This window comes from Corvus hawaiiensis, chromosome 9, assembly GCF_020740725.1.
Source record: "Corvus hawaiiensis isolate bCorHaw1 chromosome 9, bCorHaw1.pri.cur, whole genome shotgun sequence".
Classification (NCBI taxonomy): domain Eukaryota; kingdom Metazoa; phylum Chordata; class Aves; order Passeriformes; family Corvidae; genus Corvus; species Corvus hawaiiensis.
The window spans coordinates 16,444,994-16,547,140 of record NC_063221.1 but is presented as its reverse complement, the minus strand read 5'-3'; the positions used below and the strand labels follow the sequence as shown (position 1 = coordinate 16,547,140).

The 102,147-nt window shown below is 40.1% G+C and overlaps 4 protein-coding genes across 13 annotated transcripts; 2 read left to right on the top strand and 2 right to left on the bottom strand.

Annotated features, from left to right (window-relative positions):
- Positions 1–1,990: 1,990 nt before the first annotated feature.
- C9H1orf146 (chromosome 9 C1orf146 homolog) lies at positions 1,991–10,359 on the top strand. Its single transcript, XM_048312381.1, has 6 exons — positions 1,991–2,247; positions 2,680–2,796; positions 4,657–4,750; positions 5,869–6,037; positions 9,074–9,152; positions 9,614–10,359. Exons 2-6 carry the CDS (start codon positions 2,728–2,730, stop codon positions 9,731–9,733), a joined length of 531 nt encoding a protein of 176 aa, XP_048168338.1. The 5' UTR covers positions 1,991–2,247; positions 2,680–2,727; the 3' UTR covers positions 9,734–10,359.
- GLMN (glomulin, FKBP associated protein) lies at positions 6,425–27,943 on the bottom strand. Of its 9 annotated transcripts, none has more exons than XM_048312368.1 (20): positions 27,845–27,933; positions 27,443–27,582; positions 26,124–26,195; positions 25,539–25,664; positions 24,029–24,148; positions 22,896–23,004; positions 21,473–21,719; positions 20,869–20,968; positions 19,676–19,863; positions 19,148–19,201; positions 18,297–18,327; positions 17,837–17,926; positions 17,244–17,285; positions 17,087–17,160; positions 16,691–16,775; positions 15,789–15,898; positions 14,608–14,671; positions 12,460–12,583; positions 11,005–11,087; positions 6,425–10,879 (listed from the first exon to the last, which is right to left on the bottom strand). In XM_048312368.1, exons 3-20 carry the CDS (start codon positions 26,187–26,189, stop codon positions 10,772–10,774), a joined length of 1,821 nt encoding a protein of 606 aa, XP_048168325.1. In that variant the 5' UTR covers positions 26,190–26,195; positions 27,443–27,582; positions 27,845–27,933; the 3' UTR covers positions 6,425–10,771. The 9 variants fall into 9 exon arrangements, with proteins under 9 accessions (XP_048168325.1, XP_048168330.1, XP_048168329.1 ...); XM_048312373.1 differs by having other exon boundaries at positions 27,471–27,582; XM_048312372.1 differs by having other exon boundaries at positions 27,840–27,887.
- On the top strand, positions 27,935–63,430 carry RPAP2 (RNA polymerase II associated protein 2). 2 transcript variants are annotated; one of them, XM_048312378.1, is made up of 13 exons: positions 27,935–28,006; positions 28,870–28,915; positions 29,662–29,776; positions 30,456–30,554; positions 31,591–31,656; positions 32,894–32,982; positions 35,174–35,209; positions 36,038–36,974; positions 37,287–37,381; positions 39,128–39,208; positions 45,370–45,438; positions 62,589–62,738; positions 63,314–63,430. In XM_048312378.1, exons 1-12 carry the CDS (start codon positions 27,958–27,960, stop codon positions 62,725–62,727), a joined length of 1,821 nt encoding a protein of 606 aa, XP_048168335.1. In that variant the 5' UTR covers positions 27,935–27,957; the 3' UTR covers positions 62,728–62,738; positions 63,314–63,430. The 2 variants fall into 2 exon arrangements, with proteins under 2 accessions (XP_048168335.1, XP_048168336.1); XM_048312379.1 differs by lacking the exons at positions 62,589–62,738; positions 63,314–63,430 and adding an exon at positions 57,382–62,582.
- A 24,559-nt stretch (positions 63,431–87,989) lies between these two features.
- On the bottom strand, positions 87,990–101,893 carry GFI1 (growth factor independent 1 transcriptional repressor). Its single transcript, XM_048313558.1, has 8 exons — positions 100,983–101,893; positions 100,646–100,852; positions 98,824–99,051; positions 98,383–98,589; positions 93,342–93,757; positions 93,114–93,251; positions 91,360–91,525; positions 87,990–89,315 (listed from the first exon to the last, which is right to left on the bottom strand). Exons 3-8 carry the CDS (start codon positions 98,936–98,938, stop codon positions 89,137–89,139), a joined length of 1,221 nt encoding a protein of 406 aa, XP_048169515.1. The 5' UTR covers positions 98,939–99,051; positions 100,646–100,852; positions 100,983–101,893; the 3' UTR covers positions 87,990–89,136.
- Positions 101,894–102,147: the final 254 nt, after the last annotated feature.

The window sequence follows — 102,147 nt, the reverse complement described above, 5'->3', positions numbered from 1 at the left end:
TTCTTTCTCCCTGCTGCACCTTTACCTGCATGTGAAATGCACCATGTAGGTATGTGGGAAAGAAATGCTTCTGAGATTTAAAGCAAACACTAGCCAAATGTCAGAAACTGTCACAGCAGAGATAACAGTAAGTAGGAAAATAACTTCAGCTCATCAGATAGTACGGGATCCCTCAAAAGTCCCTCTTGGGAAAGGAAACTACTATGGAGAAGAATGCTCTGAAGAACACACAATTCCGAAAAATTTATTTCCTTTGAGTCTGTGCTCCTACTTAGTGTTCTCACATTCAGGCTCAAAAAAAGAGAAAGTCATGTCGTGAATGCTCAAGTGGTATTGCAGAACAAACCTCTACCAGAATTGTCCCTTGGGCAGAGTTCGGGGGCTCAGCATGTCCCATTGCATCAGACTTGTACTAGACAAGCATTAGGCCAGGGCAGCTCTTACACAGGACACAGTGTGGGGTCCAGGGTCCATTCTGCTCAGAACCTTCTCAGAACTCTCAGAAAGAGTCTTATTTTTATTTCAAATACCAATTATTGTCAAATATAAGTGACAAGCAGAAATATATTAAGTTTCTGATATAAATTTTTGACAACTGTAATTAAGACACAATTTACACTAGTAAATATATAGCAGCTGGAGTCAAAATATAGTCAGGAAGTATTTTCTGTTAAGGTTGGGGTTTTTCTCATTATCCCACACTTATCCATTACTGTACTTTGATGCTTCTCAAGTGATATTCTGAGTTTGGGGGTGTCCAACTTCATGCACAGTAAGTGGCTATCAGGGAAAAAAGGTATCTGCTGGTACCCCAGGAGCCAAAATCCAGTACTTGTATTTCTTTGTAATTACAATTTTTTTAATGTAATAATTTACCCTTTCTTTTATGTACTGCCCATCTCCAACAGTATTACACTGAAAGAAACAGAAATCTACTCACCTGTTAAAGATATTTACCCTGGGAATCATTTTTTATTCCATTCTATTCCCTCCTACTATTTTTTCTCTGTCTGAATACTTTTAATTCAATGAATGCATGTATGTAGTAAACATAATCCAAAATATGAATTCAGATACACTGTAGTATTATAGATCAAATATAACCGTTACAAACAAAACAGTTCCTACTCTTTACCCCTGGGATTTCTCTAGTACTGAAACACGAATTCATTCATAGTGTGCATAAATTCAAAATTCATGCTGCTGGATCATCAATCCTCACCATGAAACTGCTCTATTATTTTATAATTGTACTTTAAAATAATTCCTGATGTTCTCAGCTCTCTGATTTTTGTATGCAGTCAGAGCACATGGCTCCACTGTGTTACAGGACACGGTTTCACAGTTTGTGGGTCCTGTCACTGGTCTCCAGAACTCTATAGTCAAGACACCAAATACATCTATTATCTTCCTTTAATTTGCTGACTTTCACATTTATACTCCACAAAAGCTCAAAAATTCAGTATTAGAAATATTTTACTTACTATGTACATACCCTTGCAGAGCAGGGTTACTCTAACTTGGGTGCATTTGACCAACAGGAGAGAGAAATCAGATGTGAATCCATGTCTTGTCTGAAACAAAAAGGAGAAGAGTCATTTTTAAATTACTACAGTGTCTAATTATTTCTATGCAAGCCAAACAATTTCCTATATAAATTTATTTAATTTTTTATTTTAATGTATGAGGTTAGTTTCTTCTATTTTAAAATGCCCTAAAAAGTGTTTAAAAAGAAAAAGCCTTTACTAAAATCTCTGATTTTTAGTAAAAATACCAGTTTCAGAAGATAGTATGAGAAGCTAGACTCATGCCTGGGTGAAGAGCAGAGCTGGATACCAGTGCTTTTAATGGCTCAGCATTCCAACTCTTCTTCACCATGTGGAAGTATTGTTTCCTCATGTAATCATGTAAGAACATGATTTAAAAAGAAGCTTCAAAACAGTATTTCTTTTTCACTGAAAGTGGTGCTGTCTCTTGCTTTCACATTTTTCTTCTGTGAACCTTCTGTGTTTATATGTTCTATAGAAAATAACCTGGCCTGTTCTTGCCCAGAAACAGCTGCAGCATCAGCCGCCCATTACGAGCATTCCCTCGAGCCTTCGGTTCCAGCGCCGCGCGGCTCCTCCTGAGGGCTGAGGGTGAGGGGGGCCCTCGCTCCCTTCCCGCCGCCGGGCTCCCGCTTTGCCGGGCTCCCGCTTTGCCGCCCTCCCGGAGGCGCCCCGGGGAGCCAGCCTAGCGCCAGAACAGGTTTTACCCCGGGGAAGGGGCTGGGTGAGGCTGGCGTTGGGCGCAGCTGGCACCAAGGCTAACGGGAACCATCCGGGCCCAGGCTCCGGGCTGCCTCTCGCTCCTGCCGGGAGCTCCGCTGACCCCAACTGCTCCGCGTGAGCCTTGTGGAGACACAAACGCCTGCCAAGCTGCACATCCAGGAATATTTTCAGATGAGTGTTACACCTTACAGAGGCAGCCTGCCCAGATGCAAATTCCTTAAAGCTATTTAGGTATCTGACTGCCATCTTAAATTAGCTTAAATTAGTGGCAGTGGGCTAAATCATAGCATGGCAATTGAGTAGTGCCCTGGTTTTTAATCAGCTCTTTAATGTGTCCGTGTGCTTTGAACATCTCACCTCATTAACTGGAAGGAAATACTTGTCGTCTCTCTTTTCCCAAACTTTTCAGAAGTAGCACCTGAGATCTCACTGCAGAGCTATTAAACCATCGAAAGAGATGACAGAAGGTTGTAGGCAGGAGCAGACGAGGTGGATAACGACGATCATTATGAGTACAGCTCTGCAGGTAGGATACAGCATCTGACTCACCAGGAAATGCTGAAAGAAGCATTTCCTATATTCTGTATATGGAAATATTTTATTCAATGTCAAGGAATACAGTTTTTTTCAGGATGAAACAGGGATACTAGTCTGAAGCTGCTTCTACTGGAACACTGGTTCTTTTTGTGTGTATCTGTATTTTCTGCTAGCTACTTCCATATCTATTTAGTATTCTTGCCACCTGCTATTCTGAGTTACACTGCTTTAGGATTGTTCTCCTGACTCATCGTTTTTGCACTGCACTGATGCCTCTTTCAGTTTGCTCTATAAATAATTCCATCAGAAATGTTGCTGAATTTTCTGAATTTCTCCCTAAATACTTTATTTTTTCCTATACAGTATCAACACAGGGGTAGACAATTACTCAGTAAGTACATAATTGAGTTCAACATATTGAGTCTTACAGATACTAATATATATTTTTATCTGTTAACATCAGAAGCCTTGACTCTGTTCCCAAGTAAAGTAAAAGGGTATGTCAAGGAGCTGGTAATTAGCTTCTGCAGCTGAGGCCAATTTCATGCCAGCTGGCAACAATTTAGAGGCAAGAGAGCTTTGATTCACAAGCAAGGATATCTTATGCTAGCTTGGCTGACAAGGTTGTCACCCCATCTCCACTGTGTAAATGGGTCAGCCATGTTGAAGTAATTCCTGAATCACCTCAGTTTAAAGCCTATACTTACTTTCCTACTCATTTTGAAATTTACAGCCTGTAAACTGTGCCTGTTTGTGCCATAATATGGCAAGAGGTAATGGATGGCAGTGACTTCATCAGCTGTACCAGCATAACTCACTCCTACTCCCAGCTCTGCTCAAAACTACTGCTGTTAGGGCTCCCCATAAGCAAAGCAATGGAGATAACTGAATACAAATCCAGGATGGCTTTTCTGTATCAGGTTTAGTTATGAGCTATCATTTTCATATAGCTGTTATATTTATATTTGTACGTTAAATAATTTAGCAGTGGCTTTAAAGCTGAGACTTTTTTCCAAAATGTAGCTATACCTTGCAAGCAATTGCCACTGAGTGTTCCCTTTGAAAGCGTGACATTTCTGGTTACTGTCTCCTTCAGGGTTCACTTGCTATCCAGATTTTCTGTTGTACTCTTCCACTAAATCATGGCACTTCCCTATATAAGCAGGCTGGCTGTGTTTTGAATGGGTAGGTTAAAGAACATTTTATTAGCTAAAAAAGGTTCCGTGATTTAACCTTTAATATGTGTGTGTTCGTGCAGCTTCTGTGGAACATACTGCAGAAATGCTTTTTGCAGGCTGAAAAATACATCCAAACACATTCCATTCTGTAGATGATTATGCTGCATAGTGCAGTGTTCTAGTTTTCCTGTGTGGATTGCATTCTGTCAAAAAGCTTTAAAGAAAATCATGTCCCATACAGAATTTCTGAACGATTTTCCAGCTGAGATGCTGACATCTGTGAAAATAATGCAGCCTAATTAACCAGAGTCATAGAAACACACGGCTGTATGATCCTCCTTTCTGCAAGTCCTCCTCTAGCACATCTTACCAAAACAGACTGTAAAACGTTTGAGCTTTATGCATTATGCAAGAGTTTCCTGAGACAAACTGAATGTACACATACAGAATTGGTTTTCGGTGTTTGTAACTTCCAATCAAATACTTCAAAATTTCCTTAATTGAACATGTTTAACATTTTAGTATTTTTTTTTAATTTTAAGTGGAATAAAAAATACTTTCTGAACAACAGTGCTAAATGGTTCAGCTATAATAGTTCAGCTGATGCTTTAAGAACATTTCTAATTTGTTGGCTGAAAACTTTTCAAAATAACCTTGTAAAATTTATTTAGGATCATGAAATTTCTACAGTTTTGCAGAGACAACAACACCGAGTTCGATATTCAGAATCAGTGGAAACTGGATCTGTGATTTTTCCTCTTTCTGGTACAGTACTTTAAAGTTTATGCTTTTAAATCATAAATTCCAAAGAAGTACAAAGTCGGGCCCTGTTGTGGGCTACACTAAACTGAATATAAACCTGCCTTGTGGGGATGTTGTACAGTACTGGAAGGAGCTGTGCTATGATTGTATGTAAATCAGAGGATGAAACAGAGAACGTTTCAGAGAGGGATTAAATACTTCCATTGTTTTTTACTTTTTTGGTACATATATTATAGAACAGCTACATGAGATTTGGTGATCATTTGCTGAACTACTCAGTAAATTTTTGTTATAACTGAGTAAACATGCTAAATGCCACTAACATGTAAACTGCCATCAGGATCTTTAGTATACATGGCTGTAAATGTAAGAGTGAACCAACACCTTTGGCTTTCAACTTGCAAGTTGAATTTGCAAGCTGGTGATAGCAGTGGAGGTGAAGAAAGGATTATTGGAGTGGGTTTGATTGGGAAATCACTGAGCTGTAAACATGAAATAGCTATTTTTCCTTTTTAGAACAGAAGATGTTTTAGACACATAGATGAGATCCTTTATCTGAAGTTTTCCTGAACTTTAACGACTAGCACACATTGAGATAGATTTTTGTATGCTCAGTTGTTAAGCCTCCTAAACTTCAGCCTTCTTAACTTTCCCTTTTAGAACAACTTAAATTGACAGAGTTACAATTTCATTTTTCATGGTAGACAGTTTAGCTAACTTATAAGATTTTACAGCTGTTTCTTTCATTTAGAAACAGGACTTGCTGAGCTTTTCAGTCAGCCTTTGCATTTGCCCCAAATTCATTCCATTATAGCAGTTGCTTGTTCCTGAAGCATGTACACTCAAAGGCATTCAGATGTGTCTACTTTGAGTGGATTGTATAGTTGGTGGTTTTTTGATGTTATGGTAGAAAAATTACCTGAGATATTTGTAGTGTTACCTTAAAATTACTCATCATCACTGGCCAAATCTCCCTGTCAGAGATGTGGAAATCCATTCATGTTCTGTTCCATTGCCTTTTAAACAAATGGTTGAATTAAGAATTGTGCTTCCCAGTTTGTGGTGAGAACTTAATCCCATTGCTGCCATGACCTGTACATTTACAGCACTTTCCTCAATAGGCATTGCATTTATACTGTCAGACACTCAAGACTTGCTTAGGACAGGGGAAGAAGAGTTTTCCAAAAGGATTCAGAAGTTCATAAACATCCATCGGAACAGTTTTTTGGTTTTGTCAGCTGCTCTTCATGGACCAGAAGAATGGAGTGCCATGTTCAGGATTCAGAGAAGGTATGATTTCAACATCAAACTCAACTTTATATTGCTAAGAAGAAATGAAATAGCAGTCTTGGATTTGGAAATATTATTTTTAGGAATAAATAGGACAAGAGGCAATGGACAGAAACTGATGCACAGGAAGTTTCACCTAAATATGAGGAAGAACTCCTTTACTGTGCAGTGACCATGCACTGGAACAGATTGCCCAGAGAGGGTGTATCTCCTTCACTGGAGATATTCCAGAACTATCTGGATGTAATCCTGTGCAGCATGCTCTAGGATGACCCTCCTTGAGTAGGGAGGTTGGAGTTGACACACTGTGGTCCCTTCCAACCTTACCCTTTGTGAATTATTTACAGGAATTCAGACACATATTGTATTTTACTAATGCACTGGAAAAATATTTAAAGCATTTGTTTATTAATAGCAAATAAAAAGAATACCAAGTGAATCAATCTGACATATCATAGGTAACAAAAGAGGATGTTCCTCTAAACATAGCAAATATGCTTCCTTTTTCAATCATTTTAGGGCTATGTAATATAATTCTTTTTCAAGTTTTCTCTTGAATTGGAAAATTACACAATTTTCTTAGCTCTGTAACCATATTTTCATGGTCATTTTCAAAACAGAACAGGCAAGTTTACATCATGAGAAAAGGCTTTATTGTAAAGTGCAGATTTTTTACCAGCTTTTAAAATGTTTACTTGGAACAGTGTCTATTAAAATTGCCTAGAACAATTAAATAATTAATGTTATTTTACACCAAAAGTATAAAACAACATTAAAACTGGTTTATTTAAAACTTATCTCTAATTTCTAATAGAGTCTGAAAACTTGCATATTTTAGTACACACCTGCTGACAACAGCAATCAGATTATGCTCCATGCTTGTAGTCAGAACTATTTTCTTGTAGGTACAGTAGCCCTAACTGCAGCTGATTGTCACTCTTGGCCTCACAGAAGTGACTATTCTGATGAAGTCTTTGATCTTTACCTCCTTGAGGTAACTGGCACCAGTTTCATTAAATCCTGGGCATACTTCCAAATGCTGATGCATGAAAGAGTGTATGAGATTAAATGTAAGAAATCTATTACCCATTTTTGAAAACGCTGTAAATTTTTATGAGGTTTTAAAAGTTCAGCCACCATTCAGCAGGACCACGTTATTTAGCTGATGGCAATGCTAATTCTCAATTTACTTTGTGCTTATGTAACAGTGGATTTTGTGCATTGTATTTTGGAGCTGTATTCCAAAATTTATTATGTGATTTTATTAAAATAAATATTTTGTCATTCCGAGCAATATCAAATTGATGTTGACAAGGCAGAATTATATATATATATATTTAAATTCATGTGCTTTTTTTACTACCTGGCAACTTGGAGTTCTGCTGTTGTTTGTAAATCACTGACTGAGCTTCTTTGAAACTACAAGCCACCTGTTGGATTTGTTAAAAAACAAAGCCCCTTAGTAATTGTCAGGTTGTCTTCTATTACTATGTCTTTCTGCTTATCTATCTATGGGTTTGCTGCAATTAGGGAAGGAATTTTTTTTATTATTATTAATCAGAAAATTCCAGGATTCTTGTTAACAACATGAACATTTTATGTAGGGTTGTGTACAGCATGGGGGAAGCAGGAGAAAAGTAGTGTTTATCATCATAGCTTAAATGAGCATTCCACTAATAACCCCAGTACATCTGTATGTGAAGTTTTAAACACCTTGGAGGAAAGGCCAGACATGTTCAAATGCCAGTATTCTGTCCATCAATCAAATTAATAAAACTAAATTTAGTCCTGCTGTTATTGGAAGCAAAACTGTTTATAGAAACAGGTTGGATCTAGGTAAGTACATGTAATTGTTTTCCTTGTTGCACATTGTTCATTCATGCTTTGTTTAGCCCATTCTAGTATTAGCAAAACTGCATCAATTTTTTTCCCCGATCTGTAAATGTAAACCCAACCCTTGTTCCTACATCACCTTTTAGCAAAACCCACCAGGGACCCGAGTGCCTATGCTTAGAGAAGGACAGTACCTGTAACATTTATTTTTGCTAATTAGAGGCAAGGGGAGACAAGTTCAGCTGAGATACCTTACCAGCATGAGGTCTTAATGTGAATGAGTCCAAGTTATCAGACAGATTGCAGGGAAGAACAGGTGGTAGGCACAAGGGGAGGTCACAGGGGACTATGCAAGTGAGCAGCTGGGCACTTCATCTGCATTATTTAAATTCATTTTAGTTATTTAAAATTCCTCATTCTTTGTTGTGAAGTCCCTCTCCTGTTTTAGCTCTACAACAGAAAACAGCAGCAAAGGCAACGCTGTCATTGTTCCAACACACTTAAGGTGCAAGGCTGAGGGAGAGGCTCTGTGCTTGCCTAAGCTTTGATCTCTCTCTTCCATAACCGCACTGAATGACAACTCATGTTACTATTTTGAATCTTCAGATTCCATTCTCAAGAATGAATGCATATGAGTAACAGTATTTATAGAAAGAATTAATTTTAGGTTGAAGTATTTGAGTGAACAAGCCTTTACATGAAAGTAGTGGAATTATCCCATTATCTTAATCATGCCTGGAATACAGGTTGTTTTATTTATAGTACAGTACAAAGATTTAGTTCAAATTCTGAAATACTTTTAGCACAGTGTTTTTAGATACTTTGCTGTGTTCTTCCAAAGCCATAAAAACAACCTGAATATTTTTTACTGCCACTGAGAAGAGTTTTCAGCAATATCACAGAAGAGGGTTTAGCTCTCTCTGAACGTACGCATGCTTAAGAAATGCTGATTGATTGTTGAAGAGACCTAGATAAAGAAATGAGCCCTTCCAAATCCCACCTAAGTGCTACAGAAATGGGACAGATGGCTTTACAAACAGCATGAATGCTCCACTTGCCCTTTCAAGATAAAAGCACTCTTCTCCCTAAGTAAAACTGCACACTAAAAAGCTGTTTACATCATGTGGGAATGCTGTTTGAGTTTTATGGCATAACAAATTAAATACATATTCTAAAAGTAATCTTACTTATTTTGATGCGCAGATTCCTGGGCAGTAACTTACGTGTAATACCAGTTCACAATCCTGCTGAAACTGTTAAATTAATGCTAACTATGGCTAAGGTAAGTCCAGTTGCATATACTTAAAAATATGAGTGTATTACTCAGGAAAAGCCAAGAACTGTAAAATATTTGGTTTTCCTTAATGGAACTTTTTGGGTTATACTGACCACAATCCATTAATACACTGAGGTAGGACTGGTACTCTGATGCATTAGCTGAGTCTTTAAACTACTGTTAGAGGTAACTTAATAGCTCTTAATAGCATCTAAGAAAACAGATACTTAAGGGCTTGTTTGGCTGTTATTTACCATTGTTAAATTAGGATGTCTTCATTTACTGCTAACTCCTGTTGAAATACTATCACCTCTGTGTACATCATTCCTGAACACCTACTTCAGAACACGATTCAAATTTCACTGATGAATAATTCTGCATTCCTACTACTGGAAAAAGAAAATGTTGAATATTCTATTACCTAAAATTCACTGTGTCCTACTCATAATATTTTTCTTTTCTCCAAGATAACTTCCAAGCCACAAGCAGATGATACTCGTTGCAAAATGGAAATGACAAAAGCCCAAATAATAGAAAAAAGTCCAGTTTGGAAGATGCTTCAGGAGTACCAATTCCACTGTAATTAACTTAGTATTTGGGTTTTTTATTCATAAATAAAGTTGCTACATTTTAAACAAAATATAAAATGTTCTTAAAAATATAGTTACATTTCAAAAGACTACATACAACATATGCATTTGGAATGAAAATTCATATTAAATAACTATACAGTGAAAAATAGCATACTTGATACCAAATGTACTGGGCGGGGGGAGAAGAAGTGGTTTAGCTGCACTATAGAAAAGCCATCCTTACTTTTAACTTGGTTCTGAACTTAGAGGCTCATCTGTTTATAAATAATTCCCCAAAATATTTACTATATCTTAAGGAAAACTGTATGATTCAAGATAAGGATAATCAGAACAATTCCACAACACAGGTATCCCTAAAATAAGCAGCTGTATGTATGAAACTTTACGCTGTTTTTTAAACACAAGGGTTATCTGTTATGTTACTCAGTTTTAAAATCTTATTTGGCTCAAAGTTGATGTGTTTTTCTTTAAACCTGGTTTCCTTTGCCACAGTGTTTTTTACTATTTATAGATAGTATAGAATATATTGTTATCTATCTGTACCTTACAGTCCTGTTTGCAAATATAGAAGCTTGTTTGTCAACATTAAAATGTGCTAATAAAAATACCTTCTGCTTAAACACGGCTTTTTAATTAATGGTTCTTCAGTCACTTGATAAAAATCTTTGTAATTCACAACACCAGTCAGCAACTATTACCTAACAAATTCTGAAAATAAAAAAAAATAAATGCCTAGCCATACCTCCTTGCCACAGAGAAGAACACACCCCTGCCCTGTTTTTAGTTCCTAAACTTAAGAAAAAGCATCACATTCTGAAGAGAAGTAAATAGACTGTATCTGCAAATCACATGCAACAAGAGCAAAAGAAAATAAACAAGAACAGCAACAAGACTTATGAAGAACAGCATTTGCAATTCTGGAGGCCACTCTAAATTGCTCGTCTATAAAGGGTGGTAGCCTCCCTTGCAACTGAAGTCTCATAGTCCAAATGATCTTGTAAGGAGTATGTTAATTCAAACACTTCAGCTGACTTAACTATTTTCCTCCATTACAGCTTTTGTTTTCCCTTCAATGAGTTCTTCTACTCGAGCTAGAACACTTTCTATTAAGTCAAATGTGAAGAGAGCTGAGTGTAAAACCTGAAATGACAAGAAAGATGAATGTTATTGTTAGTAGAATTTTTTTTACCTATTTTACATTTACTTTTGTCTCCACAAAAAATGTCAGTACTTCTGAGTGACTCTGAAGGGAAGGGCAAACTCACTTGAAGCTGCATTCCTGTAGTCATGGCAGGCATCTTTTCCCCACTAACAGTTACAGAGCAAACTGAGTTAGAACTGTGTGCCTCTGTAGAAGAAAACAACCAACACAACTCTTAGAATTAAAAGAATATTTAAAATATCAGCATTTCATGACAGTAATTGTTAAGAACAGAAATCTAGGGATGGATGAAATACATGACTGAGGGTGCTGAACCTTAAGAGGAAAACAGTTGGATGCTATCTTTACACTCTGTAACACAAATGCTTACATTACTGAACAGGCAAGATTTGCAACTGAAACCAACTTTATAGAGCTCATATGCTCTTTGAAAGGAAAAATAAAATGTTATCTGGTCTGGTTTTCATACATTTTTAGTATTTCCACATCCAGGGAAACAGTAGGAGGTTCTTTAGCTTGACTTAATGGATCCAGACATGAAATACTTATTTTATTAAGAAAAGGCTGCAGGCTTCTCTGTTTCAGAGAGATTACTTGCAGCAGGCTAAACTACAAGGACAGGTCTGAAAAAGAAGGGGAAAACCTCTTACACTCAGACCACATATTTGAAATTCAATGTAATGTTTACAAAGATTATACACTAGGGAAGAAAGCTAAATCATTTATTGTTACAAGTTGGATGTTCTCTCCCAAACTCTCTTTGTACATTGTCGAAGGCTATAGAAATGTAAGAGGGATTTAAGAAAAAGCTTCCTGATTAATTTTGAAGGATTTCCTTTAGAAAGATATCCACAGGTTGTCTTGAGAAAAAAAATCCCCTTCTTTGCCTCATACTTACATAGTTTTCAACAGAAGAGGATAAGACTAGAGGCAAAAAGCTGTATTGACATTTTTAGTAGCAGACACAAATTCCTTGGGCTGTCTTAATTATACTGGAGACCACAAGGAACAGAGGATCTGACATACAGAGAGATTGCCTAAAGCAGATACAGCTCTTATGCCCTGTGCAATGTGTCTGCTTAACCCAGAGCAGAATCTGATTCTGTGTGTCAGATTAAAAAAAAAAAAAAATTAAAAATGAATGTAATGCTTCAGGCTTCAGAGAGCACTGTGACTTATTTTTTCTCTTGTTAACCCCCCCACACCTGGTATGAAACCTAAGGGTTATGCATTCAGAGAGACTTAGTCACTCCTTTGTAAAATTAAAATCAAAAGTATAAATGCAGAACAAGCTCTGAAGGTCTTCATGTGACAGTTCTATTAGGTTTCCATAAGATTTACAAATATGATGACAGATAAACAAGTTCAGATTTTTCTGATCAATTATGAAAATTTTTAATATAGCAACTACTGAATTATTATTCGAAGTTTGGAATAGTGTCAACAGTTAAATAAAACCTGATCTATACAGCATTCACCAGTTCCTCATTTCCAAATGATTACCGAAGTTTCTAGGTATGAACAAAGATAAGAACAAAAAAACCCAACAAAAACTGACCTTTTCTGTTTTCTTTCTGATTTTTTATTTCTGCTTCATAATGTGCTTTTGACATATTGAGTCCTACACGCAGTGGCTTTAAGAAATTCTGCTTTATCTTGCCAAGTGTGGTCCATACACCAGTCTAGTCAAACAGAACAGAGGTGGTTACAAAACAGTTTTAATGAAGCATTGCAATACTAAGCTTTTGAGCACAAGTTTTTTGACTAGTCTTTAAAACATACACTTTTGTGGTGGGAGGAGAAGAGAAAAAAATAATTTGGACTCGTGCATTTAAGCAAGAACAGCATTGTGATGGATATTTAAGCTCCTCTTCCTCTCCTGTACATTATTTGTTGATTGGAGGATGAAGCAGTCAAAAAAAAAAAGGGGAGCAGAGGGAAGGAGGACTTAGGTAGGCTGATAACTACAGCAATGGAAATGCACATTTTCAGCTTGTTCTTGTAAGCCAAGCTAAAAGGATCTTGATGTGTTGGAGGGGAGGTTCTAGGCCTGTTCTCAGGCTAGAATCTCTACACCAAGTCAATGGCAGTTGGAGACTCTTTTCAGATAATTCAGCAGTAAAACAACAAAAACTTACGTTAACATTCCTGAATTAACACTGTACTGCAATGCCAAATGACAGTTCTGATAAATCTCATGCTTCCCAAATGTCTACAGTGCATTTTAAAAGCATTGTAGGAATGTTACGGGATATGCTACTATCCCATCCTTCAGCACAGCAGCCACAGTGACAACGAATTCTCCCCAGTTTGGCATGGGTGGAAAGAAGGAGTTTACAATAATGGCACTTAGGAAGCAAGAGGTGCAAGGAAAAGATGCTCAAAACCAAGACAGTTCAGGGTTACAGAGAGGAAAATAAGCTTGGGTTTGCTACAAAACTGCTGTAGAAGGAAACAAATACAAGGCAGCCTTTGTGTCCTTCGATATAAGAGCCATTTATACAACTCTTTTCTTCAGCCAGTATCCTCAAAGGGCAGAATAAGGACGATAACAATAAGAATTTTCAGTGTTAAATACAGTGAGTCCACTAACAACAGTGGAAAGTCCACCAGATGACACAGTTAACTGTTCAAATAAGAACAGTAATTACTTCCACCAGGATGTGGCTTAAAAAAGGAACTTTCTAGAAAAATACTTATTTTTAAACTTGATTAATGAAAATGCTTGTTATGCAGCAATCAAAATATCTGAACTGACATGAAAGGAGGCATTTTCTTTCTGCCTCACTTGCACTATATGAAGAGAGACAGGGAGGAAGTCAAGAAGAACTGACAGAGCCTAAATTTAAGGGAAAATCTTCTGAAGATGTGATGCTATTTTTTCCTCAAACTGTATGGACATTCTTTTTGCCAGGTACTAGATAGCACTGTTAGAGCAGCTGAGTGCTACTACATGTAGTTTTTTATTAAGAATAAAAGAGGAGTTCTTACTTTCCTTACAAAGCTATGTATTTGCATGCAATTGAGTGGACCATAATGAGTACTTAAATAGTAATCACCCCTTAAATATGACAAACAGATACAGTCTACCAATATTAACTAATTACATAAATATTAAATTAGAAATGCACCCACTGAAAACTAATTTTGCTTTTCATTTTCATTATGGTTTCCACAATCAGTGCAAGTTATTTCACTGTTATTCTACTTAGACTAGTAAGATTATTAGACACTTACAAAATGTATTCTTGTATCTCGAATTAGTCTAAAAGGAGATCAGAATTTTTTTCTGTATTTCAGAAACCAGACACCAGTATTTTGTATTATTTTTATTACAAACATACCCAGTTGGAGGTTTGAGGGATACCAGTGAATTAATAAGCAAAAATAACAAGTTTTTCATATGGGAATACTTTTGGGTATGTGATTTTGTGGTGACATACTCTAATGTTATGGAAATAGATCACAGTTCAACAGGCAGAGTAAAAGGATTCATTTGTTTATAGTAACAGTATATATGCAAAAAATTTTATCAGAATAAAGGAACATCACATATTTCCTAATGTCTTAATAAAAGCATCACTTCTGGGGAACTAACCATTGCAAAGAAAAATGCAAAACCTATGCTTTTTGAATCAAGGATAACAGTGTTCATGTGAATCCACCTCTCAGCTAATCAATCATTTTCACATCAAATAGTACTTACTTGATTATCACTTTCACAATCCTTAATGACTAAGTATCTCAGCAGATTTAGTGATGCCATAATCCTGTGAATTAAAAACATACAATTTATAATCCAGAGCACAGATACCTATTACCAGGATAGTAATTTTAATTGTCCATTAGCCAGACATCCTAAGAGTATCTGTTTGTACAAAAAGCAACCACACATCTCCTGAGCAGTACAGCTCCATCTAGAGCACCACTGTGTAGTGACATCCACACAACAGTTCACACTTTGCAAGTAAAACTGAAACTGTCATCAGATTGGAGAAGGCTGGTGATTGTGAGGAAGAGCGTTCTCTCAAGAGACAGAACCTATCTATAATATGCATCATTGATGATTCAAAGTCGATTTGAAACTAGTGCGACAATTTTCTTTATTACTGTACTGAATTTTTGAGTGAGCTTTTTAAAATAAGGTTTTTGCTTTTGTCTTACCATACTTCCGAGCAGAAATTATTTATTGTTTTTTCCAGATAAAAAGTACAGTTACACATCATACTTCTGGGCTTTTTTAAGCAGGTATGTGTCCATCTGGACATTATCTCCGCACTGATTTAGAAGTCCAAGCATCATCATATTATTTATTATATAGGAAGGCTTGTCCTATATACAGGGGATTCTCAGAGACATTTATTTTTTTATTTTTTAATGCAATTATTTACTGTTCAGGTGGATCTGTAATCCTACTCATGAGATACTGGATTACCAGCAGCAATCTGCGAAACAGCCTCAAAAATGCCTTGCACTGTAAGCTGCATCTGGTAATTGTTATTCCCCTGTATCACATTAGACAACGTACCACATTGCTTTTACTCCTCCAACTGCTTCTGCAGAGAGCTGACAAACCATACATTCCTGAAGAAATTCTTTACCCAGTAATTATGTCATTTCACGACTGAAGTCTTAACATCCTTGGGGAATGGAGGAGGACATCCTTTTTTACTGTTAAAAATTAATGTAATGGCATTGTGACATTCTTCTATGCAGAGCTGGTTGAAATAAGTGACTATTCCCATTCCTAGTTCTAAAAACTTAAAATACACTGATGTTGTCACCTCATTAATTACATGACAGTATACATCATTGTAGTAAGATAGTTTAAAGGCTTTTTAAATGATAAAGAAAGGAGAAAAGCTTCCAACTGTGATTGCAATTCACCTGTCTGAGTTTTGCAGAAGATCAGTCTCAGCACCTTCTGGAAGTGAAAGTACTAAATCTAGAAGGGAGATCAGGTGATGTCCTGTAAACCAAACGTTGTCATATTCCTTCTAAAAAAAAATACAAAAAGTTTAGCTGAGTGCAAAATTTAGATCTTAAATAATGTAACAAGAACTTGCATAAAACAGAAAAGTAAAAAAAAAAAAAATCAAGCACTGGAAGAAATGCTTTCTAATTATCACCTCCCTGTGAGTGAAGTACACAAATCAGCCTTTTAACCATTTTTAAATTATTTGTCTTTTTGACAGCCAGGAAAGAAATGGAAGAAATGTAGTAAGAGAATTCTGAAACTGCATGGTAAAAAGTTAATCATTTAGTTTTAATTAATTTTCCCAACTTTCTGGTATAAATTACTATAAAATATGAGCTTAAAATGGCTTTGATCTAGCTCAGCCCTTCCTGATGGATTTATCATTTGCGTAGCACTCATAATAAAATGCTGACTGTCATCAAAAAAGCAAAGAAAAAATTAATAATTCTATCTGGACTGTAATGTTTGAATTACATTTTAAAAAATGAGGAACTGTGGGGATAAAACAATATACTGAGCAGTTCCACTTTAAGAAAGAAATGTATTTTCAAGCACAGAAAAGGTAATAACTTATATAGAAAAATACAGTAAGATTGTGCAATTAAAAATACAACTGTAAAATTATAACCCAAATATGCATAGACAGAAAAAGCCAAAGTAATGTTCTTAATAAAATTTTCCAATCTTAGGTTTCTTTTCAAAGTGGATTTTTTTAATGCATCACTCAAAGTTTAAGCTGTAGGCATTTTCTCAACATCATACTGATAGAATTTTGAGAAGGCAACTTGGTTTTTACTGGTAACAGCCTCACCGTTAACGCTATGTGAATCTGATCTTTTATATTTTTAATAATGTATCCTTCCACACCAGCATGGTTGCTTGTCTTCAGTAAACACCTTCAAACAAACAAAACAAAGACATTATCTCTTCAAAGCTGCCCGTAGAGTTAGCTCAAAACTTAGATGACATTCACTAAGTGGGAGTTTTACCACAGAAAAACAGAGTGACTATGTAACCTTTAAACACTGGCTTACATAAGACAGCTAATTTTATATGAGGCAATTGAAATTCATTATTTATCAAAAAATTAACATAGTAAAATTAATATGGCTTATCAGATGGAAATTCTGTCAGAAATCATTGTATCTATGCAATTAAGCTGCACTAGGGCTGTTATTACACAACCTACAGTAACTGGGATGCATACCTGAATAATGTGTATTTTCCCTCTGTGTCAAACTTGTCTATGAACAACTGCAAAATATTTAAACTCTTCTTTCTCTAAAAAAAGCAGAGATGCTTATCAGATGAATTCTAAAAAAATTTATTCAGCATTTACTGATTCTGTAGGCCACTTAACATACCATATTCTCCATGGGGCAAAGGGTCATAATTTTTACCAAATCCTGCAGTCAGAAAAAGGAAATACAGTTTATAATTACAAACAAATTATTACATTACATCACACTGACCAAAATCTACTCAAGACTAAAAAAACCAACCAAACAAAAAATCCACAGCACACTTGGGAATGTCCAGGTGATTATGTGAAGATTCTCATCAGAGAAATTCATGCCAGCTTCAGTGGTCAAAATCCCAGGGCTGATCCACAAGAGCTCTACTCTTGTACTGTGAGTTCCACATAAGGATGTAGCCAAGCAGCAGACTGGCAAGGAGGAGACAAAAACAAGCATGCACCACCTTTCAACTAAGATCTGTGCCCATCTGCTTCAGTGACCTGTACATACACTTGGGTGCGTTTTAATTGTCACTGAAACTTCATGCTGCAGGAGGTAGAAGAGACAATCAATTCTGTAGAGCAAGACACTGAAGGTTTCAATTTAATGGTACAGATGTAAAAAGGTCCAGTAATATGCCCACTCTCAGACATCTAGAGGACCGCTAGGCATTATTTCTAATCAAAATTTGAAGACTTCTCTACATTGTTTCTTATTACCTGAGGTACATTAATAAAGACTCTGAATTCTAAATAGGGATGGAGAAGGCTGTTATCTTCCATTCTCAATAAACAGCTCTCAAACAGATCCTGCAGGGTGGGGAAAAGAAAAGAAGGCTGCCAACAGTATGCACATATACAGGATGTTAATACATCAGCTTAACATCTCATGGCTAAAACACCCTTCACTCTTAAATACTCATTCAGATATTGCAAGTTCCAAGCAGCTGCAATTTTAAGTAAAAACTGTAATTTAAACATTTATGCAGGACTGGAAGTTCAATAAATACAGGTATTTTTAAGACTGAAGAATACTTAATTAAGCATCAAAATATTTCTGAAACTATTATCTGAACTATCAGTTGTACCCCTCTTAGAAGGGGAAACAAGTTTTACCGATCCTTAAACTGAAAAATAAAACATTCTAACATTGAAAATTTAATTTAAAAAAACAACTTACAAGTCCTTTAGATAATACAGATTCTTCTGTTCTAGAAAAAAAAATCAAATATAAGTTGTTAATTAAAAAGACAGTGGATATTTCAGAAGAAACAGTAGAACAGAGGTCAACAAGAACTTGTCCCTCAACAATTTTCACTCTATTTTTAAAATACAGAATCTTCGTTACTCTTCTCAAAGATTTTTAGAATAAACTTGTGGATGAGAAGTTGAACATTAGACTCATCTCTTCACAGTCAAAAATTACTTTTTCTCCCTCAGTATTTTTAAGTGCTCAAAAGCAGTGTCATCTCTCATAGGTACTGAGACATTGATTACCAAAGAAAATGAAATGGTAAGCAGTCAGAATAGGAAACTTGCCTTCCATAGCAGTGCTAGAAGCTATTTGGTAACACTGCTGCTTATGGAAGGTGAAATAATCACAATATATAGAAAAGTTTGGTTTCCTTTAGAAAGCCTGACCTTTAAGTATTTTCTATATCATGTCAGAATACATTCAAATAAATATTTTCACAATAGTTGCCTTCAGTAATAATTGTTACAGAAGTGCAGGTAAGTGTACACTCTAATTAATTATTCTGCATGTGTTTAAACTACTAATTATACATTTTCAGAATAAAGTTTCTAAAAATGGTATCACAATACCATATCACATACAAGAGGGAAACAATACATAAACATTTAGACAACTTCTCCTTCTTAATAAGAGAAGCCATCTTGTGTGGAACTTGCCATTTTAATGCTCAAGTTTAAAAACCTCCTCTGAACTTACCTGTATTTCAAATTTGGTATTATGAATTACTGGAAAAGATCACACCCACTATCTAGACCTGCAAATTCCACAAACCCTACCTTTTCAGCAGCACTTCAATATGTGTCATATTGCACAGCAGAAGGTATGAAGGACTAGAAGAGAAGAATTAGGCTACATTAAACTTCATAAGCCATATATGTTTGCACATAATTAATATATTTGACAGGATTAGTATTCTTTGAAAAAATAAAAATATCTTTCTAAAATAATTAATTTTTAAATCGATAAAAGAATTTTAAGTCAAATCACTGTTAAGAACTCTTATGTGGAAACTGTCTATAGATGTGTAAATGAACATTTAATACAATTAATTTTCAGCATGTGACTAATCATACCAGTTTCTGTTAAAGGACAGCTCATCTAAAATTAAACTGCAATACATCTGCAGGAGTATGTACTTTATATATATAAACTTACATAAAATATAAATGCATAAAGATTGACATAAAATTAATACTACTGAAATACAGATTTCATTCATAACTGTTCACAAATAAAGTTCTCTTCTGCTCAGAAAGAATCTTCAAAGTACAGACTTAAAGTAAGTGAAAAAGAATAGTTCTTACCTAAAAACCATTGGAAAGCATTCAACACCAAAATGCTGAACAAACACCAGATAAGACAGACATGCCAAAGAATCAGTGGAATTCTTTCGCTCTATGTCTGCAAACTCCGGATTCTCCCAGGGCGGACTTTTGCCTTTATTAGGTACAAACACTAATGGTATCAATTCTCTTATATTCCACAAAATGTTCTAAAAAATAAAAATAGATTTCCTATAGTTGCCTTAAAACACCTGTATACCAATTAAGTTTTAAAGCTCTAACTGTATTTACAGTACATTCTCTTGTACAGTATGCATATAAATTAATATAAATATGTTTTAAATATATAAAATAATATAAATAGGTGATATTTATGATATATGTACAAACGCACACAAAAAAATCCCTGGAGGAAAAATGACTAGTGTTGGAAAAATGTTACTAAGATAGCAAAGTCAAGCACACAAAAGTTAGCAAAAGGCAGAATAAAGACCACCTACAAACTCCTAGTTCAGCTCCTTTATTCCCAATGCTATGAGTAACAATAGGTTCATGAAAACCTTTTGTCACAAAATCTCTGTGTTTTTCGGAACACAGAATACTCAGCATTTTGGTTTTTTCTCACTAATCAATATGGAGCACAACATTTAGCTGCTAGAGGCAAGCCCTGATTTAAAGTTAGAATTGCTTTGTATGGCCTTTCTTTCCTGTGATGCACAACACAAGGAACACCTGACATTTGTGCACCAGAAATACTACAGTGGTTACCCCCCAACACCCTTCATGTGTCTGAGGACAGAGTGTAATTCCTGTTGTACATATTACAGAGAAATGAGGAGATCAAGGTCAGCTCACTATTCTGGGGTTGCCCAAACCCAACATCCAGGATGGCATATTTTGGAAAATTAGGATTACACAAGATGTCGTACAGTCAAAGCATGACTTACTGACCTTAGCTTCAGCTCTCACTACCTAATGCCATAAACAGATGTAAATTTCTTGAGAAAGAGAAGAAAAGGTAATTCATAATTAGCATTAAAAACATGTTTTTCAGACTGTTTCCAACAGGAAAGGCAGGATGTACCTTACAAGGCCCAGTAAGTCACCCCACTAACCAATAATGAAATCAAAATGAGCTCTAGAACAAATTACAGGCAATTATCAACTAGACCACTGGTTCTGCACACACTGCAATTAATTTTGACTGCACTCACTATAATTTCAGTTGCAAAATGCCGAAAAGGATGTTCTTCAATGCCTTCAAGTTGTTCAAGCTGAGCTGTCAATAATGGGTACTTCAGGCTTTTCATACAGCTGAAATAGAAAGGGGAAAGGGGTGGAACTAAATCACCAATACAGTCATAAATACAGACTATGACAGTGTTATTGATGACCAAGAATAATGTCTGTATTCATATCAGCTGCTGCTATTCAAGGTATTCCACAGAGAATAAAAAAAACCAAACCAAACATCTCCAGTAGAAGCATTCCTTACACTTCACCTCCAGACTATGATTACTCTCACTGCTGTAAATTTGAGAAGGAGAGGAATACCAAATCAGCTTCACAGTACAGCAACTAATAGTTGTTTACTCTTTCCCTGTACTAAACAGAAAGTAGTTTTTACCTTTCTTCTCTCACTTCATACATATATCAGGCCTATTTAGGGATTCTTTGTTAAAATACCACATTAGTTGGATACATGTTGGCAGCATTATAAAACACTAAAATGTGATTTATTTGCTATCTATATAATAAATGCCTACTACTCTTTTTGTTAAGTTACAGGAATACGCAACACTGACATAAAACGCTCACAATTTTATTAATTCTTCTTTCAGCTCCATGTCATTGTATTCTGATGACTTTTCCATATTTTTAACAACTTCATTCACAAAAGGTTTAGCAAAGTCCACCACTGCATTACAACATTGACAGAGACCAAGTTTATCTTCTTGTATTTGTTGTTTCGTATAAGGTACAGGTAAGGGAGTAAGCTGATTCATAATCATGGCCAATGACAAACCCACTGAGTAGGCTTTCTTGTTCTGAAGTTTCAAAAGCACTGGAGGAAAGAAAATAAAAAAGGGGAAAAATAGAACATTTTGAGACACTAATTTATTACTTACTTAGTAGAGGAAAACATGAAGAAAAACAACATGACTACGTAAGAAAACATTTCCTTTTCAGGGAAGGAGAGGGACTGATACCTGAAATCACATGAGCAAATCCAGCCAGACTAAACATCATCCCCTAGTTTAATATACTGTAGTCAACATGATCATGTATTTGCAAGTAACGAATATTAAAGCTGTCACACATTTCACCATTCTTCCTTTCTCCACACCACCAGGATGAGGACCAAAAGAAAATCCACTTTTCTAGAACTGGGCTAAGTGAAATGGCACATATCTGACCCGGAAAACACATTTATTACTTGACTCCTTTTGTGCTTGGCAAAACCAGAGACAATGGCCCAGCTTTTCTGCTGAGAACTGACTCTGGTTTTCACTCCATGGCAAAACTAACAGAGACTCTCCCAGACTGAGGAAGCAACACCATTTTACCTGGACTCAGTGCAGACTAACTGCAAATTGGCTATCCAATAAACCACATACTTCTCTTGTTAAATTCTAACATAATACAATAACACATCTTGGAGATTGCTACAATCAGACTTCAACTTGACACACAACACTGAATTTCATCTCATCTAACAAAACAGCAACTACTGCTTGTTACCTACTGAGAGAATGGCCAAACTGAACATTTTAAATTTTCAAATGTAAGCCAGAATAATGCTCCCCCCCTTCACCAATAAAGTATTTCAACATGCTTCAACTGAAATGAAAGTTTTAGACTATAAAAAAATAGAATTGCATGTTTTAGAAGTTAAATAATGAATTTCACAAATCCATGTGATTCCTTATTTCTGCAACAACAGCATGAGTGCTTTACACCTCTAAATATAACTGTCATAGGACCACATTCTTGTAAATGATGAAAAATAGCTAAATATTGCTTTCTCAACTGATGCTATTAGTCCCATCTAAAATATTTTTCTAACAGGCCAATATAAGCATGAAATGTATGCCTTGTGTTATTTTACAGAATATAATAAACTGTAAAGCTTGTCAGGACAGATGTATTCTGAAACCATTCCAGCAAAGGCTAAACTAAATTGATAAATAAATGAGAAAATAATTTATTTCATAAATCGCATAATAAACTCAATTCCCACCTGTCTGCAAAGGCTGAAGCAATAACATGACAGTTTGGCACACTTGCTCTCCAGAGGTCTGCTCAATCTGCTCAAGTAAACCTAAAAAAAGTTCCTTTGGATTGCAGAGCTGCAAGAGTGGAACAATGCATATTTTTAAATAACCATGGTCATAACAAAAAAAATGAATCACATGCAAACTTCAATACCGAAGTTCCTGAACATCAAGGGAGAAGATCTGAATATCCAAGGTAAGATTTAAGAAAACAAATATGAAACAATAAGTACGTGCCTACAATTAACATCTATGGTAGAGCATACCTGTGTGTACACTTTCATATGAGCTGAAAACATGTAATAGTAAAAATTGAGACTAAACCTGATTTTTATGGGTTTTAAAAACCTCACAGTACCTTTGCAAAGTAATCCTTAGGAGCAGAGAGAGAATTAGAATTTGAGTGTGAATTTAATTCAAGCTATAAAGTTTGCAAGTTGTTTTTGGAGTGCATAAATGAAAGAGAATGAGTTTTTTACAGATTAAAACATTTTTCCCCTCCTACTCCATCAGAATCATCAGGTAATGATTCTCATATTGAAGAAGGATGAATGATTTAAAGAAAAGACTTTGCAGAGTGAATGATAGAAAAGAGAACAATAAATACTATTCAGACACAGATAAGTGGAAAATGGCAAGGTCTTGCAGAATGGTTTTGAAACAACTAAAGAGAAAACATCAACAGAGAGACCTTGAATTAGATACTAGAAAACACATTCAGCAACATACTGTAAGTTTTACTCAAGCTAGCCAACTCAGCTAAGATTGTGTCCTTTAGATCAACTTAGCTCATTTCAGTGTGAAAACCACACCTCTGATGCTGAGGCTGCCTCTTCCAAAGAGCCCTACCCACTGAACTTGCACCATGAATTCAGAATTTGCTGTACCTTTAAACGGAGGTGAGAGAACGTTAAACTAAGAGCAGCATATCCAAGCAGTGATGTAGATCCCTTATGCAAATATTGTCAGAACCGAATTGTGTATGTTTGTGTAACTGGCCTTTGGTGCACTAGCTTTGTGGATTAATGATCTAGCACCCCTTTCTGTGCAGAACTTCCCTAACATTATTGTTTCATAATCATGTGTTTCAAACCCATACCTGTGCCAACTGATCTAGTATCCTCAGGCAGCTTTCTCGCTTATCATCTTCTTGTTTGTACATGAAAATACATCTAACAAGAGGAGAAATGAGATTCCAACCCATATTCTTGATGACAACCTAAAAACCAGATTTTCAGAGAATAAACCAAAACTGGATGTCTTCTAAACCCAGAATGATTGTATATATAAAGACCAAAAGCGACAACAGATCAAGGCTGTAACCGTTACTGCCACTGTCATTGAATATTTAACTACTGTTAGCATAATTTGACACACATTGTATTCTCTCCCCATACCTATATAAACACAGCTGTATATTTTGTATAGTTTTCTTCTATTTCTTAACATTAACATGTCAATATATACTTCTAAATGTCTATGAAAATACATTTAAAACAGGACTGAGCAGAGGAGTTGTGCTGAAAGAACACTTGGACAAATTAGTCGTAACTTGAGGGGAGGGGATTCAGACTTTCAGTTGTTACTTCAAACTCACAGAATTCAAAACCAGACTGTGAACCCCATGTAACATTGCTAAAATATTCTGCCCTTCACTTTCTTTCTGAACTTCCTATTTATCTCTGTTCAGTTTCGTATATTCTCCCAGCATCCCTAGTGCCCACAAACAGTAGTATTTCAAATTGCCATCAGCCTAGTTGGCTCCTACAGTTTTGGTCAATATTATTATATCCATTTGTGGTGGGCTGACCCCAGACAGCAACTAAGCACCCCACCACTGCTTCCTAGCTCTTGTCCCTCAGATGGGGATGGGGGCGAGAGTCAAAAGAGCAAAACAGGCTAACCCCAAAGGTAAGGACAATGTAATATGTGAATGACAAAAGGTAGCAGGGCATGACAAGGGGAATGATGCAAACCAACTCCCACCAGCAGACCAATGCCCAGCCAGCCTCCAAGCAACAGCTATTTTGGAATGGGTCCCCATCCACATGTCTTTCCTGCTGAGCACAATGTTACATGGTGTGGAATATCTCACTGCTTTGGGTTAGCTGTGTCTCCTCCCAAATTTCCTGCTTACTGGGGGCAGAGTGAGAAATGGAGAAGGCCTTGATGCTGTACAAGCATTGATCAGCAGTAGCTGAAGCACTGGTGTGTTATCAACACCTTTTTAGTCAGAAATCTAAAACACAGCACTATGCAAGCTGCCATGAAGAAAGCCAACTCCATGCCAGCCAGACCTAGTACACCATCTGAAGTCCCTGTCCTGCAGAAGTGGGATGCTGTAGCTTTCTCCTGATTATGCTTTCGTCCTTCCTTTTCTCTTTGCTTCACTCACAAAGAAGAGTTACGAATGGTTTTAAGATTACTGTGACTTGGGTTTCTGTGAGCTACCTGAACACAGAATAATGTGCACTTAACACAGGTCAACTTATTAGCTATTCATATGTACAGCCTTGCTCTACAGGGAAAGTAGCTTTTCCCTCTTAATAAGCAGTTTTATATTTAATGATGTTAATAAACACTAATATATAGTGCAAACTTAAACTCACCTTGTTTTTCTCATTTTGAATTACTTCTAATAACTGAGCTGCATATCCATCTTCCAAACACTTCTGACCTGCTACCTGAAACAGATTAAAATCTTCTCCTTTGAAATCAGCTTCTTCCAGAATTTGCTAGAAAGAAAATATTAATGTTTAACTCCATACTTATTAAAGTCAAGTAAGAAATAAGAAATTCCAAGCCTTCATTTCAAAATTAAATGTAGTATCATTGTAACTTTTATACATTTTTCACATATTGAAAAAGCTACCAAGTTATGATGGAACATCAAGGCAGTATTTCAATAGCATTAAGTCTAGACTACAGCATTCTGTTTAGAAGATGTATTTTCTACAAAAACCTGCTTTTGTTCCTGGGTACAACAACACTTCTTTCTCCAAGAAGCAGAAATAATCAAGCATCTTGGGATAAGCACCACAGAGAAGTCAATGAAACATGGAGGCTAAACTCCAGTGAGGAGTTCTGCTAACAGCTGACTTGTTTTTTGAGGTCATTTTGGTTTTAATTATAATATATGAAGAGAAATTCACACTACTTATACTTGTTACTTCTAAGGAAAGAAAACTACTTACACATCTTTGTATTATGGCTTGAAGTTCATCAATTGCCATTATAGTTTGACTGTGTTCTTCTGGCATCAAAATCTATTATAAATTAAAGAGGGCAGTATTACATTACATGAATTTAAAACAGAGGCTGAAAAATAATCACATTATCAAAAAAATGTTAATAGAGGAATAAGAACAATCTAGACAGATATTAAGACTACATAATTGGAAAATAAGGGAAAATTCCTTTTTAAGAGGTGTACGCTATATTATTCTACTCCCCATATTTTCAGGAGACAGTATTACAGACAGGAAACAACCTGCATTCTATGCACAGGAAAGCAATTTTTCAAGTACTATCTGGGTCACCTTAAGAAGTTTGAAGGTTTCAGTGACTACTTTGGGCACATATATGGAAACCTGCAGCTAATACAGAGCAAGTCTGGGCTCACTGCATGCCAAATGTGATAGCCCATAACACGCTACATTTTCTGTGACTGTTCTGACCAGAGGTGCTTCTGCTCAGCCCTGACTGGCACACACTAACCTGATATCTGGCACGTGAAGGCGCTCATCCAAACACCGTGCTGCTTTATATCAACAGTCCCGTCAAGATTACATATACAGTATAATCTATTTCTTTCTAGTGTTTAGGTTGGACTAGTTCAGCGGTCTTTTATCTCTAAGTATTAAAATTTACAACTTTCTTGCTAAAAACAACGAAGTTATACACTTAAGTAATGTCAAGTATGTACCAAGTCTTACATAGCCAGGACCATGAATTACAAATACAATCAAGCTTGGGTATCCCATACGACATATCATAGCAGCAGTCATAATCTTTATAGTATTAAGTAATGCCATGGGCCTAAACCTGGTTATATGATCACTACGAGTGCCAATTACCTCTACATTCTGGTCAATTAGGTAACTATTCATCAAAACACAGACACCTCCGTGTGATGTCCTCAGGCTTTCCTCTTACATTTGACCTAAGCTACATGAGACAACACACAGACAACAAATCTATCTGGATGCTTACAAAAGGGGGACAACTCACAAAAGCTTAAAAGGCTTTTTTACGTGACCTTCTTTATTCAAAGAATAAACAACTCACTTTCTATTCTCGATGGTCCAGTTTGACATCTGTATGTGACTGAGACCTATCCTTTCTAGCCTGTCATTTTAACCAGGTCATTACGACACACTTTATTACCACACTTCGTACTATTTGAGCTCTTCACTTTACAGAATGTTACTAATCCCGACAAAAAAATGTAACATACTTTCGAACGCCAATACTGTTGCATTTTCAGCTCTCAGTAACTTCACAATGTACTTACAGCCTTGAAACGCTCCCCAAGCACCCACCGTGCTGCTCCAGGGATTTACTGGCTGAGCTCGCAGATGGTCTCCGGCCTTAATACTTAATCCGGTTTCTAACTGAATCTTTTAGGAGGTTTCAGCGGCAAGTGGGCAGCATCTGAACCATGCGAAACGTTCTATTAATACTCACCAAACTCCCTCCTAATAAACAAACACCCCAACCCCTTCTCTGGGCGGTACCACACGCAGGCTGGGACGAAGAGGCTGCCAGCCTCAGCCTATAACACAAAGCTGAATTAAAAACCACAAGGGCACAGCACCACAGCACCACCTCACCACCTCACCTCACCTCACCTCACCTCACCTCGCCTCGCCTCACCTCACCTCACCTCACCTCACCTCACCTCACCTCACCTCACCTCAGCCCCCACCAGCCGAACCCCTCAACTCCGCGCTGCCGCCTCTCCCGGCCCGGCCCCGCCGCAGCAGCAGCTCCGCCCCGGGTGAGAGGTCGGCGGGCGGAGCGGCGGTGATGGCGATGATGGCGGCCGGGACGGGCAAGCCCCGCCGGCGGCGCGCAGGTGGGGGCCACGTTTCGCGGGCCAGTCCCCCCACTCCCCCCGCCTGGCGCTTTGGGCTCTCCCTGTGCCCCCAGGCCGGCACAGCGGCGGACTCGCCCAACCCGCCATGCCGGGGAGAGCGGCGGGCCGGCCGTGGTCGGCTCTGTGGGCCTCTGCCGGGCCGGGCCGGACCGGACCGGGTGCGGGGCCGTGATGAGCGGCGGGCCGGGCAAGGCGAGGCAGGGACCCGGCGTCCCCTCGGGCTGTGAGGGGACAGCCCGCCCCGGCCCGCCCTGAGCGTCGGACGCGGGCTGTGTCGGGGTCGTGCAGCTGGCTGGTCAGAGCGCTGCGTCCTTCCCAGGATAACAGCCCGGTATCTCCCCTGCCTGTTGCTCTTGTCGTAGGGGAGCAGCTGCCCGGGGCACCCGTGTCGGAAGCTGGGTCAGGGCTCGCTGGCGGCAGCGAGGGCGGCAATAGCGGCTCTGTGTGAGGGTGCCGGCGTTGGACCTGGCCCGGAGCAAAAACCTGCGGTGGGACAGCCGTGGGGACAGCAGTGGGGTGCAGGAGTAACGCTGGCCTGGAGGGCCAGGGGGTGTAGCTGGCACAAAATTACTGTCAGAATCATTCTTTCCTTTTTTGTGTATACAGGATACAATGAATGAGAGTGTGAGAAGAGTTGGGCCTGTCTGTTTTCACACTTTAAAAGTGTGTCTGACTGGTTGCTGAATACCAGCTTACTGAAATCACAGCCATTAAAAGCAAGTTACTAAGCAATTATCTTGATTGTGCTTACAGTTTAGAGGTTTTAATATTTTTCAGGTTCCAGCATTTTCCTCTGTTAAGAAAATAACACTAATTTGTATATTTTTATATTTGATTTCTAGGAAATAAGCATTCAGCTGCTCTGAAAAATGAAGATGCTGCTCAAAGGTATAATTTGAGAGGAACAGTACATGTGTGACATTTGTCTTGTTTTGCCTCACTTTGAAATTGCAGTCTTTGCATTGCAGAGGCTTTACTTTTTCAGAGTACTATGACTAACTTCAGTAAATCACCAGCATCAACATCATGCAGATATGTTTGAAGTGATGCTGTGTAACTTTTAACAGCACGCACACCTCAGCATTGTGTAATATACTAAAAGTGTGTAATCTAAATTGTATTTCCATAGCCTGTACTCCTTGCTTTTTGCCATCTTAACTTCTTTGCATACCTGCCATTTATAATTATTTACATCAAAAAACACTCAGGAAGTGGGATTTGTTTGGTTTATTCCTTCCTTTACTTTGTAACCTCACACTCAGTCAAGTCCCAGTCCTTTTTTTCTTCCTATTTTTCATGTCTTACCCAGTTCCTGTTTTCCTGACAGCACTCCATAAATTGTCCCAGGCTCTTTGTCCAGTCAGTTCTGAGTTTCCCTCTTGCAAGAAAATTTGGGGAGTGTATTGCAATACAGTGAGAATCAATACTTTTCTTGACCAGCAAATAAAGCAAACCAATATAAAATATGTAACCGTTTGTGGTTATAACAGAATTACTAGTCCAGTTACTTGTTGCTTTGGTGTGATGCAGGAAAATGTAAGCTACTGTATTTCAGAAAAAAAGATAAAAATACAATCAGAAAATTGTTTATAGAAATCTGCCCTCTGTATCATTCAGTGTCTGTTCTGTTACAGGAAAGCAGCTCTGGAGGCTGCACTGAGAAAGAAGATTGAATTTGAGAAAAAAGCATTGTCTATTGTTGAACAGCTCCTGGAAGAGGACATTACTGAAGAGTTCCTTCTAAACTGTGTAGGTGTTGCAAGTTTTTATACCGTTTTGTATCTTAGTGTGGTACTTTTTCTTAGAAGTTTTTGGAACAATTTGCTGCAGTTTAAAATAGACAAACCGTTCATTCCCTCTTGTACCAGCTCTGATAACGATTTCCTTATTTTTACGGGTTCTGCAGTGAAAACGTGCCCTAGTTTTGCAGGGCTGTATACACTGATGAATCCTCGCTCTTTTATCACAGCTTTTGTTTATACCTCTCTGGTTCTGGACTGACAGATGAAGTATAAAAAATTTAGGTCTACCTCATGCCATCTGTAAATTTAGACAGAGTCTCTAAAATGCACCGTTACCTGGCAGCACAGTTTTGTTGGAATGGTATGATGATTACTCTTGTTAAGGTTGTAAATAGGCTGATAAATAGGTGTACAAAACATGTAAACAGAGGAAAATTACAGAAATAGGGGCCACACTAGAGGCAATATTATGAAGGTCTTGGATATGTAAAAAGAAATGTCCATGTCTGTTTTCTTTCTCTGTTTACCCTTTTCCTTTTTTCCTGTGTAGGTTCTCAATGTTTATTAATATTAATAGATAACTGTTATAAAATTTAAGATATTTATATGCTTAAGAGATGGTTTGGGTACAAAAAAATGACAAGTTTTCCAGTATCTGTTGTTGAACTATTTTCTTGTCATTTTAGGGAAAATGTATTACTCCATCTCACTATAAAGACATCGTTGATGAACGGTCTATCATCAAGCTATGTGGTTATCCTCTATGTCACAATAAAGTGGAAAATGTAAGTTGCTTTTTATTAATCCTGTTATCAAAGGAACCTTTTCACAATTTTTATTCTCTTGCATTTTCTTTTTAATTTTAAAGTTAGAATATTAAGCAGAGATTACTGTCAAATAATGAACCAGGCATTATATCATTCTATTTCAGTATAATCCTTCTGAAGTCAAAGGTAGACAGGAGTTACTGTATGACAGAATCAGTTACTGAATGATCGGAATCACAGTGCATGGATCTGTGTCAACAATGATAAAGATGACCGAGTTGTGGCTTCATGGCCTTCCTTTGTGAATGAAAAAAAACTTCGAAATCTTGTTCTTTTGTCAGTGTAGCAAAAGATGTCTATGAGAAGGATTGACATGAAAAAATAATACAACACACGGATATTATTATGTGAATGCATATACGTATGCTATGAAAATGTATGTCAACTGTGGCAAGATCAAAGCTATCCTTCTTTAGGTGTGATATATCAGAGCTTAAGCCGAGCTCAAAGGTCAGTTAGATAACCTGTGATATAATATCAGTGCTACATGTGATTATCTGAAAAAAATCAACTCAAGTACAAAACAATATACTGTTTTGGACTTCATATATTTGCACAGATGTTAATTTCAAAACTGTTACAGTTTACATAAGTTCCTCTCTGGGTTTGCCTGGGTAGTGGCTGGGTCTGACAGTACAGTCTCACAGCATATAAATATCTCTGGATTAAAGAAGGACCTGTCTGTAAGTGCTCAGCACTTACACATGAGGAAAGCTTCTGCCATGGCAGCTCCACTGTTCTATGTTTGGTACTGGTTTTCTTATGGAGCTGGCTTTTACTGATTATTGAGATGTATATGATTAAAGATAAATTGCCTTTCTTACATCTGAGAAGGTGCAACATCAGAAGAATTGAGAGGAAAGGTGGTTGTAGTATGCAGTTCAGTTAAATAAAATATATTGCACATGTCCACAGATGTGAATTAAGAATGAAGTTTTTTCTCTGTTGTCATGATGGAACTGACAGTCTTGCTGATGAAAGTGTATTGTTTTAGGTGCCAAAGCAGAAGTACAGAATTTCAACAAAAACAAACCGAGTTTATGATATCACTGAAAGAAAGGTATGGTAACAAGTCTGTTTCTAGAATGTGTTTAATGGTAGCAACATCAGAAATTCATTTTTTAATAGCATTCATATAGTGGCTTGATTCAGAGAAAAATACATTTGATTATTATGAAAATAATTTTCACAAACTGTTAGAATATGAAATTTTTGTGCATTTCACTTTCTAGATGATGTCTTTGGTAAGACAAAATACATGTGTTTTCTAAGTTGAAACATAAAATGGAAAGTTTTACTTGGATATCAGTTTGAATGTGGCACAGCTGATCTGTTAAAGACATTTGTGAAGAAGTGTTCTTTATTTTGCTCCAGCATAGTCAGTGAGCTTTAGGAGGGTCAAAGTGCACATCCTTTTCAATCACTGAAGTTTGCAGTAGTGTAGTACAAGTTACATCTTATATATTCCTTAGTGTTCTTTTTCGGGGAACACTTAGGTTTCTTTTTGAGGAGTTTTCAATATAAAACCTAACTCTTCACAAAATATTTTTTTTCTGGAAGCATGTTCACACATGTGGTTGCATAAAAGTCATCTTTGACAGTTCACAGGATACACAATCACCTAAAGACACTTAGACATTAAATGGTAAGATAAATGTTACCAGTTACAGAACAAATTTCTTCAGTGTCAGTAGTATGCATTCCTCTGATTAAAACTCTGGGATACACAAAATTTTAGGAATTGCTTTCTCGAGCAACCAGGCAAGACTCCAGCAAGAGGTAGGATGCTTTGCTGTCCTCCCTTGTGATGCAAGTTTACAAATCAATTTTTCAAAGATGCTGGAGATTTTTAGGTGTTGTTCCAAGTATTGCAAAATACCAGGTTCTCTTGTGAACCAAAATTTTCATTATTAAACACCTGAATTTTAATGTATGTCTTTGAAACTGTATTAACAGCATATTGGGTTATGGGTTGCTCTTTGAACAGTTTGGTTTGTTGGGGTTTTTTTAAATTATTGTTACATAGAATCCAACGCTGATTTGCTTCCCAGTATGTAATAAAAGTGCAGAAAGCAGAAAAATGGGGAAGAAAGAAGCAGCTAAATGTGGCTTGTGGGAATGGGATAGGCCTATTTGATAGGTTGGGTTTCTCAGGTGAACTAAAAACCTGGCTATAGCCTTGAAAAGAAATGTGTATTGGTACTTAATTTTACAAGCATTAAAAGGAATTACTTTTGTACTTTTCTATGTATTAAAGTCGGCCTTAGTCATGTTTTCTTGCTTTCTCTCATTGCCAGTGCTTTTGCAGCAACTTTTGCTATAGAGCATCTAAGTATTTTGAAGCTCAAATTTCCAAAAGTCCGGTATGGATGAGAGAAGAAGACAAGTAAGTATAATCTTATACATTCATTGCACCTTTTGAGAATATTATTTCTATATGCAGGCTGCAGTGGTAATTAAATAGCTGCAGCGCATCAAAGTGATTTGGCTGAAGCAGAGGTAACTGATGTTAACACATTAGCTTAGCATGGTGTTTGTTTTAAAAGTGTTGCTGCTGTATGGATTACAGTAATTGACATGGTTCAGTACTACTCACGTGTACTTAGTAGACATGACCATGTTAGTTTAGAGGGCAGACGAGTCATAAATAATAGTTAACTCCTATTAACTTTAAAATGTACTTACTAGGATTGGATTTTTACAAACCATACAATGTACAGGTTGAATTAATCTTATCCTGTTACAAGAGATTTTCTAATTTTAGCATAGCACTTGGCATCGATCTTAAGCTTAGACTGTAAATGCTTGCATCTGAAAGCAGACTATAACATGAAGAGCTTGTTTATCTGATATAAATTTCAGATTGCCCATTCTTGTTCTTCCTGTAATACATGTTTTGGGACAGTGTCATGCAGTCTGTGTTCCTAGCTTAGGAAACATTGGCTTGCAAGTAATCAGTGGAGCCAATGGGTGTCACTGTTGAACAATGAACACTTGCATAAAGAATGTTCAGCAAATTTATTCATTCTCAAAGACACTACTTCTCATAGTCTCCTGGTTTCCAACAGAAGAAACTAGGTGGAGTTATATGTGTCATATGAAATATCTGATTAGTGAGAGAAGAGCTTTTGAGCAGCCTGATTGGATCTGAGGTATTCTAGTAGGTAAAACTAGACTCTTCATTAAAAGTTTAAGTTTACCAGTGCTTTTGAGGTATTGTTTTGCTGTCTTTAAGAAAAGTATTTCTAAAATCTCCCTTTATTCTTCACATCAAAAGTGTATAGTTGTGGTATGCTTGACATAGTTAATTATTTATTTTGGGTGGTGGTGGGGAGGCAGGATTTTCAAAAAACAAACAAACAAACTCTCAGTAGTTCTTGGCTAGCTACACCTCTTTGCACAACCAGTACATGTGCACACACCAACACACATTTACACAGTAGAATATCTGAAATTCCTGTGACAGAAAAGACTACAACCTGCACTTAAAACTCCGAAGAGTTATATGGAGCTAATAATTTAAATCACTCTATGTTACCACCTTTAGTTTCCAAACACAGTTTATTGGTATGAGTGGTGCAGCTTTACATCTATTTAAACCTGTGGGGTCTTTTACATACTGAAAGGTGCTTGTGCATTGACTTGCATTTAGTGCCTGCCTAAAAGGTTCTCTTTCAGTCATAGGACAGATGAGATTTTCAACACTTGGTATTGGATAACAGGAATAGCATTGTGATGCTGCCTCATAACTGAATGGAAATAGAGCTTTGGAAAGAAACTCATCAGAATTTGTTTAGTAATGTTTTTAGTTTCTGGAAACCTTTGAAAACGATTTTCTTAAGAAAATTTTAACTTGATAGCCTAATTTTTAACAAAGTAAAATTTAAAATAAATAAAAATATCCTGAATATTCATATTTTTGCATTAATTAAAACATTTTCCTATAACTAGCCCAGGATTGTCTTTACTAGAGGAACTTCATGGTCTGTGAGGATCTTGGCATGTTCAGTTTGTTAAAGAGGAGACTAAAGGGTGATCTGAAAGTAGTGTACAACTAGTTAAAAATAGAAAGATTACAGAGCCAAACTATTCTTGGTTGATGGCCACAAGTAATTGCATGAATGGTTCAGGTTGGACATTGGGAAAAAAATTGTGCTAAGGTTATGGTGGAATGAAACAGGATACTCCGCAATGTTTTGAAATCTCCATCTTTGCAGCTTTTCAAGATTTAAACTTCATGAATTTGTGGCTGACCTAACCTAGCGCTGGTGACAGTTGCATTTCAAGCAGGAGGTCAGACTAGAGCCTTCCAGAGGTCCTTTCTGACAAACATTTGTGTGACTTGGTGACTGTGTTAAATTCTGTTCACTGTAACAGCGATGTGCTGCGGGCACACAAGTCATGCTCTCTGTACATGTGTGCACAAACCTGCTCTTGCTAGCCTTGCTTTGAACAGAGGGTGTTGGACTACAAGATCCTCAGATGTTCCTTCCAAACTCAACTATTTTTGTATTTATGTGCATTTCAAGAGAATAGATTGAGCAGGAAAATACTCATTCTGTGTCTTCTTTTTGCAGACCACCAGACATAGAGCTGCTGAAGGAGGGACAGAGGTACACTGAAAAATTTGTTGTTGTATCCATCTATAGCTAGAAATTTTAGCATCATAGCAGATGAAAAGGGAATCTTTGATTTGCTCTGTTATAGAAAAGAGCTTACTAGAACCTATTGCAAAGGTTTTTTTTCTTTGTGATTCTAATCCAGCATATTTGATCTGTATGATTTAGTGTACAGCTGCTCTTGGATTGTGTGTCTTAATTGAGCCTGTTGAAATCTGAAACAAATGCACTGTTTGTACTTTGAATATTTTATGCCATCTATTCTTTATAAAGAAAATTGTGCCAATTATATGTGATGAAAGCTTCTGCACTTCTTAATCTAAAAGGTCTATATCAGCCAGAATGAAATCACACTACTCTGTCATCTCGCTGTACCTCACTGTGTATTGTGCAACTTTCTGTTTTCTTTCGCAAAGCGTTGCCATTAGGTGGCAAACATATATGCTGAAACAGCTCAGCAGTACCCCTGATTTAAGGGTACTATGTTCCCGTATGTGTTAGCATGCCTGTCTTCATTTTAAAATTGCACTATTCATGATGCTAAATTTTACATTGGTCTGCTGTCTTTAATAATATCTTGTTCTTTTCTAACTGCCAATAATCAGCTGAGAAGTTGCTTCTTTATACTTGTCATCTTGATTGTAGAACAGTGCAACTCTTAAGAGTTCAAGAAGACTTTCAAAAGAGCTTCTTAAAGCAACAAATTACACTTCTGCTATAAGGGGGGAAAGGCTTTGTTTATCATTCTTATGTGAGAATGAAAAGCTATTGCAGGTAAAAGCCATTTCTTATTTCACTGATGGCTTGTGTTTTCTATTGTAGTGGGCAGTCTGGAGAAGAGGTAAAACTACGTGATGAAGTAATTAAAGCATCCGACATTGAAAATCCTAGGATATCTTCAGATCCATGTGAATCTGCTTCTCATGACACAGCCAGTGACAGCAGTACTGATACTGAACAAGAATTTGTTTCTTCTGTCCTACCAGGAATTCAGTCAAGTTCAGCCAATTTTGCACAGCAATTGCACAGAAAAAGCATCCTCAAAAAGAAGCATGTTCAGAAGGTCCATGCCAGGCCTAAAACTGAAGATGCAGATGTGGTAGAAGCCATTGAACAACTCTCTCATTGTAAAATAGACACTCAGGAAGAAATACATGCTTGCTCTGTTCATAATGAAGTAACTGCACCACCTTCAAACAATACTGCTCTTGGGAAATCAAGTGCTTCAGAAATCTGTGTAAATACATGTGGATCACAGATAGTTTTTCTAGGTGTGAGCAAAAGAGGAGCAGAACATCTTAAAAGAACACTAGCTAAGTCAACAGAACATAAAAACCCTGAACTGAGGCATCCAGTTAATTCCAAAGGCAGTTTATTAGAAGTGCTTAGGCAAACACTTATGGAATGGAGAACTGAGGAAACTTTAAAATTTCTCTATGGCCCGAACTATACTTCTTTGTGTTCATCAGAGTGCATAGTATCTGCCAACCAGGAGTCTGAAGAACTTGATGAGGATGACTTAGATACAGCTGATGATCTCAACACTATTGCTGTAGAGGAGTCTGAAAACAGCTTGAATTACTCTTTACCTTTCACAGGCTCAGGTGGAATACTTAAGCCTGTTCCTAGTTATGAAAAGTTAAAAGAAGAAACAGAGTTCTTAGAAGTCCGAGTAAAAGAGTTCTATGAAGGAAAGTACATCTTGGCTGAAGAGGCAGCGACACAAGCACAGGCAGGGGAACATCCTAGCAGAGACAAAGTGAGTGTCTGGTGGAACAGTGTGGAGGCTGTATAAAGCCTGAACAGGCCTTGAAAGAATTATTACTTTGTTTCTGTTATCATAAGTGGATAAGTATCTCACACAGGGAAAGAGAAAATTATGTTAGCTGCATACTGTATGTTGCATCAGATTATGCAATTGTCTGCCCATTAAAAATTAGTTTGGGTTTTTTTCTCTTCAGAGATAAGTTACTTAATGTTTAAATACTTACTGATTATCTGTGACTATTTTGATGTACTGACTTTAATTAAACACTAGGTTATAGCTGTTAAAGTTTTTTGTCTAATACAGGATGATCAGCAGGAAGATCTCACCTTCCCACTTGTTGATTCAAATGCACAAATGCAGATTAGGAAGCGAATTGTCCTTGAAAAATTGACGAAAGCGTAAGTACTGTTTACTTCAGTGAATGTCAGTCTGAAGTTGGTGCTCATTCATCAATGTTTTAAGTAACAAACACTGTGCAAGGATGGGCCTGGCTTTTTCTAGGTGGCCCTTGTCATAACTTAAGCCCATTATTACCCTAAAGGACTTACTTATTTCTGCGGCAATCAGCTGCAGGTGTCAGTTTGCACAGTCTGCATGTACCAACTACTCAAGTTTAAACTGAAACCTTGAAGTTGCTTGAGAGGAGTGCAAGTATTTGTTTTGTACATTAAGCATACTGTTACTTGTAAACAAATCTTTGTAATCCTTTAAGCAAAGGTCTTAGAGTTTCTAATGCACGTTTGGATGGCTGATACCGGTATGCCCCTAGCTACAACCATTAAAGGCCCTCAGAACTGAATCTTAGAATTTTCCCAACATCAGACCTTCTTTACATACATAAAAGGGCTTTGGAGTCACACAAAAAAGATTAAGGCATTTCTCACGTAGCTGTTCGAATTATTAAATTGTCAAAGTTGAGAGGACCTCAGAAATATTCTCGTTGTCAAGGCAATGCAGATAAATGAGTGTTTAAAAGTCATGATTCTGTTGTTTTTTGTTAGGGGGAGGTATTTACTTTTCTATCATTGTAGCTTGTGTTACCTAGCCAAACTAGGTTTTACAGAAGCTTTTTTTTTTTTTAACTTAAAAACCTCACAACCAACTCCCCATCCCTGCCAAAATAAAAAGAAAATCCTTTCTGTTTTTCTCTACCTGCAACATGTGGATAGGCCACAAACATGAAATCAAACCACCCCCCAAGTGTCATGTCTGTAAGTGTCAATTGTTTTAAATTTCCTGAGGTGATGCAGTCATCCTGTCATGAATCAAGAGATCATTTTCATTGTGATAAAGCAACTAATATGCCCAACATTGTGAGAGTCCTGTGTTCAGTTTTTGTAAACATGCAGTGATATACAGGAGAACAGAAACCTTAAGTCTTCCAGTAATACTGATACACTATGTGTTACGTGCATATAGTGCAAATAACTGGATATTCAAATGCAAGAGCATATTAACTATTAAATAAATAGAGGCAAGAGTTTAATCCTAAGTGTGAAAAACAAAGGATGTTATTTGGGAATCCCGACAACGAGTTAAAGAGTATGTGCAGTTTGTGTGGTCTGTCCGTTTTTATGCACAGATAAGTAAGGAGGAAACCTGTGCTTTCTCTCTTTTGAAATTTTCTGATAACTATCATCTGGATTTCAACTATCAAGCTCACAGTGGACTGATATTTCTGTTGCATCTATGTGAGTCTGAGGTTAGCAGGTATATTATGTGTGAATACCTTATTTAGACATGCAGTTTCCTTTTGAATTGTTATTATAAATATATAATAAATATAAAGTAAATATAAACCTTCAAAAATTTGTAAGGCCTGTAGTTCTAGTCCTCAAAATTGTATGAATATTTTTCAGAACTGAAAGGTGAAATTAGTAAGAATATGTATGTAGAACTATATTTAAATCTTCGCATTCACACTGAACTAGAGCTTATTTTTAAAAGCAGGCAGTTGCAAAGTGAAGGTGTTGGCCCAAACACCACACAGAGGCAGCTGAAGTGAAAACTGCAGGCCTGATCTGCTGCACTAAAGTCAATCTCCTCCTTTTTAGTAACTTTGATGTGCTTTGGTGGAAGTCTTACTTGAGAAGAAACGAGAAAGAGAGGACAATGTATATTGACTGGTGTCTTTTGCCTTCTAGATTATCTGCAGTTTTGGGCCCTCTTCAGATTGCTTCAGGCGATGTTTATACAGAGCTAAAAAGTCTTGTCAAAACTTTCCGGTGAGTATTGGTCTATACTTAGAGATTCTTATAAATTGATTAATTAAACATGCTGTTGAATGATTTGTGGTTTGGGCACAGAGAGGGCCCTATTGCAGATTTGCTCTTTTCTAGCTGTGTGTTTGTGTAGCTAATGTCACATTCCCTGTGGACTAACAAGTCAGGCCTTTCCTTGCTCCTGACAGTGGCTAGGTCACCAGGAGTATTTGTAGATTTTTTAAAAACTAGGCCAGTGGTCTCTGGAGGATGCTGGTGAGTCTTTTAAAGGTTCTGCTACCTCGTCACCTCCTATTAAGCATGAGTTTCTGAGATCCGTCCCTTTCTTTTGCTCTGGCTCCTTGCAGCTGGGCTAAATGGTTTTAATCTGATTAATAATTTTTACCACTAACTTCCTGAGTCAGTCAGTTGCATCTGTCTTGTTCCTGATTTCAAAGGGAAGTAGATCTAGTGGGCACTTCTATCACCACCAGCAAAGCTTCTGCTTCACGCAGTAGGACTAAAGACAGTATTTGGAAACAGTGAGATAAAGAAGGAGGGAAAGCAGAATGATGGTAACTTCTCTGAACATTTTTAGGTTTTCTTCGGGAGGCAACTCTCATAAGTTGGACCTAGACTGTGTCTTGCATCCTCAAGTATTGTCAGAAAAAGAGCAACAGCAGTTGTTAACTGTGTGTGCATTGTCACTCTTGAAACTCCTTCCCACATCTTCAACCTGCCTGAGGTTTACATGTAAATTTTCCAAAATACATTCATGTGGCATGTGCCACAAGGAATCTAGGCTTTGGTGAATAGAAAGCCAGCTCTACCTGATTCCTTATGATTTGCCCATGTCTGGAAGAACACCACTAAAGCACAGATGTCTCTGTGCAAGATTTCTTACTGTGGAAGATTCTTCCTTTCTGGTAACTCTGTGCATTATCTCTTTTAAATAAAAACATTGATACTATTTGAATTTGATTCTGTGATTGCAGTCTTTTAAGTTCTGATTAACCTTTTATTTTAACAACACCACTGAAACCAGCAAAGATATTTTGTATATAGTGTATAGATAACTATTATTTGAGTAAGATCTTTGTGTCTTAAAACACTTTCATTGCTCTGCAGTTTAAATGCTTAATAGTCACTTTAGCTTGTGGATTGATAAAACTGGAGAAACTACCTTTTGTGTCTTTCAAATTACTTTTCTATGATTGATTATGTAAGAAGGCCTGGAGGTTCTCAAAAACAGAACTTCTGTTTTAAATAATTTTTGCTATTCAAAGACAGTGGGGCATGAATATAAATTTTTCACAGTGGTTTATAGCAAATGAGACTTGAAACCAAAATAGACTTCTAAAACATATATATATATATATAAAATAAAATGTGTATATATATACACACACACACACACACACACACACACATCTGTGGGTGTACAAAATGGAACCAAATCGAATTTATTTGGACTTTGACCCAATACCTGCTTCATGTAGCAGTAGTTCATCATAATTTAAAGGTTTCCCCTAATCTGTTTTGATCTCTTAGATGACACTTTGTGAGTTTATTTTTGTGTCTTTTGTTAGGAAGTAAGTTGAAGGTAATGGTAGCGAGTTCTTGGTGTTCTCTTACTGTGAAGATTCCAGATCAGTTGCTTGGAAATTCAGGATTTTGGATGGGGGATGGCTAAAGACAAAATGCCTTAATATAATATATATCTCAAAATAACTGGAGTTTTATTGTCACTGATAGTTAAATACAAAAATACAGGAAATAGGGCCCAAAGGTTTTTATTGCTTCCCTTTCTTCTTCTTGCATTACTGATATGAAAGGTCTGTTGATACACAAGAGCTAGCTCATGGATATTGAGATGAAGGCATAGACTTGAATCTCCAGTTTGGTATGTACGTTTAAGTTTATTTATTAGGAGTAGTCTCTTAAATTTTGGATTGAATGCTTTGGCAGGGAGACTTGAGATAAATTTTAAATGGTGTTTGTATTTACAGGGTATAGAAATTCAAATGTTACTTTCTTTGTTAATGTTGTTCAAATGCTTAATGACAATGGAGGAGCACTGATAAATGCTCGAGCTCGTTCCTGCTTTTGGTACTGAAGATATTTCAGGCTGAAGAGCTTGCCAAAGAGGGTAGTAGATAAAACACATGGCTGTAGCAGAGCTTAGCTTAAGAAGGGTGAAAGAGCATGTGGTGAACTAAGCAACAACGATTTTCAGCTCCATTGGTTTTTAAAGGAACACTTGCAGTTCAGCCTCCTTTGGGCAGCATTTTATTCAATCACCACTACTAAGAAACACACTAGAGAGATCTCAAGAGACATTTTAGAATGGTTAGAGCTCTTCCCAAAGTCCCTCAGTGCCTGTAAGCTTTTGTTACGAAAACTGAGATGTCAAATAATTCTCCTGAGTGTGGAGGGGCACTTTGTTAAAAGATCAAGTGAAAATTAGCTTCTTATATATAAATTGAGGATAAATGATTTTGAATGTGTGGTTGGGTTTTTTTTAAGGCATAATATTTAATTTAGAAAATAGGATTCCTGCTGTATTTTATGGTTGCAAGTATTTTAATTCCCGTTACGGAGCTCATCATTGACATTGAACTCTACCAATGAATCAGATGTGAGATGTGTTCAAGACTTTTTGTCACAAGTTTGTTTTATCATGTGTCCAAGACAGTCTTTTAGCTTTTAAGTATATGTCATTAATGCATGTGATCTTGTATATGTACTTATTAATACCTATTTTACCTGTTACTGTTGTTAAGTGAAATTTTAGGTTCTGGGTTTCAAGTCAATCAGTAGTACTTGGTTGTAGACAAAGTTCTGTGTGGAAGTAGGGGAGTATCAAGTATCAAGATGTTAATGACTTTTTCTCAAGTAAATAGGCTTTTCTCAAAGGAAGCCTGAAGTTAAATAGTAGCTTATTTTTTGCTGGTTGTCATCAAACTAAATGATATTACAGTACGTAAATATGTTGCTGTTTTCCAGGAGGTAGAGAAGCTGTCTTTTATGGTTAAATTGGTCTAGTTGAAACCTAAAGAAAAACAATATATGCTTCCATATTTGCCCGTGCCACCCTGGATTAAACTTCACTCATCTTAGTGCAAGTTTTGGAAAAAATACAGGTAGCTAAGGTTCCCTAAAGTCAAAACTTTGCATCCTAATCCCATGAAGTCTATTTCCTGATTTATGGAATGGGCAGATTCTTGAACTGCAGTTATATATGCCCACACCTGCAAATCTGGATGTGGGAAGGAAAGGCTGCTGCGTTTGCAAAGATGCTGGGTTTACTGGTTTTATTCACTGTGGATTCCTCCAATTTCCCTATTGGAGTTCCCTTCTTTTACAGGCTGGGCACTAATCAGTTACCAGGAGGTCATCTGAGGTGGAACTTTTATGCATTTTACTCTTTAGTCCTTTATCCTGGAAGCTTCTGCCACTTGGATCCATGTGCTCAGTCAGGCTGCTTCACAGAGTGTGAAAACTGCGTGGGTCCTGCTGGATGGCTGCAGCGTCTCTTGCTGGAGTGAACCACAGGACCCACAAACCAGCAACTAAGCAACCCACACTATTTGGGATCATCCAACTTGCCTAGCTTACATATCCTGCCCTACACAGGCCAAGAAAGTAGGCACAGTCCGTTTTGGGAAGTTGCATATTGTTTTCTTTCTCTAGGTAGGTGAGGGAGAATTTGGCCAAACTCTTGAACAGAACAGATTTCACCACAAAACTCAAATCACGCACACAAACTTTTGTACAGTTTTAACACTTCCACATTTTATGTTTATGACAGAAATCTAATGACCTCTTTCATGGATTGTTCTGAAGTAACAGTTTTGGCTAGAGGCAAGACAAAGAACTAATGAACCATTTTTACAGAGGCCCTGCAGTTCCCTGTTTCCTGAAAGCTTTGCTCTTCAGAGGCCTTGGTGTTGACCCAGAGCTTGTTTGTGAAAGTGACTGCCCTTCCACTGCTCCTTATTATTTAAGGCTTCACACCTGTAGGTTGCTTGCTTTACTCTGATCTGCCTGAAATGTTTTTTTTTCCAGCTGCACAAGTGTTTTAGGAGAGGTGTTGTACTGAAAGGTTACTCAGTTTCAGAGGCCTGACTGTTCATCCAGTGCAGTGACAGTAGTACAGCAGCAGATCCATATTGCTGCGTCCTGCTGGTTATCTGTGTCTTTTGACTACCTCTTTCAGAAATAGCATATTGATGGCAATGACTAGTGTTCAGACCTTGCCAATCAATACTAACATTGAATAAGAGTTAATTGACACAAATAACTGCATCTCTCAGTTTGTGTACGAGAATGACACCTTCCTGTGCTCTAATCAATACTAACTCCTTGTAAAGCATTGAAATAAAGCTGCTTTCTCTATTTGACAGTTTCCCCAGGTGGCTTGGAGCTGTCTCTTTCATTGTGTCTCATCTTAACAGATTAACTGGAATGTTACGTATGAATTGCCTGTCAAGATGATTCCATCAGGCATTTCTTGGTAGTGTTTATCACTGTCATCAGTGTTGAGTCAAGATGTTCTGCCTTTGTTTTGTCTCTTGTTCTGTAGCCAGAAAAATGTAACAGTTTACCAGGTACAAACTTTGTTGCTAAATTCACTAACTATTTCAAATAATAATTGCTAAATATGAATCTTTTAAAAACAAATACAATCAGTATTTATTTGCCAGAACTGTTGGTTTTGGTTTGATGTGACAGTTCCTGTGTATGTAGTGCAAAACATTGTTTTTCCTTTCATAATTGAACAAAACTCAGATTGTTGAGACACTACTTGAGTGATAATTGCTTCAAAATCAGATTTTGGTTTGAAGACTTAAAGATTTGAGGAGAAATATGAGATAATATTGCTGTGATTGTTACAAATTTATTTTATTAATTTTTAATATCTTTCTGAAATAGAGAAATGCAAACAGATACTATAAAAGATCTTACTCATAACTACATTTTTAATCACCATTTTGAATATAATTTTGGGGAATTAGTTAATAGAATTTGAATTTTAACAATGACAAGTACAAATATTTCTGCTTTCTCAAATTTCAGCTTTTTTTTGTTTGGTTTTTTTTGGGTAACTATATACTTGCCCGAAGTAATTTTTTTTTTAGGAAAAAAGTCGTCTTACTGGGGAAGCAAACCCTGGATTTGAATTTGTTTCCAGATAGGAGTGTGCTTAAAATTAACTGTCTTCACCAGTGCCTGTAGGAGTGGGTATGAGTGACAGGGTATCTTCATTCTGGATTGAATTTGTACAAGACTTCATGGAAGGGAAACTAAAAGCAAGAAGGAAGCAAACATAGGGAGGCACTTGCCCCTCAGTTTAGCTGTTGGATGGTGCCATCTTCCTGAATAAAATTAATTCTGCTGGCTCTTTTGGGTGCCTGCATAGCCACAGCTTCATTTTTGACTGACTTTTCCATGAAATTGCTTGTTTTGAACACCATGGGTCATGCCTAAATTGAGACAGCAATTCACAGATGAATTGTTTTAACACAGATTAGTACTTGACTTAAAGCAGATCTGTTTTATTAGGCAGTTCAGCCAAAAGGGTCAGCTGGTATTCAATGCAGCAGCACTTTTCTTGAACACCCATGTGGTTTTTTATTCACACCTCATTTGTATTTATATGGCTCTTATATTTGCTCTGGCTCCCATTGTGTAAGTTAGAATTCTGGATTTCCATTTTAAAAACAAGAATCATCAGAGGATTGTCACCACTACCTTATAAAATTCAGTCTGTTTCCACATCAGCTTTTACAGCAAATCTGGATCTGAAGCCAGCAGGAGGGAAACTAAGTGTAAGAAGGTCCATCTTTTCAGAAACATATGTGCAGTTCTGGAGAATTTCCCAGTGGGTATGAGTGAGAGCTGGGGCCTCATAGCAGCCAGGACTATTTGTAAGCAATTTTAAAGAAATAGCTTCTGCTCAGTCTTCCCCATCCCACTTTCATATAGAAAAAGGAGACATTGGAAATTCTGCAGTTCCTCCATTAGAGGATGACAGAAGCTTGAGAGTTGGTAAATTGCTCAGATACAGCTGTAATTGCTTCATTATAACTCAGTGTATTAATGGTAGGCTTAAAATTCAGCTGTTAAAATCTGCTTACTTCTACTCTGAAATGTACTGACGTTTTTTAAAAATTTTTTTTCAGGTTAACAAACAGAAATATTATTCACAAAATGCCTGAATGGACTCTAATTGCTATTGTTTTGCTATCTGTGTAAGTACCCTTAAATGTCATATATTCTTACGTGCAACTGTCTTAATTAGCTTATTGGAACAAGATTTAATTTTCAGATAAGAGGAAGATTTCATGAAACTAACTGAAATAAACAGAAATATATTTTTCATGCAAATGTACTAAATTTTCTTGACAAAACAGGATTGTCCCCCTTGCATCAAATGTTAATGAGGGACAAACGTACGTTAAAAAAAGAAAAACTAAGTTTTAGGGGGTTTTAAAGAGGCTTTGCAGGATGAAGTAGGAGTATAATTCACCCTCTTCCATTTGCTGCTGACAGACATTCTTCCCCTCTCTGACATTAGGACAAAATGACACATCTATTATATTATTTGGATTTGGCATAACTGTTAAGCTTTTCATTTCTCATTTTGCTTCTAATTTCTTAAAACGTTTCACTTTTATGATTGAAGTCAAATTATTTCTATAAATATATGTGTGCTTCTAAATAGTATAAGTATTCTAGCAAACTTCTTTTAGAGGGGAAATCTCTTTTAGCAACTCCCAAGGAATACTGGGACCCAGTATTTTATTTTTGTGAGGATTAGCTTTGTTTCTTAAGATTACAATACTACAGTCCTCCTTAGCTTTGTTTTACTTACTGTGGAATTAAATTCTTTACAATGATTTCCCTAGTGGGAAGCCTGATTGTATTACAGTGTCTTTCAGTAAACTTCTACACAGAAGCATGGTGTATAAAAGCTGCATTCATATGCATCAAGTGAGTTCCTTAATTTGTATTTTGCCAGTTCATGTACATTTCTGAAGTTAAGGACACAAACTTCGCAGTGTGTTAAACAGACAGAAATGTGTATTGAAAGCTGAACTAATGTTAATGGTTAAGAAATCACTGGTGGTTTCACAGTGCCAGGCTCTGCCTTCCATTAGGGTTAAACCATCAAACAGTCTTTGTATGTCTTGAGCTTGAATTACGAGATTGCAAAAATCTTTATTCCAGAGTCTGTTCATTACCACACTGCTGCTGCTGCTTTTGGGCTTCCTGGGTCACTGGAGCCTGTAGGACAGAGAAGTACTTACAGACATTCACAGGTCAGGAAGTACTGTGGGCCAGCCTCATGGCATGCCCAGCACTGCACTTACTTTCCTTGATATTACTTCAGTCTGACACATTGTTCTGGCTTTGCTGTCCCAAGGAAGACGGTACCAGCAGGCATTAGAGCAGGCTTCAGCGAGCCTTACATCTGTGTCACCCTGCCAGATACCACTCAAATGATTCATTAAATCAGAACACAGAAAGTAACTTTACTTGAATGCCTTGGCATAAATTTTTTATCAACTATAAGAACAAATCTTTTGTCATTTTTACTATATATTCTTATGGTTGAATTGGTAATTTGTGAAACAGATCTTATGAATTTTTCAAGTAGTTTCTGTACAGTTGAGGAAATGGTGTTTCTTTTTGATCAGAAGTTAAAATATGTAGCTGATCTCTGCATATAATGAGCTCTAAATGTTTACATAAGTAGTGATTGTTTTACAGCTGCTTTAAAACGTTTTACAAGTAGTAGGCAGTCCTGGTAGCAGTCAGTATAAGCAGAGAACCAAGTCTCTTTTTACCTTTGCTTACTAAAGGTCCATCCCTAAAGAAATTAATTATATTTGATCATAAAATAGATTAGATTTTAGTTATAATATTAGTGAGATCATAAATAAAACCTCTGCTGATTTCTGTTTATTGTAAGGTTCTTGCAAGCTCATGATCTTGAGATTTTGAACAACTCTCTCAGCTGCCTCTTAGGAGAGAATGTGGAAGAATGTAGGTGGGATAGAATGAGTGTTAGATTCCTCTTGTAAGATGATGCATGTTGCATCATTTCCAGAAAGATTAAAGTAGAACATTTAATTATTTGAAAATTCTAATCAAGCTTGACTATTTAGTGGAAGCCAGGACTGTGCAGGGAAAGGCTACCAAGGACCTGGACAACCCCTCACAGACAGGTCCTCACTCAGGCCCTTTCTCAGCTCCTTCAGTCTCCCAAGGAACTGTCATATATTGCTAATATTTCTTATAAAAAGAATTAACGCCCTATTTAAGTCTTCTCCCTTAGCTGTACTGAGACATTGTGCACATTGTAGCACATCTAATGTCATTTAGATCATAGAGTTGTGTGGGGCCTGAGTCTGAGTGGATCTTCAGTAGCTTCAGTCGCACTTTCACAACATTTATTCACATGTCTTGACCTGGTTTCAGACATAGGATGACCATTTTACTACCAACACTAAGCAGTAAAGCTGCATGAGCAACACCCTGGTAGAGGATAATACTTCCTCTTTCCAGGTGGGTGCCAGACCATACTACAGGTATCCCACGGTGCAGGGACTACAGAAAGCAGAGTGAACATGGGTTTCAAAATACACCTCAAAAAAATCTAAGACTTCAAGTATTTTTTGTTTTGCATTAAAGGGGGCAAGGTTGCTCTGTTTCAAGTAGCAACTGTTGGACTTTGCTTGCACCCTATTTTGTGCATCAATGTTGTGGCTCACCACTTCCTTCTCAAACATATATGGCTAGTGTGTGCTGAGGACTTGGTGTACTTAACTTCACAGTGCACTTTCAGAGTGCCCCAACCCTTTTCGTGATAAGGTACTGGACAGAATAACTGTTACCATTACTGCTGTGTTGAATTCTAGTGTATTATGGTATGATCATGCTGTCCTCTTTGCTTGAGTGTGCATATTAACTCTTTGTAGGATACACCATGATGGATATCATTAATGCCTAATTTTGGTGCTTAAATTAGACCCTAGGCTCACTTCATAGTCTGCAGGTCCTTGAAAAGCTGCTGATAGTTCTGTGTGCTCTTGACTCTACTGACTACTAAATAAACCTGGGCTTCTCATTCGTTGAAACAAAGTGCCCGGAACTGGACAGTGTGACATGTTTAAAAGTATAAAATGTTGGAGATTTCAACAGTGGAGTATTTCATGTTCCTAGTGAACAATTGGACTTATTCAGTCAAATTATTGTATAAAATATGAACACAGCCTGTCTCTGCCTTTATTGAAAATCTAGCCTGAGGCACTCCTATGAATATAGCACATTCAGCAGTGCTGAATCGACCTTGTTAGAGTACACTTTGACAGCCAGCGATTTATGTTCAAACAGTGGTATTCATGCCTGTCATGGAGTGGGTGACTTAAAAATTATCTGTAGTTCAAATTTCTTGATTATTTGTAACTTGTAGTAATTTTGGCATTGGTAGATTTTGGTTTCTTCCTGTTACATTGTTTATGTTAAATAAAATTTTTTCTTCTAGTAAGAGCTGCTTTATAATGTATTGTAAATTAGAATGCAGAAGTTGCATCTTTTTCCCCCAAAGAACTTTGCAAGATATCAAATGAAGCAGATAAATAGATATAAATACAGTAGGTCAAGAAAGAACGGAGAAAACAGTGGGAAGATTGGTTGCTATACAAGCATGGGCACTTTCTGTTTTTAGTGTATACCCCTGGCACAGACTAATGGAAAGCTTTCAAGATATTTTCAGGAAATGTCTGCTTTCATCTTACTTATCTGAGCTGGCTGGTTCCAGTGAACTGTGGTCAGCTTCATCTACAAAGCCTATGCAAGAGGTTCCCCCGCTAAAAGCTTTGAAGCATTTCAAAATGTTCTGGGATTAGTTTATAAGCATTTGGCTGCAGTATTTAAACAAACTCAAAATGACCATGATCACTAAACAAAAGCCATCATTATATGTGTGCAGCCACTTTAGATAAATGTGTCATGTGGAGATGTACTCTAGAGGTTTACTCTCTTGGAGATAACAGTTCAGGAACTGGAGAATCTTGGATTCAAGTATGTGTTTTTACTCCTCTGCACACGAGAGCACATCAATTGCTCAGCACTGACATTTCTAAATTATTTTAAGAGGAATTTAGATGTTTCTGATATCACTACTGTGTTCTTATCTGAAAGTGTCTGAATGTTTGAAATGTATGAATCTAGTGTACAAATAGATATAGGATATGAATCAGACTTGCAGAGTGACTCTTTTTTCCTACAGAAACCACATACAAGTCAGCTGGATGATCTTTTATTTAGTATGTCTGATGATGGAAGTTTGGTTCTGGGTTTCAGCTGAGAAAAATCATTTATCATTAAGCTAGAAATACAATTATTTCCCATTTTGAAACAGAGCTGAGCTTGGAGGACCAAGAATCCTAAGAGTCTTTTTATAAAAGCATTTGAATGTGGTTATAGTGTTGTGTCTATCTGTAGAGTTATATTATTGTGTGAAATAGAGAAAAGGCAACTTTGTCTTTACACATTAAAAAATACCTTCTTCCCTTTTTCTCTTAATTTTAGGCTGTCATTTGGTAAGCGTGAATTCAAATAGATTTTCCGTTAAGCGGTTCTTAAGTCTGTTAAGCAGTTTTTCTATTAAGTTTGCTTACTTATCAGCACTTTCTAAGCAAACTTGAAGCTGCTTATTTGGCATATTGTGGACATGATCAGTATTATCTTAGTTCTTCCTGGCATGTTCCAGTATTATTTAGGAAACATACGCAGAACAGCACTGTGAGGGATTTCAGTGTTGTTAATTGCGGGATTAGTCAGTGCCAACTTTAAAATCAATTAAGTATCTTCATCTTTCATAAGGGAGAAAATAGAAGAAACCTTTACAGTTTCCAAGAAGGTGTTTCTCCTGGAACAAAAATCCCCCACTGTTGCTGCAGTGATGTTACACAGGAAGTGACACTGTGCACTTCATTGTAGCCCGTACAGCTGCAGTCTTTTCCATTCTGGTATTCTCATGGGTAGCCTTCTAAATGGGACATATGGATGTGCTGTGTAACTTTCATGTATGTCCAGCACAAACTCTCTGAGTCCAGAATAATTAGTTCCTCTTTACAGTGCTGGTGCTTGGCTTCATCAGCAGGAGTGGAGCCTTAGCACATGCTGTGTCCTGGACTTCTGCTGCTGCAGATTGACTCAGAAAGCTGTCATTTCTGTACCTGCCAGCTCTGCACCTGCCAGCTCTGCTTCCCAGTGCAAGGGAAGAGCAAGGGCATGGCTGTCTTACAAGTGACTTGGAAATCCCTCCAAGAGATAGAAATCTGCGTGATCCCAGCGGCTGTATGTGTGGACATTCAGACTGACATGCACAAACAGCAGAGCTGGTGTGCAAAGTGCATCACCAGCTAAAAATTGTCCTTCATGGTTATGTTCTGACAAATCTTTTTTTTAGACTCTAGAAATGCTTTCATATGAAACATCATTTTGGATCTTCTGCTTCAGTCTGTTGGCAACTTTATATTCCAAATATACTTGTGAATTAAGAGGATGGTGGTGGGGAAAGGACTTTCTTCTGACACTTCATTTTAGCCTTTTGTGTGAGTTGTTGCTACTTGTGTTTGAAGTTCTGGGACATAGCGTGCTGGGTTTCAGAAGGCTGCTTCAGCATGTTGACTCATTGGGGAGCTGACTTGGTCAGTGGAGTTCATGTCCCATTGAACTTTATGCCACAACTATGATCAAACAGATGGAAACATTTCCCAGAGAGAGCACTGCTGTAAATTATGTTTGTTTAAAAGGTATACATTTAGATTTCTTTCATAATGTCATGTTTTTCTCCCTTCCATAATCAGTGCTTTGCTTAATGGAAGTCATGTCATAAGTAGTACAGTTGTATAGAATAGTTGTACAGAAGAAGTTGTACAGTAGTAGTAATATAGACTGAACTGTATAGTAATATAGTAGTAATATAGCTCTGAACTAATGCTGCAAGCAAGACATTAGTAATTCACACTGTTACCAGCTGCCCTAAACTTCGTTTTAAACTAAATGTATTTTAACTTCATCCACTAAGCAAACTGAAATGTTCATGTTGCAACTGAATCCTGCAGCTATAGCCCTATGAAAATATTCTTGCTTCCTTATTAATAATTAATCTTAATACATTCAATGCAAACATTTTTTTATCAGGAAACATTACCCATCTGTTAAAAGAAAAACATGACTGGCACACACTTGAATCTTTTATATTCAGAGTTTTAATTCTATCTTTGTTAACTTTGTAAGGAACAGTCTACTTTAGTGGGGATATGACATATAAGCAGTGGTTTTGACTAACAGGAAACTTCATTGTAAGACAAAAATCTGTGTTAATTTGACTTGTTTCTGAACCAAGAAAAATGTAGAGATGCACATCACTAGAAAGGCCAGTACAGCTTCCTGTTGTATGACCCCCAGGTATTTTGTACTAGCAGAATTTTAGCATTAATTCTGGATTAATGTGTTTGGTTCCATGCAGATAGTCATAATGGTACCTCTAGTAGGCTGAATGGTGTGAACTATTCTTCTTTAGCACTGAAATAAATTGTGCCCAAAGTAGAAGTACTGTGTTTCTTAACTCTTCTGGAACCACTATAACAGAAAAAGTAGATGATGTATAAAGTGTTTCTCTAGGCACTGGGCTATGATAAAGCTCTCAGAATTTACAGACAATCCAAGCCAGTGGACTTAGCATCAGGGCAGGTGGCTCTTTTTACATGTGTGTAATTAAAATAAATACTTGGGATAAGAAGACTGCAACAAGTCAATTAACCAGAATGTTGTATAAGTAAACATAATCATACCTTCAGAAAACTTTGCCTGCCACAATAAAAAGAATCGAGAACAATCATGTCTGTAGCAGTACATGTTCACTTCCAATTCCTCCCCAAGAAGAAAAGTGTGCTTTAATTGGCTGGTAGCAAACATAACCAACCAGTATGTGGGAGCTTAGTACAGAAACTGCGACCTCTGTATGTATAATTGCATACTATAGATGCAAAACCAGCATCAGTGCAAAAACTTCAGATACTTGGTTGTTTAGAGGAGTGAGATACCAGCATGTTTCATTTTGATGTATACCCCACTTACACCCTATGTTCCACAGAAATGCATATTTCACTCTCTCTTCCACCCTCTGTTCATCTGAACATCTTAAGACACTGAATAGATTTAATTAATTCATCATAAAACTCAGTACTTCTGAGATGAGGTATTAGGGTTTTTAAAAAGCTAAAGAATAGTTGAGATTTGTCTGGGTCTTCATATTTGCTCCAAACCTCATCATGTATTCTGCTGGTTTTAGGCATATGTTTAGTTCAGTGTACTTTCACAAATCAGTGTTAATAGTGCTCTTCTGCTGAAGAGCTGGTAAGATTGAGATTAAGGGTAGAAAAGTGATATACTGGAGATCATCAAGCCAGTAATAGATTTGGAAATAAAACAATTAAGCAGGAAAAGGGTTTGGGGTTGTTTGGTTTTGTTTGTTTTTTAAACCTGTGTGCTGTTATTTCTGGGAAAAGATGCTTAAGAATCCATAACTTCTGGGGATTTCTAAGAATCTCATTTTGAGAGGTCCAAAACCACACTGGCATTTCTTTTCAAAACTGGGAAAGGTAAGTAGAAAAGTGTTGAGGTTGTTACCTTTAACTTCTGAATAAAAAAAATTTGGATATGGTGTAAGCAAGGCTATTCCTAGCATGTCTCTTTACTCTGCTGCATTATTCCAGGTGCTTGATCTGTATACTGGACTGTAATCAAGTTACAATGTTAAAAAGTTGTGAAAATAAACTATGATCAATTTTATGACCATTGTTTCTCTAGTAACTGAGCGCAGTCAAGTATTGACATTATTTACCTAAGCACATTGCATTGTAGCTGTTTTAACTTACTATAAGTCAGTATATTTTATTCTTTTTTGAATTTTTTTTTCTTCTTACATATCCCTAAGGTAATGAATTGATAGGAGTATCCATATATGGAGGAATGAAGTTCAGCACTTGCAAAAATGGATATAGATATAACAATGTTTAATTCATAAAATACATCAGGTTTGAATATAAAGTCATCTTTTAGGTATTAAATTTTTCCACTGTATGTGCACAATAATTGATACAAAGGTGTGTATTTTACAAAGTACTTAAGAGGTTCAGGTTCTCAAAAGCTTACAATTTAGCGTTCTTTAATCCAAGACTTCTACCTGTGCTTAATTTCATGTAGCTAGCTAGGTAATCCAAATACATCAGTGGCATAGATTCCAGTATTTGAGAGATGTCACAGGAATGCCTTGTGGAACATAAAAAAAAGGAAGAAGACTGAAAAGGATGAGAGGATCAATTTTAAAATAAATTTTAAATGTACTAAATTTTAAATTTTGGCTAAGTTAAAGAAGAGGGGGAAGTGGGAATCAAACTGAGAAGTACCTTTGATGTGTCAGCTGGTTAGCAGGAAACAGGTTTCAAATAAATGGAGCACTTTAAACAAAGCCTGTCCTTGAAATGTGTACATAAGAAACTTAGATTTGTTCAGGAGAAACAGCTGATAGTGATTTCTTCTGGGTTCATATTGTGAACTTTTTTTTGCCTTGGCATTATGCTGATAATTGAAAGTTAGTGGAACAAATCCCTATATGAATGCAAGGGCTTTAAATGGCACACATTATTACAGATGTTCTAATGCTTTGTGTCTGTGAACTAATGTTGTAGTCATCTTTTGGAATATGGTAATGTAGACGTGTACCACACTTCATTTGTTTTTTAGAAAATCATCCTGCAGTCATATGTCGTACAAAATAGTGAAACAAAGTCTAATTCCCTAAATTTTGTAGAAACGAACTCTAGATAAGAAGTCGTAGATGTTATTGAGCTAGTTTTGGTGCTTCCTTAGTCTTCCTGTCTGGCTCAAGGTCCTTCTAGTCCACTGTTATATCTGGAAGTGTTGTTTTGCATATAATTGCCCAAGTAATTGTTTTTTGCCAGACCTGTGTGGTATTTGTGTTGATGGCTGTCTTAGTAGTCATTTAAAAACGAGTCTTTGGAAATAGAGTTCTTAAATATCACTATAACAGGAGGCAGGTAGAACCATTGCATATTATTATTGTGGCTTTAAAGGAGTCATGGGTCCTGGAGTTTTTGTTACTCCTATTGTTAATAGCAAATATTTCCAGAGTATTGACTTGTCATCTTTCTCATTAGACAGGCTAAGCCTGGGTTAAAAACAACAACCCCAGAGTACCTAATGAAGCCAGTTGCTTTCTGTTACAGGATCAGCATAATGCTAGCAAATGCTTGCAGGCAATGTGATGCCATTTTCCACCTGCTGAATGTTCTGAAATGTGTAGTTTCTTTCCTGGACAACTGATGAGGGAACTGACTTTATTCTGTGTGTGCATACATAAGATCAAGACACTTGCTCAGAAGGAACATTGTGGGAGTGATACTGTGGGAGAAAACCCAGTGGTGAGCAATTGTGAAGGTTAAAATAGTTGTACAAAGCAATAGACTTCTAAATTTTGTCTCAGCTGAATAGAAATTGTTGCTGTTGTGTTTCTGTGCTACTGGTCAGTCACAGGGAGCTGAAATACGAGAATACTGAGAAATGCCATTTTCTAGTTACTTTCTGAGAAGAGTTGTATTATTAATTATGTTGTGGCAAAATAGTGTAAGTTATGTGAACTGAAAGTTCCAGGTGTTTAGCTAATTTCTGAGGCATTTTAATTTTTTTTGCAGTTATTTGTACATAGAATGTACATTCTAAGGCATATTGCCTGCAAGTATACAATGTGCAGATCTGACACAAATAGCACCAAATGGCTGTACTGAATTTTCACACCATTTGATGAAATGTCACCATGAGTTCTTTGAACACGTTCTTGATTTTTAGACTTACTTTGGGTGTTCTTTTGCATTAGACCTCTTCTTTGCCTGTAAAATTAATTACTGGCCTAACGATACAAATTTTCTATATAAGAGAAAGTTTTTTACTTGTCCTTCATTAAAAGTCAACGGTCATCTGTCTTACAGAAGTTAATATTTTGAGGACAGTCTGAATTTGAGTTTTTTCCTCTTCTGTGTCTATTTTGAGGACAGTCTGAATTTGAGTTTTTTCCTCTTCTGTGTCTTTTTGTATCAGTGCGACATTACTATAAAATTTTTTCATTGCAGGATGTTTGTAGTTACACAGCTGTTTGTTATAAACAGCAACTAGCAGCTGATGGAGTGATCCTTAACTTTCAAGGGAGAGGAAGAAAGTGGCATAAAAAATACATCCTGATATTCATGTGAATTGTTTGTTTGTTAGGTTAAAAAAACCCAAAGATCCAGAACATTTGCATTTTCTTAAATCCATTTTAAATGAACAATTTCTGTACCTGATAAAGTAGCTCTAAGTCTGTTGCCTCAACTCTTCTCTCCTGCATAGTTTAGTTAAAACATATAAATGCCTTCAAAATTTCCGTATGGAGCTTAATGGAAAAACAAAAGCTGAACTCTCCTATGAAGGGAAAGACAAGAAATGACTGGTCATACGGAATGCCAGAGTAGAGCCTGCAAAGTATTTTGCAAATGTGCACTGGGCTTCCAAAGCCCTTGTGAGGAGAGCATGGTGTGTGACACGAGGGAGATGTGCTGCGCAGCCTGTGCCCAAGGGCCAGCCCGACTCCCTGACCACTGTCCTAGGAAGCAGTGGGGTCTGGGCTGCTGCAGCTTTAGGTGTGCCCCAGCCTGTTCTCTGACTTGCCAGTTGCCTGTTTCAATACAAATAACTCATTGCGAGGGAGAGGGTGGGGGTAAGAAGGAAAGAAAGAAAAGCAGATCCATTGTCTTTTTTTTTTCAGTTGATAGCAAGCACTTCTGTCAAATGCTTAGATAACCCCTGCTACTGTAAAAAGGCTGTCCTTTTACTGTTAGTAGTATCCATCTGGCTACACCACAAGTGAAATGTTGGCCCCACTAAAAGGGAATGGAAGTTGACTTACGTCTGGACAGCAACTATATGAAAAATGTGTGTAGAAGGTGAACTTGAAGAAAAAAATACATTTTGTGTAACTCTATACATAAACACATATCAAAGAACATATTTATTGCAGAGACTTGTAGAAGCTGCACAGGAAAAAATGAAGGTAGTGGAAACAATTAACAAAGTTAACTTTTGAATGAACCTTAATTTTTGCTGTATACTTGGATTATAGAGGAATTCCAGCCATTGATTTCGAATCACTGTTGGTAGCATTGATTTAAATGTAGTGGACAAAAATTTTAAAGCATGAATAATTTAGTTTCTTTTGCCATCAGAGGATTAAAGTGCCTGTGCTGAATTCTGTGGACAAGTCAGTACACAATAATGAAAGGAAGTTAAATAATAAATAAAACATAAGTTGCACTTCAGTTACAAAATTCTTGTCTTTATGATGAGAATGGGATCTTCAGGCTATATTTAAAACTAGACCAGAAGTGGCTTTTTTAGCTCAGTAAGAAAATTGTCTATTTCTGTCAGTTGTTGCTGTTCAATATTGTGGGCTTGAGAGTGTTTTATCTTTCATTAATATAATACAGTAATATATTGGAGGAGATTACAGAAAACTGCCCCTGAATGCCAGTTTCCTCTTTGATCTACTGGATATAGTAACAAAAGGCCCCAAACTAGAGACTGCTTTAATTTCAGAGTTGCAAGTGACACTGATCATAATTACTTTTTTCCAGTACAAATACAGTTTAATTTAAAAAACTCAATTCCAAAGATATATTTAAATACTTTTGCATCTTGTTTGTAAGTTAGATGCTTCCAGTTCAAGATTGTCTGTCAAATATTAATGGGTTCTAATGGAAAAATGTTCACTCTGGAGACAGCCTTTCGCTTTTAAGGGTTTGGGTTTTTTTAATGTTGAGTTTTTTAAATCATGCTCAAACTAAATTTATAAGAAGCAAGTCGGGTTTTGGGTTTTTTTCACTGAAACTGTGAACATAACAGCTAAATTATGTAAGTTGAGGCTGTTGTATTTTCTAATTTCTGAGCATATGTTTAAACATAGTAATTAAGTGTAACCACCTAATTACACCAAAGTTAATATTTTTTTTAAGCTCCCTGGTGTTGCAGCTTTATCTTACAGCTACACTCATGTTGTTTTGCAGATCAGCTTTCTCTCCAGTACTAACTTTGGCCTGATGGATGCATCATACTTCGGGATTTAAGATACTTTACTAACTAAATTGCACTCCCTAGACAAGTGTACTGTATCTAGTAAGATAACTGGAAGTGAGAGGTTCTACCTCAAATTAAGCAAGCAGTCAATATATTGTGAAGAACATGCAGAATTACAGTGATGCTTTCAACTTACTCTGGTCCAAATGTCTGAGTGCCTTTGGGCATGAAATGAAATGGATAAATGCAGCAAGTGTTGGCGTTCACCTCCTCAACGGAAGCACTATTGTACGTGATTGATGCACAGCAGCACTACAGTTGTATGTGCAGGCAGATGGTCTGTGGGCTGCAATGCAGATCGAAGTCACTGAGGTTTATTGCTGATGTGTAACACTTGTTGGATTGACTCAGTCTAGCCAATTGTCTTAAACAAAACAATTGCTTTTGTTAACCAGTTGTGTTGGAGACTTCCTTAAAAGGAACATAACTAAAACGGAATCTAAAAGTGTACTCCATAGAACTGTTATATTGAAAGAAAGGCATTTCTGATTAGCAACATTGTTATTGTGTTGCTGAGCCCATCAAATGTGTAACGTAAGAGTAGTGCAAATATCTTTGGAGTGTTTAAAAAAACCCAAAACACCCCAGCCCTTCTGTGTTGATACAGTAGGAACCCAGTACAGTGGCACGGTATCTGCAGGGTTGTAGCTGGAGCAAGAGTATATTGATCAGAAATTTGTTGGCACCCTTGTAGCACATATGCAGTAGTCTGTGTCTGTGTTTTTGTTGAGGAAGGAGGAAAAAAATGCTGCCTGTAGTGCTACCTAGCTCTTGCTTCATTTCTGTGTTCTGAAACAAGTGTTAAGGAAACTTTTGTGATCATTCATTGGTTCAGCTCTATCATTCTAATAGAAAACTAGTTATCAATCATCCTGGTTACAATGATCCTAAAAAATTAAGTGACTAGAACAAAAGGTAGAAAGAAACAAAGAATAAAAAAACCCAACCCTTATGTTATGATGGTTGTGTTAAGTCTTATTCACAGTGCTTAAATACCTATAACTGGCAGAAAGATACCTTATTTTCCAAAGCTTACTCTGGGAAGAGAGGTAGTGCTTGCCTGTTCCATCATTCTCTTTTATAATTCTGTTCTTGTTCAAGTTCCAAGGATGTCAAACAAGGTAAGGGACTCAAAAAATTGTGTTTAGATATATGGCTTCTGCCACAACCAGTGGCTTTTACTTTTTTAAGCTTCTACCATTAGAAAAAAATTAGGAAGACTGGCAATGCTCTGATTTTCTAGGAGGAGCTTATTATTAGTCTTCTGAGAATTGGCATATGGTTTTTCTTCGTGAATATACAAGTGCTTTCCATGATATGTGCACTCAAATTCTCAACCGTTTATGTATCATTTTAAGTGACCAATTTTGGGTAATGAAAAAGAACCCAAGTCTTACGTGGTTGTGTTTTTACCCTTGTTTTCAGGTGTCTATTTCAGAGAGCTGTAACTGACTGGTAACACAGTGGTGGCTTTGGAAATTTTAACTTTTTCAAAGGGAATCACAGAATTCATCTAAAACAGAAAGTCCAGAAAGCTTTCCCTGAGATCCAGTAGCTGAGAGAAGGATGGTACTGGACAACTAGTTTGGGTTTTTACAAAGAATAGTCACACCCCTCGATAGGAAATGCCAATGAATCCTTTTAACTACAGAAAAATTTTATCTTTTCTGAATGTAATCAGCTGTCTTCATTAAGGTATGCATAGATCTAAGAATGAGTTGCACACACGAGCATATCAATTAATGAAACTTACTCCTAAAAATAATTCAGGTTTAACTCCTAAATATACTTGCCAAATATTTTTGTAAGGCAGCTGATTCATAGGAAGCTTGGGTCTTGAGCTGAAGCACTGAAACTATGTTAAGATTTTGTGGTAGCCAGATGTCCTGTAATAGCTTGATAATAATTGATTATTCTTCACATGAATTTCACTTTTGTGGGTTTTTTTTCTTGAACATGTAACATATGTGGAATAGCCAGCAAATACAAATTTTATCAATCAGATACAGTTTGACATTTTTAATACTTTTTAAACGTTACGAATGCCTGTTTACCATATGGTGTAAGTGGGTGTGCAGGAAACGACACTCTCATCAAGTCTGATACACTACTTTTCCATGATCTGAGCATAAACATTTCCTTTTAGTGGCTCTGCTGAAGGCAAGCCTTTGAAGAATGGGTGTGTAATTTTGGACTGTAACATTTACGTTTGTGTACTTCTCTAGGTGGTTATTTTAAAATCACTTAATCCTTTAGCTTTTCTTATTTTTATTTGACTTTATTCATAAAAGGTTGTTCCAGATTAATGTTGCAACATGTGAAAGAGATAACAGAAAAGCAAAATTTTTATTTTCTTTTCATTGTTGCACTTGCCAGTTGTTATTATTGTGGTCCCAAGTATCCCATTTCCTGTTTATTTTCTACATCTTTTGAAGACACTGCAGACTTTGAAGGGAATTCCACAATCTCTGAACTGAAATCCTGTGTATCATTAAATTGAATTAGTCATCATAGTTTCTTGAGAGATAGGATCATTGTAATTTTCTGTGACTTGAAGATACTGATCGTGAATGCTGTTCTGGCTTGTTTGCATACAATTAAGGCTTAATTCAGTTAAACAGTCCCTCAATATTCTGTTGTGCAGTACCTCAAATATACATTGGACCAGTGTTAGAGCATGTAACTTACTACTCCTTGCAAACCAGCAACTTGTGCTTGCTCCTTTCCTAGACAAAAGCTTCTGCATCTGCTTCAACAGCCACCTGAAAGTAGAAAAGTACTCAATGATAACTGCTTTTCAAATGACAAAGCATCATTTGAGGGTCAAAAGGACACAGTTTTCCAAGGGAAAAGTGTTTGTACATATATTCATAAATATTGAACATGTTGTCCCATCAAGATGGAACTTTTAACTAATTGCTAAAAACTCGGACGTGCCTCTCTGAAATTAATTGCTGATTTAGTCTCTTGCTATCAGATAATTAGTAGCTTAATTAGTTTTAAAACAAAGTTCAGGTAAGAAAAAAAATTCATCCATTGCTAAAACTTCTTTTTAACTTCTATTTCTTTCTCAATATTTAATGCCTGGCAATTTCTCTGAAAATACCAATACCTTTTTGTTTCTTTCTTGGTGTTAGCTATAATAGTTACTCTTTAAACAGTGTGTCTTCAACAGGGTCTGACATTTAGGACATGTTTGTAATTCATGAAACTATGTAATATCACCAACTGCAGTTCCAAAAAAAAAGTATGTGAGCTTCATTCATGGTAATAAATATTTTGGTTTTAGAGTATTCCTTAAAACTTCACAAGCTTTCTGCTGTTTTTGAAAAATAATGTCCTCTTAACATCCTCTTAAGCCCATGGCAGGAGTAAGAAAATTCAGATAAAAATGCATGTAAAACTGTGTCATGGCCAGGAGAATGGTTTACAATGCTACAGCTGCCTCACACCAGCACTCAGGAAGTCATGACTGTTTTTGCCACCAGTCTTTTTTCATATACAACCTGCATAATTCGGAGAAGGGTGAACTGAAGACGAGTAGTAATGCATCTCCTTGTCGTCCTCCTGCTATCCCTGTCTCCAGACTAACACTCTGCAATGGTTCCTTTGATCCTCTATCAGCACTTCCTGTGCTCCACTGCTGATAAAGCGTCCCAATGCAAACCCAGCCTCCAGGCTGCCAGCCCTGGGCAGGGGCGCTCTGGTTCACCAGCCCAAAGAGTAACCCCCGTACCTCTCACCAGGAAAGAAACAACTCAGTCCCAGATGGCATGGAGTAAATTACAAAACCCAGTGGCCTCAGGCCAAAAATCACAAACCTGCCTACTTCTCTTTTTAATACATATATGTGTGTGTATATATGTATATATCAGAGTTTATGCCTAAGTCATTTCTTTCCACACCTTCCCCTTACTTAGAGCATCTCTGAAAGTCCTTCTCAGCAAGTGACAGTGTTTGATAGCTGAAATATTTAGCTAAATATACATACTGCAATGGAATCCAGAAAGAAATGGGAAGTAATTTTAACTCATTACAAGTTAATTTTTTTTCATTAATTATTTTGGTAAATTTATTTTTTATTAAGTGATTCTTATTTACTATGTCTTGTCAGGTCTTTTGTTCATATTTTATCTCTCTTCTTGCTTAATTTAAAAGAATCTTCTTTTATATGCAGTTTTTTTCAAGTGGAGGTAGTCTTAATACCAGTGACTGCAAGGAGATTGATCTCAGTTGTTATTCACTTCAAGACTTCCTGAGCTGGGAAGTTTTTAGGAAGCTGTAGACTATCTTTAATTTCTTATTAAAAGTACGTCATTTCACAAATGTATTCTAAAATAACTATTTTGTGTGGTGTCAATGGCACTGTATTTGAGACAAAGTAACTTGCTGGGATATGAGTCTTGTTAAGTGATGTCAGTATGTTTGGTGTTGAAGTTTCTTAACATTCAGCATAAGCTTTAATACTTGATTTTGTTCATTAAAGTTTTTTTTTTTTTTAATATTTGGGCTTAGGAAGTAGATTCAGCTATTACTACCTTTGCAATATTTTGCAATAGAATTAGGAGAAAAAGAAAGGACCTTAGGATAAAAATATATTCTGATAAATTAAATGGCAGATGAGAACTAACAGTTCACCTATCTGCATACAGATATTATTAGGTGATCCGCATAGTGGTAGCCCCTTCCAAACTGAGGAATTTTATATCTCTTTTATATTTTAGTCATGTGAACAAGTATATAACCTTTACTGAATGACTGTTTAGGAGCTTTTTGGTAAAGAAATAAATAATGACTGCGATCTTTCCTTTTATATGTGTAATTGTATGTTTTGCAGTTTGTTCATTCTGACATCGGTCTACATTATATAACATCTATGTACGACTGATTAGAAGCATGCAAACTACTCTCATTTTTTCTAATTAGATTTTTTTTTGTTTCACTACATATTAATAAATCATATTTTGGTACAGCTCATATTGTATAACATACAGTCTATTATAAACTGTAATTAATCAAATGTGACATTATAAACTGCCTTCTTCAGTACAGTTGTTTGAGCTCACAAGCTTTGCTTTTTAACATCTGCCACTCAAAAGTTGCTTTTCTGTATGAAATATGTTTGGGTTTTTTCCAGATTGTCACAAGTTACTCCACTTTTCAAGAATACTCAGACGAGCCCAATGTACACACAGTTCCTGACCACATTACTGGAAGAACTGCATTTCAAAAATGAAGATCTGGAAAGTTTAACAAGAATATTTAGAATGGACTGACAACTTGAATGGTCAGTTAACTTTAAGCTACTTTGTGTGTCTTAATACCAAGCTGGTTAACCACGGGTTTAATTTTCAGCATTTTCTAAGTATGTACAGTAACTACAGATTGTATCAGCTGGAGTAGAAAATGTGTGAAGCACATTTTAAAGTAAAGAAATATATATGGTATGGAAATGAGTGTCATCATTTTGTCACTTACAGTAAATGCCAACTGCTTACTTATCACATTAATCTTCTGATAACGTATGGTTCGTTTACGGCAATTTTGAGAGGAATTTTTACTATCACAATTTGTACAAAAATAAAATTCTGTGTGACTACAATGGCTAAGACTCAGCAGGGTTTTTTAATTACTACAATAAAATCGTTATGTTCAGTTTTTGCGATATAAAATTGAGCTAAGAGCCATGTATTTTTTGCATAATATTGAGATTACATTTTTCATTCCAGGTAGGCCAAAAAATTTAAGAGCAGATACCTTACTTATGTTGATCATATTCAGCTGATTCAATGAATGTAGCATTATAGTATTTAAGTAATTAGTGTATTAACATTACTGATCTCACTCCTTTGTTCCCCACAGAACGACATAATCATCTTAGCATCTCCTACTACCTGAAATAGTTGCACAGAGAACAAAAGAACACCTTCAATTGTTTGAACTTTTTAAAATAAAAAATGAAACATAGTATTAATTGTAGTACTTGCATTTCTGCTTTTTCATTTCCTTCCTATTGGTAAGGATTTTGAAGTCTTGTGAAGAAGCTGACTGTAACTACAGTTGTTTAAGGTGTGAAGACAAGTTAAAATATGGATCATCTGAAAAGTGTTTAAAAGCAGTATAAAGGAATTTGGATTGGTCTGGTTTGTCTTGGTTTGAAAACTTTGACTGAAACTTTGTCTACAGGGATCAGGGAAAGAGGGGGGGAAAAGCGTATGAGCCTCCAATGGTAAGAGCAGTGCTGCTGACATTTTTCCAGTTGCCCTGTGCATGGAGCAGGAACCTTTAAGAATGGTGACAACAGTACATAAATATGTCTGATTCACACCCTGTTTGTCTTGCTACTTCTAAGAAAAAGGGTGGTCTTTAAACTTGTTTAAAAGTTATTTTTAAACAGACTCTAGTTGTTACTAAGTTGGACTTTAAAATATATTTTAATAACTAAAAATTTTTGGCTTTCAGTAGTCATTTCATTTCAAAGAGTTGTGTCATTTTGGCTGAGTGTGTTTGGAATTGCTTCTGTCACTAACTGATTATAAGTTGCAATTTAAAACTAGTCCACTAGTAATTCTTAATGATTCCATAATACGTTTTATTGCATAGTTCTCAGTTCATAGGACACTGTATTTTGAGAGACTTGAGAAGAAAGTTGTAACTGACAGTGCTTAGTCTGCAGCAAATGCCAGCACTAGTTAAGCCTGAGACAAGCCTTACCAGGGCTGCAACACAGGGACTCCATTTAAAAAAACAAAGTTTATTCCTTTGGTTTGCTTCTGTAATTGGACACCATAAAGGAACTCTACACTTAACTAGTTTACTGCTGTGTAGTTCCTTCATGATAATCAGGACAAATATATAGATTACCCCTGACACACAGAAGCTCATGCAGCTTTGCTGTGGAAGCTTCATTGTGCAGTAGACTTTATTTAGGAGATGCTTGACTTTTCCAAATTTACATTGTAATGGGAAGTTATGTTCAGTGTAAGTTGTAAAAGCAACAATTTAGAATTAGAATAACCATTAACACAGAGTTACAGCTATGCATTTTTTTAAGTATGCAGTAGGGGAAAAAAATACCCATTATGATCAGAGTGTGTCTAATACAAAATTCATAAGAATTACTGGATAGAAATTACATTGCTTTTGTACCATGATGGAAGAAGTTTACTTGACACATATGGAAAGAAGGGTCAAGACCTCACCAAAAGATAAACTTCTATAGAAAACTGAGTAATTGGTATGATACTCTGAGTGGAACTTAAACTGTGAATTTATATCTATTTGCTTCCAATTTTGGAAGTGAACTATATTTCTATTTTTAGCTAGTAGATTTTGAGCAAGCCATTATCCTGTTCCATGCATGTTTACCTTGGGGCATAAAGATTACCTCACAGCAGTTCTGTCATACTGAGTACACGTAGAAGACATTACAAATGTACATCGTACCAGGAATATGACCATGTTTCATCAGGTTTGATGGCTCTCATTTGGAAAGTTTTTACATTTCCTGTCAGTTTAGTGGTGTGATTTTTTTTTTTAATAGTTATTTTTAGGCTTGGTCTTCAGCACCTACTGTGTAGGAAATGTATGATCTTGTAATAAGAATGAATAGGTCGCAGGCTCAAAGACCTCTTTATCAAGGTTCAGCTGCTTTTACTGTCTGCCTCAGCAGCTCAAAAATGCAAGCTTTCAGGATTTTTGCATCTCTTCTTTCCCTGCTATGTAGTAAACTCCCTCATTCTTTTCCTTGCCCTACAAGAACAGAATAACATTCCTCCATCCATGAGACCAGAAGAAAGTTCTGTAGTATGCTGGAAACACCCTGAAGGGATATTCTTCACCTACGTGTAATAATTTCATCTTCATTAGACAAGAGTAACACACGTAAATAAATACAGAAAGTATACGTATATACCCAATACTTTTGAGTAGGAGAGAGGCTATAGACTCATCCCAAAAGGATCTTTCAATATTGTCAGCCTTAACTGGTATATAAAGGTAACAACTCAAGTACCAAAAATTCAGTTCCTTTATTTAGTTTTCTTATAAGCATGATTTGTAGCAGCTTAACTGCTTAGCAATGTTCAAATCTAGGTGTAATTTTTTAATCTTAAAGCAAATTTCTATCACAACTACCTGTCCTTCAAAAGATGTCACTCTCAACTGGCTTTTGGTGTTGTTCTGCCCCTTCGCATTTTGCTTATGTTGGCAGACAGATTGTTCCCTTGTGGCCTTGTTTCTGTGCTTACTGTTTTTCCTTCTGTGTTAGTTAAGCAGATGAGAGCAGTTGATATTTGGGTCAGTGGTGGTTTCAGCCTTATCTCAGATACACTAAATTATAGTGACTGATTTCTGAGCTGCAGGTGTGGAGAGACATTATGGATCTGGGGCTTAGGGTAAATGGGACAGAAGCCTTTATTTCTGAATAGTTCTATGAAAGGGGCATAAACTTGGTGAAGCCATCAACACCTTGGATGATAAGGATCATAAAGTCACAGAAGTCCATTGCCATGACCATGTAAAGCGTCCAGCGCTGTCTGGCCGTGGACCTGTAGCAGGGCAATTAAGAGTATGATGTGTTTCTTTTAATAGGAGAGAGGTGGGAAAATCAGACTTACATGGTGATTTTTTTTTCCCTGACATACGTAATTGATTTAGTAAAGAATTGAAGAACAGCTTAGTTTAAAGCTTGAATCAAAGCTTGCTTCATGCTGTTGCAGTTGTGCTGCCTCAAAGGAGGAATATGTGACACATACCTGCATGTCACAGAATGGATTTCTTACCAAGTTTTCTATAGCTGTGGTGAAATAATCTTGGGAAGACAACAACCATATACAGAGAGTCACATTTTCTCAACATTATTCAAAGCAATCTTTATGCTGGCCAAAGAGGCTGATGGAAAGACTTCTGTGTCTATTTTCACACTAAAGTTCATTTCATGGTCTGGTAAATACTCTCAGTGTAAGCACTGCACTCTGTAATACTGGATTTCCTAGCACAGAGCCCTTCACTGCTGACATTTGATTCTTTTTGTCCATTGACCATGCTTAGTGATTTTTCTTAGATTTTGGAGAGAAAAAGAGGAGTCAGAGTGGTTCATTTGATGTTCACCATTTCAGGAAAGTAGGAAAGTCATAATGTAACCCATACATATTCAGGTTTTTGAAGAGATTACCTGGAATCTGTGTAAAGGTTGCAAATCAGGCTATATATGGTGATGCAAAATTCTACATTAAAACAAGCAGAAGAGAGACTGATTTATTTCACTGAAAAGTATCAAAACAAAAAAGTTCCTTAGTAAATCTAGAGCAGCATAACTGACAGAGCTGTGCCACTGACTAAACCCAGGACTGGAAATTTTAGATCTCCCCTGTCTTTTAAAGGGAGATGCAGGAAGCAACAAGGAGCATGGTACATGTATGAGATGTATCTGCAGCCTCACAGGCTGTGTCCACATAGAAGAGTCACCTGTATTTTCACTTTTCAGTCTTGGTGAGTAGCTTAAAAGTGAGACATCTGTTGTGGTTTTAGGAGGGAAATAACGGTTCTGTGAATCTTGATGTTCCCTGTCCTACCCTGCTCCCCCTAGTTTGAGAGAACCTGGACTCTACAAAGTGCAAGAGGGGATGAGCAGCTCAGCTGGACATGTCTCTTAACTGCTGAGAAAAAAGGACTAGCACATCAGAGAGAAGAAAAAGGAAGAGAGGAGGGGAAAGCAGTATTCACACCTTCTAAATTTAGGCATCCAAACTTAGGTACCTGCCTGTCTTCATTTGCTTCAGAGAGAACTGATGCTCTTAAATTTAGGGTCTCCAAATCTTACCTTACTGCCTTTATGAAGTGGGATGGTAGTAATGCCTCTGCGCCTATTTCCTGATGGGGGAAAGAAAGCAGAAAAGTCAGCTGAGGACGCTGACACAGTAGATTGGCTCTCCCTGGAGTAATTTGTAATAGAGTGTGACACAAAACTGAATGGGGACCTGCCCCTGCACAGTGCAGGGATTCTAAGCAATCTGATCCTATTGTTCACTTATTTTGATGGCTACTACTTCACACTGAATTTTTTCTTGACCTATAAGAGTTTAACACCAAAAGAATTCAAGTGAATGGCAGGCAGTCTTTAGGGGGAAAAAATAATGCCCCTATGTTGAAATTACGTCCAGGAGGTTACACTATTTCTAGAGTTTGCCTCTAAGTTTTCCATACTTACTATTTATTTCTGCAATTTCATGTGAACACACAGAACTGTGGGTGGGGTTTAGCCTGATCTCACTGGGACAGCAGGTAATGCTGAACTGTCATTTCCAGTGAGCATTAAATATTGAAAACACAGACAGCCTCTCTTTTTGGCAAGTCTTAAGTTTCCATTAGCAGCAGATGGTATACAAGGCAGGGCTAGGCACCTACTCATAAAGACCTCTTGTTTCTCAACTGTGTATCTCTACCACCCGACAGCCAGTCCTCCTCTGATTAGAGTCAGAGGAAGTGGGTGTGCCTTCCATTAGCAAAGGCAGAAAGTGGTGGAGACTTTTCCTCTTTTGAGTTTTCTTTTTGTGACTTCATCTTAGAACCACTTCTCTGCACAGAGTGTGGATAATACTTTGGGAGATGGGCTGCCTGAAAGATGCTGTAGAACCTGAGCTGTGGCATTTGTGGTGCTACACAGGATTTGGTGAGGTGGGGGGGAGGAGCTGGAAACACGTATCTTCAGGTGGCACTCTGGTTTCAAAAAGCAAGTGAAAGCAGATTAGCCACTGAGCAATGTTATGGACATGTGTGATAAAGTCATTCCCCCTGAGTTGCTTGCAGCTGTAGAGTAGAGCAAGGTGCAGGCTGGGATTCTGAAGAAAATAGACAGACTTTGCTATGAGAATTTAATGTGTAGACTAAGCTCCTAGACTTGGTAAGGCTAATCAATCAGAACAGTGCAGTAAGCGTGGCCCCTGTGCACTGCAGCTGTCCACCTGTTTGTTGGCTTTACTGTGCTATCCTGCAGTTACCTCAAGACAAGAGCTCTAACGAGCCCCTGTCCAACAACAGGCTAGAGCAGAACCACAGGTTCTGAGGCAGCTGCCTCTTGCCACTCAGCAAAGTCCCTCCGTCAAAGTCAGTCCCTAGGACACTGTGGTAGCCTGTACTTTAAAGGCAAACTCTTCAGTACATTTTTGCACACTGTGATTACCTGTGAGAGCTGCATGCAAGGATCAGAGCACAAAGGCACTGGGGCTACTGGCTGGTACATTCTGCATCACCAAATCAATGCCATTTCTGACACTTTTTACCCTCTTAAATTTCACTGTATACATAACTGAATTGAGCACTTAGTGGGACAGCAGCAGCTTCCTGGGGAGTCCTACAATTAGGTTAGAATTAGTCATCACTACAGAGAGCTTGAAGGACTTTGGATATAGCTTTAATAAGCTGCAAACATTAGATCAGGATTTACATCATAAATCTTGCCTTTTTGTTCTATTCAAACAGGAGTGTCTACAAATCAGGTTAATATAATTTAACAGTACAGTAGTTAAGTAACAAAAAGGACCATAATTGGTAGTATTATCTAAGAAGGCACAGCAACTCTGCCTACAGCTGTCAGCTAAGATCTGACTCATCTAAGGTATTTTATAGCAACCATATGCTAGGCACGTCTATCTCACCTATTATGCAGAAAAATGATAACGTTTCCTAATCAGGATTTGCCACTAAGCAGGATTTTCCGTAAACACCTCAGTACTGCAAGTGCTATCCACAGTCAGGAGAAAACCTTTTGCAGACACTTTTGATTTGTTAATTTAATAAATAGAATAAATGGTTGCAAATCTGTGGCTAGTACTGATTTAGCAAGGCTGGCTGTAGTTCAAAGTGTAGGTACATTACTTTGCCAGTTGAAATGTTAAGTATCACTTTCGTACAGAATTCATGAAGATAATTACTAACTTTTGCACTTCTTGTTCAAAAGTTTCAGACTGAGTGCATGGTCTCAAAGCATGTCATCCATTAAAAAACTTCACTGAGATGGTGCAAGTGAAGTTTTGTTGGTACAGTATCTTTACCTGCAAAGCCAGAAGAGAGAGAGTGAATTCAGTATAGGAGGGAAAGATTAAAAAATAAGTTTGAAAATACTGTGGTCTTTTGATAACAATGCAGATGGTTAAGCTAGAATAATAACTGCACTTTAACAAGGCAGACACTGTTGTAAACCCTGTTGATTTTTAAACAAGGTTTAGATCCAGTTCACTGTTACACAGAAACCTGCATAAGCCTATGCCCCTCTGCAATTTGACTTGACTCCTTCTTGTACAAAGACTGGTTAAATGTCCATCAAACTTAATTATTCCCAAGCAGTCTAAAGGAGTAATACAGGGGATGAAGCTGCAGTCCCAACATTTCCTTCTGTTCTCAAAAGAGAAGTAGTTTTACTGCGTAAAGCTTTGACTGACTTAAAAGCTTTTTTGAATACATTCTTCTTTTTCTGAACTATGGGCTCTCAGTAAATTAAAAACCAAAAACAAACAGGTAGATACTTTTGCTGCTTAAGATCCTTGGCTTATTATAAAATTTCACAACTAGAAATGTAGTTAAAGTGTTTTTTCCTTATTAAGATAATTTTTCCAGAGAGCATTTGAAAACTTGAAAAATAAGTGATTTTACAGATACCACATTAGCCGTCTACAGCTCTGGGTCATATATATGTCATCTCTGCTAACTATTCATTTCTAAGATCCTCCCAAGCTCTGCTTTTTGGTTTTCTGAACATCTGATGCTTCTTGTTATTCTTCTATAACCACAGATGTGCCCTCTTCAAAAAACTCACAATCTCACAATGCTAAACTGACAAGCTGAGTGTCAAACCACACACCCCAAGCAGCCCTGAAGAAAAACAGAATCACGCTTGAAGAAAAACAGAATAAATCACACAAATTGTTTCCAAAGAATGAATCTGAAACATTGCAAACTGTGCACAGGCATTGTTTCCTGAGAATGCAAATGCCATTTTTATGCTCACTCACTCTATAAGCAGAAGCTGCTCTCAGAAAGAAGATATTAATTTGAACAACTTTGTATTTCCTTGTTGAGTTTTCTCTGTCTTTGAACTGAACTGGAGCCTTGCTGTGGGACCGAGCTGGGTCTCCTTTCTGCCGAAAAGCAGCATGGGTGTTGCTGTGCTGGCTGAGTTACACAGGGTAAGTGAGGCCACTTCACTGGGAACGTGTGGTTTGTGCACCACAGAGCCGCTCTGCATCGGAGCCCGTGAGAGGCTGCCTGGGAGCGCGGCGAGAGCTCCCTCCCGGCTGAGCCGCCCAGCGCGCAGCTACCTCTGCTCGAGCAGGGCCCTGCGGGACAGAAGCGCTCCGGGCACAGGGCAGTGAAGCCATTTGTCCAGCTCTCTGTGGCAAGGCTGTAGCAGGACCCGCAGCTCTTTCAGCTGTAGTGCCTCTGCAAGCCATCCCTTCTCCCACTGCCAGGGCCGATGTGGGACAAGATTGAGTCCACAATGCTGTAGGGCTAAGGCATCAAATATGTATAATTTGGCTTGGCAGTAATGCTGTAACTTACTTAAAAGGCTTTATGATACTGTCGTGCAAAGAATGAAGGGGTCAGTTTCATGCTCAAATACTCAAGACCAGCTGGCTGTTTTCTTAAACTGTCAAGCACACTTCACACTTTGCAGCATTTTGTTGTCTCCTTATATCTACAGTTCAAAATTTGTCACAGCATTAAAAAAACAAAATAAAAGTGTAGCTACAAACATTCACCTAGCTGCCTTGAAGGCTCTGTCAGTATCTAACTATAAGTGGTGCTGTTGTGTAGGCTTCACTGAAAGAAACTTATTTTTTTAATCTGGTGATCCAAAGGTGAAACATTGACCACCAGTTCTGGTACTTGACTGCTGATCTCTGTAGGAGTAGTGCTGGATTCTGGGTTACATCATTTATACCTTAAGGGTTTGAGTCAAAAGTTGGATTTCTTTTTTGCCTAGTTCATCGCTATCTGATAACCTTGAATACAAGATAGGTGATGCCTGAAGCAAAGCTGATAAAGTCACCAGTGCTAAGAAGTGGGAGGGAGGGGAGGAATGGAAGCACAACAGCATAGATACATATCTTCACATCCTTATTTCCTTTACAAATGGAGGAAGGAAGTTCCCTGCAGGTTAGCCAAAGAGTATCCACTCTTACAGTCTAAGAGTACAATTTCTAAGAGCCACAGGCTCTTAAAAATACTGAATTCAGAATTTCACAGATAATACTCCATAAATAACACTCTATACATATTGCTTCTGAAAAACTTCTGCTGAAAATTTACAACTGGGTATAAAGCCATAGTTATGGACATTCACCCCACCCAGTTTCATATCTCTGCTCTGTTTCTGTCTCCTCTTCTTCCAAATCCTTCCTATTCTTCCCATCCCAGTGCATGGCCATTCCTTCCCACTCTACCACTTCACTAATTCCAACAGTTAGCACTCATCCTCCTGCCTGCTTCCTGTGTACCCTTGTAAAGATCCCACCCTACAGTCAGCTTCCCCAGCAGCAGACCCCTGGGCTTCCCACCCCTCACGCTGGCTCCCTGCACCCCAGGAAGTGACGGCTCTGTCCAGCCTTGCGCCTCCCACCTCCCGTCTGCACACGGACTCACTGTGGGGAACCTGCTGCAGGGCTTATTCCCTCAGCACAAGATGGCAAACGGGTCAGCTCTCCCCTTGCTCCTCCAAAGTGTGGCCTTGGTTTGGTGCCCGTGTCCACAGGGCGCTCTCTGCAGCTGGGAGGGCACTGCCCCAGGGCCACGTGATTTGTGCACAGACAAAAGTACTCATATAAAGAGTCTTTCAACAGCACCTATAGATTATTGTGAAAGCTGTCTATAAAACAGGTATGAATCACCCAACAGCTACAGCAGTACTCCTGTGCAGAGATGATCAAGAATTTTTATGCAACTTCTTTAATCAGAAGAGGCCTACTTGGTTGAAAATGAAACCTCTGCAGGAAAAGGTTGGTTTTGATTAATTTCTCAACTTGAAAAAGCGTCCAAGTTGTCAGTGTGTTTCACTCTGACATTTCTAAACATACAGAAAAGGAAAGAAAGAAAAAAAAAAGAAAATCATGTTTCAGGTCACTTTTCGTTTTAAGATGGGTTAAATGTCATTATATGATCAACTGGTGCAGTAACAGCTTTGTTCAGAATTCCTTGCTCTGTAAGAATCCCCAAATAATAGCCCCTGGATCTCTGTAGGTTGTTACCTATCAAAGCCATTACCTTTCATAATGGAACCTCAGGGAAGTTCTTTTTTCCAAAAAAAAAAAGAGATTAATTCCTACTTTTAATTAATTGCTGTAAGAAAGTGTTTAACTTCAGAACTTTGACCACCACTGAAGATGGATGAAACTGATCAGTGACTTCACAGGATCATTGCTTATTTTTATTTGCTGATTTTTTTTTGTTTGTTTGTTTGAGCTAATGGTCTCCTTATGGAATATTTACATGCATGGAGGTGAGCTCCTTACCACTAGCAGTCTCTTTTAGAATGATTATCAATTGGCAGTTTGATCATCAATTTCAAAGCATTTTTCAAAGATGCTAAACCCCTTTTCACAGAAAAAGAAAGTGAAAGGGGAGTGGAGTGACTCATCCAGGCACATGGACTATGTCACATGCAGAGCCAGAAATACACTCTGAGCTCCTGGTACCCACACTCATGGCCTGGGCATTAACACAGCTTCTACCAAACTGATAGCAGGCATCCCACCATGTTGCAAAGGAACATCCCCTTCTGGTAGAACATGCATTTGAAATTCAAAATATATTTGCTTGCTTTTTGGCAACACATGCTGTAATACCTTCCCTTACTCTTTTGCCTAACCCTATCCAGAGCTGGAAGAAAAATAAAAGTCCATTGATCGTATTTTTCCATATCAGTTGCTTTGCATTGATGTTGCTGATACTGTAAACTTGGCTGCACACCAAACAGAAACGTTACAGATGAACTAGGTCGAATTTTCGTAAGTAATGACCACCAGATTTGGGTCATATCTGTAGATACAGCCACTGTAACCTTTAGACTCAGTTTTGAACCTGGTTAAGTATGTTGAGGCCAAGCACTTTGAAATAAAAAGAGACTAAAAGCAGACCATTTGCTCTGGCCTCAAAAGTGAATTCTGAGCTGTTTGAGGAATCTGGGCCATTTCATCCATCTTCTCTATTTATAAGCATTCTGCCCATCGAAGAAAACAAGGCTACAGATGTAAGGGGAACTGACGGCTGGGACAGAGCTACATGTCAGATGTTTGAGAGTTTGAGATCCTCTAGTTCAGAGCTGCTCATTGAGGCCATCTAACAGTAAATGGTCTCAGGGAAAAGATAATGTGGCCACTCTGGTAAAATGGACTGTTCTAAGCTATACAAGAAAGAAAGCAGGATGGACTAGACCAAATAATGTTACTTTTTAAGAGTTCTCCAAAATCAAAGTACGTTTGAAAGCAGCAATGAACTTCAGTATGTTTGCAGTAGTAAAAGGTAAAAGAGGGTATGAGAGATGGTCCAAGGAAGCCTAAGCCACGTGGTTAACTACTACAACCCTGTAGTTCTGGTTCTTTAGGAATAACAAAGCAAGAAATAAATGTATGGGGGGTTGGGCTTGGGTGGAAGCTGTTATTACAAACTAGTAAGATTGCAAATCTTGAGTTTCTTCCAGCAGGCATTCTTACTAAAAATTAACCTATCTATTAGGGAGAACAAAAATAACAGGAAAGCACATTAAGTGTATTGAAAACCAGCTTGATTGAATGAATCCCAGAGTGGAATCCAGTAGTAAATGGGGCTGACTATGAGCAAAGATGGTAAATATTAGTTCTTGGTTCATGGTGGGTTGGTTTCAGGTAGCTGTTGGGAGTCTTTTTTTTAAATCTAGGCTATCCGTGTGGAGGCACTTTTCATACAATGAATTCCATCAGCACAACAGACAAGGTACCTACAGTGTGTCTGTGACAGTAAACCTACAGCTGGTACTGAACTTGCCTGGGATTAACACTTGTTCAGAGAGAGGGGTAAGGAAGGGCCAGAACCAGGTGCCACGTGGAAACTTTAGCAGCGCAAGCCTAAGAGGAGAGAAAACATCAGCAGAGGTTTAGGGAAGAAAAGAAGGATGACAACAGAGGTTTCGCACAGGAGGGAGGTGAGCTCACAGTGAGGAGAAAGGGTGTGGGGAAGAAGCTGTCATGCTAAAAATCTGTGCCAGTAGAATTGGCAGAGAACATTAGAGCATGTGGGGCTGTAGGGTTATAAGGAGGGCAGGTCATAGTTACAGAGTGATCTGATTCACACAGTCACAAAATGTGTTTTAATACAACCAAATGCAAGAGAACTCATCCGGGAGAGAAGAAAGAAAAGAAAGAAATGTCCTGTGGTAGGATGAGAATCTGCCTCTGAAAGCATTGATGGATACAGGGTATGAAGTCAGGTTGGATAGCTGAATACTCAGCACAAGAGTGTAATTATGTTTTTAGCATCTGCATCTATGTATCAGTTATGTACTGCTTATCTCAGTACAGGTGTTTGTTTAAGTACAGTAGTAATTATAAATAGGAGAACCACCACAAAATCTGCACAAGCGTCACAGACCTGTGAAACCATTGCAGACCCAAGCCATGCTGCAGATGGTGAAACACAGCGTTGTGTGGGAGTTGACTATTTCCACATTAGCGTTATTCAATCACAGTGGCCCATTTTCACACAGCTTGCTGAACTTCAGAAAGTTTGCACAAAGGTTAAGGTTTGACATTTTGAGACAGAATGGCTTAGTCTTCTATCCTCTAGTGAGAACTACAATAAATAATCAATAATAGAAGAGAAACAGACTCTTACTGCATCCCTTTCCAGGGTGGAAGCACTGAAAACATGCTTTTTTGACACAAATGCTTATTCTGAGGTCTTCATTACCAGGATTTCCAGTAAAATAGCCATAGGCAAGAAAGCACTTAATCTGACTGTTACATTAGGCTTCCTGAAACCACATGTAGCTGCAATTGTGAGTGGAGGCACAAGAAAATGTCCTTACACTTCTAATGGACTAACAGAATTATATTTCTATCAATATGTAAGGTTGTGATGAGGTCCTACTTAAAGGGTAGTCCTTTAGTGTGTTAGGATTGGTTTTTTTATAACTAGTGTGATTTCTGTTAGTTTATGCAAAGCATGCCTCTAAGAATTAAACAGATTGAGATGGGGCATAACGTCCTGTCACAGCAGCATAATTCATGAGTACACTCAGAAATCACTTCTCTCTTCAGATTTAGGTGTTAGTTCAGAAATTACTTCTAGAAAGCAGTATTCTCTCTCAACCACTCAGTTCTACATATCTCTAATTAAGTATTTAGCTAATTTATTACTGCTGCACATCTGTTATTTCTGCATTTTTCTGGGTAAATTCTGCATATTTCTGGGTAAATACAGCACAATATTTTCAGTGTTATTACCATCACAGAACACTGTAAGTTTGCCCACTTCTTAAACAGAACCTACCCTTCTAACTGTGGCACTGGGCATTTTGAGGCTGTGGGAGGAGGAGAAGGACTCTGGAGGTTGCCTGACTGCTCTCACCTGTCTCCTGGATGCAAGGAACCATAGTAAGGCAATTTAGCTGCACAGCCCTTGAAAGTCTCCACCAAACCTTCATGAATTGTGTGTTCACAGCTTGCAGTAGGAGTTGCAGGTTGGACAGAGGTAAAATTCCAATACTAAACCCAAGATGTTTGCTACAGGCTTGATCCCAATGTCCCAGAGCAATGAAAGAGCAGCAGAAGTACCAAACTAATACCCATCACCAACTTGGCAGGAGTCAAAAGACCTCTGGTCTTTGTGCCAGTCCCAAGTCAGTAGCTGAAGTTGGCTGCACAGTGATTGTGCCTGGTACGTAGCTGAGAGCCACTTCTTTGCTTAAGCAAACCCAGGGATGGCATCCAGACACCACTCACAGGCATGCAGGTACAAGCATGAGGTAGAGGTAATTGGCAGGGTCATTAAGGAAAGTCCATACTCCCTTGTTTGCCCAGGTATAGGTCTCATTTCCTTGCCACACACCTTGAGGTGAAGAGACAAAGTGCCCATCTCAGAACAGCAGCTTGAGAGGGATGAACTCTTTCAGGTGCTTTTTCCCACCTTGGGACAAAGCAATTCTGCAGGTACCCAGCAAACAGGAGTGTGGAGAAGGGAAGCCATCCCACCCAATGTGCCATGAGAGGAAACTGCAGGTTTGTAAGGAGGAGGGCACAGAGCGAGAGTGACATTTCCCAACATCTCATTCTCAAAGATGGCTGAACTACAGTGACTGCCTGTAAACCCAAACAAACAGCAACACAACAGGTCAAGCACTGACATAAGAGAGTTCAACCGATCTTGTTGACAGTTACAGGCAAATGAGAACAGGGCCCACAGCACCAACTCTTACGCAACATTTAAACACAGTGTTTCCTATACTCTCATACAGCAATCACCATGAACAAATTCTCTTAGGTCATAATGACTGCTAAGTCACTCCCAAAAAAATAAAAACGAAAAGAGCACTAACAATTCTGCTTTTTAAATGCAATAAAAAGATCAAAAAAAGAGGAATTTGAAATAAATACCTGCTATAAAAGAGGAGAGGACTTGTCAAACCCTGCTATGTGTATTCTGCTAGTTGGGGCAACCCACACCCCAAACCACAGAGCGTTCCGGCAGGGTGTAATCCCATTGCAAAGAGGCTTCTGTCATACAGTAACCTCCCCTCTCCACTAAGGTTGGGTTCTGAGCAGGAGCACATTCATCCTTCACCCCTGGTTTCTGAGGATTTACTGGTTTTTTTACAGCATTGGATATGTCACTTCCACTTTAATGCAATGAATTTCAGGCTGACCACAATCACGTGCACAGCTACTTAGCATGAGTTGTTTCTCCAGGAAGGTTTAAGAGTAGGCCTTTGTGTTAGGTTAGTTCCTGGCCTCGAGGAATAACAAATTGAAAAACAGATGCTGCCATAAGCACAAAGCCAAAATGTGCTGAGCGACACAGAATTCAGTGGAAATACTGAAGATAAGAGTAACACCCACTGACCCGGCCTTTCCAGCAGCCAGCAGTGACCAGGAAACGACCGTTTTCCCCAGGAGACTGATCACTGCCACGCTCAGCCTGCAGAGACACCCCACCGGCAGCAATGAGACTCTTGCTGTAGCGGTTAGATGCAGTCCACGCATTATTAACTGAGTTACAGAGCTGCAAACACATTCAGTTCTGTTTAGAGCACAGACCACTCAGATTTACCCTAAATATGACATATTAAATGTAGGTCATCCTACAGTCAGGTTCCCGTTCTTTAATTTCAGTTAGAGTAAGACAAATCTGTCACATGTGAGTCAGTTTCAAAATGCTCTTGGGGCAATGGGAGTTTGCCTATATACAGAACTATGTAAATACCAGAAAAGAAACTAAAGATTTGACCTTTGTTTACCCAAGCGAGTCTCAATTGACCAAAAGGCACATCAGATTTTAATAGCATTTCTAGGATTGATTCAGCTCTGACAGGCCAACTTCCACAACTTGACTGCAAGTACAGCACATCTGTCAGCAGGAAGCCTACACAGAGACTGCAGAGGCACCAGGAACCCACAAGTTACACAAAATAAACACTTTGGTGCAAAAATCTGAAACGGGAGCAGAGCCAGCGTGACAGCATGCACTGATTTATTCAACTCCATCGAGGAGCCTTTCTGCAAATATCTCAATCACATCTGGCTGTCCCAGGGGAATGCCCAGAGGGCTAGAGAAGGTGCATGAGCAGTGCCAGTCCTCCAGCAGCACCAGTGATGAGTCAAGCCCTGCCTGCACAAGCACACGGGGACCAGTTATCAAGGGGGCCACCTGAAACTAGCCACAAGCACCATCAGCACAGGAGCAGTGCTGTCAGAGATACCCCATTGCAAAGTTGTGTGTCCCTTTGTTCACATGTAAGCCCAAGACAAATCCTCAACCAGGGCACTTTTACCTTTAGTCACAGCTTCATGACTGTCTTTGTAATACCTTGGGCAAATATTGACTCGGATCCAACAGACTGAAAATACTTGGTTTGCACCAGATGTGGTGCGTATGTATCTTTGAAACATTAGCTAAAGGAGTGATTTGGGAAAATAAAAATTGTAGGTGGATGTGTTTACTTTGCAAGGTTGTTCGCGTTGTGCCCAGATGCCAGAGGTGTGCGTGAAGGTTTCACCCACAAGAAGCAAGCCAGCTGTAAGTGCCGCGATGCACAGTCAAACTGTGCGTGCACGTGCATTCCTGTGCCTGCAGCTCACCACATGATAGAGGAAGGGCTGAGGATCGCTGCTGAGTACGTTAACGGATCCATGCATTCCTGCTCTGAAGACACCTGAAAAGGGCTGTTAGCTGTAGAACAAATTACTGAGCTTATTGCTTCAGGACACAGCCTCCAAAGTTCTTGGCTTCTAATATTGGGGCTGCTTTCTGCAAGAACTTGAGCACCATTTCCATGGCCCCCAGCCGACAGCAGCTTTGGAAATGCAGACACTGTTCCAAGGGAAGGGAAGGTAACTGCCCACTCCTCCCCCATTTCTCTTGCCCAGCTAATTAGATATTAGAGTTCCAGTAAAAAACATGTATCGAAAGCACACATCTAAGCAGAGAAACAGCCTTTGTAGAAGGCTGAAAGCAACAGAAAGGTAGTTCGACTGGGTTAAGTTGCTTCAGTTTTCAATTCTTAGGTCCCTCCCTGCCCAACTGTCAATTCCTCATGTGCATCTACTCTCTCCTGCTAAAAATCATCAGTCAGGTACAACTTTGGCAGTCACAGAGCTTGCTTATGCAAATTGGGAGAGGGAGGGAAAGCACTTTACCACCATTCAGTAACCTATGGATATTCCTTCTATCCAATATTTTCATTTTGGGAGTTGATGTGCATTCATTTTGGGGGTCTTTCAGAAGGAACAGGAGTGTGAAAAGAGGTTCTTTTCTGCATTCACCAAGCAAGCATAGAAGAAAAGGAAAAACACAGAATTTTGTTCAGTATATTTGCAGGAAGAGCAGTATATTTGCAGGAAAAACCCTAGTGAAATATGTTGGACCATTCAGGGCCAAACTCAATTGGTAGAAATTTTTACAGAACACAATTATTCTTTCGGGACTGGAAATTCATAGCAATGCTCTTTAACCACCTTTCTTAAAATAACTGAGCCTGCAGCACAACCCAGACAGCACTTGAGAAGTACAAGAGTAACATTTTGCTGAGTCTTTTTCCACAAGTGAATCTTTTCATCAGATACACAACACCTGACACCTGGGGCTCTTATGCCCTCTGAACAGTCAACAGATTTTGCCCAGAGCAAGAAAAACCAGCAAGCCACATACTGATCCACACATATACCTACCTCTAATGCACTGCCTCCCAACCCCACTGGAAATTCAGGGGTGTTGGAACTTTCCCGGTCATGAAGGACCACTACAGCAGCCAACTCATCCTTCCAGACAGCTTACCTACAGGCTTACTGTGAATCTCTGCAGAAAACTAACCCTGAAAACTACTTAGACACTAAGCTTGCAATCAGTCTGATAACACAGAGCTGCAGGACATCACACCTCCCAAAAGGGGAGTTACAGATTGGTTTCAACATCATGATCAGTTAAACCAGCACTAGGAAAGAGATGAATCTTTGGCCATATGTTTCCTTGAAAATAATTCCAAGTTCATTACCAGAGGCCAAGACACTTCACAGTAACATATCACAGGTTCAGGAACTAAGGTTATTTTAGAGGAGCCCTAGAAAGACACTTCTCTGTATTCGTGGTAAGGTAGATAAGCTCAGGCCTCAGTGTCACAGCAGCATGCAGAGCCTCCTAATGCAACAGTAAATCCAGAAAGGCCATTTGAGGTTTCTCCCTGCCAAGGAAACTCTTCAGACATGTTACAGTCAATATGCCTCATACCTGGAGGCTTCTGAGCCATCATCCCCACCAGCCACTGATAGGGATTCACACCTCCCTCCCCAGCTAATTATTGACAGTCTAGCATGCTCTTAGCTCTGAGTGTCTGAGTGAGTTCAGTCTAAGGTTCATTCCTCCAGATCGCAGCATGCGTTTGAGTACTCCATCTCTCAAGTCATATTCAGGTTATAGTCCCCCTTCAAGGTGTTTAAGGGTTTCCTGTGGAGGAATTAAATCGCTCCAACACCATACCATGAATCCTGAGCCTGACCTTTATGGCTATTGCTGCCCAGAGCCTGGATGTGCCAGAGGCACTTGCTGCACATGCATTTTCTCTCAGTATTGTGGTAGAGTTTCCTCCACCTCTTTGTCAACCACTGTTACAACATAGAACCGAGCACCATTGTTAGCAAGATGTGCAATTACCCTATTTGAATTTTCTCTTTCAAGTTTATAGGACTGCAAACACACACAAGGAGTCTCTAGCAGGTCTCTGTATGCCATGGACAGGTGGACCTAAACACAGTCTCCTCTGGCCCATGATTTTCTTATACTGATGGCTTCTTCCCTGTTCCCCCTGCTCCTCTGCCCTGACCAGCCTTTACACATAGGCACAGTTTAGTTTATTTTTGTCTAACAGAAGTGAGTTTCAGTCCTCAGGGAATCATATAAAATGAAGTCAGATTCTCAGTCCCATGAACAAGGCCTTTTACAGAGCTAACAATGAAAAGCCTCCTTATTGACAGACGAGGAATTAGGCTCATTTACACGTGTTTAAGTTGACAAAATATTTTGTTATGCTGTGGAAAACACAAAACCTCCCATAAGCATGACTGGGCAGCTGCAACATCAAGGTGATCAGAGATTTTAATCACATCCTTGGCTACTGTGGGCTGTGCTAAAGGGGCACTGTAGCTCCTTTAGCCCATAAACCCGATTTCAGTTACCACCCTTTATTGTCAATATACATCAAAGCACCCCTCTGGAATAAAGGGATTGAAGAAATAGGAAACAGAGCACCCAAAATACAGGCCAGACGTGTCAGGCCAGGAGCAGGGCTGCACCATCACAGGCCTGTGTTTGCCATGCGCTGGCTGGCCTGGGGGCCCACAGCAGGAACCAGCTCTTGGCAAAGTTGACTGCCACCAGCTCTCACACAGAGGTGACACTTACCCCTCACAGCATGGGGGGCCGGGAAGACGCATGGCACTGAGTCACCCCCCAGCAGCAGCAGAGCACAACAATGCCTGCAACCTGGCCGCAGAAAGAGAAGCAGCTTTCTGGGTAGAAAGCAAGGCCTGGTACTTACTGGCTTCTACTAGTCAGGAAAATGAAGCACAAGGAAACAACTTTTTATTGTTGTTGACAGGTGTTTTTACCCTTTTTGGCCCCCTGCAAAACAAAGCGCACAAGAGCTCCAGGATTGCCAGGCCAAGAGTCACTGGTACCATCACTGGAAAATGATTCACCTGCCAATACTTGTGCTCTCAGGGAGCTTCAGTGATTGTCAGCTGAATTCCCACCACACATCTAACAGGAAGACAGACTGGAGAGAGGGCAATAAGATTTACCTAGAAGACTCTCATTGCCAGCACCAACAGACACCCTCACTGTAACACATGCTGCACATCCAGTCATGCTGCTTAATTGCAGCGTTTCCCCTGATTCAGATGACCAGTGGCAGAACCCAACTCAGCTGGTGCAGTTGTCCTTTTGTGTTACTCTTTACTGTATGGGACCCATAGGATCCAACATTTTCTGGGTGAGAACCACGCCTCCTTATGCTTTTATTTTGTAGAGAGCATCTTGTTTCTCCAGCCACTACTGAGATCTAAAAAACCGGAGTCCTTAACTTTGCCAGAGCATCAATAATACAAAGGCTGTGGCAGCCTTCTCCAACATGCAGAAGTTCACAGAAAAAATTGCTCAAACGTGAGATTTCAGCAACTGAACATGCAGAGGAACAAAACCAACATCCAAATGGCAAGTGGAAAGAGCCACAGTTAAAAACCAAACCACAGCAGTCTCAGAAGAGAGAAGTAACTGTCAAACATCTCCCCTTCTGCAATTATTTGGTGCCTAGCTGTTTGAGGCACTTCACACTTAAGCAGGCACATGCTCTTCCATGGCCCCATGTCTGCCCAGAGTACGGTGAGTGATGTGAAAGGTTTCAGACAGAGATATTTAGAATTTAGGGAAAAGTAAGAGAGGACAGAGCTCACTCCACTTGCATAAAACCCCTTCCTCCCATAAACGCAACCGTTCTTTTCCATCCCTGCAAGGGTCTGTGACGCAACTTGGGCTGGGGAAACTGGGAAGGAAACACCCGCTGGAACATCACCCCCCTCGCCTGGGATGAAGGGAGAGGTGGCAAACGGCCTCACCGCCTCAACTGGCCACAGAAATGAATCCAAAGATTGCCAAACCCCTCTAGGGAACAACAGCAGTCAGCCCTGCCAGAGCCAGGCCCAGCTGACAAGCTGAAGAGAGTGAGGCTACCTGGCTCAGTAGAGGAGCTCACAAGCAAAACACCTCAGCCATGGTGGAAATATCACACAGGAAGGAGACTCTTCTCAATTGCCATTAATGTTAATTTAAGCTACTGAAAACACAAATAATTCCAAAACCAACTGACAGCAGATATATAGAGTACACAGCAGAGCTCAGCAAAGGTCAGACCCCTGCAACACAAAGCCCAGCACAAGCACACAGGAAGACCCAGCTGTTTGCTCTCAGAGCTTGAGGCGACAGCACCCTGACTCACACTCACTATTACTCAGTGTGAGCAAGAGCATCCTGGTCCAGAAGGTCCGAGCTCCCTGACTGCAGGCAGGTTTGCAATAAGGGATGACTACACCTGCAACCATCATTCCTGCAGCACCTCAAAGAGTTAGAACAGCTACATAAAGAGGATCGAGACTATTTTTCACCCATTCCCTTTTTGGGTCTCACCCTCCTGCCTGCCTATCCATGTTGCTGTGTTTCAGGGAGGCAAAGGGCAATAGTAGAGGCAGAGCTGACAGCTTGTGAAATTGGAAATTTAGCAGGTATAACAGGCAACATAAGATCCCTTGGCTTAAATCAGTTAAAGTTAATTGCTAGAAGGAGTTCCTGAAAGCAGTTTAGACCAAAGTAATGTCTATTCTTTTCTGGCTGACCACGTAATGAAATACTATTCACTTGTTGTGGCTCTTCACTTCAACACTTAAACTTTCCTATATGAAATACTGAAAACATATTTTTGCCTCTTTTCAGATGAGTGTACTATTTTGAATACTGGGAGTTAGTTTCTTGTCTCTTGCACTGATACCTCTTTTTCCCCTTTGAACTCACCCCTTGAGTCTATCAGTGAGTTTTAGGAATGTATTATTCATAGGGGGGGAAAAAAAGTGTAAAACATAAGTTCTATATCATAATGAACTGTCACCTCAGAGGATTAAAATTTCCCTTTAATGCCAGCTTCCCCTATTACAGCAACTAAATCAATGGAACATCTCAACAATGGAACATTTCAACACCTGCTGTGCTGCACTCCTGCCAGCCAGTGCCAGCATGCTGGCAGAGCAGCCACCTCTGACCCGTGTGCCATGGAGGGAGCTGGCAACACGAGCCAGCAGCTGAGCTGCAGAGGAGCCCAGCACTGCTGCAGCAAATGCTGCCAGTGCCTTGGGAAGCTGAGTCTGGGTGAGCTGGGGTGGATGTACCCCATGCACTGTAGTGTCCAGCTGACTGGGAGATCCCACATGTGTCAGAAAGTTGGTTAATGGTACTAAAAGAAAATAATTTCAATACTTGATACATTATTTTCCTTCTATGTTTGCCTTATTCAGTATTCTTTTGTCACATCACCTCTACTAAAAAAGAACCAAAAATGCAGATGAGAAGCAGCATGTTGGAACAACCACATAAAAGTGGTTTGCTTTCAACTTATTTGAAAGTTTTATCACATGTTCCAGGTAAATCTGTTAGGCAACGTTATTCCAACAAGGTGTGGCCAGCATTTTTATAATGTAGGAAACATTTCTTTCAGATTTATGTGCTCTGTCTTTACAGTCCATATGGTGTGTGTATCACAAACTGGTGTGACACAGACTCAAGAAGCATTCTGAGACTCGTGCTGGGTTTTTTTTTATTTTTCTTCCCCCAGTAAAGAAGTCATATACAAAACCAGATACCCATACCCAATGCACAGTCAGACATATCTGCAGCTTTAGATGCACAAATATCTTTTCAAATCTGGTTCCATCATTTTACATGCCTTATAATGCATTACAGATATTTACGTGCCTGAAATCTATTTAGACTGCTTTATTACTCGGAGGAAAAAATATGGAAACTACCACTAGCCTATTGACAATTTAAAAAAAAAATTACCCTTGGCATTCTCAGAAGCCATCTCCACTGCAGGTGAAAATAGACAGACAGGATGTGGCTTGGCAATGGAGTAAGGTTTAAGATTCAGCAGGGAAAATCTCTGGAATTTTAACTCTGAGCAGGCATCTAGTAAGGTCTCTGCTAGAGACACACTCCATTGACTTACATGCATATTTCAGTGCTTTTCTAAATCAGAATTCCCTCAAAGGGCTGTATGCTGAGCTGTGTTTCACTATTTAGAGTAAGACCCAAATCTTAAATAGTAAAGGCAAAATCCATTCCTGATGTGAACTGGGGTTATGCTGGAGATGAATTTGATCCAACTGACCTGTTTGGTTTTTCTCTCTTATGGGTGGAAAATGCAGAGACTTGAGGAGGAGACCTTTGGCAACATGCAACAGCAGCAGAGCTTGCAAGTAGGGTTGCACGAGTCTCGCAATCTTTCACCCAAGGCTTATTCTAGAAACCTCTTCCTCCCTCCCCCCATCAACTGCAACAAATGTTTTGCTTGAGGAAGGAGCAAGACCCAGAAGAGCTGCTCTCTGACTTGTGTTGTAATATCCAATCTGAGTGTTACTATCAGCTTTTGGAAACTGACTGTATAGAAAACACAGATGATGTTTGCATATTTTAATTTTAAACATCTCTGTTTGGCATACAGATGGAACCTAATAAGGTGCTTTGTTTCTGCCTCATGAATTAATTCAGCCTGCTAACTGATTTGGATAAAGTATTTTGATTCTGACTAATAAACTTTTTTTCTGTGCAGGCAAAACAACTTTTGGAAGCAAAGTAAAAAGCTCTTTATCTTGCCAGAGAAGTACTTCTGTAATATCTATAAGGAATAGACCTTTTCTTTTTATAACCCGCTTATTCCGCCTATGTCTTTTAAATCAATCAGATAAATTCACCTTGTTTTTCAATGCCCTGAATCCTGATAGCTCTGCACACTTGATAGGTAATTTAATCATTGATGGTGTGGATGAACACAAGCTCAAATTAGCTTCTGAAAGGCTTAGTTGTCCCGTAGATAGCTCTGCCTTTCCACTTTTATGCAGGAACTGAGCTTCACCAACTGGTTAGCTAGAGGTGTCATTAAAAATTTACAGAAAGAAACAAAGGTGTGCTCCAGTGTCTCTCCTTACCCTTTCTACTGTTACTCTGGCAAACAAAAGGTATGGAACCTGCTTCATGAATAATGGGTCATGTAATATGCATAATGCATTTTTAATGGCACACAGTAATAACATTGAGAGAGATATTTCCAATCTTCAGACTTGCTCCACAACCTCTCAGTAGCCTGTTCTGATTCTCCCCAGATAAATCTTCTTTTCCTCTTCTTCATTTCCATTCCCCACCTTAAAGCCATGACTTTTCCCCATGGGTAGCTGCATTTCACCCAAACCAGCAGCTGGCACTCATGCAGGCAGGGCTGGGGACATGGGAACACCCTCCCATGAAGCCACGCACAAACATTTCAGGGGGGTTGGGTCTGAGCCATGGCCCAACAGTGGTGCCCTGAGACACACCACTAACTGCAACTTACTCTGGGAGGAGACACACTTAAACCAATAAAACACCTGCGAGTTTCTACCCGTAAAGAACATTCTTGCCACCTGTGCTGTGTCCATGCTGCCTCCCTGGCCACCCACCCCACCCAGCAGAACAGCACTGGACTCAAACCACACTAGTTACCCTGTTTGGAAATGGGATGCTCCAAGGGGGAAAGCACGCATTGCTATTGTAATTTTAAAGGTAAAGGCCAACAAGTGCATCTGCTCAGGGCCTGCTGGAGTAAGGCCTGCCCAGAGGGAGAAAGGGAAGGAGGCTGCACCTGGCAGGAAAGGCTCTCCTGAGGGCAGAGGGACTGGGGCAACTGCGTCACCCTAGGCAACCCATACCCAGAACCCCTGGCCAGCACTCACTCCATCCATAACAGCAGCTTCCCTGTAAAATAAATACTGAACATCACCCTGGGGCAGTCCCAAGCCTACCTGTGCCACTCCTTGGACTCTCCCCTGGCCTAGGCAGGACCCAGGGCATCATAGGCCTTCCACATCACCGCCGAGTCTCCTGCACTGACCTTCTGCATTAATTAACCCAGCATAATGGGCTTAATGTGGTCTTCAGAGCACCTGGCACCTCCTGCGTTGTCTATGCCACAGCCCTTTGGCATGGTTGCCGTGATTGTGGCTGCGTTTCTGCTCAGTGAGAGCTCGGCCTGTGAAGCCCGGCCTGGGCAGCCCCACGGGCAGAGCGCAGCCTGGCCCGAGCAGGTGAGCCCTGAGGGGACACGGCCACAGCCTGCCAGAGCGGCCCTAAGGGGACACGGCCACAGCCTGCCAAGGCGGCCCTGAGGGGACACGGCCACAGCCTGCCAGAGCGGCCCTAAGGGGACACGGCCACAGCCTGCCAGGGCGGCCCCGCGGGGACACGGCCACAGCCTGCCAGAGCGGCCCCGCGGGGAACTTCTCAAGGTGGCAGAAAGCAGAAGCACAGGGCGACTTTGGTGGCACCATGGCAGGTGAGTGCCCCGGCCTCGGGTGGGCAGGGTGCTCCAGGGCTGGGCCAGCCCAGCAGAGCACAGGGGGCCTCTCACTGGATTTGTCCAGAATAAATGTACAAAGCTGGAAACATGAGTGTATATATATACACCTGTGTGGGCACACAAGATTACATGCACATGTAAAAACCCAGGCTACCATGCTGTGCTTTGCTGGTAAAAGGACAAGGGACCCCTCTATCATCCTCCTGCTTCTCTTTTGTATGGGCTGCAACTGCCAGATGGAGCCAGCCCTGCTGACAGGGCAGGCAGGTAAAAGGCTGTACTGTAAGTCCCAACAGGCTTAAGTACAAATGATGCACCTGCTGCTCAGGTGTCCCTGCAAACTCCCAGGCACAGACATTTAATCTTACGGGAGACCTTCAAGTTGCTCCTGGGCTAAGCAGGGACTTCTGGCTGCCTGCAGAACCTTGGAACTGCTGTTTCCCCTTTAAACCCTTTTATGGTTAATAGTCCTAGCCATGGTGTACCCCAGTCTTCAAAATCTGAAATCAGTGGGAATTGGACAAATACAGCCCTTGTGCCTGCATTCCCTCCTTGGATGCTGCATCCCTGACAATCACTGTGGTATATTGTTGTAATGTCTGACATTCACAAATATGCAGTTACATATTAAATCAAAATCATTCTGGACCATCCTCAATACTTTATTAACTTAAAACATTGTTCTAATAAATATGTACCAAGAAATGTAAGACACTCCATAAAATCTAAATAAGGACATTTACAAACTTGTCAACAAAGTAAAACCAGCTTTTTTTAACTGAGGTACATGCAGAGTTGTTTAAGGCAAATTAGGTAAATTATACTTTTATAGTAAGTCCTGCCCACCTCAGAAAGTTTCCCTTTAAAAACTAAAAAACCAGAAACAAATATACAGATGATGCTATTGAGTAGCTATTTTCCAGTTATTAGAACAAGCCCAGAGTGTAGAAGCCAGTAATGGTTCTCAACAGAAAGTCTGTGCCTCCCTGGTGCTCCTGCCCTTCTCAAGCAGGATCACTTGCTGGATTGGTTTCTAGTTCTAAGGCATAATTTGGCTTTTCCACTGGTCTTCCACAAGCTTCCTTCTCCCTAGTGGACGTAGGAAGAAGTAACCCTCCATGCTTCAAACACTGGCAGTCGGGCCTTGCACAGACAGAGAGATGACTCAGGGACGATAAAAAGGACCTCTGTGTTAATGCAGCTCCTGATTTGCACCAAAACAACTGAGAGCAGGATTGGACGCAAGCTGGTACCTTTGGTTAAAAACCAGCAAGATGTCAAACTGCACAGTCCTGATCCTCCAGGTTTTCCTGACAGGAAATCATCCAAGAGTGAACCCATTCAGCGCTGAACTCAACCAGGGCAGGTACTGATGGCTCTCCGTCATTACCCCATGTAAACACGGTTATACCCAAGTTTCTCTGCCAGCTGATTCAAGCTACTGAAAACTTGAAGGGGTTTGCCATGGCCATGGGAGAAATATTTTCCAGCTTGCAGATATTTGGTAGCTTATCCGTCCTTGGAGTATTAGGCTTTATATCTAAAAGGTTAATTTTTCAGTGTTATTTCAGAAACAAGGGGAAGAGAAAGAGAGAAACCCCAGCCTTTACTTTCCCTTTTCACAGTCATTCAAGTTGAGCTGTCAACGCATGGCTCTGTCTTCTTCTTTCCTCTTTGAGCTCCTGTTCAGAAAGGTAATGCCAGGGTCTTTGTTCAAGACAGGGCTTGGGTCCAGCAGGGAAGCCAAGGGAGTCTGTTCTCATAGTGTTGTAGGCGCTTTCTGTATTGTAGTTTGGACTCATTTCAGGCCGTGCTGTGTCTCCCGGTGTCTCCGTAAATCCACCTTTCGTTGGAAGCCTTTGCCACACAGATCACAGCCAAAGGGCTTGAAGCCTGTGTGCTTCCGACTGTGGGTGATGAGGTTGGAGCTCTGACTAAAGGCTTTTCCACACACCTGGCACTTGTGAGGCTTCTCACCTGCAAGCAGAAGGTGGGAAAGAGAGAGGCTGTGAAAGAGGCAACAGGCTGCTTACGTGGGACCACAGCAAATATACACTGAGCCTTACAGTTGATCAAAGAGATTTCTGTGTGATTACCTATGAAGTCATTCTTACAAAAAAAACTGCAGTTGGGAGCCCCAGAGAGAGCAAAAGCTGAGCCTCCACTGCAGCTGAGCAGGCCTGGACTTGGCTGCACCTCCACCAGCCCAGTATAGTCCTGGGAGCAGCCTGAAGCACAGAGTGCTCTCAGGACACCACACCTTGTGAATGTATTTGTCTGCATGGACTCTGTGCAATTTAAACTGGCTTTGTGTCCTAGGAACATGAGGAACTCCTGGAAAAGTGATGGATGCCTGACATCGATTACTATACCATCAGCATGGGGGCAGGTGGAATTGGTAGCTGGATGTTAGAACAAATACAGTGATCTGGGGTCTGTCCCCAAGGGAGGTATAAGGGCCACTAAGTGCATCCTGAAGGGCACGGTTCATCCAGACACCTGCTCTCTCTGTTCCCCACATGAAATGCTAGTAGTCAGAGCCCTGAAGTTCTCCTGCAGGCAAATAATGTAAATGGGAATGAATACAGCCTCTGGAACTTCTACAGAGGAGTCAGTGGCAAAACTCCATGGGAGCATGATCTAAGTGTATTTTCATACTGTTTATTATCAAGTAACAAATAAAAGGGAACCCAACCACAATACCAAGCCACATTTTCAGAGTGGCTTTGCACCTGCAGAGCCCGCTGGCTTCAGCTGGGAACAACAAACTCTCTGGATGTTTGAAGATCAGATTCTTAGAATCAAAAAAATAATACAAAATGTGCTGAAGGCTCATTTCACAAGTATATGAAAGGAATCCCTGATTCAGTTAAGTACCTGCTTTTATCTTAGCAATTTAAAAGCCCAGGCACAGTTTCTGATCTCACAATAAAATAATCTGACTGATTCAAAATTTGTCGAAATTCTACTTAATCAAGCCTCATTTGAAAACGTTACTATGGAAATACTTCTTGTATTACTTCATAAATAGTTCATTTTCATCCAGCAACCGTCAGTGAAAAATCTTTATAAGTAACATTTATTGCACTGCTTGTCACCTAGGAAAGTCACAGCCAAGCAGTGCTACATATAGTGCTATCTTTCTACGTATTTGCCCTTCTTAGGCTTCATCCTTTATACCTGCTAGTGGCCACTATCAGGAAAAAGGATTTTGGTCATCTGAACCTTGGGTTTGGCCACTACAACTGCTATTTCATGTCTATAAATTCTTCCATGTCTTACACATCATTCATTTCCCTCTATTTTAAGTGAATTGTGCAGATCTGAAGCGCAATATTTTCTTTTAATGATTTCTGATAAACGTGCCTTCTCTCACTGAATGATATTTTTGAAACAATTTCCTTCGGTGATTCACCTGTACTTTATATTAGTTTCCATGTTTATTACTAACAGTGAAACTTGAGAACTCTGCACCTCTCCTTCCATTCTGTATCAAACTGCAGCCATTTCTCAGAAAGTCCAGGTGGAAGTGCAGACTATCTCTAAACAAATATTTAGACTAAGACCTAGGCCCTCCAGTTTAGTGTTTGATCTAGAGGAGGAGCCTCCTGTTGTTCCTATTGTAAATTGGTAGATCCTGCAAAAAGTAATGCTGTAATCAAATTCACCTGTCATTTTCCCGGGACCTCAGCTGTAAATCAAGGCTACACGAATATAATACTCTACAAATCATCTTACACAAAAGCCCTTTGAATAAACATTGGTGGATCCTATTAAGGGAACACTGATTGGATTGCGAGGATTTTTGTAGGTTATTTTGCAGCTGCTGTTCATTAAACCTCATTCAGATCACTTTCCTTTGCCCAAGTACAGCTCAGATACCATGAATAGGAGTGGGGCAGTGAGAAGAATAGGGAGGTGTGTGCCTTGTCCCAGCTGAGGAGGAATGGACTGCTGCAGAGAAACTGCTTCAGAGACCCGCCCTCATGTTGGGGCTGACACCAGCAGCTGCAGGGCTGACCTGTGTGAATGAAGGTGTGTTTCTTCATATCAGATTTCTGGTGGAACCGCTTCCCACAGTACTGGCACGGATAGGGTCGGGTGTCTGAGTGGATGAGCAGGTGGGTGGACAGAGTAGAAGATCTCTTAAAACTCTTGCCACAAATCTTACAATCAAAGCTGCGTTCCTGCAGAGAGATGAGCCCAGACACACACATTACATCACACCAATGATCCCATCAGCAGCAAACTGCCCAGCAGCACATCAGTGTTGCCCCTTCTGCCTTATCAAGAACTTACACTTCCCAGAGAGCTGGACTGGCCTACACAGATGATAACACTGGCTTGATAGCAGCACCACATGATAAAAAAGAGAATGCATCCTCTCCTAGTGCTGTGCACTGTTCCTTACTAAAATTTAATTGAACAGCTCTTCCTGCTGGCAGGAATGGCCAGGTGGGAGCAGCCCCAATGGACGGGGCAGAGTCTGCCAACACATTTTATCAGGGGCCAGAGACACGATCACTCTACTGGGAAGCCCAACAGCTGCAGCACTGTTCAGAGGCCACCTCTCCATTGTACACAGGAAAGTGGGTGCCAAGGGCTGCTTGGGTCTCTTGGGAAATCCCTGTGGCAGACTGAGTCCTGGCATAGTAACAACTGCTTATCTGTAGTTCCATGAAAATTCAAGTGGAAGGTATGTAGAGCACCTGGGACAAACAGCTTTTCAGTTTACTACTTCAACATATAAAAACAAATGCATTAAGACCTTACTGTCTCTCACTTCTCCCTCACACACTCCTCTCCACCACTTTCTTATACCATATACCATCTCTTTTTTCCATCCCTTAACTTCCATTGTACCTTCCTCTTTCTTCTGTGCTTTCACACAACCACCTTCTTCATTTGGCTTTTGATGCACTCTCCCCAGAATGCTGTCCCTTCCATGGACACATTATGCAGTGGTGCCCTTTTCACCATTGTTTAATGGATAATGAGATATCTCCGTTCATTGTCTGCTCTGCTGATTGCACACTCATGAAATTATAAACTAAAGAGCAAAAAAACATTGCTGTAACTCTATTCTCCAGAAGCCAATCTGAAGAAGGAAGATTTGCCAGGTCAAGTGGGTGGGGAAGGGGAAATATGGCATAGTATCAGCAGGTGGAAAATGTTACAAGTCCTCCTACCAAAATTAACTACCATATTCTTTTGGTGTGTGACTCAGTGTGTCGAGATGGGTGAAGTCAGTGCTCTGTACCTGACTGGTCGTTCAGATGTTCCCTGCACTGACAAAAATTACTACAAACAAGGGAAGACTCACTTCTTTGGAGGAGGGAGGAGAAAGAATGAGGAGAGCTGCATCACAAGAAAGCACACTGAGTTGCTTTAGCTGTTAAAAAAAAAAGCCCACATCTGCATTACAATTTCCAGCTCTGAGAGTGAACATTTATTATTCTGGTACTTCTGGAGTGCCAAAAGTGCCCATTGCTTAATACAGATGGCATGAAAGGTCTGAAGAATGGAAACAAAGCCTGTGTTCTTTAATTACCTGATTTGCTCCTTTGCTCACTAACTGGCCACCCTTTCCTCTGATTGCCAGCATATTCTTCACCTACAAGTACGCACTGCAGCCCTACCACATTCTCTTCCCCTCCTCAGTCTAGGTCTTTCCCTCCTTGCCCTGTATTTGCCTTCATGGCTTCCCCAGCCAGCCGAATAGAGCAGCTGGCCCCGGCCCCCAGCCGTTCATCCTGGCAGCCACCCTGCTCTCACCTGCGAGTGCACGGCCTTATGCTGCTCCAGGCTGACTGCGTGGCCGAAGGTCTTGCCACACATGTCACAGGCAAAGGGCCTCGTGCCACTATGTGAGCGGCGCACGTGTACCTCAAGGCCATGGGGTGTGGAGAAGACCTGAGGAAAGAGCGTACACAGGGTCAAGTTTGCCAGGGAGAAAGGGCTGGGGGAGAGTCATACCCAGTGTGGGGAGAAAGGGATCCCTACCTTGCTGCACTTGACACACTTGTAAGAGCCAGTACTGATGAGCACTGGGCGGCACAAGAGGTCCGACTCCACTTTGATGCCACCTGGCCCTTTCTCCTGCTGCAGCCCAGGCTGTGTTTCAGCGTAGAGTCCAGGAGCTGCTGCTGGCGGCCGCTCAAACAGCCCCGGGCCCGGGGAGCTGAAGTCACCATACAGTCCCAGGGAAGAGCTACACTCGGCACCATAGAGGGTGGGCTCGGAGCCTCGGTCGCAGAAGAGCCCCAGGGCTGAGGTCCGCTCCAGCGTTGGGCAGGGCCTGTAGCTTTGCACAAGATGCCTGAGCTCGGAGCCACCCAGGCTGTTCCACATGTATGGTTTGAAGGGCACTGAGAAAGGAGGTGCTTCGTCTAGGGATGGACACACAGATCTCTCCGAGGCTGTGGAAACACAAGGGCATAGGAATTGGTGAGCTTCACAATCCAGACATTATCATGAGGCAGAACAGTCTCAGCACTCAGGCTTATATCCAGAGCCTGACCCCTGTACTGCACTTTGAGGCTGCCCTTTCATCTCAATGGGAGGACATTTTATATTCCACATTAGGGTCTGAGTGTCCAGTACCTACCTACTTACCCGATGTCCCAGCCAAATTAGTTAAAGCCGACACCAATTTTGTCTACCTCCATCTCTGGATGCCTGGGTATGTATTCACTGATCTGACTAGCAAGACTCTAAACAACTCCGTCTGCAACTTCCGATAGTTTTATCTGCAGCTTCTTGGAAACGTGTAGCTACCGTGTCCCAAGATGGACATCAAAGCTGACATTCCACATGTTTAAGCTCTGGTGGAGATCCCACACACACATCTGGCAAATATATCACTACAGAGGTGCCAGACAGGGCAAACGTGCAGAGATTTACCTGGTAAACAAAATGAAAAACATCTTGTTGCACAATTTAATGCCCAAAACTAGTCTCTAAACTTCATGCCACAACTGACCATAAATATACCACAGCGTAACTTAAATAAGTAACCCCTTTTGAGGAGCTTGCATGTTATGCTTCACTTTTTCAGAAAAAAAGTAAACTAAAATTACTCCTCATCTGAAAGAAAATCATTGCTGTTTCAGATTGCTCTGGGGTTCTCCATAAAAAGAAACTGAGTCCACCTAAAACAGAGAGCTTTGTAAAATCATCAGGATGGGCCACATTAACACCTGAAGACACAAAACAATTTTCCTAGCAGTCATAATCAAAGCAAATTTCCACCAGGACAAGCTCAAATGGCTTCAGCAGGCTCTAAGAGGGTCACCTTCAGCAGTGGCATCTGAACAATGCAGTGGGCACCACATGAATCACACTTGAGTGCCCACAGCAGAGTGATGCAATGGCAGGAGCACAGCCTTTGAAAGGAGTGTCTAAAGACACCAATGCTCAAGGAGCCTCACATGGAGAAAAGCACAGCTGGGCATGGAACATGAAGCACCAGACCCCAACTGTGTCTGCCAGAGATGCTGATTAATGCCCGAGGAGCACTGCTTTCACTCCTCATCATAACAGGCAGCAGCACTGGGAGAGTCAAATGTCTCCACTGGCCAACAGTTTCAGTGAGCCAAGGAAGAGATGAATCAATTAACTACTGAAGTGCTGATACCTTCATGGAGATATCGGCATCCCTTATAACTTGGGCTTCCAAAGTAAGCCCCCTTAAGCAAAAACTTGTCCACCCACAATTGCTCTCTTACTTATTCATGTCAGCTCCCATGGCTTTTTCAGCCTTTGGCAAACCAAGATAAATGGGAGTGGACTAGGGAAAGAAGGCATGATGTGTTAGGCTATCCATTTGGATAGGGGAGTGGTCACGGAGAGGTTACAGGAGGTAGTAGAAAATGAGGGTAAAACTGAGCTTTGAATGACTTGACTTTTTCCTATCTTTTACATAACTTCAGATGTTAACAGTCAACAGTCTCAAATTCTTCCACTGACATTAGCAGTCTTTTGGTTGGAAATATATGCACACATACCAGCTGGGACATTTGAAGAGAGTGATGAAATCAAATTAGCTGACATGGTGTTCAGCATGATTTTTCCTGTTCTGCACTGACTGCAAAGTTGTGGTCAGCGTCACATCATCTATCTTGTATCTTTGCAACCAGTTTCAGTGTTGCCATCTCTCACGATTTTATCGCAAAATTCAAACCTATCTTGAAGTCCCAGCTCTTAAAATGGCATGATTTCATCAAGTCCTCAACTTTGCTTTTGTTTGTTCTTGTTATAACTTTTTTTTTCCTTTTAAAGTCAACTTCTAGCTCAAGCTGTAAGAAAAACATGGAAACATAAACCCTCAATATTTCAACACTAGAACTGAATATCCATAAGGTATTACTTACAATCTTGATTTCTGAGCCAGTTCATTGAGTGAGAGGAAAGGGAAGCTTGACCTGATTTTTGAGCCCTTGGAATTGGCAATACAGTATACGGTGAACATTGCACCACAGATCAGTTTGCGTGCAATGTTCCTTCCATCACCTCACATGCTTTGGAGCCCTCTCAAGCACAAATGCAGGGCAGTCACTCAGATTATACTCAAGCTAACCTAGCCCAGTGGCAAAGCAACCTGCAAACCCTGCTCTGCCACACTGCAGGGCACTTCTGTGTGTGCCTCTTCTCCACAGCATCTAGGGGGGAACAGTGCTGGAGAGAAATATTTTCCCTCGTTTTCCGAGAAATTCTGTGCAGCTGTCACATAGATTACTTCTGGGAGAAAAAAAAAAATCAATGCTTGTTTTTGAAGGTAAGACAAACTCAACCTTAACTGGTTGGGAACAGATTGATATGCACAGCAAAGAGAGATTTGAGTGTCCTCTAACACAAAACACCACACTTTCTACACAACTCTATTATACCCAGTAAAAGTCTCTTTCCTTCTGCAGCATCAACAGGCTCATCAGGAGATACTAATACTGCTGCACTGAGCTCCCATGCACCTTCTGCATATGCAAATGCATGTGATTACAGATACATGTAGAAAGTGAGGTTAAATAACAAAGTGATTTGCACTGATGGAGTTAACAGGTATTATGTCTGTATGTTGTATGACCGTCTACATCAGCAGCACAGCACTCAAAGACAAAAGTGAAATACAGCTTTCACTGCATACTGAAGTGACCTGCACCTATGTTCACTTCTAGAGATACACAAGCAGTAGTACCACTCACCACACCTGCCCTCAGCATGATTTAGAAACATCACTTCTCATCTGCTCTGCCTGGCAAAGCACAAAAACTGTGCCACATCCAGATACAATTGCAGGAATACATCTCTCACCACTGCATCTTGCAGAAGTGACCTAGACACAAATTCCAGCTTCACACTGAATCTGACAAAGCAGCTGGAAGGCAGAGGGGCTGGAGGAGGGGAGCTGTGGGAGAAAGCCCAACTATCTAATCCTGTTGCCACTGCCTACATCATTAATATAACAGCACCTCTCTCAATGCACTGAGATTCATTTAATAAAGCTCTTACAGTACTTGAAGTCCCTTACCTTCCCAGACCTCCTGTGAATGGGATCAGACAGCCCCAGGACTGCCCAACACACCTTGAAAAATCTTGATCTGGGGACATCATCCTCATTTTGTAAAACTATCTTCCCTGGCCAGCCTGATGGTTAGCTGGGAGCTAATGAATCCCACAGTGAGGGAAGAAATGAGTGGGAAGGAGGAAAAGGCAGAGACGACCTGGTAAAATACCTGCTCTATTTTACATCTGTCTTTTTGACACCCTGTGAAAATTATCTGTTTTCTGTGCAAAAATTGTAGTTATTTGGGAAAGAAGGAGCAGGACAAGTTCATTAGAACAAAAATTACACACGTTGCTACAGTCTGTGCAGAAATATTATCAGAAGAGAGACTTCTGCATTGCTGCATTTGGTCTGGTCTGTTGTTTGCACAGACTGAAAATGTCCTGTGGCTGATGCTGGACAGCATTTTGAATGTTCCCTCAAAGGAGTTTAGGACTCTTGAAAGACGATGAGGCTTTAAAAATGCAAATCCACATCATTACAATTAGCCATTCATATGCAAGGACACTGTAAAGACGAAGTGGGAAACGGTGGCAAACCGGGACTAAGTATTCGTTTGCTAGTGTCTGCTGTCAGTCTGTAAAGCTGACATAATTTTTCCTTCATCAAGATTAAAACTGTCCTTTTTTCCAGCTGTCATTTTTTAATCGAGGCACTAAAAAGTGGTTTTATATATATATACGTATTTTTGTTCTAAAATGACACCACTGTATTTTTAAACGAGATAAGTGTTTGTGCCAGGCTAGGGACAGCATCTCCCACTGCTCCAACCACATCAAAGGCAGGACAAGGGAGCTAGAGACAGGCGCTGTAGCCATAAGTGTGAGTTTCCTGGATTTGGGGTGTTTAAATCTGACCATCATTATTTTTTTCTCCTCTGGTTTTTACAAATGTGTTTTTAGAAAAGAAAAACAAACAAACATAAAAAAACCCAAAAAACAAAAAACCACAAATAGCAAAAGAGAGGGGGGTGGGGGAAGGGAGAGTCAGATTATTTTTTATAGGCAGGAAACAAGAAATAACCTGAAAGGGCGTTAGGAAAAATGTCTAGCAGGTTGTACAAAATGTAAAATCAACGCTGTTTACTACAGATATATAGATGGACTGTGCTGTCTTAAAAGACTTACAGGCTCTGTGTAGGCAGGAGCCTGTAGGAGAATGCTGGGACCTTTTAAACAAAAAATCAACACCCAATGTCATGACAACTTTCCTACAGCCTGTCACCCGCTGCTCCCTCAGCAGCACGATACGGGCTGGAAAAGCAACCCGAAAGAGTAACCTGAAAACGAGTGGAAGGAATAGATTCTGGAAAATCTGGGGGGGGGAAATAACAATAATTAAGAAAAGGGACACGCAAATCTGTCCCTTCTACTCGTTTGTGGTGGTGGCACCTAGGCATGAGATACATGCTCCACTGACCCACGGCACGAGCACGGACACACAGCCGGACCCTCGCTGAGCGCTGATCGCCCCGGTCCTTACCTGGCGAGACAGAGGGCGAGGGAGGTCTCCAGAAATCCTCGAACTCGGACACTCTGTCGCAGACACTGCCCTCGCAGCTGGGTGACGACTCGGAGGTGCCATCGGCAGCCTCGGTAAGGTGGGATTCCGGGGAAAAGTGCCCCTGGGAAGGCTCCGGATCGGGCAGGGCGGTGCGGCACATCTCCGTGTCCTCGGGGATCTTGCTGTCTGAAGGGCAAAGGAGAAGAGGGAACTCCTCAATGTGGGTCTGCGGTGGGAGCCAGCCACCTCCCGCAGCCGCCCGCTCCCACCCGAGTTTGATGCCCGACTCTCTCCAAGCTCGCATCAGCCCCTCCGGCGTCCCGCAGGGGCTGCACAGCGACCGCCCGGTGCCGCGGACACCGGGGTGATGCCGGACGGGTGGGCTGTCTCAGAGCGAGGCTGCGACCGAGGAACTCCTACCTGCACAGATCTGGGCTAGCACCGTCCCCAGCCGCAGGCTATAGTCCTCGTCGGCAGAGCGAGGCTGGTGGTAGCTGTGCGCTTTCTTGCTCTTCACTAGGAAGGACCTCGGCATGGTGGGGTGCTGCCACGGCGGGCACGACCGCACTCCCTCTCCAAGAGCCGGGCACGGCGGCGGCGGCGAGCGTCACCCCCGAGTCTCCTGCGCGGCGGCGGCGGGGAGGCGACCTGCGGGAAGGCGCCGAGCCGGCCGGTGAGGGCCGGGGGCGCCGGCCAGGAGGGGCCGCTCGCCAGGGGCGGCGCGCCAGGTGGCAGCGCGCAGGTGGCTCCGGCCACCGCCCCCGGCCCCGCTTGCCTCGCCCCCTCTTCCAGGAGCGCAGACAACTCAGCCGCCAACCACCCCCACCCAACGCCTTTTACCCCCCTCCCTCCCACCGTGGCGTTGGGGCCGCTGCCGGATTGCGGGAAACTGGCAACAGCAGCTGGGCACCGTTCTTCGGACAAGCGGGGGCTGAGGGAGCTGGGGGGCGCGGTCGGGTGTTATCCCGTTCTTCAAGGGAGCGTATCCGCACTCGGCCAAGTGGGCGCACCGCGCCTTCGTGTTTGCCCCCGCGCCGGCAGCCACGGCAAAAGCGGCGCCAACAAATATCCCCTCCGAAACAGCGTATCAGGTCCCGCCACCCTGGACTGGCTGACCAGCGCGGGGTTGTTACCGGGACGGGAGGGAGAGTCATTACAAACCCGACAGCCTAAATCTGGCGCCTGAGAGGCTGTTGCTGTCGGAGGGACTGATTCACCCATTCCGCGCGAACAACGATAACACGAAAACGAACAAAACGAATCTCTCCTGGAGCCCGCAGCTGTCTCCGCCGCACCACCTTGCAGCTGCGGGCACCGAAAGCCGGGGCGGGGAAAGGATACGAGGTGGGAAACCTGCGGGGAGTCGGGGGGGGATCGGGTTAAACAAAACTACCCCGAACCGACTCCTCGGGCGAAGGCCGGAGAGGTTCATTCGAGCCCGTACAGCACGGGGCCGCCTCTGCCGTTACACTTGACTTTGCAAATAGCGAGTTTAATCCACATTATTTGGGGGGACTTCGGCGAGTTGCTTTTCTTTTTTTTTTTATTCTCCCGTCAGTGGCCTCGGGTGTACAAACGGGGAAGAGAGGGAAGGAGCCTAGCCCGTCAGCAGGGGCCCAGGAACTGTCCCGCAGGTGGCGGCACTGGCTGCGCCACAAAGCTCCGGCCCGTCCGCGCCCGACAGGGGCAGGGCCGCTCAGCGCCGCTGGTGAGGCGCCGCCCCCGGGCACAGCGCCGGGTGGTAGAGTTGCTGCCCAGACCCACCTGTGCCTGCGTTCATCCTTGAGCTGGGGCTAGCGGCCAGCGGGCCCGCAGGAAAGGGGCAGAGAAATCAAAGCGGCCCGATAATGTGTTACCCCCCCGCCCCCCGCGCCCCGACAAGCAACGGCCGCAGCCGTTAGGGGCTCCGGGCGCCGGCGCCGTTTCTGCCGCGTGTTTCCCTCCAAAAGTCACGCCGCGGAGGCGCCGCCGGCTTCCCAAGGCCGTAGATGGCCAGGCAGGGGCCGGGCCCGTGGGAAGGCGAGTCCCGCAGCCCACCTGGCCGCCGCCTGCCCCGGCTCGTTGGCCGCGCCCGCCCGGCGGCCGCCGCTGCGGGGGCGCGGGGCTGGCGCCGCCCCGGGCCCCGCGGCTGAGTCAGGGCCGGAGCGGCGCGGGGTCCCAGCCGAGAGGAGAGGGGTCGCTGCCGCCCCGGCCCGCCCGCCGGCAGCTGCCCACGCGAGGCGAGAGAAGCGAGAACGCTTACCCATTTGGAGGGGCGAAGGAAGCTGGGCTGCGGACGGGGGATGCGCGGCAGCGTGCTAGTTTGGGTGACTTTAAATTTAGCCTCCCTTTAAGGAGCAATGGTGCTTGAGTTGGCTTTTTTTTTTTTACTTTTCTGTTTCTCTCGACTCCTTCAGAGCTCGGCCCCCTAAACCACAAATTCCACTTCCTGAGCGTTAGTTAGGAGCTTCTGCAAAAAAAAAAAAAAAAAAAAAAGAAAAGAAAGAAGAAAAATTTTAAAAAGCGCCCAAACCTCACAAATCACTAGTGTTCCCCTCCTCTGTTTCTCTCTCAGTTTTCCTTAAATGAAAACGTCTTACCGTATTCCACCTCACAGAGCTCGCTGAAGTGATACCGAAGTGTCATTCTGGAATCGGGCGCTTCGTTTCTCTCGGGGTTCTGTTTTAGAAATTACACACATCTATCTGAACTATTCTTGGATCCCCTTCGACTTCCGCAACGAGAACAAGTCACAGATTCAAAACACAGATTGACTCGGGCGGGCAGAGGGCAGGGGCTAGGGCAGCCGGCGCTCGCCCTGCTGAGCCCGCTCCGCGCCGCATGCCTGCCCTTGGCCCGGACGCATGTCCCGCCGCCATCGGGCCGTGCGTGGCGTTGTAATCGGGACTAAGGCCGGGTCCTGGGCGACGGAGACCTCTCCTAGCCTAGAAATAACTTGTTGTGGAAAACTCTTCTGGGATAAATACGCCCAACGGCGCTGAAAATACCTTAAGACCCAAGCCTAGAGGTTTGCTCATTTCCCTTCGGATTTAGGTAATGGTTAAATATGGAAGGGGTAGGCGAGATGCCCCCCCCCACCCCTCCCTCCGGCTACTGTCGCTTGACAGCGATTCAAACATTAAGGCGAAAGCAGAGCGGAGCCAGGCAAGTGGGAAGAGATGGCCCTCGTCGTCTGCGTGCCGGTGCTCAGGTTCTAACCCGGGGAGGATCCGTGGGGCACCGGAGACGAACACGGTAGCGGGGATTCGCGTCAGGCAGCATCCTGCGCCTGTGGAGACTCCCGCGTTGCGCAACGGGGAAGCCTGCTCCCTTCCGCAAAAAGAAAAAGGTTCGCTTTGCTTTACGCACACACACGACCCGAAAACATAGTTTTCCAGGTTTAGTCTCGGATTCCTAATGCAGTCAGGAAGTCAGGCTCGGGTGTTCGGTATCTTTCTGACGTGGTTATGGGCTTCGCTCTCAGACATCTCAGGCCATCAGAAACTTCGTTTCGGTGACTGTAGGGCCGCCTAAAGTGCGGCTCTGCAGTGAGCGAGTCGAGGTTTAACACAATTTCCCGTTCAGAAACGACTGAGACTGAAGTCGGACGTGACAGAAGCAAACTTCAGCCTTCCTCACGCTCAGGAGCATGCTGGCTTTGAGACCAGGTGCTTTTTTTTCACCACTAGCCCCGAAGCATTTACAGAAAAATTAGCCACTTGGTGCCTGTGAGTCCCTACGGTTCATAGGATTAACCTAACTTCC

Coding starts and splice junctions, on each gene's coding strand:
- C9H1orf146 (XM_048312381.1), top strand. CDS start 2,728: ATGACAGAAGGTTGTAGGCAGGAGCAGACGAGGTGGATAACGACGATC. Junction 4,751..5,868: donor TGTGATTTTTCCTCTTTCTG/GTACAGTACTTT, acceptor TTTCCTCAATAG/GCATTGCATTTATACTGTCA. Junction 6,038..9,073: donor ATGTTCAGGATTCAGAGAAG/GTATGATTTCAA, acceptor TTTGATGCGCAG/ATTCCTGGGCAGTAACTTAC.
- RPAP2 (XM_048312378.1), top strand. CDS start 27,958: ATGGCGATGATGGCGGCCGGGACGGGCAAGCCCCGCCGGCGGCGCGCA. Junction 28,916..29,661: donor AATGAAGATGCTGCTCAAAG/GTATAATTTGAG, acceptor GTTCTGTTACAG/GAAAGCAGCTCTGGAGGCTG. Junction 30,555..31,590: donor GTCACAATAAAGTGGAAAAT/GTAAGTTGCTTT, acceptor GTATTGTTTTAG/GTGCCAAAGCAGAAGTACAG.
- GFI1 (XM_048313558.1), bottom strand. CDS start 98,938: ATGCCGAGGTCCTTCCTAGTGAAGAGCAAGAAAGCGCACAGCTACCAC. Junction 98,590..98,823: donor GCTAGCCCAGATCTGTGCAG/GTAGGAGTTCCT, acceptor TTTGCCCTTCAG/ACAGCAAGATCCCCGAGGAC. Junction 91,526..93,113: donor ATAAGGCCGTGCACTCGCAG/GTGAGAGCAGGG, acceptor ATCTCTCTGCAG/GAACGCAGCTTTGATTGTAA.
- GLMN (XM_048312374.1), bottom strand. CDS start 26,189: ATGCCAGAAGAACACAGTCAAACTATAATGGCAATTGATGAACTTCAA. Junction 16,776..17,086: donor GGAAAATACACATTATTCAG/GTATGCATCCCA, acceptor GTTTGTTTGAAG/GTGTTTACTGAAGACAAGCA. Junction 10,880..11,004: donor CTACAGGAATGCAGCTTCAA/GTGAGTTTGCCC, acceptor TTGTCATTTCAG/GTTTTACACTCAGCTCTCTT.